Consider the following 144179-nt stretch of genomic DNA (forward strand, 5'->3'; position numbering starts at 1 on the left):
CCACTATGTGGGATATGGTGCACACCTCGGGAGCTTTGGACTTAATAATGGAGTCTTTTTAGACTTGCCTACGGCTTTACCATTATTGAGCCATAAGAAGTACAAAAGGAGCTAGCCCTTGGCAACTCTGCTATGTTAAACCTACTCCACTACTCTCAATAATTAACCACTTTGAGTTGTGGGTGTAGATACTTAAGGGCCGATTTTCAAAGGCTAAGAGGAGTGGAAACTAAGGTTTTGAATTACCAAAGCATACATTAAGTACATACATAAATTTTGTTAACATGGTTGACAATAATCAAGAGAGAAAAATAAACATTGATAGCCTTGATTTTGCACATGAAGGTGCTAATGATGATGTCCCCCATGTTCGTGAATTATCTCGTTTACTAGGTTGCAACAAAAGCTATGGGCAACCCTGATTTGCAAGCCGAAGTTACTCAACAACTTTGTGCTTATGGAATTTCCTTTCCTCTCCAAGAGGAGAGAGAGCTTAGGATGCCTCTTGAAGAGACCCCCAAAAGAAGACTCTCTCCCATACAAGAGGAGGAATCCAAAGAGCAAGAAAGCAATGAAACTTTAAGTTCCTTTGAAGATGTGGCTCCACGAAGATGGAGGTCAAGACGATCACCCACTCCTCCCAAGAGGAAAATATCAACACACAGTCCTTCTCCTCGTCATTCCAAAAGGGAAGAGAGGAAACAAAGGAAGAAAAGGGCTAGAAAGAGGTCACCCTCTTCTCCTTCTTCTTCACCTTCCTCCTCTTCTGACGAAAGCTATGGCTATTCTCCTAGAGAATACAAGAGGGGAGGACATCGTAAATCATACCCTACATGGCGAACTTCACAAAAGCTAAAGAAGTTCAAGGAGGGAGGAAAGACTATCCCTTTTCTCACCTATGATGGCACCTTTGGTGCTATCAACAAAGTTTTGGCCTTCATCCAGCAATTTGATGCGGCCTTTGGAGACAAGGGCTTCACGGAGTCCTCCAAGCTACACCATTTAGCTATGCACTTTCAAAAATCATCTCGTCAATGGTGGGCTAGCCTTTGTGGCAATGGTGAATCCCCAAAGACATGGAAAACCCTACGAGTTTCCATCTTGAAGCAATTCATTGCAAGCGATGCAAAGGAAAAAGTGCTTATGAATGGTGCAGCTTGTCTCTCATGAGTCTATCCACAAGTATGTAAACAAGTTTTAGGATTTACATCTCAAGGCTACTTTCTTTCAAAAGATAAACTTTGCCGAGCAAAGGCAGTAATTTTTTGCGGGATTACCTGAAGAAATGTCCTAATCCATCAACTCCAATGGCTTGGTTCTATTAGCAAAGTAACCCATCACTCCATGGTTGCTTCACGCATCAATTTCCATCAAGGGGATAGACGGAATGTCAAGCCCATGGAAAACAAAGACAAAAATGATGCAAAGGGAAAAAACAATGTTCAAAATTCTTCCCAAGGCAATTTCAACAACAACAACAACAATTGGTCCAAGGAGAAGGGGGTTTACAAAGGCAAAAACAAAATCTCTCATGAAGAGCTTGAAGCTTTTCGCAATGACCATAAGTGTTTCAAGTGTGGGGAGCAAGGACATGGCTATCGTTCTTGCCGCAAGAAGAATGCTCACAATGAGACTCCTAGGGCTTCCACTATCAAAGTCCAAAAGAGGATGCTCATTGCAAAGGATCATCACTTTACTATGCTTGGGGAAAGGTAAGAGAGCATGATGCCTTCATCTTGTTTGACCCTTGCTCTACTCACAACTTCATATCAACGGATTTGGCCACCAAGGTGGGCATTCAAGCTTTTGAGATGAGAGTTATGATAATGGTGGCTGACACAGCTTTCAAGGAACATCAAGCCTCTGTTGCTCCCTTGATTTGGAAGTTGAGGCTTCATGTCCAAATCTATGTCAACAAAGAAGACTTTTTCATCTCTCCTCTCCAACATGAAGATGCTATCCTAGGGGTGCCATGGTTTGATTGCATGGCTGCCAATATGAAGTTCCCTGAAAGGAGAATCTACTTCACCTATAGGTCAAAGAACATGTATATAGATGCTAGTGAGCGTGGTCGCACTATTCCACTTGTAAATCCTCCTGCTTTTGATAAGTCAATGAAGAGCTCAGCTTCCTGCGTACATGATTTTTGTCAAAGTGTCTCTAAAAGATCCTAATGTTTCATCAAATGTAAATGGTAGGAATCAAGTAGAGTTAGACTTGTCTAATTTTCTAAAAGGATTCCAAGGTGTGTTCATCGATGATATGCCTATGGACTTACCTCAAAATCGAGGGGATGATGACCATCACATTGAGCTCCTTCTAGGAAGCTCATTGCCTAACAAGCCTCCTTATCGAGTCTCTCAAGCTCAACAAGAGGAGATCATGAGGCAAGTACAGGAATTGGTAGACAAAAGGATGGTGAGGCCTAGTTCCTCTCCCTTTTGTTCTCCAGTCCTTTTATTGCAAAAGAAAGATGGTACATACCGTGTGTGTGTGGACTATTGAGCACTAAACCATATCACTATCAAAAACCAATTTTCTATGCCTCAGGTAGAAGATCTATTTGATAAGCTACAAAACTCTACCTACTTCAGTAGGATTGACCTTAAAAGTGGCTATCATCAAATAAGGATAGTGGATGAAGATATCCTAAAGACCGCATTTCACACAACGTTTGGTCTTTATGTCACTGGAGTGTTCTTTGATGATATCATCATCTACTCCAAGTCTTTGGAGGAACATAAGCAGCATCTCCAAGTGATTTTTCAAGCATTGAGGGAGAACAAGCTTTTTCTAACCAAAAGAAAAGCAAATTTTTCCTTCAAGAGATTCAATACCTAGGTCATATTATCTCTCAAGATGGTATCCGTATGAATCCATTGAAGTTAGAGGTAATAAAAGCATGGCCTAATCCAAGGAATCTACATGAGCTAAGAAGCTTTATTGCAGGTATGTGTGCATACTACCCGCTTCATAGCAAAATTCTCTCAAATAGCAAGACCACTACATGACTTAACTAAGAAGAACGTAAGTATGTATGGACTACTAAGGAGAAAAATGCTTTTGATAATCTCAAGGAGAAGCTTACTTCCCAACTAGTCCTCATGCTTTCGGATCTCTCAAATCCATTTGAGGTCCAATGTGATGCTTGTGGTGATTGCCTTGGAGTAGTTTTGCTTCAAGAAGGGCATGCCATAGCATATGAGAGCCGAAGGCTCAATACGGATGAACAAGTCTTGGGCATTTATGAGAAAGAGCTTTTAGCTATTATACATGCCCTAGACACATGGAAGCACTACCTAATGTGGACTCCATTTATTCTACAAACCGACCACCAAAGTCTCAAGTATTTCATGACGCAGACCAAGCTTTCCGACAAACAAATGAGGTGGAAAAATTTTCTTTCACAATTTAATTTCCATATTGCTCACATTGCTGGTAAGCACAATCAAGTGGCCGATGCACTTTCATGACGATCAAAAGTTAATGCGGTGTCTATAGCTGCTCACAATTATCTATCCTCTATGATAGATGAGTATGCTATTGACCTTGACTTTAGAGACATAATGTCAGCCCTTGCTTTGGGGAAGAAAGAGGAACCATTCACTTTGCAGGATGGTTATCTTCTTTATGGCAATAGGCTATGTGTTACCCATTCCCTTCGTGAGAAAGTCATGTATGAATCCCATGCTCCTCCCTATGTGGGGCATCGAGGTATTCAACCTACTCTTCGAGGAGTAGAGACGTATTTCTATTGGCCTACCATGAAAGTGGACATACAAGAGTATGTTTCAAAATGCGTAGTATGCCAAAAGACCAAATATGATAGAGGCAAGCAACCTGGATTACTCCAGCCATTGCCTATCCCATTTCACCATGGGAGAGTATATCCATGGATTTCATCTTTGGATTTCCCAAGTCTATCCATGGGAATACGGGAATATGGACAATAGTCGACAGGTTTAGCAAGCAAACACACTTTATTCCTGTCAAAAAGACTCTTAAGGCACACCAAATGGAAACTCTCTTCATATCTCAGATTTTCAAACACCATGGATTACCAACATCCATCATATCAGATAGAGATCCTAGAATGACCAATAATTTTTGAAAAGTTCTCTTTGAAAATCTAGGAACAAGATTGAATTTCTCTTCGGCCTGTCATCCACAAATGGATGGCCAAAGTGAGATAGCCAATCTTACAATACTCGATCTACTCAAGACTTATGTTACCGAAGTAGATCAACGCTCACAATGGGAAAAGTACTTACCTCTTGCCTACAATAATATTGTACATACTTCTACGGGAAAAGCACCTTTTGAGATCATTGAGGGAAGACCTAAAAGTCCCTTGCTACTCAAAGTACATGGGAAGATCTTCGCAGCCGATGAGTATAGCCGTGACCTACAAGAATCTTTTCAAAAGATTAAGGAGGCTATATCCATATCTCAACAAAGGAAAAAAGCTATTGCTGACAAGCACAGAAGGGTGTTAACATTCAAAGAAAATGATAGGGTCTTGCTTAAGTTTCCTAAGGCTTGTTTAAGGCAAACCACGGGCAAAAAACCTACAAACCATCAAAAGTATTATGCTAAGCTAGCAAAAAGATACTATGGTCCTTTCCAAATCTTGAAGCCCGTCAATGAGATGGCTTACCAACTCAAGTTGCCCAACCATTGGCTCATACACAATGCCTTTGATGTGAGCCTACTTAAGCCCTACAAAGGAGAGCCACCAAGTGAACTAATTATCGAAGACCCTCCCAAAGTTGAAGACCAAGAAGAGGTGCTACAACCCAAAGCTATCCTTCGGCATGAAGACATGGTACTACGACATGGTAAGATTATCCGACGGCATCTTATTAAGTTCAAAAGTTGTCCATTTTAAAGATGCTAGATGGATGCAAGGGATACAGCTTAAGGATAGTATGAACCTTGTCAATGCTTACAATGCTACATTAGAGTAAGAAAATGTAAAAATTTCTTTTAAATGACCCATGTTTTTGTCTTATAAGGCTATTTCTCTTTTTAATTGTGCACAAATTCAAATAGTATGCATGCTTAGAATCATGTTTGTGATCACGGCGTCTCTCAAAAACCAAGTAGAATTTGTCACTCTACTTTGGGAGCATGAAATGGACTAAAGAGCAGACATGCTTGCGGCAACTATGTCTCTCAAGCACCAAATGGATTAGTCATCCGTCTTGGAAAAATGTCGTAGGGTAAACAGGGATCCTATACCCGCTAAGTAAGATTGACTAATGAATAAGGTTCTATCTCTTCTACCTCATAGTCGAGGAAGACTATGATTTCAAGAGAGAAGTAATGTCATAAAATCTAATATCTAACCAACCCAAATGATTTTCTTATATTAAACTAATCATTCAATGTGGGAGAATAAACGGGAACAAGGGTTAAGATATAGACATGTGCTTATAGATCTATCTCAACACGGGGCCAATGGAAAAGGGGCCCAAATGAGAGATGGTCTATCAAAGGGCAAGGCTAACAAATGGAGCCATGCTTCAATGCTTAAGCTTGCCATCTTCTCCATTTTCATTACTATGCTATTATGTATGCTAGCAAGAAGAGTTATGATAAGTGAGGAACTAATTCTTTCTCCTATGAAATGTTTCTTCTTCCTCTTCCCTACCCTCATTCCCTGCTAGCACTCTCCACCTTCAAAGGTGTTTGAGGTCTTGGGACTGAGGCTTGGGATAATTAAAGCCTTCCACAAAGTTTATGTTATGCTTGTGATGCATGAAGCTTTCCATCTTCATTGCACCACCTAGGTCACAAGGAACACTAAGATTGTATTGTAACAAGTCTCTTTTAATGGGAGAAATCACAATACAAATGCTTATTGGAGGGGGGACCAGCTCCACATAAATCCGGTCCTCAACTGTTGTCATGTTCTCTAAATTCTCTCTCTTGCAAAAGTATTGTTCATGCCAAGTTAACTAATTGCTATGTTTATGTTTTTATCTTCAATTATGTTCACCTGCTATGCTCACAAAGTAATTTCTCAAAAGTACTCTCATCAATTTTCGCTACTCTCAAGTTAATAGGCCATTCCATTACATTGGTACTAAGAAATTAAGCTCACTCGGCCTCTCTTTAATTTTCACGCTGTATCGATCCATACCATCTTGATAGATTTGAGCACCTTGCTCATTCTCAAATCGATATTGCAAGTGCAAAAGTTTTTGGGTTGGTGCCGGATGAGATGGTCCTCCTCCCATTTTGGTCTCTCCTTTAAACTCACAGTTTTTGTTCCCTCAGCCATATAGTGATATGATCTCTCCGAAGAAGTGTCAGAAGGACTCTCTTCTGAGATTGGCTCTAAGGCGGGTATGATCCCTTGGTTGACAGTACCCTCGGTGGAAATATGGCTTGCTTGGTCTCTAATGCTTGGATTTCTACTTTAATAAAGTTTGACTAGCCGCAAACTCATCAAGAAAATGAAGCTTGCAAAACCCTGACATGTTACTTTTTATGATGCATCCCTCGAGACAACTTCATGCAACTCGGTTCCGATGAACTGGTTCAAAATTCACTCGGTGGCTATGGGTGAAAGCATGTTAACGTGTCACACTTTTTCATGTCCTAAACAATGCTAACTAGCACAATTTTGACATATGCTAACTAGTATAATAACATGAGCTACATCTCCAAGATCTATGACGTATGATATATCGATAGAAAGCTCTTGAAACAATGAATCCAAATGTACAGCCTTCGATAAATTTTGATATTTTTTGTAAAAACATTACCGGGCGTCCAACTTTTTTAAAATATGCTGACTTGAACACACTAACGAACACAAAAAACACAACACGTTAACATGCTTTCACCCCTATAACCTTACAACCTCTAGGTTAATCCAAATCTACAGAAATCAAAATTTTGTTGAACTTTTAACACAATTCCTATTTCTGCTTGCACTTTGCACAATACAATTCCAAATTGAATTTTGAAAAGACCACTGTGCTTACCAAGACTAGGACTAGCTCTAGTATTAATCTGAGAATTTTCTATGTCAAAGGGTCATGGATCGCAATCCCTGTACCCGAAGACAAAATTTCTTGAATTTTGATAAACAGGGTTCCCACAATATCTTGACGATTGCTAGGTGACTTTTAGATGATTTGATGACCTTTAGCTCCCCCACAAGTCACTTGATCAGTCTATTTTGTGGACTTTGGTCTTGATTGTTTCTGGCTAGTTTTGAGCCTTCTTTGAGTGTTTTTTGCTATCCTCGTGTTGAAAAAAAATGTTTATTTTTGTCACTACTACAAATCTATGAAGTTATAGTCCCAAAATCTAGCAGGGGGTCATGGATCGCGATCTATGTTCCTCCAAAACATGGTTAGATGATTACTTGAAGTATGTGGGATTCACCTATCCACTTATTTTTGGATTTGAATATCTTTTGCCTTGACAAAGGGCAAGTTTTGTGTTTGCTTGCGATTTTGGACTTAAAGCTTGTTTTTGGGTGTTTTGGTCATATTTTTGTGGCTTTTTGCCATGAAAGTCTTCACAGCAGTTGTTCCAAATGGTATCAGCTTCTCACTAGTCAAATCTAAGTGTTAGATGCCTCAGGGGGTCAGGGATCGCAATTCATGTTCTACTCCATCTGGACATGAAAGTTTGTCAGTTGTATATCCAGACCATGTACAAGTCAAATTTTCACTTCTTTTTTAATTTGGATACCAAAAAGTCAAAAATCCCCAATTTTAGTCTATTCCCAAGGTTCTTTGTGTTTTTGCCCAATTTCTTGGATTTGGTTAAGATTTTGTGTCAATGTTTTCCACCAAAAGTCTATAGCTGGAGCTTTGGAATCATATGGACTAAGTGGTATCAGTTCCTTCCAAAAATGTTACATGGAGTCATGGTGGATCACGATCCATGTTCCTGCACTAATCTGCATGGAACTTTCTAGATTCACTCTCTGTGGTTTGGTTATGTCTTTTTTGCACTTATTTTTGAGTTTTGATCAGCTTTGGAGTTGTGACCATCAAATTTTTAGTGTTTCACAGTTTATGGTCATTTCGGCCAAAATATGGTTTTCGACAGTTTTTGCCCTGATCTTTCAGCCCAAATTTGATGGTGATAGTTTCTACTTACCCTACTCCTAAGTACTAATTTTAAACATAAAAGAAAAACAAACAAAACATTACAATTTGAAGTTGAAATGGAAAATGGTACAACACTCTGAAAGTAAACATTTGGAGAATAAAATGCTTTTGGCTATCTCACTCAGAACCCTCTTACCTCTTGAGAATAGATCTAGTGAGTCCTTGAATCCTAGACTCTACCAAGCACTAAACCCGTATTTCGTTGCCTAATTGGTAAAGTATAAATGTATTGGAAATCAAAATCAAAGTTTTTAAGTAAAAGCTACAACTCGCTCACTAAACATTTAAGGATCACTATCCCCGACAATGGTGCCAATGTTAGCGGGTCGCCACGACGGACATATATAGAATACCTTTCTGGCACTAACACAATGTCAATAATCAAGGAAGCAACTCGGATGGGGAACAGAGACTCTTTGAGGGTGTCAACCTTGAGAAGTGAACCAATGGAATAACTCTATCTCTACACATGAAAATCTCCCGCTCCCATTGCTATATACGTTCAATGCGGGTCATGCAACGAACGTATATAGAATAGCTTTCTAGAACTAACACAATGTCAATAATCAGTGAAGCAACTCGGATCAGGCAAAAAGACTCTTCGAGGGTGTCAACCTCAAAAAGTGAACCTACAAAATAACTCTATCTCTAACACATGCAATCTCTCACTCTCAGTTCTAACAATTTACCTATGTCCTACGTCACTGCACTCAGTCATCAACCCGTTTTGGCACTCGAACAGATTCCAAATGCTATAAAACTTTAGGAGGAGGTCAAGGACACTTAAGGGAACTAACCTACCAAGTTTGGCCGCATTTCAAGGAGGTACCAAAATCACAATCCATCATAAGTCAAGTTTCAAAAACTGCAACAGAATACATCAGAAGGGTTGCCCTAGGGCTTAGGAACACTCTCCTATAGTCAAAATGCCAAAAAACACTCATTATCGTAATGAAATCATCAAATTTAGTCTATTCACACGTATTCAAAAATCATAGCAGAATTGACAATGAGCATACTTGAATGAAAGAGCATCAAACAAGGAACACATTGCAAGTTTCAGAATTAAAATGTCATTACCAGAGCTCAAGATATGATGATTACTAGTTGTAGGAAAGAAGCCACTCTCAGTGGTATATTTTAAACTCTTGAAAATTTGATAATGCTAATAATATTTTCCCACTTTGCAACTTAGGCTTTATACCTAAGGCTCTTTTGGCCAATGGCCGACATTACAAAAGGACTTAGACTCATTACAGACTTTATAACTCAGTGTCATCTTGTCCATCTTCAATCAGAGATGATCAAAATAATTACAAGGCTTTTGAAAAAAGAATGGTAATACATCAAAATTTTAGGCTCATGGAAGAAGGGGTTGACTTGAAGGGCGCTCCTCTGGCTTGATTGCTAAAATAGGGATTTTTTGAGTAGTCCTTAGGAAAGTGTCATCCTTCTTTGCTACATTCTATGCATTGTGCAATAAACCGGAGGTGGCACTAGTCCCTCTCAGTCTTGTGGTGGACACTCATTCTTATATTGGCTAGGTGCTCCACATTTGTGACATCCCCCACCTCTTTGTTGAGGTGGCGGAGCTCTCATCATAGATGGTATCGCACCCTGGTTTGCAATAAAGTAAATTGGAGGTTTTTTGGTTGTGTGTAATATAATGGCTCCTTTATAGGAACGTTATGTGGTTTGTACCAACCTTTCTCTATTGCTATTGAAGAACTAGCTTCCTCATAGGGAGTTACACGTACAAGTGCATGTTATTTCCTGTTTTCTTTTGGTTGCATAATATTGACTGGAGGAGCATTGCCACCCGCTAGTAATGGAGGTTATTGCCCCAATATTGGTCAATCTCTATCCAATTCCCCTTGTGGATCTATGATCTTGTGTTGGGTTTGGTGAATATCTGTAGAAATGTTTTCCTTGTTGTCTCATTGGCACTCATACATTGGTTGATACTAGCATTCGTGTCTCATGGTCGGTCAATTTTCCCTCTATGACAAACCATTTATTTTTTGGGGGAGCAATAGGTTGTGCTAGTGTTAGGACAAGGAGTTTTCCTTGCCTTGGTGTTTTCATGGGAATTTTTTTTTGTCACTATGCCAAAGTTTGTGTAACCATTTTTAGGCCTTCCTCCAAGGTTGAACTACTAATTGGAGAGGTGGTTCTAACCGGTCCAATTTTTGTGGACAGAGCCACTACAATTGGCTCACTCTTAGTGTTTGATCCCTCCTCTTCTTTCTTGGAGTAGATCTTGCAATTGCATAAGACTGATTCATGCCTAAAAGGCTACCTCTTACAAGCAACCAAGGCAAGACTTCGTCACTATTTTTATGAGGTTGATGTACATCAAGTCTTGTCGCAATGCATGGTGACAAGGAACACTTTGTAGAAGTTTTTAAAATGGATGACTTAGAAAAGTCAATTACAAGCTGTTTGAAAGAAATAAGCTAGATTTGACATGGATCTATGGGCATGTCAAAGGGCAAGGAGAGGAATGGGTCTTTCAGAGGGGTCTCAAAACACTTGAAAGGGAAAGGTAGGTGGGAAGAGCTATTGTGTAAGCCATGAGAGGAAGGGAAACTCAATAGAGGGAAGCCAAATGATAGCTCAATAAACTAAGGGAGGTTCTAGGGGTAAGGGGAGTTCATTCAACTTGGTGAGAGGGTTTCAAGGTAGTCATAGAGAGCATTGGGGAAGGCATTGTAGTAGGTGGGCTTCTCAATCTAGCCATGAATATCTCTTGCCCTACTAATCTTATTCTTTTTTACCTCGCGATTTGTAAAGAACTTGGATTCATCTCTGATGTTACCCTTTTCAAGGTCCTAGGTCGTAAATCTTGTTGCCACCTCAAGGATAAGGTCCATTTTTGGGTCCTTTGTGACCTCCCAATCACCATATATGGCTGCTTGGATCCGTGTAAACACAATTTCTTAACATATGTTTTAAGAGATTCTACATGCTATTAGTGAGGAGAGAATTAATGGTGAGTACATAGACTAAGAGATTTTGGGATGGCATTTACATTTGTGGTGCACCTCGTTGCTTGAGATCACCTCTCAAAAGGAAGGACTTAGAGGTGCATGAGAAGGAGAATAAGTTGAATCATGATGAAGGGTAGTGATTGGCCAACTTGGTAGATGCTTTCATAGTGATAAGATGAGAAGCCACAAAACACAGATGCTCTCTCAGCACCAAGGAAGAGTGAGGGAAAGAGTAGGATATGGAAGTTTTATGAGAGGTATTTTAAAGTAGAGTGTAATCCAAGCTATGAAGAGGCAATTGTGAGTGAGTGTCTAAACATATCCCTTAGGCCTTATCGGGTTTTGGTTCCCCACACTGAGGAGCATTAATGGCTTTGTTATGCACTCAAGAAAGCCTTCATGCATCTTTTGTATGGTGTTCACAAACAAATTTGGATATGGCGAGTATAGGTTTTATTGGTTCTTTTGGAGAGGATGTCCATGCATTGTTGCATCTCATAAAGTGGAAATTCGAGCAACTAAAGATCTTTGAGGATGAGGTTTGTGTTGATTATGCGTGGTAGGGTCCTCTTGGTGATGCAGTGTATCTCTATTCCATGTGGTCAAAAGAGGAACAATGGAGGTGGATCATTAGGAAAAGTTTGGACTCAAAAATGGCCTTGTAAGAATTGTTGATGTGGCATAGCTTTCAAAAAGTGGGGGATCGGTAATTTTTTTGCAAATAAGATCCAAACTTGTCGGAGGTTGGATATTTAGAATCTACTCTTCAAATGCTATCTATTGATATATAGCATGCACGTATCGGACATTGCCTTCATGTAGATCTAGAAAAAGGTGATTTTAGATTACCGTAACGGTAATCTAAAACGTGGCTGATTGAAAAAAAATGGCATAAATTTCATTGAAGTCATCCAAACTTTTCAGACCTTGGCTCTTTAGAATCCATTTTTCAAGAACTTTCCAATGATAGGTGATATCATGGGGTTCTAAGCAATATTTAGAGGGGTCTACCGGGTTGCTTTCTTGACATAGCATTTTATCTACTAGAGTGGATAGAGATTATTGAGAGTGGTGGAATACTTACAAAGTCTTGGAACAAGATTCAAATGCAAATTTGGGAGTACTTAGAAACCTCATCATCTCAAGTTTGTTCACCTTAGCTTGAATGTGATCAAGGAATGCAAGACATTGATAGGGTTGTAGTGGTTTTTGATGGTTATGATAGTGACATCAGCTTTGAGAGTGAAGATGAAAAGGAGAAACTTGATGATAGTGGCGAGGATGTGTGTTTTCATGATGCTAATGTGGATTATGATGTCACTCATAGAGGTCTTGCATGGGATCTTGATGAATTTATTAGGTAGGAAATTAATAATTTTGAGCATGAGGATGACAAGGCCATCAAGGGTTCCAAAATTGTATCAAGAAGGAGGTAAGATCAAAGGATAGTTTTATGCATGTGCAAAGTGTTAGAGATGATGTATTGTATGATGAGATATTGGAGCAAAGTGCTAGAGCCATGGTTGTCGGCTTGGTCATGGAGAGGGATCTAGAAAGATTGGGGTCTCTGTGAGAATGCAGAAGCTCTATATGGGAAGCATAAACAGATTGTGGAAAAATTTATGGATGGGCATTGCTAGTAGCATGCCAAAAACAAGAAATAGTGAGACAAGGAGGTAATTTGGAGCTGAAAAAGAAGTGCAGAAGGTCAATTAGCAATACCAAAGGACAAAAAAGATGGTGAGGGTCTCTCCTTAAATGTAGTGACCTATGCTTGTGTATTGAAAGCATGTAGCAATAGTGGAGCCAAGGGGAAGGGTTTTTAAACTTAGGGTGTTATTGGTTGAAAGCATGCTTTGGTGGTACAAAAACACCTATCCTTGACACCACTTTGCCTTGGTGGTTCATGTGTAATTGGAATTGAGTTGAGAAAGACCCTCTTTTATTTCAAAGGCATTTCAAAAGTGAAACCAAACCAAAATCATTCTAGAGACATGGGGGATGGGGCCAAAACAGAATGGCGAAGTGGTTTTGCAGTGAGACACCCACTCTCTCTCTCTCTCTCTCTCTCTCTCTCTCTCTCTCTCTCTCTCTCTCTCTCTCTCTCTCTCTCTCTCTCTCTCTCTCTCTCTCTCTCTCTCACACACACACACACACACACACACACACACACACACACACACACAATGTTTCCACCTAGCCTTGCATCAAGGAAGCTCCATAGGCACAACATACAAAACTAGAATGATCGTCGAGCCATCATCTAGTTTTCTAGTGTGCAAGCAGTGATCCTCTTCACTCCTTTTATACCCTTGAGACCTCATACATGCATCAAATTTATGATACCGCTACCTTGAACCCTGCTTTAAGCCATAAAGTGCCTTTTTGAGCTTACATGCTAGCTCCTCACGAGATGCGTTCTCCTGAACAAACCCTTTAGGCTGCTGCATGTAAACATCCTCATCGAGATCCCCGTGAAGAAATGTTGTCTTCGCATCCATTTGGACAAGTTCCATGTCCTCAATCGCTACAAGACCAAGTACGGTTCTAAGCATTGTCATCTTGATCAAAGGCGAGAAGATTTCAGCAAAATCGACTCCCTTTTGCTATTTGAACCCTTTGACTTCAAGTCTAGCCTTGTACTTTGGATTTGGATCACCTGAGGTAAATTTCTTCTTGTAAATCCATTTGCAAGGTAAAGCTTTCGCATCATTTGGTAGTTCTACCAAGTCCCAAGTGTCATTAGCCAGAATCGAGTTATACTTAGATTCCATAGCCTGCTCCCACTTCACCACATCATCCGTCATCATGGCTTCTTGGTAGCAGCATGGCTCACCGCAATCGATCAACATGATGTAACCAAGACCTGGCTCGAAACGCGCAAGTGGACGAGAGACTCTAGTAGACCCTCTCACTCCTTGACCATTGCTATCCGCTCCTTTTGGAGCATTGCTAGTGGAAGGTACATCACTAGCCCGCTGAGTTGATTTCACTGTCTCTAAGGAAACATCCTCAAAAGTGACTCTCCAAATCTCTATTTCCTTGATAGGTTTTTTATGCATCTTCGACTCATTGAAGATCACATCTGAACTACGGATGACTTGACGAGATTCCGAGTGCCAAAGACGATATCCCATCTCTCCATCTACACCATATCCAATGAAAATACAGTTGTGTGATTTTGGCTCTAACTTCTGTCGAAGTTGTTTAGGCACGTGAGCATAACAACCAAAAACATGTAGATGGTCATAGTGGGCTTACGTTTAGACCATAACTCTTCTGGAATCTCATAATTCAATGACGTGCTAGGTGAACGATTTATAATGCGCATTGCGGTCAAAACGGTTTCTGCCCAAAAGCCTTGTGTGAGATTTTCCCTAGAAAGCATGGCTGTGACTCTTTCCTGAATCGTATGATTCATGCACTCAACAACTTCATTCTGAGATAGTGTATATGGTGCAATAAATTGCCTTTTGATCCCCATTTTCGCACAGAAATTATCAAACTCCTTGGACACATACTCTCCACCGTTGTCACTCCGCAATCTCTTGAGTTTCTTGCCAGACTGATTCTCAACGAGTGCCAAAAAAAATTGGAACACAGCAAGAACTTGATCCTTATGTTTCAAAGGATATGCCCACACCTTTCGAGTAGAGTCATCTATGAATGTCACAAAATATCTGGCCCCAATATGATTTGGTTGACATAGGACCACAAACATCACTATGCTCTAAATCTAGAGGTTCAGTGCGCTTTTGACTCAATGGTAAGTGCACGGACCTAGTCTATTTTCCATAGATACAGTGCTCACAAACACGAAAGTCAACATAAGACAAGACAGGTAAGTAGCCAAAATGAGTCAGAGTTCTCATTCCTTTTTGGCTAATATGAGCTAGCCCACAATTCCACAACTCAGTAGACGGCAGCTCGGCTATAGATATGTAATCATGAACAACATCTGGCACATGCATGGAATACAAGGTACCATGCTTCTGACCTCTGAGTACAACAAGATTACCTTTGCGTACTATCCACGAACCATTGCCAAATGTGGTGTTATAGCCCAAATCATCAAGCTGACCAACAGAAATCGAGCTTTTAGTCAACTTGGACACATTTTCTGACATTACATAAAGTAAAGTGCGTGCCATTCCCTAGATGCAATTTGACATTTCTGACACGCTCAATGTCTAGTTCATACCAAGTCTCACTTTGCCACAAGAGTGAGAATAAGTAGAGAACCGCTTTCTAAGTGGTGTCACATGGAAACTTGCACCAAAATCTACTATCCAATCCTATGCATACTGCGCATCTTTTGTAACAAGAGCCTCGACAAGTAGATCTACTGTGAGGACCAATACGTCAGAGGTAAGTGGCATAACAGCCGCTGGAAGAGTCTCTAAAATAGGAGCATTTGAAGACTTTGCTCTAACTTTGCTTTGCCCTTGTTTGAATCATCAGACTTAGAAGTGTCATCGGATTGTTTATCCTTCTATGGGAGTGATAACACTCGACATTACGCATAGAACCCCGAAACTCACTGTGTGAGCCCCCACGTTCCTTGCTTTTGGCACAACTTTGAGTGCGGCCCCTCTGTCTATCACTAGCAACATACGCATCACCATCCTTCTTGCCTTTGAGAGATTTCCTACGAATCGCCTCGGTAAACAGACTCCCAAGGATGTCATTGTACACTAGACCGGTACCAGTGATGAGTTTCTAATCGTAGTACAGAACGTATCCTAAGACGAGGGTAAACTACATAGCAAGAAGATACATTTGATTTCCTCTTCGAAGACCAAATCCTAAGTGGTCAACTGAGTGAAAATGATATTGAACTCATTAATGTGAGTAGAAATAGTGCCCTCTTCCTTCATACGAAGGTCAAACAACTTCTTCATCAAGAAAACCTTATTAGTGGCACTTTTGTTCTCATAACTGGAACACAACTTATCCCATACATCTCTAGCAGTCCTTTCTCCAACTATAGTAAAGTACACAGATTTGGCCAAATGCAAACGGAGGGTAGATTTGGCCTTAGCATCAAGTTTCTCCCACTCAACATCTATATACTCGCCCTCTGGGCGCTCCATGAAAGGATCCAGCTGGCCTTTTTGTATAAGAACATCTTGAATCTGCTCTTTCTAGATAGCAAAATTCGTCCCATCAAATTTTCGAATATTGTAAATGTCCTTTTCACCACTAGATGGCATGGCTGCAAACTAAAGATAATATGGCGATAAACATTGGTAATTCTGGGAAAAATTTGGCAAAGTTTCCCCAAAAAAACTAACAGAATATCAATCCAAAACTATCACAAGAGATCAGTAACGCATCAAAAGTAATGCTCTCAAAGCATAAGACGGGCGCATCAACCACTAATTGTGCATAAAAAGTCAAAAGCTGACGCAAGACTGCCAACACGGCGTCAAATGCACCTAGCCCTCTCTATACATGTCCTCTGGCAAGGCCACAAAAAAGGGGTACTCCAACAACCTGTATCACCGAAAGGATCTCAACATTCGAGAATCCCCCAGCTCAAGAAAACCTCACGCTATCGACCCTCACAAAAGGTTATGCAGACAAGAAACTAGCCTAGTCTCAGAAAGGGCCTCCGAACCGAGTCTCAAAAACGGTCAGGATTTCCAGAAACAAGCCAAATCGGCTCCACAAAAGGTACATATGGCAGTTTCCGCAACTCAACGTACATCCACTGTCAACAATACTGCAAGGTGCAGTATACGCGCTCAAACAGGAGCCAAAGAAAATGTGCAAGCAGTAAACAAATCCCTGTGGGGAGTAAAACCGCTCTCAACAGAGCTTAAGCACTATCAAAAGTGCCAAAAACAATGCATATGCGCATCAAGTACTCCCACTGAAATCTGTGCTGATGCAAAACACTGCAACTTGTAAGAAACCTGGATATCCTGTATGTATGCAAGAACCTGTGAGGAGATGGATGCCTAAAACTCCCGAGACAATGTCGATGCCGAAAAGTGCTCCTAATCATCCCATAAACACCGTCTCAATAACACATAATAGCCATAAAACAGCTATATACAATCCCAAAATAGTCTCTGAACAACTTGCACCTGTGTCCTGTATCTGTAGCAAAAGTGGAGTTGAAAAATACAACTCCTGAAGCGTAGCTCGGATGAAGCTTTTGATTGCATGAACAGCTTCGAAAGGGGGGTAAAACCCCAAGACGCCTGGCGGAAAGGCTCTCGGAACGTTGAATTTGCTGATGCCAAAATCGAAAACCTGTTTGCACTTTTGAAAGTGCACACACGTGCGGACGCAAAAATGGCAAGCACAAACCCTGCTCTGATACCAGTTGAAGGTGCCGCGAGAAGCATGTGTGAGTGCAAGTGTGAGAGCACAGAGAGAGAGAGAGAGAGAGAGAGAGAGAGAGAGAGAGAGAGAGAGAGAGAGAGAGAGAGAGAGAGAGAGAGAGAGAGACCTGCTTTGGGTGGAGCGCATAGCAACGTTATCCTGTTGCAGCTCCTTATTCTGTTGTATATTTAAGAATAAGTGTATAATATGGTTAAGTTAATAGATGGGTTAGTAGTAAGTGGGATGTCCGGCCAGTTGGCTTGAAACCCAACATTGCCCTCCCTGCAAATGCCTCTGCAAACTCATCCACAAATCAGTCTCGTACCTACATTTCTAATTGTCACCTTATTCACTCGTTTCATATCTTGGATGAAGTGTAGAGCACCATTCTTCTTCGGAACTGTGAACCAACTGTTTGAGTATGGAGCACAAGAAGGCTCCAAAATCCCCATTTTGATATTTTCATTCAATAGCTCTATTAACTTGGCGAGACCCTTTTTCTTTTTGTACCATTGCAATCCCGCTTTACAATGGTACTTGGCCAAAATCCATCATTTCCCTATGGTCATGAAACTCTTTGCTCACCTTTGGTAGAGGATGATCTATGAGGTTGTCAAGATTTCTTTCATGGTTTACACAAACTGTGAGAAATTGATTAGCACGTTTACCATCTTTGCCTCGTATCCTGGCATAAGTTGAACCATCATCCGTTACCTTTGTTTTCATTCAAACCCCCACAATGTAGGGTTGCCCAAGGATAAGATGATATGAAGATGTGTCTTGTATAAAGAAGTTTTGCTCAACCTTTACATCACCTATTGTCACCTTTACACTTGGACATGCTACATACAATTCACCTAATGGATTGTTTGCCACTCTGACCATCCAACCTGTTCTGTGTCCATTGGCCGTTTTCATTTGTTGTAAAGACTTTATGACACTGTATTTATTTCAGAACCATGATCAATTAAGGCAAGAAATGGTTCTTCAAGATCACCTACCTTGGTCAATGTCTCCGTAGTAGCTCGTGCCCAACGGCTTCTAGAATAGTGGCTCCTAGGAATACTTTGAGATTCTTCCCTATCATCAGCAAATTTCATTTGCCTTACATTCCAAGAAGACTGGTAGCATCCCACCATAGCTCCATCACCTTATTTAGCATGCATATGTACTCCTTGTGTCTTCACAATATCACCTTCATCTTGTGGGCGAATAGGCTCTCTAAGTTTGCTTCTTTCTCTTGATGATGTCGATAATTTCTTTATGCAATTCACGCTTGGCTATGCCAAGCACCTCCCCCAAAGTAACCTCAACCTTGCTATTCAAAATCCTCTCCTCTAGAACTTTCCTAAAGTCCGTAGCAAGCTCAATGTAGAATTGTAGTTTGTAAGCTGGTCCTTTTGGCTTACCTTTTGTTGGCTCCTTTTTCTTCCCTGTTGTAGATTCCTCCACGGTCACTTCTGATGAAGGTGCCTCCTATGTTGGTGGTGCTCGCAAAGGTGTTGCATCATTCCTCCCTCCACTTCTTGTAGCTCTTTTTGAAGGCCCTTCATCACCATTTTCATGCCTACGCTTTTCTTCTACAATGGCTTCATGGCTTTGGCAATTTGTAATGTAGGCATGGACCGAGATTCAATCCACTGGATCACTCCAGCCTATTTCTAAACGTATGCAATCACCTGCTTCATGTAGAATCTCTTTTGTAAGCTTTCCCTTTCTAGCTAATTGCATGACATTTGGCCAAAGTCGACCATGATGGTCACTCACCTCTTCATCACTAAGATGCTCAATTTTTACTCCATAAGTAGCTACCTCAACTGAATAGGTGGCATGGTTAGTTGCCATATCTTCAACTAAGGTTTGCATTCCCCCCTTCCCAAAGTTAGTTCTCAAGGGTAGACCTGTCTCTCTTAAGTGGATTTTATCATCCTTAAAAAAGACAACATCTTTTGTCACAGCATCACTAAAACTATCACAATACCTTCTTACATGGTCTGTACTATCACACCAGATACATCTATTAACAAAACCTTCTTTGGGCTCTTGTCTTTTCCTAGGAAGTGGCCCTGATGGTTGGCCTTTTTCTTCAATCTTTGCAAGCTTCACCTTCAAGTCTAGCATAGACGCTTCAAACTTAGGAGCTATAAAAGTAGGCTTTACCATTTTGTCAGAAGTTGAGGTGGAAGGACTTGTAGTATTTACTACTATCTTGTCCCTTATTCTTTGCCGTTGGCAAGCAGTGAGACAACACCTTCAACCTTATTCCAGTCGGCGGTCTTTAGTCCTTACTCAGTATCTTTATCTTCAAGAAGAAGCTCCAAATTTTCTTGAAACTCTTTACCTGCATTTTGTAAGAAAATATATGTCTTCTCTGCACCTAGTGTGGCCTTTTTTGTCCTTGTGAGTTGTGCATAGCACCACTCAAATTCCCTAAGTAGCTCTATTATTGATAGTTCTTGCTTTGGCTTGACTACCCATACTAAGAATGTCCTTTTGGTCACTCTCTCAGGGTCCTCCATGAAATATTCTTCCTTTAAAGCTACTTTGAGTTCTTCCCAGTTTCTCGCATGCCCATATTTAATTGCCCTAACATGTTCCCTAATTTTTGGAGCAAAAACTAGCTCAAATCTTTGAATCATCTCACCTTCTGACACGCGATACAGCTCTATCGGGCCTTTGGCTGTGAGAGTTTGTGAGAGAACTCCAAAAACTATATGAAGGAGTTATACCATAGATGCCATGAAGTCTAGGGTTTGAAAGGAGTGCAATCAAAGAAGCCCTACTCTTTCTCTCTTGCACTCACACACACAAAGAAAGAACACAAAAGAGAATATCAAAACAACATAAAGATGAAAACATCGAGGCTATGGTCATATCGTATCATGGGTAATATGAAAGGTTTAATAGATGAGTTAATGCCGTTCAATCTTTACAGACCAAACATGCCACGAATTGTTCTTTGGAATTGTAATTTTGTGCTTACTATAATATATATGTTTTGTCTAGTGATTGGGATTAATTGTGTGTACAAATCCTCTTGGATCATAGCAAGATAACTACACTTATGTCAAAAGAAAAGTTATAATCTATAAGGAGTAGTATCATGGGATCCGATGAAAGAAGTATTTCATTGAGCCTTTTGAGCCAAAGAGAAACACTATACGTTGTTGAAAGTATATTTTACGGCTAATCCATATGTTGATTGCAATAGATCCCACAGAGTGGAAGCGATAGAAATTCCCATCATGTGGATTATTCATCTAGGATAACTCTAGTATGTGCAAAATCTAAATATGAGAGAAGTGAAGAGAAGAGAAGTTTCCCTCCCAAGCCCTATTCCTATCTGTAGGCAATAAGAATACTTCGGGGAGAGATGTACCTGTTGCGGGGAGAGATGTACCTTGTGCACTAGTATTTCTTCACAACAAGGTTGTTGATAGAGTGTTGTTGCTTGAATGCCTTCAAGAGAAAAAATTAGGACACAAGAGAGATGGAGATAGGAGTAGAGGTAGAAGTAGTAGAAGGCATGGAGGTATAAATTCGGCTTGGAGATGAAAATTAAACAAATCAACAAAATAACAAAGCAATAAAACACCTTACTTATCAACTCTTTCGACAGTATTTGCCAATTTGATGAAGATGGCAAGAGATAGAAGACTTCAGTCTTGATTGACTAGAGTTGATGTTTACAAGGATGCTTTGAAGTTTAGCTAGCCTTCCTCAAAGGCAAGTGTGGGGCTAAAGGCTAATTTGGCATGAATCCTCTCACTCCCTCTTCAATGGTTTCAAGGAAGAAGAGGTCCCCTTTTATAGATGAAGGGAACCCCCAAGGGTTACAGAAGAAAGATAAGAGCTAGTGTGAACAGGAATTGGCAAAGTTTGAAATGAGTTGTCTTGCATGATGTGGGCAGACTGGGGTCCACCATTTTGATCATATCTCCTCAATCGTGGCTCCAAATAAAGAAATAAAAATAGGGGCAGCAAATTTAGCTCATGAGCTACGACTCCCATTTTATATGCTTTTTCAATTTGGATTGGAACCTTGCGTTAAAAATCACCAAAATAAGATATCTTTCTGGCAGCAAAAATCTTCTTGTGTTCCCCTTAGCTTAGACTTCCACTTGATTCCAATGGACACCTCATGCAATATGAAAGCATGACATTGCTCCTTGATAAAGGTTTGTAAGAATCCTCTTAATAATGCAGTAAAATGAGTGCATCTTTGAAAATCATGCAAGCTAGTGTCCAACTAGGATTTGATTCCTTCCTAGTAGCTATTAAAGAGAAATATATGAACAATACATAGAATATATATATATATATTGAAAGTTACCTAGATATATGATCTAGCTGGGGTGCAAGATGATAATGAGATAGTAGAAAGAAAGAACCAATGCTTTTTGTCCCAAGTTAAAGAGGTGGAGGTATTGATGCTTTTCCCATAGTAGTTTTTAACAAAAAAGTAAGAATATGTTACCCTTGAGATAAATAATAGGATGAGATAGAAATCTTATTATTATACTTAGATCTACATATGTACATTATAGGAAATATACTTATGTATCTAAAAAGTTGCAAAATAAATCTTGTAGCATTCGTTCCTACTATGTACGTGTCACAACACAATAGTGTAGGAGGCCAACATGGGAAGATGATGTTGAGGGGATATTGGGAGGAGCGTCAGATGCTCCCCCTACGCTGCTATGGTGTTGAATCAAAGACATACCAGAGAAGAGACAAAGTTCTCTCTCTCCCTTCTATTTTGCCGATGCCGAGAAGGGAATGCCAAAACTCCGTTCTTGAGCCACCAAAAGTGTTATGTGTGTGTGTGTGTGTGTGTAGGTTATAAAAGACCAAGGCTCTTCAAGTAGGCAGCATATAGAAAAAAGAATATCATTATTTCGTTGATGAGAAGAAAAAGCTTTAAATATTGATCATGATACTCAGGCATGCCATCAAAAAGCCATAGAGAAATCACTTTGCAGAAGCATTTAGGGTAAGGGTTTCCTCTATACCTGTCACCATCACAGCCAACAAATGAAAAGTATGTCAATCAGTGAAAGACATGTGTCACAAAAGAAGCCCACATGTTATAGATGTCCCAAAAATACCATGCAAATTAAAATCCTTATAGTAGGAAGTTGGCACCTGAGTAGTGTTCTCCATGGCTATTGGGTTATGTTGAATGTAGGAAAAAGGACCCAATAGCTTCTCTGCGAAGCCAAGAGTATTGCTATCATGCACGAGCACCTATAGGTTAGGATCCAAAAGGCTATGCGGGTTGTGAGCCCTTGACTTTTATAAAGGTGCTAATAATATCTAAGATACTTCAAAGGCTTATCTTCCACATATGCATTGATCAATTAAGGGTGGTTTCACCAAAGGCCACAAATCTAACAAAGAGAGATGTCTTTAGTGTCTTTCAAAATTTCTTAGCATTGGTAGAGAACCAATCGGGTAGAAAGCTTAAAGCTTTGCGCAGTGACAATGGATGCGAGTACATCTCCTCCGAGTTCAAGGACTTTTGCAGTAAACGAGGCATTAGAAGACAATTTACCAGGCCTTACACACCCGCCCAAAACGGTGTAGCTGAGAGAATGAATAGAAGCATTCAGGAACGGGTCACTTCTATGTTGTCTATGGCCAACTTACCTCACTAATTTTGGGGAGAAGCTGTTACAACAATTGCTTGTTTGATCAATCGATCACCTAGTACACCACTAAAGTACGAGGTTTGACACGAGATGTGGACAGGTAAAGAGCCCAATTATGACAGGTTACGTGTATTTGGGTGTGAGGCGTTCTCACATGTGTCAAAAGAGCTTAGAAAAAAGTTGGACCCCAAATCACAGAAGTGCATCTTCATTGGATATGGTGTAGACGTGGTCAACAAGTTTCTGGAAAATCCATGCAAAAAGCATTCGGAAGCAATGAAGCACATCTTGCGATACATCAAGGGTTGAGCTAGCAAGTGATTACGCTTTGGGAACAGTGATGCATCCATAGTTGGATACACTGATTCGAATTATGTGGGTTATGTGGACACTAGGCGATCCACATCTGGTTATGTTTTCTTGTTTGCTAGAGCGACATTTTCTTGGAGATGATGTATCCAAAATTGCACTTTATCTTCCACCACTGAGGCAAAGTATGTTGCAGTTTCCAGTTCTAGTAAGAAAGCTGTGTGGTTATCTTGTCTAGTGGGAGACCTTGGTATACACCAGACTCCAGTGCTACGTTGTGACAGTTAGAGTGCGATTGCGTTAGCAAAGAACCCCATGTTTCACTCCAAGTCGAAACACATAGAGGTCAGGTATCATTTGGTACGGGATATTTTAGCTAGAAAACGCATTGAGTAGTCAACGTTCACACGGATGAAAACCCAGCGGATGCTCTTACGAAGAGCTTAGCTTATAAGAGGTTCGCACATTGCATAGAGACGATGGGCGTAGGGTGAAGCTACAATCATGCTTCACGTTTCGTACATTTGTATATAATAGCCCCTACATTCTTTAGTCACTTGGGCCACGTTGGCCTTCCAAGTGGGAGATTGTTAGTTTTCATGCCCCATGGTCGGCGGGTGCCCGCACATCTTTACTCTATTCTTTGGTTATAATGACAATAAGGAGATAGAGAGAAATACTCTCTAGAGCTCCATCAAAAACAACTTGTGTGTTCTTCTCACTTCCCTTCTCTCCTTCCCTCTCTTGCACGTGCACGACGCTTCCATCACTCTGGATTGGAATTTGGTCGATTGGATGCGATGAAGTGGAACAGGAGATCTTGGGCACTCTTGGGTGCAATTTGATCACACTCACCGAGTGGCGGGTTGGGTGATCATGGCATGCCATGTGTACGATCCAAGGTTTGATATTTTAGCAACATATTTTTCAAGTTTGACATATCTTAAGAAATGACTATTAATATGTACACTAATATGAATGTCTTATGTTATAGCATGCAAGACCTCTTCACTATTTCAATTTACGAGATGAAGGAGGAGGACATGGACACACAAATCTTTTGTTGACAGTGCAATAAATGAAGTTATGGAGGGGCATGGATGTGAGAAAGCAGATTTCCATGGATTCATGGCCAACGAAGCTAAAAGATACCTATGCACAAAATATACAATTTACACCTTTATACAATTTTCAATATACATCAGAGTTGCGGAAGCATTTGCATAGAGGAGGAGCTCTCAGTGCCCAACCAAGCATGGAGTTTACGCCATGATCCAGACTGCATTAAGAGGCACCTAGTGACTAATGCTACCTCTGAATGGGTGTTATGAATGAAAGCGTACTCAAGAAAATTATAACATTGTGGAGGGTGAATATATGTGTACATCACATTGTGGAAAGAGAGAGAGAGAGAGAGAGATAACATAGTGGAGGGTGAAATAGAGTGCACAGAGACGTGAGAGAATGACAACAAGAATCTTTAAATGCCCCATCTAAATGAAATACGCAACCATGTATTAATGCAATGACAAAATCTGGGTATACCATAACATCAAAAGTTTATGACAAAATAACTAGTAGAGCAGCTAGGGATCAACCGGTCCACCCATCCACATCCGCTCTACTACGGATAGAGAGAATTTCACTTCGTCGAGAGAGAGCCAGAACACCTCCAACCTACCTGAGCTATACATAAGCTGAGGTCGCTTCGCCTCCCTCCATGAACCCGAGCTCTGAAAGGATCCCAAGTACCAGTGGGTGGTAGGGTATCAACACCAACCATACCACTTTAGGCACCATGCCTCTTCGATGCCCAACACCGGGTGTTTAGGCAAAGCCAAGACAAAATCCTCGACGCGTTAGCCGTGTAGATGATTCAATCCCCGACGCGCTAACTGTGTAGATGAGCCTTACAAAAGAAGAAGACCTAGGCAACACCCCCGATCCAGCAAAGCCCCAGGTCAACGACCCTTTAGTCTAAGGCTAAGCGGCGATGTAGGTGATCCTAGTCTTGTAGTGACGCTACCATAAGAAACATAACACATGAGTCCAATCACAATAGCACTTCCCATATGCACAAACAATCTTTTCCAAGCAGTTAGATTGTACAGAGTCTCTACCCTTACACGCCTATCATTAACCATCTAGATCACTTTATGATCCAATCCCAAAAACCATAAACCATAATCCAATCATATCACATGGGTGAGCACTCCACCCAACTTGGGTGAGGCACGACCAATCCTGCATAACCACTTTAGAACATAACATGGCTGCAAAAATTTCGGCAGCATAAACATATCCATAAAAAAACCATGAGCCACACCTACTTCCACCATAAAATCACAACCATAATCCATGAGGGAATCTCAACCCTTAACCACCAATCATAATCACACTGAACCAACTCCCACACTTGGAGTTTGACATAACTCCTGCAATCAATTGGAGTCCATACACATGTGACTCTTAAGACCTGATTCTTTCATGCATAAAAGGAGTTCGACCAGCAACTAATCATGATATAAAAATCAAATTTTGACAACATCCAACCATGCAAAGTTGATGCATCACACAGGAACTTTACCTCCCTAGCACATACAGCTAGTTTTTGACCTAGAGAGGTGGAAAGCAACCATAACCATGCATATGAGGCATCCATATCAATTCATAAGTTTCCATACATCATATGATAGCATTCCATCACCATAAAAATGATACAAAACAACTCTGACCTTTAGGTCAACCATCAACCATAGCTTCACACATATGCAAAAACAACTTTTTGGCATTTTTGAGAGCATGCAAAACAAGCACATGAAAGTATTTGACCTCAAACTAATGCATCAAGATCATATCCATAATATAGAATAGCACTCTATCACATCACTTCACCCATATGGTACTCTCACAACAAACAGTAACCCAAAAAGGAAGCCACTTTAATCATATCTCCTTATGCGGTTCGGGATGTGTAATCATATACCCTCACATAAGTTTATGGGCATCTAATAGTTGAGATCAACTCACCAAAACAAACCATAACTCATACATAAATGACTCGGTTAACTCACAACGTCATATGGTACCCCCCCTACAAGTGTAGGTAAAACCGGTTATGGAATGATTAATAACTCGCATTCTCGAGGTGATAACGAAGACCTAAATACGTTGACGAAGGAAATTTGGAATGGCGGCCTCTACACCAAAACAAACTCCATTACGCCACAAGGGAAATGAGATGAGGGCACCACCTAGTCTTGGAAGCGTGGACTAGGACCGCTACGCAAAGAGAGAGAGAGAGAGAGAGAGAGAGAGAGAGAGAGAGAGAGAGAGAGAGAGAGAGAGAGCTATCACTATGAATGAAGCATTAATCTCAATGTGTGTACAAGGAATGGATAACTTCAAGCACTCCCAACACAAATAGCATGTAAATTACTAAACAACAACTCAAGATTTAGCCAAAATCACATCAAGCACTCTCACACACACATAAAAGATCTCTCTAAATTAACATAAGTAAGAGGAGGGGAGGTTACTAGCACAAAACAATTTGCACTCTAGAATGTGCAAAGAATAGAGTGAATGAATGAGCTTTATAGGCTCATGATGAGTGATACAAAGACTCAATGAGGCTGAGGGAGGCTTGAAATTACAAAGGGGGGGGGCCTCTTTATATAGGCAAGAGAGTGATTAGGAGTGAGGTGAAGATCTAAGTGCGATTTGTACAAATGAAGCTTGATTAGGGACATTCCACCAATGAAGAAGCTCCTTCCAAGTGATTTGTTGACCTATTTGCAACTAATTGGCTCCATCATCACTTGTGTTGTCTTCACTCCTTCCTCCATAGCTTGAGTCCAAGAGCTTCCTTATTTTAAAATGTAAAGAATCTACATAAAATCAAAGCATATCTAGTAATAATAGAAAGGGGTTGAATGAAAACTTATGAATTACAACAAGATTAAGCATGATTTGAGAGGTGATTAGAAGAGGAATTTGTGATGGTTTTATGAGTTTGAGAGAGAGGAGGAAGAAGGGGAGGGTGAGAAGACTAATGGTTGATTTTTAGAGAAGGACTCAATGTGGAAAAGTAAGGGTGTGTGTGTAAAGGTAGAGGGGGTGGTCTCCACCACATTTGAAAAAATTGGCGTCCGCCATTTTGGCCATATCTCCTAGACCGTAGATGCAAAATTTATAAAAAAAATATGGTCAGAATCTCCAGCTCATCGGCTACAACTTTGATGAAGACAACTTTTCTTGGATCGGAGTGGACGTATTTTTAAAAAATCCAGCAAAATCATGTGTCTGTTTCCCTCCTTCACCAAGTCTTCCACCTAGGTCCCATCTGTTTGAATCATCATATGGCTCCAAAGCCATGATGATATAAGCCACTCATGACCCTTGAATCATGGGTGCATGGCTCCACAAACACATCATATCTTTTCTTTTCACATTTACATATTTTCCTTTCCCTTTACCGCTAGGTTCTACCTTTCACCTCCTGTGAACTAGTCAAGGAAAAATTCCCATCAAGTCATTTTTTGAATTTTTCCAAGAGGTTGTTCTCACTCTTTCTTTTATTGAAAACCTCTAGAAGCAGGGAAAACCAACAAAATATAGTAACCAAAAAATTTGTGATAGGCTCGGATCATAGCCCCCCCAAACCTGGCTAGAGGTATTTATGCCTCTAGCCTACTTTCTTTGATCTTGGGCTGACCTTATTCTAATGTGATAAGGCTTTAGACGCCATCCATTTGTCCGGGTCTTGTGCACTTTACCATCAATGTCTTGAAGTCTGTAAGAGCCATTTTTGAACTTTTTGGTGACCAAGAACGGGCCTTCCCATCGAAAAAGAAACTTTCCATCCTTACGAGTGTCGAAGCGATTGTCATATCGAAGCACTAGAGATCCCTTTTTGATGTCTTTAGATGCTAGCTTTTTGTTGAACTTTTCTCTGCACTTCTCTGCTTCTTGAGAGTAGTGGTTGATGGCTTCTTCACGATCCAATTGTAGCCTCTCTAGATCCATGCTCCTTTGATGTACTTTCTCCTTTTGAGAGCCTACTTGGCTACCCAATATTTGAAGACTTGTTAACTTCACTTCAATGGGCAAAAGCGCCTCCTTTCCATAAACCAAATGAAAGGGTGTGTACCCTAATGCGGTTTTGAAGGAGGTTCTATAGGCCCATAGAGCTCCATTCAGGTGTTTGTCCCAATCTTGGCGCCTGGCATGTACTTGTTTGGTGATAATTTTGCAAATGATTCCATTTACCTTTTCCACCAAGCCATTGCACTGAGGGTAGTAAGGAGTAGAGTGTTGATGCTGAATATTTAGCTTCTGCATGAGTTCTCCTACCAAGTCTGCTCTAAACCCTGGTCCTCTATCAGATAGTATTTCAAGAGGGGTGCGAAACCGGCAACAGATGTGGTCAAAGATGAACTGACTCACATCCTTAGCAATAATTATATTGGTCGGCATAGCCTCAGCCCATCTAGTCATGTAGTCTACTCCCATAATGATGTACTCTTTACCTGACTGAGTGCATGGTAGAGGCCCAATGGCATCAATTCCCCACTTCTCAAAGGGCCCATATACCTTTATTGGGTTCTGGGGTTCAGCTATGAGCCGTTGTGGTCTTGCTTTCTGACATTCATCACATGTTTGACACCAGTATTTGACATCACGATGAAGACTTGGCCAAGTAAGCCCAGCTTGTAGAACCTTTCTACTAGTGATGTCGTGTGCAAAGTGTCCTCCGCACACATCATCGTGACAAGCTTTTAAAATCTCTTCAATTTCACTCTTCAAAGGCACTCTCCTAAACACACCATCCTTACCAAGACAATACAAATTATCCTTTACTATGCGATACCTGGTAGCCTTCCTAGCTAACCATCACCTTTCCCCTGCATTCAAGTGTTTAGGAGCCTCTCCTTGCTCCAAAAGGTGCATGATATCTTCTAAGTCCTCCTTGCCTTGCTGAAGTGGAAGTTTGATGGCCACTGCTCCCACTATTGACTCATTTAACTTCGATGATGCTAGGTGGTATGCATCCTTGTTCTGGTCTCTTGGCACATGATGTACTTGTGCCTCCCTAAATCTCCTCATAAGAGCTTTGGCTTCTCTCATTTTAGTAGAGAGACTGGCATTTTTGCAAGCCCATGTACCTTGCATTTGCCTTACCAAAAGCATGGAGTCACCAAAAGCATTTAATCTCTCAATTGAATTGTCCAAGCACCAACAAAAGCCATGAATTAGAGCTTGATATTCTGCTTCATTGTTGGAGTGAACATCTTCTAGAGTGATCCCTTCACCATGGATCCTCTCTCCCAATGGAGATAAGACCACGATGCCTGCAGCTGCCTTATCCTTAGTTCTCTTGTGCTCCATCAAAGTAGAGGCTATAAGCATTGACCAGAGCCTCTAGAGCTGGAGGTGGTGGTAGTTCCTTTCTCTTCAAATGGAAAACTTTTTCATAGCACTTGTTTGTTAAAATGTCGGCTAAGCATGCTCGAGTTTTTCTTTCAACCTGTATTGTATAATCAAACTCTTGAAGTCGCACCACCCACTTTGCTATTTTGTCAGAGATTTCCATATGTTGTAGTGCATAGGGAAACATATCCTCCACATTGATAATTACAAACCTCTTTGGCAGCAAGTATGGCCGAAATTTGGTTACCGCAAACATGAGGGCTAACACTAGCTGTTCCATCAGGGTGTAGGCCTTCTCTGTGTTTTCCATGAGGCGGCTAGCAAAATACACAGGCCTCATAAAGGATGTTTTTGGATCTTTTTGTAGGAGGGCAGCACCAATGGCCTCTTCTCCCACACTAGGGTTTACAAAGAATGTTTCTTCCCAACAAGGTTGGAGGATTACAGGGAGTGACCCTAACATTTTTTTAATATCTCTAAAATGCCCATCACTTTCTTCACTCCAAACAAGCGTCTCTTGACGAGTCAGCTATTGTAGAGGAAATATCACTTGGGAGAGTAAGTGTATGAATCTACTCAAATATCTTAGCTTTTGCAAGAAAGAGATTTGTTTGATGGAAGTTGGGGAAGGTAGATTTAGCAATGTTTCTATCTTTTCAGGATCTACCTCGATTCCATCAATGGACACTACATGCCCCAATAGTGTAACTTTGCTTTCCCCAATGTGACATTTGTCCTTGTTTAGTTGTCCACCCAGCTTAGCTAAACAAGTAAATCCTTCATCAATCTTGCCGAGATGCATACTTTTGGAGCTGTAAATACAAAAGTCATCTATGAAAACCCTTATGGACTTACCAGAGTAAGGTTGGAAGACCATATTCATGAATCGTTGAAAGGTGGCTGGAGCGTTGGTGAGACCAAAAGGCATGACTCGAAATGCAAAACAGCCCCATGGTGTGATGAAAGTAGTCTTTTTCTGGTCCTCCTCTGCAATGCGTATTTGAAAGTAGCCGGAGTAGCCATCACACACTGTGTATCGCTCATGGCCTGCTACTTCATTTAGAATCTCATCTTGAAATGGGAGAGGGAAGTGGTCCCTTTTTGTTGTAGCATTTAGTGGCTTGTAATCCACGCACACTCGCCATTTACCATTCTTCTTTGGCCTCACCACTACTGGGGAGACCCATTCTGAATCTTCTACTGGGTATATAAATCCTGCTTCTAAGAGTCTCTTCACCTCGGACAATAGTGCATTTTGTTGCACAAGTCCTAATCTTCTTAGTTTTTGTACTACTGGCTTGCTCCCTTGTTTTAGATGGATATGATGCTTCACTGCAGTGACACTTGTAATGTGAGTGTAATCAAAAATAAACAATGATGCATGCTTCTTGAGAACATTTACATAATCCTCCCTTTCTTCTTCCTTTATATCCTTGGATAACATCTTCTCTAGGCTGGCATCCCACACATTCTCCATTTGGATCCTTGGGTTGTCTTTTGATGAGGTAGTTTCCTTTATGGTGACGCCCATGACTTCGAGAGTGCTATCACTCTCTTCACTTGAACTTTCTTCCTCATCCATGGATGAGGAGCATCCACTTGAGCTCCACTCATCAATTGACGTCTCTAGTTCAAGGTTCTCTTGTCGCCCATTCTTCAAGTTATAAACCACCTTCCGACTATGGCCACCCACACGAGGCCTCAACTCCAAGTCTCCTGTTGCCCAATCTTGCCTAGCTCCTATACCCATGAGCCAAGGCCGTCCTAAAATAAGGGGGTATCCTTCTCCCTTCACTGGCATCACATAAGCATCAACCTCTGTAGTGATTCCAAAAACAGAAACTCTGAAAGCTTTCACTACACCCACACAAGTGACAGAGACATTATTGGCCATTTTTGCCCTAAAGTTTGATGATTCTATTACCTCTAAACCCAATTGATGCATTAGATTTTCTATCATGACACAAACCTCTGCTCCACTGTCAATGTAAGTTTTTGGAATCCGTTGTCCCTTGATTTGAGCCTCCACCAAAGGCACTATATCCTTGAGACCATAGGCTTTGATTACACTTACTAGCTTACTTCACTTTGCCCTCGTGCTCACCATTTTTTACCACTGTCGTCGCAGCTTTGGGGAGATACGAAGTAGTTGTGGCCAAGTAATCTTTGGTCCTTGAGAACTCACATTAGCTGTCAAGTCATAAGGTTGTGTCCGAGATCCTATAGGGAAAGCAGAGATGTCAATTTGAGACCTAGTACGGGTCTTTCTCTTCTTGGCTTCATCTTTAGTTGCCCGAGATGTACTTGCTTCATTGCTTGCATCCTTGCTTGTTTCTTTACTTACTTCATCTTGGATACGCACACGTTTGATAGGCATTGTAGCCACTTCATCTATCTTCATCTTCCCTTTAGCTATTTCTTCCTGGTTGCTTCTGCCCTTGACGACCTCCTCCATCCTTATGATGCTCACATTTGGTTGAGTAGCAAGGGCTTGACCTTGAGAACGAGGTGGCTGCAAAATTTGAGGTTGCGGTTGCTCTTGTGCTTAAGCTCTAGCACGGGGAGGACTTACTTGTTGTCGAGGACCTCTGACAGGGTAGTCATATCTTCTGGGATGAGGGCAATTATACATGCCATGGCCATTTTCCCCACAATTGTAACACAACATTTCCCTTGCTTGACGTTGCATTGGTGGCCGATTCCCACCATTCCCCTCAATAGGCCTTCTTGCACCCTGCACAAGATTTACTCTCAAACCCTCTAGATGTTTTGTGAGATTGTTTATTTGTTGGAGCATATCTTCTTGTTGACCTCTATTGAGGTCTGGTGCATTAGGCACATTTTGAGGTACCTGAGAAGCTTCCATAGTTGTGATATTTCCTCCCAAAGCTAGCTGGCCAGCTTCGGCTTGATAGAGAATCTTTCGATTCTTTTCCCTAGCAATCCTTAAGGCATCTTCAAAAGTATTTGGAAATTTGCTCTTTACCTTCTCCCTTAGCAAGGGGTACAAACCTGAGATAAATCGATCCTTTTGGAGGCAATTGGGAGATTGCTCTCCAGGGTTTAGTGAGTTTGACCATTGCCCCCAAAGTTTCAGAAAACCTTCCTCATAGGTTGCATAACCATGAGGGTCAACTTGATGAAGGGATAGAAGCCATTGCCATAGTTCTTCTGCCGAACTGGCTCGTTGAAATCTTCGTAGGAAAGCCGCCTTCAATCCCTCCCATTCAGCTCTTTGGGTTGGATCTAGAGCCTGGAACCATACCCTAGCTTATTCTTTGAGCACCAAAGGAAAAGCTCTCGATTTCAATGCTTCGTCATCCCTCCCAGAGACAAGAAAAGCCATCTCCAAGTTATCCAAAAAATCCCCAGCATTTTCCCCACTATGCCCAAAAAAATTAGGGAAAGCCATGATAGGATGGGTTGCCTTCCTCTCAATACAGCACAAAGATGAAAACGTCTAGGCCCAAATCATATCTTATTAAGGGTAGAATAAATGGATTGATAGATGCATTAATCTCAGCTAGACGACAAGGGCCTAGTAAGTTCCTTATGATGTTTTGGAACCTAAGCTTTGTGCTAGCTATTATATGCACAGTTTGTCTAGCAAGAGGTTGGATAGGTCCATATAAATCCCTATGATTCATGGAGTGTGCTTAAAGCAAGATGAAGATGTGAACATCAAAAGATACATTATACTCCAAAATAGAAAATATTATAGGGTCAGGGGACAACAATATCTATCTCAACCTCTCAGCTCCAAAATAGAAGACCAATCTTTGTTGAAAAAAATCTTTCTATCAATGCGCACATTCACCCTAATATTCTGAACTGATTGAAAGTTGTAGAAAATGGGATTATTCATTTTTGCATTAACTACAAACTTCCATGAAGCACTTCATTGAAGTTCAGCTCTCTTGGATCCCACCATTTGAGAGATGCGAAGAATTTGCTCACCAGTGATTAGCCTAGCTTTGGTGTGACCATCTTCAGCTTTGTAGAGTTCACATGGTTCAATGGCTACCTTCTCAACCACCTTGAGCCTTCTTGCTAGTAGTAGTTGGAGTGCATCACCATATGTAGCCTCTTGCCAATACCGCACACCATTGATGTGTAGCTCCCCCTCCAAAAACTTGTTAATACCCGAGTTTGAGAGTGCTTTCACCACCTGAAGTCGAGGCTTCAAAGGAAGTGTCTTTACACTAGCCACGAAGCACTCAACACAATGCTTTGACCGAGGGACTTGATGACTACAAGATTTTCCTTGAAGCAAAGAAGGGTGTATGTAGTTAACTCTCTTTACCCGCATACATGCCGTTTGTCGATAAAGATGCTTCTTCTCTCGAGCTTCTTGGGAAGACCATAGTGGAAGTCTTGGAGAAGTTGATGGACCTTCCTTCATAGGATTGGCAGAGCGCTGCTTGAGAATTCCTCAGTGGGGGCACCAATTTATGACGAAGGAAATTTGGAATGGCGGCCTCTACACCAAAACAAACTCCATTGCGCCACAAGGGAAATGAGATGAGGGCACCACCTAGTCTTGGAAGCGTGGACTAGGACCGCTACGCAAAGAGAGAGAGAGAGAGAGAGAGAGAGAGAGAGAGAGAGAGAGAGAGAGAGAGAGAGAGAGAGAGCTATCACTATGAATGAAGCATTAACCTCAATGTGTGTACAAGGAATGGATAACTTCAAGCACTCCCAACACAAATAGCATGTAGATTACTAAACAACAACTCAAGATTTAGCCAAAATCACATCAAGCACTCTCACACACACATAAAAGATCTCTCTAAATTAACATAAGTAAGAGGAGGGGAGGTTACTAGCACAAAACAATTTGCACTCTAGAATGTGCAAAGAATAGAGTGAATGAATGAGCTTTATGGGCTCATGATGAGTGATACAAAGACTCAATGAGGTTGAGGGAGGCTTGAAATTACTAGGGGGGGGGGCTCTTTATATAGGCAAGAGAGTGATTAGGAGTGAGGTTAAGATCCAAGTGCGATTTGTACAAATGAAGCTTGATTAGGGACATTCCACCAATGAAGAAGCTCCTTCCAAGTGATTTGTTGACCTATTTGCAACTAATTGGCTCCATCATCACTTGTGTTGTCTTCACTCCTTCCTCCATAGCTTGAGTCCAAGAGCTTCCTTATTTTAAATGTAAAGAATCTACATAAAATCAAGGCATATCTAGTAATAATAGAAAGGGGTTGAATGAAAACTTATGAATTACAACAAGATTAAGCATGATTTGAGAGGTGATTAGAAGAGGAATTTGTGATGGTTTTATGAGTTTGAGAGAGAGGAGGAAGGAGGGGAGGGTGAGAAGACTAATGGATGATTTTTAGAGAAGGACTCAATGTGGAAAAAGAAGGGTGTGTGTGTAAAGGTAGAGGGGGTGGTCTCCACCACATTTGAAAAAATTGGCGTCCGCCATTTTGGCCATATCTCCTAGACCGTAGATGCAAAAATTATTAAAAAAATATGGTCAGAATCTCCAGCTCATCGGCTACAACTTTGATGAAGACAACTTTTCTTGGATCGGAGTGGACGTATTTTTAAAAAATCCAGCAAAATCATGTGTCTATTTCCTTCCTTCACCAAGTCTTCCACCTGGGTCCCATCTGTTTGAATCATCATATGGCTCCAAAGCCATGATGATATAAGCCACTCATGACCCTTGAATCTTGGGTGCATGGCTCCACAAACACATCATATCTTTTCTTTTCACATTTACATATTTTCCTTTCCCTTTACCGCTAGGTTCTACCTTTCACCTCCTGTGAACTAGTCAAGGAAAAATTCCCATCAAGTCATTTTTTGAATTTTTCCAAGAGGTTGTTCTCACTCTTTCTTTTATTGTAAACCTCTAGAAGCAGGGAAAACCAACAAAATATAGTAACCAAAAAATTTGTGATAGTCTCGGATCAACGTTTATCATCAAGTTCAATCAAGATTTTCAATTGTTTAAGTGGGTTTGCCTATCCGGTGAATCTATATAGTGGTTCTCCAAAGAGCCTGGAGTCAAAAAATTTGGTTGTTCATTGGGCAGCAAGATATTTTTTGACCACATCTCTTAGCTCGTGCGTGATTTTCACATGACACCAGAGAGAGAAAATGTTCTAAATGATGTGTTTTTTACTCGCTTAAAGGGTTCGGGTTGATTCATAGGGTTTGTAAGTTATGACCAAAACAATGTTCCTACCACCTCTATGACGTGAAACGAAAAAGCACTTTTATGCATGCACGTGATCATAAACGCATCATATGCATAAATCAACGTGTTAAACATGATGAAATAATCATGGGGCAACTTCATACGTACTCAGTTAATCCATACATGCACTTGTATACGAAAAAACAATCATCGAGAGGGTGACTACTCAAGAAAAGGACGGAGAGAGAAAGATGATGATGGCTATGGAGTTTACAGCTTCTCATCGTGCTTTAAAATCGATTGGGGACTGTCGAAAAGATTCTTGCTTTGCCGCAAGAGAGCGGTGATGAGAGCTACGTAGATGTATCCGCCATGAGAACTTTCCGAGAGGGCGCACACCATGAAACGAGAGAGGAGATAGTAAGCAAGTAGAGAGAGAATATCCTTCTCCCCCTTCTTCTTCTTCCAGAGAGAGAAGAGATTATGGAGATGGTGATGAAGAGCTTGCACCACTCCGTATCATAGATATGTATAGCCTTGCGGTAGTAGACACATCAGACGTCACTGAAAATTGAGCACTAACTGATAATTTATAAGCAAGTGCAGCAGGTCAGAGTGATGTCCAAGTAGAAAACTAGCGCTAGTTTTTGGCCCAAGAATAGCTTCCTGCTTTTGGGAACTTTGCTAAAAACATGCCTTTACTTTTGGTGGTCAACTTTCCCACTTACCATTCAATTTTTACAGCAAAATTGGTCAATTGAACAATATATGGCCAACTAATGGAAACCGTAGCTAGACTATGTCTCATCATAATGTCCCAACATAATTATGACTTTCCCGTACTGTCCTGACGTTTTATGGTACCGCTTTTTATAAAAATAATTCTCGTAAAAATCACGTTTGGTCCTGTTTGTGCTCCGAGTGATCATTTTTTAATCTGACATAAACTAAAATTAATATTTTTATATTTAGGTGATCATAAAAAGCACATTGCTTTTTGAAAACACTGAAAAGCACGAAAAGCTAGAAATAACGTAAAAAGAAAAAATAAACAATTTTAACCACGGGTTTCTCTTGTCCACTGGAATAAGAAAACGGATTCGCTTTTCACTAAAAAGCTCTAAAAATCATGGAAAGCTAAAAATAGCGTGAAAAACACTCAAGAAGCAGACTTTTACAAAATTGAACCATAGCTTCCGTGAAACACATAGATCAAGGATCTGACCTTGCTTTCCTTGCTTTTTGCAAAAAAGCACCTAAAAGCATAAAGCATGAAAAATATAAAAATATCGGATTTTTTCAAAACTAAACCAAAGATTTGTCTAACTTACTTGAACATGGAAACGGCCTTGCTTCTTACTTTAGAACCTTCCAATACTGTCAATCAAGCATCTTAAGTCAATATTTGGTAAAACATATATTGAAAACTATTTTTGTGGATCTTACATCCTCCCACACTTGAAAAATTCGAGGTCTCCTCACCTTGACATGAAATCTGGATAATCTAGTTTCATAACATCATCATGTTCCCAAGTGGCATCTTCTTGAGGATACATTGACCATTTAACAAGGTGTTCAATAATGGTCCGATTACGTAGAGGCTTGGTTTCTGCTCTGAAGTATCACTTCGGGATATACTTCAAAAGTTCCATCGGTAAAGGCAGATAATAGAGAATCATCAAGAATACATTGAGGATCAAGTACATACTTCTTTAGTAAGCTTACGTGAAAAACATCATGTACCTTTATGTGTGGTAGTAACAAGAGTCTGTAAGCTTGATCATTAATCCGCTCTGTGATTACAAAAGGTCCACAATATCTGGCACTTAGCTTCTTACACTTACCCATTGATAAAGAACTACGTGTGGATTTTACTCTCAGAAATACCATATTCCCCTCTTCAAAAAGTATGGCAGGTCAGCATAACTCTTATGCTTATCTTGAGCAGTTTTAATATCCTGCCATATAATATCAGTTTGTAGTTGCATTTCATCCAACATTTCTTTGGATGCTTGTCTTGTATGAGATGGTATGTCCATTTGAGTGGAGTAAGACACTCTTGTCGTATAATGCTTGAAAAGGAGACATCCCAATTGAGTGTTGTAATGAGGAATTATCCGCAAATTCAACCAAATACAAATATCTAGTCCATTTACCCTGCTCATGCATACAATAAGCTCTTAACATGTCTTCAATGATTTGTCCTCTCTGTTTGCCCATCAGTCTGAGGATGATAAGCAGTACTAAAGGCCAATTGGGTTCCTGTAGCTGAGAATAAAGCTTTCAAAAAATTAGAGGTAAACTTCACATCACGATCAGAAATTATCCGGCGAGGTAAACCGTGATACATGAAAACACCTTTCATGAAGACTTGAGCTATATCCCTAGCCGTAAATGTTGTCTTGACTGGAAATAAATGGATCCATTTTGTAAGCATATCAACAACCACAAAAATAGAGTCATATCCCAGAGATGTAGGAAGTCTTGGTAAGAAAATCCAAGGATATGCATTCCCATTTTATTTGTGGAGCATCAATAGGCTGAAGCTTACCGAGGTATTAAATTCGTTCAGCTTTAATACGTTGATAAGTTAAGCATCTTGTAACATAGTTCAAAACATCACGCTTAGTCCTGGCCAAAAGAAACTCTTTTCTTACAGTAGAGTAAGTCTTAATGTATCTTGGATGTCCTACTATAGGTATATCATGAGCTTCATGTAATATCTGAAGTTTGATTCCACCTTGATTTGGAATACAAAGACGGTTACCGAAGTAAAGGTCATCTCCTTCAACGTGGAAGCCTTTGATTTGCCTCTCTTGCTTCTCTGTGTGATTATTCAAGTTCATCAAGTACCGGATTTTTATGTAATACGGGTCCTGCATCATACCTTCTCGAATAAGGTCAATTAAAGAAGTAGTAGAGGTTGTGACCTCCGCCACAATACTCTTCCTACTTAACCGCATCGGCCACAAGATTTTCCTTCTCAAGTTTATATTCGATTCCAAAATCATATTCGCATAACAACTCCATCCATCTTCGTTGCCGCATATTAAGGTCAGGTTGGGTGTAGATCCACTTCAGGCTTTTATGGTATGTATGTAGTTCAAATCTCCTTCCAAGAAGATAATGTCGCCATACTTTAAGAGCATGCACGACGACCAATAATTCCAAGTCATGCATAGGATAATTTAACTCATGTATACATAACTTATGAGATTCATAATCCCCGGATTGATGACCAGGATCAAGACAAGTGTAGCACATATGATCCTGCCTGGCTTTCACACGTAGTAAATTCTCTCTTCTTTTTTGTGGATTTCCACACCTTTGTTCCTCCTCTCGAGATGAGGCTTTTTTATTTCATGAATAGGAACAGGTTCTCCTTTTCTCTTTCCGATAGTAGATAACTATATTTCAATGGATTTGTTTGCATCATGGACGTCTGCAAAATTGGTAAGACGAAGACTTTGGAGTCTAGTCTTCGTAGGATTATGTAACCCTGACACGAATCGAGTTACTTTGACCTCTTGAGTCGTCCCTGTTGGAGCATACTTGACAAGGGTTAAGAAATGTTGATAGTATGATTTTAAATCTTTGGTTCCTTGAGTGCAGTCAAGAAACTCATTCATACGTTCTGAATGATAAACTTTGTTCTGATAGCTCTTCTTGAGCTGGGTTTTAAGGTAATCCCAAGTTGCAGCATCAGGATCAACATTGTTTTCCATGCAATGGTCTCTCCACAAATGCTTGGCTGTTTACTCTAGTTTGAACTTAGCAATGATAGCTTTGTTTACTCCTAACGAGTGGGCCAAATCAAAATAGTCATCCATGCGCTCAATCCAATCTTCAAGAACTTTGCCTATATCTTTGCCTTTCCCGCTAAAATTCACAAGCTAAGACTTGTGAAGCATAAAATCGATGTCTCTATCAATGATGGTGTGTTGAGGAACAATAGGCACATTTACGTTAACAGCAGCCATATTTTCTATAGGAGGCATGGTAACTTACTGCACCATATCAACCAAGGTCACACTTAGTAAAATATTCTAATCCGCTCGAAGTTCTTAAATCAAATAGAATAGATAGTTGAAGATAAGATGAGAGAGAAATAGGAGAAAGAATAACGAATGAATTAATCCAATTTCTATATCACAAAAAATTGGGTTTTCAAAAAGTCTATAGGTGTCTTGAAAGCTCCTAATAAATCCTAACGGCTCTGACATAATACACTCGGTAATATCCATTGTGACAACCGTCCACCAATGGAGCATAGTTGTCCCATTCCTTGAGTATATCGGATGGGTGATCCTAATAATTCTTTTTTGTCTTTGGTTGGAACATTTCTTCATTGGCGTTTGAGTCAACCATTGCTGAGTAAGAGATTTGTTCATTACAGGTACCCCCATTTCGGTGTGAACAATGGCCTTCTTGTACCCAAAGTAGTCATTGAAGTAAGCAGATTCTTTTGGAAACACATCCAGTGTGTCCCATCCAACTGAGCTGTGTATATTTGCACAATTTGCAAGGCACTGAGGTATGTTGTAGGCATTGCATAAAACTTTCACATGGCGAGGATTGTAGATTATCGACTTTCCAAATAAGTCAAAGAACAACTTCCAAGGTATCGGGTTAAAGGAATGTCGGTCGTTGTTCTCGCATTGACGTACCCATACATTAAATATAACAATGTCAAAGCATTCCATAGCCATTAATAAAGAAGTATGTTTCTGGCCATCCATGTTTGCTTTGTCGGTCTTAGGGTAAGTTCATAAGCATTTATGTACAATATTTGATCAGTAACAACAATCGTTCCCAACTTGGATTATATCCACTTGATACTCCGAACAAGAGAGGGTTTATGCTCGGGTGGTCTAAACTCGGGGTTCCCTGCATCATAATGATAACAAGCTCGGAAAGTATTAGGTACAATAAAATCCGTAGACATCAACCTTTTCTTTTCTTCCCCATTATGTGTGGTAGTGACAAGCCTTTGCACTTCCACTCCAGTTTGGAAATGCTCCTCCACCATAATGTGGGAGAGTATATCCACCCATATCCCTCAAGGTAAGATGTCAATCATCTACACACACACACCCATCACTCAAATTAGTTAGAATGATAAAACCAAGATTCAAAGTGAAATATCATATCATCAAAACAATATGTTTTATATCAAAGACAAATTTTTATAACTGTAGAAGATTAAAAAGGTATATAGTGTTTCTAAGGAGATACATAAATATGAAAGGGTCCAATGAACCAATTCTTGGTTCCTACAACCGCGGTTTTACCCCTATATTTGTTCACATCTTGAGTATCAAAGTTTAGCACTTCAACTTGTGCATTGAAATCACGTCTTCCTTTTCGTACCATTCCTCTCCTCGTGATACATCCGTGGGTGGTACTCCATTGAAGCATTTTACATGAGCATGCCGTTCAGTTACATCACCTCTGTAGAAATATCTACTCGACTTCACCGCCATTGGTTGTGCTTGGGCAAAGTCACTAATGCACCTTGGCTTCTCGTAGTCATCAAAGGTAACAGTAACATTCTGAGGGTTGTATTTGAGAATAGGTCCATAGACTCTATTGAACCAATCCTGGGGTACATAATAGAATCGATTGCCGCCATTTGCCTTCTTCCAGACTCTGATTATGACCTTCTCACAAAAGCCGTACCTTTGGTTTAGCATAAGGGCCTTCTTACTAAGTATGAGTTCTCGACTTGGTATGTCCAAAAGAGAACATAGGTTAAGGTAAAGAACACATCCTTGTAGTTTAACGTCACCTTCTTGGATCTTTTCCTTTACCCAAAGCTGTGGGTTGGTCATAAACCTATCAGACACTTGTGTTCGTTGTTCAGGCTGAGCTTCAACATTAACTTCCATGCTACATAAGTGTTCGGTACAAACTAGTCTCTAGTCCCCTTTGAAACTCGAACCACTTCAATTCCCCAATGGAGACTGAATCCAACAACATAATTGAAAAAGACCCTTTGTGAAAAAGTCACTCGGGAGTTCATCTAGACAATTAAGAAGATCCATCTAAAACAAGACAAGGAGAGAGAAACTTAGTACACAAGTGAACCAAAACTGAGTCTATGCTTCTTTTATTCATCAAAATTTGTTTTTTATGACTTTTCTACAATATTATGGGGGTCTTGGAGCTAATTCCCTAAATATTATTTTAACTCTCATGACAGGGTATTCTCTTAGACCTCCCACGCGACAACGTGGTATGTAGTTATCTTCTAGTTTTTCTTTCCCTATGACAGTTGCAAGAGCTTCAAACCTCTTAGCAGCTTCAACAATCCTTAACATTTGGGAGCGCATTGCCAAGTAGTAGAACATGTCTTCTAGCCTAACCATATTCTGAGTTGAAATAGCCTGAGGTTAGCATACCAATCTCTTGGACTATCATCAATATAGATGAAGAATTGACGGAAGGGCTCTTGGTGATGGGTAAGGTAATTACGGTGAACGCTCTTCCAGGCAACCATGTATTGATGCAATGACAAAATCTGGGTATACCATAATATCAAAAAGTTTATGACAAAATAACTAGCAGAGTAGCAGACCCTGTGTAAGGATCGATCGGTCCACCTATCCACATCCGCTCTACTACAGACAGAGAGAATTTCACTTTGCCGGGAGTGAGCCATAACACCTCCAACCTACATGAGCCAGACATAAGTTGAGACGCCTTTGCCTCCCTCCATAAACCTGAGCTCTGAAGGATCCCAAGTACTAGTAGGTGGTAGAGTATCAACACCAACCATACCAGTTTATGCGCCACGTCTCTTCCATGCCCAGCACCGGGTGTTTAGGAAAATCCAAGGTAAAATCCCCAACACGTTAGCCGTGTAAGTCATTCAACCCCCGACACACTAACCGTGTAGGTGAGCCTAACCAAAAGAAGAAGACCTAGGCAACACCCCCGATCCAGCAAAGCCTGAGGTCAACGATCCTTTAGTCTAAGGCTAAGCGATGTAGGTATCCTAGTCTTGTAGCGACGTTGCCATGAGAAACATAACACATGAGTCCAATCACAAAAGCACTTCCCATATGCACAAACAATCTTTTCCAAGCAGTTAGACTGTACAAGGTCTCTACCCTTACACGTATATCATGAACCATCTAGATCACTTCATGATCCAATCCCAAAAAACATAAACCATAATCCAATCATATCACACGGGTGAGCACTCCACCCAACTTGGGTGAGGCACGACCAATCCTACATAACCACTTTAGAACATAACATGGCTGCAAAAATTTCGATAGCATAACCATATCCAGAAAAAAAACCATGAGCCACACCGACTTCCACCATAAAATCACAACCATAATCCATGAGGGAATCTAAGCCCTTAACCACCAATCATAATCACACTGAACCAACTCCCACACTTGGAGTTTGACATAACCCCTGCAATCAATTGGAGTCCATACACATCAGACTCTTAAGACGTGATTCTTTCATGCATAAAAAGAGTCCGACCAACAACTAAGCATGATATAAAAATCAGATTTTGACAACATCCAACCATGCAAAGTTGATGCATCACATATGCACTTCACCTCCCTAGCACATAGAGCTAGTTTTTGACCTAGAGAGGTGGAAAGCAATCATAACCATGCATATGAGGCATCCACATCAATACATAAGTTTTCATACATCATATGATAACATTTCATCACCATAAACATGATGCAGCATCGCCAAACTTTAGGTCAACCATAAACTATAACTTCACACATATGCAAAAAACAACTTTTTGACATTTTTGGGAACATACAAAATATGCAAATGGAAGTATTTGACCTCAAAACAATGCATCAAGCTCAGCTCCATAATATAAACTAGCACTCTATCACATCACTCCACCCATATGGTACTCACACAACAAACGATAACCCAAAAAGAAAGCCACTTTAATCATATCTGCCTATGCGGTTCGGGATGTCTAACCATATATCTTCACATAAGTTTATGGGCATCTCATAGCTGAGATCAACTCACCAAAAGAAACCATAAATCATACATAAACGGCTCGGTTAAATCACAATGTCATATGGTACCCCCCCTAGATAGCACCCCTACAAGTGTAGGTAAAACCGGTTATGAAACGATTAATAACTCGCATTGCCGAGGTGATAACGAAGAGCTAGATACATTTATCATCAAGTTGCATCAAGCTTTTAAATTGGTTAAGTGGGTTTGCCCATCCGGTGAATCTATATAGTGGTTCTCCAAGGAGCCCGGAGTCCAAAAATTTGGTTGTGCAGTGGGCAATAACCTGTTTTTTTACCATATCTTTTAGCTTGTGCGTGATTTTCACATGACACCAAAGAGATAAAATGTTTTAAATGATGTGTTTTATCACTCGCATAAAGAGTTCGGGCTGATTTATAACAATTTGTGAGTTATGACCAAAACAATGTCCTACCCCCTTTATGATGTGAAATGAAAAAGCGCTTTTTATGCACGCACGTGATCATAAACGCATCATGTGCATAAATCCGTGTGTTAAACATGATGAAATAATCATGCGGCAATTTCATACGTACTCGGTTAATCCATACATGTACTCGTATACGCAAAACAATTACCGAGAGGGTGACTACTCAGAAAAACGAGAGAGAGAGAGAGAGAGAGAGAGAGAGAGAGAGAGAGAGAGAGAGAGAGAGATGATGGCTATGGAGTTTAGAGCTTCTCACCGTGATTTACAATTGATTAGGGGCTGTCAAAAGGCTTCTTGCTTTGCCGCAAGAGAGCGATGATGAGAGCTACATAGAGGTATCCGCCATGAGAGCTTCCGGATAGCGCGTACACCGTGAAACGAGAGAGGAGATAGTAAGCAAGTAGAGAGAGAATATCCTCCTCCTTCTTCTTCTTCCCAAGCGAGAAGAGCTTATGGAGATGGTGATGAAGAACTTGCACCACTCCGTATAATAGATATGTATAGCCTTGCGATAGTAGACGCAACAGACGACACTGAAAACTAAGCACTAACTGGCAGTTTATAGGCAAGTGCAGCAGGTCAGAGTGATGCCCAAGCAGAAAACTAGCGCTAGTTTTTGGCCCAAGAATAGCTTCCTGCTTTTGGAAACTTTGCTAAAAACATGCCTTTGCTTTTGGTGGTCAACTTTGCCACTTACCATTCAATTTTTACAGCAAAATTGGCCAATTGAACAGTATCCGGCCAACTAATGGAAACCGTAGCTAGACTATGTCTCACTGTAATGTCCCGACATAATTATGACTTTCCCGTACTACCCAAACGTATTTAAAGTACCGCTTTTTATAAAAATAAATCTCGTAAAAATCTCGTTTGGTCTCGTTTTTGCTCAAGGTGATCATTTTTAAATCCGACGGAGACTGAAATTAATATTTTTACGTTTACGTGATCATAAAAAGCACATTGCTTTTCAAAAACGCCGAAAAGCACGAAAAGCTAAAAATAACGTAAAAAGCACGCCAAAAAATAAAATAAAATAAAAATTGAACCACGGGGTTTCCTCGTCCATTGGAATAAGAAAGCGGACTCGCTTTTCACTAAAAGCTCTAAAAATCATGAAAAGCTAAAAATAGTGTGAAAAGCACTCAAAAAATAGATTTTTACAAAAATTGAGCCATAGCTTTCTCGGAACACGTAGAGCAAGGATCCAACCTTGCTTTTTCCAAAAAAGCATGAAAAAGCTAAAAATAACGGATTTTTCCAAACTTGAACCAAAGATCTGTTTAACCTACTGGAACATGGAAACGGCTTTGCTTTTGACTTTAGAATCTTCCAATACTATAAGTCAAAATTTGGTAAAACATATATTGAAAACTATTTTTCTTATTTTTAAAGAGACCCAAAATTTGGGGATCTTACAGAAGCTCAAGCCAACTGGAATGCAATTCACAATGTGTTCAATGGTGGGAAAGACATTGTTTAACAACATCAAGAGCGATCTTGCATTTTTCATTGGAAACAAAGCATGGTGGCGCACACAATAAATTACATTGTTTCTTCATCTCAACAAACTCACAAAGATATGTGCAAAAAGTGACGTTTAGTCCCCTCTAGAGAGGCATCAATAGCAAAGTCTCGTCTCCTTCGACCATGGTGGCGCGATGGACATTGCATGGACAAGAACATCCTGGCAATGGAATCTTGGTTGAGTGGGTGGGAGGTGAGTATTGCACATTGGGAGAGCTTCATGATAGCGGTACAGAGAAGTAGTGATGGAGCAAACACTCCAAGAACCAACTTGGCTGAGAGTAAGGATGGGAGTTAGCTTACAGGCGAGGGATTCAAAAAAAAAATCTCATTGTATGATACATGTACTTCAAATATGGAAAATGCAATACTGTAAAGCACAAAGGTAGTTTCTTGCTCTCAAGGTAAACATATTGGAAAGGGCCCTTCATTAGAGAGACTCAAGGAGAGAGTTTCCTCTACTCCAGTGCAAGTGATAAGAGTATTAAATGAAGCTACATCTAGAACACCCATGTATAAAACACGCCTCTTCAAGAAGACAAAGAAACCGTTCAACAGAAGTGAGGGCCATCAATTCTGAGGATGAATCCATACAAAGACCAGAGTACAATGCAAAAATACGTGATTGTACATCACGTGGAAGGCCCAAGAAGATCATTTTCAGGGAGGATTTAAGGATTGTAGATGGGAGTGAGAATTCTAAAGACAACGCAAAGGTTTGTGTTTTGGAATGAAAGGTTGATGAAGCTATGTGGGCATTAGACGAACTCCTCTTGGTAGCCATGTAACATATAGTGGCACAAAGATGTAAACAAAATATAGTGGCATGTAGTAAAGGGACTCTTGCACCATCTTTTGAGAGATATAGAAAACATCCAAATGGGTCAGGCAATGGTTTTGTCCCAACCATGTTATTCATTGTTATGTGGTGGATCATAACATAGATCCAAGGCCAGCTCCTCCACCGACAATTTGGCTGGTTCATCTAGGAACAAATCTTACAGATGAAGAAGTTGAGATATTGCTTAAAGGTGGACTTCAAGTGAAGACAGTTGGAAAAGAACAAATGGGTTCAACTCCAATGCAAACTCCTCCTAGGGTGGAGGTGATTCCCCTTCAACTTCAACAAAAGCAGGTAGTAATGGTTCAATACTACGAAATGGCATAAGAGTCAAATTTCGTACTTCCATTTCAGAAGAGGCAACAAAGAAAATTGGTTTTGCTCTTGGTTTAAAGACTAAGGTGATTGAAGAGAAATCCATCATAAACAATGTACATGAAGTCTTCAAGGTGGAGTCTCACACAAGAGACGAACATGTGGGAGTGTATGAGGTGCACATCAAGGATGAACCCTATTGCACATGCCTTGATTTCATTGAACGTGGAGGCCAATAAAAAATCTTATTTGGCTTGCAAGCACTCGTACTTCATTTTCTTGAGAGTGCTTATATCGAGTCAAAATGAAAACATGTTCATACATCAGCCTATGTTAGGCAATGTAGATGTCTACAACTCTCTTAGCCATGAACACACATATCCAACTTAGAGTAAAGTCCCATGAGTGGATAATTTTGTGACACCTTTTTTGCATGTATTGACTCTGGAGAAGGTGGTTTGGATGGTTTTGGTATTGGACCACTGGCGAAGATGTTTTGGATTATTTTCGTTTAAAAATCATTTTGTCTCCACTTCTTAACATAACCTTGGAGTTAAATGATTTGGGTGTATACTTGTCCTTGTGTGTGTGTGTGAGAGAGAGAGAGAGAGAGAGGGAGAGAGAGAGAGAGAGGGGAGAGTTCAAAACATGAAGCTTTGCCAGGGGGACAGAGGGAGAGAGAGACCTTTATTGCTCATGGGATCACAATTTTCGATCGAGTTGTGTTAAATATTTGAAAGAGTGTGTATGTGTTTACTTCCCAACCATAGGAGTCTCTCTATATAGACACGGTGGTTTACATTTGGTTGGTAGCCGAGCATGACCAAGCGTGTGGTGTGCTGGGCTACACACCTGTGTTGCCTGCATCTGGCCTCCTCAAACCCTGTGTGGACTCCACCCCTCAACTTTGCACACATAGTGTGCCTTGCACACCCATCTGCACATGCCATACACGCTCCATGGTCCCGATGCTATACATGACGTGAAAGAGTGGAAATCTAAGTCAAATTGTTACAATGGTGTGGATTGTAAGCATACTTTTCTAATTGGGGGCAATGTGTAAAGTGCAAACCTTCAAAATTTTCCCACATTGTGAGACATTGCCCCTGTAGAAAAGCCCCATCTGCTGTGGGGTTTAGTGTACATCATGCAGCACGTGCATTGCATGCCATATTCCAAACCACTTCTCGATATCTTGTATCCAAGATGAGGTCATTATTGTACTTCAACATGTAGTTTGAACTGCAGTTCTAGGTAGTCCCTACATTTTTACCACAATTCTCCATGCCTACAACCGGGAAGTGCACAAAGCGGAAGATCGATCACTACACCTTGACGTTATCGCTTAGAAGACCTTGCTTGGTTTTTTATTTTTCAAAATATATCAGTGGAGAAGCAATGGCGCTTCGGCTAGCCGAGGCTCAACACTTGCGGCTGCACGACGTAGCGTCGCACAAAGGAAGGCCATATTTTCGTCTCTTATGCCACCGCTATAGTGTGGCTGTGGCAGCCTCGTCCACCATCATCTCTCCTTCTTCTGCAGAAGACGTAGCACCCTTAGAGCAGCTGAAAACCAGCAGTGTCAAGTACCTTCTTGGCAGGTCGGAAGAACAGCTTACGCAGCTTGCTTTAAGCTACTCCGAGGTATTCATCTTCTCTGATGTTTGTGCCCATCGGTGTCATACTGGACATTTTGACATTGCAAAGCTTGTGGTCCTCTTTGATGAGGCACTTTGTAGACCATATAGTCGGTGTTTTTCCGCAAGTCCTTAGATGACAGTAGTAGCAGTTATGACTGTATAATTCGTGAGCAAAGGAAGGGTAAAGGTATGACGAAAGTATCTGCGTCAGCTTTAATGGTTCTTTTAGTGCTAGGCTTCATTATGACCGTGTCTACCCTGCATCTCTAGAGTTATGACAGAAACTCAGTATGCAGACCTTTGTGTCGATGTATGCTCCTTTGTGTGTGTGTGGTGTGGTTGTGTGGGAGCATATATTGGTACCTAGTTCAACACCCACTATTGGGCATTGACGATGTTCGTGGGGATGTCATACTATCTAGTCAATACTATGCATGATGGAGCTGACGGTATTATGTCTTGTGTGTGACGACCATGAGTCTATACCATGCAGTTCCCTTTAAAGTTTAGTAACCCCTGGGCTTATCCTAGATTCATCTAGATATATGCATCACATGTCAAAGAGGAGAAGACTCGATCAGCTTCACTTTTATCGATGCTCATCGTGAACAAAGTTACAAACCAAAGTTTATTGGTCCTGGGGGGACTGGTAGCGCCCTAGTATTTCCCAAGGGCTGATCGTAGGAAGTGAGGGCTGTTTTGTGTCCGTGCTCGGCCTATGTGAGGTAGTTTTTTCATTGCCAGAATGCTTTTGCCATTTTCTTGCCCACCTTGTACTGTTGATGGTGTTATATAGTGTGCCTCCTTTTTTTCTGATGCTTCATGCTTTTGGTTTCCAGATTTGGCCCCTCTTTTTTGGGTCGTCAGTATTTTTGGGAGGTGAGGAAACCTGCCTGGTCCCCGACATAGGTCGGTTGTATCATTGGTTTCAGTGAGAGCTAGCATTTCGCGTTCTGTGCCCTCTACTGCCTTGGGCGACCTTTTCTCTTCCAGCGTCTTTGTAGATCGAGGATATCACTGCGACTAGAGTGTTTTGGAGGTTCCACATTTGGATCCACCATTGGAGACGAGAGGTTGTGTACCTGTCACAAAAGATTAAAGCGTAAACTAATTTTTGAGAGAGAGAGAGAGAGAGAGAGAGAGAGAGAGAGAGAGAGAGAGAGAGAGAGAGAGAGAGAGAGAGAGTTTGCATGGGTAAGTGTGCCAATTGACACACTTACTTTATAACTTAAAAACCATTCAACTTTTAGCTTTAAAAGTTCACTAGGCACATTATTAAAATGTGCAATCAACTCACAACTGGTCACATGAATGCTACTTATGAAAACATCAGATGCTTCCCGGCACAATGCCGTACCGGCACTGCTCCTGCATCACCTGTTCGCACTTGTCCGACCATTTGGCCCGGGCACAAATAATTAAAGTTAGTTTAATTAGCTTATCCTAAGGCCTCATTAAAAATAATCCCTGCCTTAGGATCACTGTTCTAAGGACCCCATCTCATACTTGCGCTCGCACTAACGCGCATAATTTTCTGAGCCTAAAATCTGAGGCTACTCTCTACCCCTTTTGAAGGCCCAATTCCCAAATCACTAGGGCTTCAGGGTATTTTTTTTGCTAGGGTCTCCCTGAGGTGCTCTGGTCCACATTTAGGCGCACCTAAGGCCCTAGAACTACTAGTTCTATTGTGGTGTGCACATAACTATTTAAATAATGATTTTTAGTAAATAAGTTAATTATGTAAAAAAACTGACATAGTTACATCCCTCTTGGTTCTAAACAGTTGACCTCAACTGTAGAGTGTGAATATAACTGTGCAAGATGTCTGGATAATCGTTGAGATCTGACTCAATCCACTTTACATCTAAAGGGGTGTAATTTTTAAACTCGACCAAATACTTTTGATGTAGTCTCCCAGACTTTAGTTGTCGCTCGGAGTGGTGTATTATCTGTCCTGGTTGAAGGATCTCCTTAGTCTCTTCGACTTCTGGACGATCTTCCTGTATTGCAACCACGTGAGAAAAACCAACATATGGTCGGAGGAGAGTACATGAAAAGCATATATACCGAGATGAATCTAGGATAAGCCCAGATTCACCTTTAAAGGAAAGCATTATGGATGCGCCAATGAGAAGTTAAATCCAATCTAAACGTCACTTCATTGACTTTATCTGTAATATTGAAAGGGCCGTAAAATCTATGGGAAAGTTTAACAACTTTCCCTTTTCCAACCCGCTTTTTCAATCTAGCTTTCTCAAACTTAAGTAGGACATATTGTCCTTTTTCAAGGTTGAGATTTCTTCTATGCTTGTCTGCTTTTCTCTTCTGCTGCTCTTGAGTGCGAAGAATTGCTTTTACTTGTTGATGGGCGGTATCAATTGTTAGATTTACACCACTCTGCTGCTTCACATAGGTCTAGGGCATACTTGTACGTCTATTATGTCTCCGGGCTGGCCACCCATAGTCTAGGTTGTACTTGGTTCGGCCGCCCGAGTTTGCGGCCGGCCGCCTATTGTCACAAAACGGGAGCGTACACGAGCACTTAGAAATCTGAAAAATAAAATACTTTGCAAATGTGACAGAAGGGAGAAGATCGACACAGTATTGGGGACCAGAAGATGGGCTGGTCCCCCCCCCCCCCCCGTCAAGAGTATTCTTTATTCAGGGAGAGTTCATATACAAGCACAAGAATCCGAGGAAACCCCTCCGCTCGGTAATCTTAGACCCGAAGGTCGTTCTTTTCCCATGAAGGACTTAGGCACGAGGCCGTACTTTCCCGTAAGGGACTTACGCGCGAAGCCGTACTTCCCGAGAGGGACTTAGACGCAAAGGTCGTACTTCTCGTGAGGGAGGATTCGTGCGAAAACAACCACACAAAGCAATAGCTCGCAATGCGTATCAACAAATTATACTTGTAGCTCCTTGCTCGGAAAACGACCTCCGTACTCAGTCGTCACACGAACACTTGCTGAATTTCCTTCGCAATGATTGCTCCAAATTCCCAGCGCTAACTCCTCCTGCTGCTCCTGGCGTGTGTTAAACTGGAACACTAACTGCCCTTTTATAGGCCCTTGCACCCGGCGGGAATAGGAGCCGAAAAGCAAAAGCCTGGCACCCCTAGCGAGAGGAGAGAGAGAGATCGCTGAATTCAGCCAGCCTTGCGTAGGCTTTTTTTTGTAGAGTTTTAACGTAGGATTTTTAGAGTATTGCTTTTTTTATTATAAGAGGGCTGGTCACTTAAAAGTGACCTTTAAGTGACCGGCCACTTTATAAAATAAAGTGTGAACTTGTTTAAACTTTAAAAACTCACTCAGTTAGTGAAAACAATGCTTCACGAACACATTCCAGGCGTCCCCGGGTGCAGAACACGAGCACAGATGCAATGCAGACACAGACTCCTCGCGGGAAAGCATCTGTCCTCCCGCGAAAGTTCCTGCTTTTCGTAAAAAGCTTCTTTGAACCCATCTTTATTCTTGTGCTTGCGTTCTTACACGTATTTTCTTACTCAGTTCGGATTTCCTCCTCAGCCTACGGAATGCCCCCTTTCTGATGCACTCGTCACCCATCATGTGACGCATCAGGGGCACTCGTAACCCGGCCCTTTCCACCGAACTTACGGAAACTCCTTCGCGATGTTTACCGTCACCCATCAAATGACACATCAGAGTTGTCCGTTCTTGATGGCGCTTCCTGTAGCTACAATCTTTTAACAATTCTTAGTGTACACAATAAAATATCCTAGAGAAAGAAATTAATAATTAAAAATTAGAAAATAGTCCAATTAGCAACATCCCTCTGGCTTCTAAACAGTTGACCTCAACTGTAGTGCTTGGACATATACCTCCAGTATCTCGGGATAAGCTGCTAATTCCTCCTGCGTCATCCACTGAGCATCTAGATTCGAATAGTTCTTAAACTTAACCAAATACTTCCGTGTTATTTTTCCGGACTTGAGGGGCCGCTCCTGATGACTTACTATCTGTTCCGGTTGGAATATTTCTTCTGTTTGCTCAACCTCAGGAGGTTCCTCAGCACTAGGCTGACTCGGAGGCGGTCCCACATACGGCCGGAGTAAACTGACATGGAAAGCATTATGGATCCTCCAATTAGGCGGTAGCTCTAATCGGAAGGTGACATCATTCACTTGCTCAGTGATCTTAAATGGCCCATAATAACGGGTAGAAAGTTTTACCACCTTCCCCTTATGAGACGCTTGTTTCTTAACTCTTGCCTTCTCAAACTTGAGTAAGACTAACTGTATGACTGTTAAGTCTAGATTCCTCCTGTGCTTGTCTGCAGCTTTCTTATGCTTTTCTTGAGAGCATAGAATAGCTCTCCTAACTTGCCCGTAGGCTGTGTCCAAATCCCGGACAAATTCATCTGCTGCAAAGATCTTATCCTTAGTTAAAAGGATCGGTGGAAGCAAAGGTTTACCATAGAGAATCTCAAAAGGTGCTTTCCCCGTCGATGAGTGTATGGTATTGTTATACGCATACTCGACAAGAGGCAAATATTTCTCCCAGTCAGATTGTCGGTCTTACACATAAGATTTTAACATATCCAATACTGTGGAATTGGCTATCTCACTTTGCCCGTCCGTTTGAGGATGGTAGGCAGATGAAAAATTCAACTTCGTACCAAGATTATCCATCAAGGCACGCCAAAAATTTCCTGTCATGTGAGGATCTCGATCACTCACAATAGACTTAGGCATTCCATGATGCTTAAAGATCTGTGCCAGAAAGACCCTAGCCATATGATCTGCTTTGATCGTTTTCTTGACTGGTATAAAGTGTGCTTGCTTGCTAAACCTATCCACAATGGTCTAGATCGCGTCATTTCCAGTATGAGTTCTAGGGAGGTCCATGATGAAGTCCATGGCAATACTTTCCCAAGGTTCATTAGGCACAGGCAATGGTTGTAGCAACCCAGGCGTCTTATGCCGATCATACTTCACTTTTTGGCAAACCAAGCATTCCCTGACATACTTATCAATGTCTGCTTTAAGGCTAGGCCAAAAGAAATATCTTTCCATTGCTAAGGTCGTAGGGAGAATACCCCGATGACCCGCATAAGGCGAAGCGTGTGCTTCATCCATGATCTTCTTTCTTAATGGTTCCGCCACACATATGGCTTGGTGGTGGTAGAGATAACTGTCCCGAATGGAATAGGGAAACTCATTCTCTCCACGATGTAGCTTCCCCCAAACGGTGGAGAAGTCTGGATCATTCGGATATAAATCCGGTAGTGCTTCTAATTCTTGGTGATACACCGAAGTGATAGCGTTCACCCTTGGCCGCCTAGACAATGCGTCCGCGACCACATTCTTACTTCCAGCCGTGTGAAGGATCTGGAGGTGAAACATAGACAAAAAGTTTGCCCATCTCATCTGCTTCTCAGATAGTTTCCTTTGCGTAAGAAAATACCGCAAACTCTGGTGATCAGTATTGATCACAAAATCCGCTCCTAGAAGATAGTGCTTCTAGTTGGATAAGGCGTGAATCACAGCCGTGAGTTCCTTTTCGTAGATTGATGCATGCAACTCTTCATCCTTAAGCCGTCTGCTTTCGTAGGCCACTGCATGGCCTTCTTGGTTTAATACTGCTCCGATGCAATTGCGTGAAGCATCGCAATGAACCTCAAATGGTTTCCTTAAGTCAGACACTATCAAAATAGGTCCATGGCTTAGCAAGTACTTGAGCCTATCAAAAGCTCCTTGTTGTCTCGATCCCCATCTGAAAGGAATCTTCTTCTTTGTCAAATCATGAAGTGGTCCTGCTACATGGGCAAATCCTCGGACAAACCTTCGATAATACGAACATAATCCCAGGCAGCTACATACATCATGTACCGTAGTGGGAATAGGCCAATCTTCTACCACTCGGATCTTGGCAGGATCCATACTCACTTGATTGTGAGAGACTATATGGCCGAGATAGTGTATCTCTGAGAGAAAGAACTCGCTCTTCTTTGCATTCACATGCAACTCATGCTTTCGCAATTCTTGAAACACTAGGTCCAAGTGCTTCCGGTGACTTTGAGAAAATGAGTATTCCGTCAAAGAATACTCACGTAAAAGCTCGATACGGGCTGAAAATACGGTCCATCATGCGATTGAATGTCCCACGAGCATTGGTCAAGCCGAAAGGCATTACCAAAAATTCATATAGTCCAAAGGTTGTGCGGAAAGCAGTCTTATGGACATCCTCATGGGCGATCCGTATCTGATGAGACCCACTCTTTAAGTCTATGCGACTAAAGACACTTGCACCCTGCAACTTATCAAGTATATCATCAATTCGAGGGATCGGAAAGCGATTCTTGACCGTGATCTTGTTTAAAGACCTATAGTCTATGCACATTCGAAACGTGCCATCTTTCTTCTGCACCAGTAGAACTGGAGAGCAGTAGGGTGAGGCACTTGGCCGTACTAACCCTTTCTCTAGAAGCTCGTTGACTTGCTTCAAAATTTCCTCTTGCTGAGCAAGACTCACCCGATAAGGGGGTCGATTGGGAGGCAAGCTACCCGGTATGAGATCTATGCGGTGATCTTATTGGCGTACCGGAGGTTGTTCATCAGGGAGTGTTTCTGTGAAACAATCTTTGTACTTTTCAATAAATTGAAAACGCTTAATTTCCAGACTAGAGAGTGAATCCCCACTAGTTTTATCCTTCTCACGTGCAAAAATCAAGTAAGCAGAAACACACTTCTTCATTTCTTTCTTAATGGAGATATGACTTACAATTGGGAACTGCCAATCTCCTACATCAGCATGAATCTTTATTTTCTTGCCCCCATGATCAAAAGTGAGTGTCTTTTCCACATAATCGGGGACAGGTGTCATGTGGAAGTGCCATGGCATACCCAAGATGATATCACATCCCTCGATGGGTGCCATCAGAAATGATTCGCGGTCCTTGTACTCGCCAATCCGAAGATTGAGCTGTCCTTGCACGGGAGTTGCATTGGTTGTCAACCCCTCGAATGCCGATCCGGATGTAACTGGTGTGCCAAGCTGAGCTGGTGTGAGGCACAAATGTTCTGCAGTATCTAGGGAGATGAAGTTATCCGTGGATCCTGGATCATAAAGAATCAGTACTCGCTGGTGGTTAAAGACCCCCAGCCCTTCAGAAGCTGACGCTTCCCTTTCTCTGTTTCTGTGTTTCCTTGAACATCTGGGATTGAGTTCGAGCTTGGTGGAGCGGGTTCCTTCCTTGCTTTATCTTGCCTCGTAGAGGCTTGTTCTTGCCGTTGCTGCTTTAGAGGGCAGTCCGGCTTCATATGTCCTTTCTCTCCACAGTAGAAGCATCTTCCTTCCTCTCTGAAGGTTTGGAGTTGAGTAGGAGAGAGATACATAGTTCGCTTGCCATTGCCCTCTGGGCTTCTTAGAATGATCATGGTCCCTAGATGGAGGACGTTTTCTTCCTTGGCCCCCTTGGTCATCGTAGACCCCTCTTTGTCTCGCACTGTAAGTGCTATGCTCCATTTTTTTGGGCGTCCCAGTTGAGTGCAAATCCTCAGCAATGATTGCTGACTCCATCATCCTCTGAAGAGTGTCATACGGATACACTTTCATACTCTTTCGAAGCTGCGGTTGGAGACCCGCTTCGAACTTTCGTTTCTTTTCCTCGTCGGCAATCTTCATGAAGGGAGTTACCTTCAGAAGAACCGACCAATACTTGTCCACATAGGTCGTGACTCTCTCATGTTCCTTCTGGGCGAACAGTCCCATTCCTTCCGTATGTCCTGCTCAAAGTCGGGTGGAAGAAACTGTTCATAAAATTCAGATTTGAATCTCTCCCAAGTTCTGGCATGAGAACCTTCCAGAATCTTGGCTAACCACCAATTACTGGCCGTTTCCTTGAGGTGCATCCCCACATGGCGCAATTTGGATCTTTCTGTGAAGTGCCCATTGGTAAAGGCGACTTCAAACTGTCTGATGAAGGACAGTGCTTTGGATATATCTCTCCGTCCGTTGTAGGTTTCGAACTTGATGTCCTTGTCGCCCGATTTGAAGACTCTCATGCGATGTGGAGACTTGCGACCATGCTTCTTGAATCGAGGCTTGTTCTTTAGGTTGATGTAGGGTGGTAGTAGTAGCGGCTTCCTTCTTCTGGCGAGAAGATTGAGAAGTAGAAGTATAATCAGGGGAGTAAGATGGAGATGAAATAGAGATGTCCTTGCTCTCGTCTAGCAAAGAGAGCGCTTTTTCCTAGCCTTTCCTTGGAGTAGGCCGTTCATTCTGATCCGAAGATCCTTTGTGCACCTCGGCACGTTCTTCTTCTCTTTCTTCCTGTGGTCTCACACCAACAGTGTGGTCTGGATGCCCGGCTGCATCGGTTCCATTCGTTCTCTTCATTCCGACCAAGAGCTTTTGGACATCTGGCAATAGTAAGACTTGTTGCAAATCCGCAAGCTGAGCTCGCACTTGTTGAAGCTCCTCTTCAATGCTTCTCCCTTGGCTCGACATGGTTCTTCCCGTTCTTCCCGGAATCGTCCTTCTTTGCAGAGAAAGAGGAGTCCGAGCTCTGATACCACTGTCACAAAACGGGAGCGTACACGAGCACTTAGAAATCTGAAAAATAAAATACTTTGCAAATGTGAGAGAAGGGAGAAGATCGACACAGTATTGGGGACCAGAAGATGGGTTGGTCCCCCCCCCCCCCCCCGTCAAGAGTATTCTTTATTCACGGAGAGTTCATATACAAGCACAAGAATCCGAGGAAACCCCTCCGTTCGATAATCTTAGACCCGAAGGTCTCTCTTTTCCCGTGAAGGACTTAGGCACGAGGCCGTACTTTCCCGTAAGGGGCTTACGCGCGAAGCCGTACTTCCCGAGAGGGACTTAGATGCAAAGGTCGTACTTCCCGTGAGGGAGGATTCCTGCAAAAACAACCACACAAAGCAATAGCTCGCAATGCGTATCAACAAATTATACTTGTAGCTCCTTGCTCGGAAAACGAACTCCGTACTCAGTCGTCACACGAACACTTGCTGAATTTCCTTCGCAATGACTGCTCCAAATTCCCAGCGCTAACTCCTCCTGCTGCTCCTGGCGTGTGTAAAACTGGAACGCTAACTGGCCTTTTATAGGCCCTTGCACCCGGCGGAAATAGGAGCCGAAAAGCAAAAGCCTGGCACCCCGAGCGAGAGGAGAGAGAGAGATCGCTGAATTCAGCTAGCCTTGCGTAGGCTTTTTTTTGTAGAGTTTTAACGTAGGATTTTTAGAGTATTGCTTTTTTTATTATAAGAGGGCTGGTCACTTAAAAGTGACCGGCCACTTTATAAAATAAAGTGTGAACTTGTTTAAACTTTAAAAACTCACTCAGTTAGTGAAAACAATGCTTCACGAACACATTCCAGGCGTCCCCGGGTGCAGAACACGAGCACAGATGCAATGCAGACACAGACTCCTCGCGGGAAAGCATCTATCCTTCCGCGAAAGTTCCTGCTTTTCGTAAAAAGCTTCTTTGAACCCATCTTTATTCTTGTGCTTGCGTTCTTACGCGTATTTTCTTACTCAGTTCGGATTTCCTCCTTACCCTACGGAATGCCCCCTTTTTGATGCACCCGTCACCCATCATGTGACGCATCGGGGCACTCGTAACCCGGCCCTTTCCACCGAACTTACGGAAACTCCTTCGCGATGTTTACCGTCACCCATCAAATAACACATCAGAGTTGTCCGTTCTTGATGGCGCTTCCTGTAGCTACAATCTTTTAACAGTTCTTAGTGTACACAATAAAATATCCTAGAGAAAGAAATTAATCATTAAAAAATAGAAAATAGTCCAATTAGCAACACCTACCTTATCCGGGCGCCCTTATATATATTTCTTTTCTTGTTGGGTCGTGGGGGATTTTATCTGGCATTGTCCTACCTCCCCTTGGGTACCTATTTATGGGGCGAGGGGCTCTTTCATGAGCTGTCCCCCCTCCCCTGTCATTACCTCTATAGAGACTTGGTGTCAGTACGCATCATCTTTGTACACAGTTTCTGGACAACCGCCTCTTCCCGACCCCCTCGACCCATGCCCACACACATGTGCTTTTTTCACCGCTGAGATAGTGAAGAAGGCTATTGACAGGATGAGGACTGGGAGAGCATATGATCATGATGGCTTAGTGGCTGAACATTCCATGCATGCCAGAGATCTACTAGCAGAGCTTCTAGCAATCATGTTTAACCGTGCCATGTGCGAGGGCTTTCCTGACACCTGGAGCCTATCTACGATTGTACCTATTTTCAAATTAGGAGATCCTATGGAGCCTAGGAATTATTGCACTATCATGATTGGATACACATTGGCTCGGTTGTACGCATCCATTCTTGAGCAGTAGCTAAATAGATGGGCAAAGAGAGGAAATACGTGCAGCTGGGCAGGTAGGGTTCAAGAGAGGTTTTTCTACTCTTGACTATATCTTGACACTGAGGGCAGATCTCGTGGGAGACGGATCTACTGTAGCTTTGTGGACTTCCGCAAAGCATTTGACACAGTACTCAAAGCTAGACTGATGTGCAGATTACAGGAGATGGGAGTACCCACAGAGCTCATTTGGGGGATCGTGGCATTGTACAGATCAGTAGTAGGGCATGTACGCACCTCAGAGGGTCTATCTACACCGGTTCACTCCGCTATTGGGGTGAAGCAGGGCTGCCCGCTCTCTCCTACTCTATTTGGTATGTGTGTGGATGAGGTTTCTGACTGCATTGAAAGAGATGGGGATAGAGGTGCACCGCTGGCGGGGACATGGATCTCGCTATTGTTATACGGTGATGATATTGTGTTGATCTCCGACTCTCCGGAGGGGATGCAACGTCACTTGGATGCTTTGCATAGGTTTGCCCATGAAAGTGGTTTGTCTGTCAACCTTGGTAAACCCAAGATCATGGTATGTAATACCACCCCACAGTGGATCAGGAGATTAGTGCCCGCATTCACGCACGGCCAGGAGACGGTGGAGTATACAAATGCTTACACTTACCTTGGAGTGGTTTTTAATGGACTAACATTCTCATTAAGGAGAGCAGCAAAGACTAGATTGACCAGAGCCCATTCGGCATTCGGTAGATTGGAGAGGATGTGTTCACAGGTTCAGTTTCAGGAGCTTCGGACGAAGCTCTGGCTCTTTGATACATTAGTGGCTTCTCCATTGCTCTATGGAGCTGAGATCTGGGGGCCTTCATTGGATCATCACGGGAGGACAGGTCCCATTGATGGATGGGGGGACATGGAGAAGCCCCTGGTCTCTATGATCTCGCGGCTCATTAGAGCCAAGGCTTCAGTACCACGTGCCATTATCCGAGCAGAGCTAGCTGCCCCCCCACTAGTGGTTGAGGCGCTCACCAAAACTGTCTCCTTCACACACCACATGTGGGAACTTCCCAGAGATAGATACGCCCGCCTTGCACTTGAGTCCTCTCGACAGTTAGCCATGCAGGCCCCAGGGAGATACAACATGTTGGTATGGGGAGATGACATCATGGTTCCAAGCGCATGGGTTCATATAGACAGATTGCCCCCCTTCGGGTACTCACTGGATGCCACTCAATGACTCTTACACAGTCTGAGATCACCAAGCTCATCCGCCAGAACGACCTGACTCGGCTAGATGCCAGGAGGACATGGATACAGCCAGCACAGGAGCTGGGCATGAAGATGGCTTTCTACAGAGAACATCTTCTCCAGCTTACGACGGACGGTTTTGTGTCGAGGCCTAGATACATGGACACCCACTTGTCTCATGGGATACAGTGTGCTATTGGCCAGATACGCACATCTTCACACCAATGTGGATCGAGACTAGGAGATACAACGGAATACCAGCAGAGGCCAGGACATGCCCCCTGTGTGACATGGAGTTTGAGACAGAGTTACACTACACATGCCACTGCCTCGTCTACTACGAGCTACGAGGCCGCTTCCACTGCTTGTTCAGAGAGGGCTTTGGACCACTCTCCAAAGTCATGAGGTACGAGGATCAGAGATGCCTGGGTTTGTTTATGCTCGAGCTGCGTAGACACAGAGAGAGCTTGCTGAGAGGAGAGGCCAGCCAGTCTCAAAGACACATCACAGACTTCTTTAGAGCAGACACTGGACACCCGGAGGAGCTACTACCACAACAGACCTTGTCGCCTCACACCAGAGGCACATTGATCGACCGAGCGACTGAATTGGAGAGATCCAGACGCCCACGACTACGGAAGACTACACAGCATAGACGGAGGCTACATCAGAGGATCTGGATCACTTTGGCCCGACATGCACGACGTCCAATCAAACTGTTGACCATGGAGGAGATTGCTGGATCTCTTGTGACTTGTGGTTTAGCTATCCCGACTAGCTGCTTAGTTCACACCTACCAGTTAAGGATTTCACAGTATTTATATTTTATATTTCATCATTTCGTCATTTCATTTCATTTCATTTTGTTATTCTGACTTTGTATCAGATTCACCACATTGTAACGCTCTGGTCTCATAGGTCATTTTGGCCTTTTGAAGACGTTAATATAACATTTCATTTCATTTCATTCTCTCTCTCTCTCTCTCTCTCTCTCTCTCTCTCTCTCTCTCTCTCTCTCTCTCTCTCTCTCTCTCTCTCTCTCTCTCTCTGTGGGTTTGTTCTTACTCGAGCTGCGCAGACACAGAGATAGCTTGATGAATGGCGAGGCTAGCCAGTCTCAAAGGCGGATCACAGACTTCTTCTGAGCAGACACGGGACAGCCACGAGAGCCACTCCCACAGCGGAGCTCCCCCTCGTCTCACACCAGAGGCACACTGATTGACCGAGCGATTGAACTGGGGAAATCCAGGCGCTCGCGACTGCGAAGAACTACACAGCATCGACGGAGGCTACGACAGAAAATTCGGAGCACGCTGGCTAGGCATGCACGGCGCCCGGTTAGACTACTAACCATGGAGGAAATTGATGAGATTCGCCAACGATCGATGCTAGATTTCTTGTGATTCTGTTATCCCAACAAGCCGTCCATTTTTTGCTTAGTTATTGCTTGGCTCACACCGACCTACCTACTTAGGACCCCATAGTATATATCTTTGTTTTGTACTGTTGTTAGGTTATTTTGTTACTCTTGACTCTGTATCAGATCCACCACTTTGTAACTTTCAGGTCTCATAGGTCATTATGGCCTTTTGAAGACGTTAATATAACATTTCATTTCATTTCTCTCTCTCGCGCGCGCGTTTTTGGAGGTTCTCTCCCTTCCGAGTCCTCTCCTGCCCTTGGACACCTCTTTTTCTGTAGCATCTTTGCTGAACGAGGAGATCACCTCAACAGGGTTTCTTTCGGAGGTTTTAGATGAAAGGTTGCTGCTCCACCATCGGAGATGAGAGGTTGTGCACCCGTTGTCGTTAATCCATCCATCTTTGCTGCCACTTCCGACACTTCTTGCATCACCTATTTAAATTGACTCCATTTTCCTTCAGTGTGTTTTGAACCTTCTATGCCATTGACCCTTTTCTTAAGTTCTCGAGTTGTGGAGAAGCACTGCACCAGTGACATGATATTACACCTTATGCTTGTGGAACACCCCCCCCCTTCGGGTGTGCGAGCCTGTAAGGGGGTGTACTGGTCTAAGAATAAATGATTAGTTTGTCCCCAGTTGAAGGAGAATCATCCTTGGCACTTGAAGTTTTCATCCAGTAGTAAGAAACGCTACACATGTTTCTTTCAGCACGTAAAGAGCAGAGCTGGTTGCCTAGTAGAACTCGCTCCTGTGTCTTCAGCAAAGGAGTGCTGATGATGCACATGGATCTGCAATTTCTAGCCATTAAGGAGAATTTGTTGCTTGCTACTTTTTTTGATGCAGAGTGGGCACGCGGGGCTGATACCCGTGAAGTGCAATAAGTGTAGGATAAGCTATACAAGGGCATTGTCTCTAAGCATAGTAGTTGTACTAACCCGTGTCTCTAGAATGGGCAGCCAATACACCTCCCGGGGTCGTCATGATCAACCTCCCGGAACGGTATCAGCAGCTGGTACAACTCCGTCAAATGAACCCCTCGCCAAATTTGCTCCGAGTTTGCTCCCTAGCCTGGGAGAGATTGCCTAGATGGTGCGAAGCGCAAGAGAATGTCAGACTTGGTACAGGGCTGGATACACCATACATGACTCGCAGGATATGGATCTATCTCGAAGGCTAGTCCATACCTAGACAGTGGAAGAAACATTGCCAAAGGGATTGCCTGGGAACAGAGTCCCATAATTTGTTATATACTTGTATGGTAATGCGCAGATGTGCTAAGCAGTAATCAATCTGTCTTGTGATACACAGAAAAAATATCGAGGGACGCAATTGCATGAGCTTCTGTACAAGGCCAAGGGCAGGGATCTAAACGAGTTTCTTCAATGTATGCCACCTTCATTTTGTCTACAGCATGTTTGATTTGGGCCTATAATACTGTCTATTTATCTAATTGTGGTGCTCACAGTACCAAAAAGTTTCCGAGAAAGGCTTATTGCTGATAATTGGAGAATTGGACGATCTGAGATTCACCACACAGTTGCTTCCACAGATGGAACACTGAAGGTGAAGTTTTTGCCTTGTTATGAGGTCCGGGGTTCTAACTGTTACGGCTTTCAAGAAAAAGCTTGCAACAAGAAACAAGCTCACATGACATATATCTACGCAGGCTTTGCTGAAGCTAGAAGATGCCAGAATTATAGAAGCCGTTGGGATTCCTGTGGAAGAAGCTCGCGGAATCAATCGGCTAACTGTGTGTGTTTCCTCGCAGGTGGGATCCAGTTTTGCAACATTGGTGACTCGTAGTTCTATGCTGCAAATTGTCTAAAGTATGTGTAGAAGGGAAAAGTGACGATTGAGTTTCCTTTTATTGAGCTGTGATCGGTTATGGAGACTAACCCTGTGATATTTGCTTAGAGAAAGAAGCGTGAGCAGTTCGTACAAAAGTTTTGAACATTTTTGAGATGAGATTTTTGTTTTGGTGTGGGGTCTTTAGTGTCTCAATACAACTTTCTCTGAAAGCATTTTCCACTGCTGGCAAAATATTTGCAGGTTGGGTGTCCTCTTCGCTGCTCTTTTTGTGCCACAGGAAAAGGAGGCTATTCGCGGAATCTGAAAGCTCATGAAATTGTTGATCAGGTAAGGCAGAGAAGTATCAACTGTTTCAACTATTGTCATTGTTTTCAGGATATCCTAGCATCATTTGTATGTCTTTTAATGTTTTTGTTTGAACAAAAATCTTACACTGCACAAGCAGCACACAGGAAGGAAAAATATTCCAAAGGTGTATGAGGCATGACAACGAGGGAAATGGGCTGTTTATAGAGGTTGGAGGGTGATCATTATGGAGGGCGGCCATGGGACCCTAAAAATTGGTAGTGTGGAATTGTAATGGCTATCGAAGTCTTGAAGTGGGAGATTTTGAGGATACATTGTGATATAAGGACGTTGTCTTTTACATGGAGACACACCTATGTATTGGGGACCACCTTGCGAGAGTGCATGGACATCATGGGAATCGGTTTATTGTTCCGAACTGCATACACCAGGTAACACTAGAGGATCCGGAGGGTTGGCGTATTATTTAATAATAAACTCTGAGATATGGTCCTAATGATGCACAAAGACAATGATTCATTTGTGGTTTACAATTTGGACAAAGAGATTTTGAGACATTTAAAATTGCACTATCTACTTTAATCCCATTCACTCTAGATATGCATCACAGGGTGAGTATATATGCCACTATATGAGGAGATTATGTGCTTCTCCAACACGGGAGATATCGTACTTGTTGGGGTTTCAATCCCTGCACGGCTAACGTGCAATCAACAATGGAAAATACAGAGGAGCCTTTGTATCAAAAGATGGCTGCTGACAAGATGGCTATACAGAGGAATTCAAGAAGTTGGAAAATGTACAAGATTATGGGGCATTTCATAGCTTTGGGTTGATCGTCACCCGATTCACCTTTTTGACTGCACCGTTGACAAGACTATCCTTTGTCAACTAGCGTCACAGTGAATGGTGTCGGCTGCGAGTGCGCGGGTGCAGAAGCGTAATAGAGGACAGGGAGAGAGAATATTCCAGAGTGGAGAGGGGGCTGATTAGCTCCCCAAAACGACCATGACCCTCAAGCCCTAATAGGGCAAGACGCAACAGATCATTGATTGTGTGAAAGGGTGCTCACCGCCCCTGCCTATATATTATGCCATGCGCCAAGTCGGGCAACACGCACAAAACCCCCATGACCGATATATGGGAGGGGCAGGGAGCCTACAAATAAATGTAAGGCCCCTAGTGGGCATCCGTGGGCCAAACTGGTCGGTCAGGACCAACTGCCACCTGAATGCACAAGCAGTCGGTGGCTAGTCCAGGAGACGCACTAGCCGTACAAGCATGACCTATACTATAGTAAAGCAGCAGAATGATGTACAACACGTGATTCTGAACAAATTGCCAGAACTGATGAAGTGAGGCCAACAATGAGATGTGTGCTGAGATTTCTGAGCTGTGAGTTCCTCCAGTTCTTGCCTCAGCTGCACCACCAGCTCTTGTTGAGGGGACTTGTCTCGCTTTATATCATTAAGGAAAGACTTTTCTTCTTGCGAGGCACTTTGTAGTTTGCTTGTCTCTAGCTCCTTCCGCAAAGAAACCGGAGGATCAGAGGCATCTTCCAGGAAAACTGTGGGTGGCAGAGCTCGTAAGGGGTCTCTAAAGAGTTTTCTAGCCCCTTCTATCCTTGTGGCTGCAATAGTGTATTCATCCAGATTGGAGATATGAGCTTGACTATGCTAATGAGTTGACCAGATGAATCTTGTAGTTGGGACCAGTAGACCTCATGCTTTTTGTACTCTTATGTTAATGAGGTATCGGAATATATAGCTGGAATGGGAGAGCAAGGAATGGTGTACAACACGTGATTCTGAACAAATTGCCAGAACTGACGAAGTGAGGCCAACAATGATGTACAACACGTGATTCTGAACAAATTGCCAGAACTGACGAAGTGAGGCCAACAATGAGATGTGTGCTGAGATTTCTGAGCTGTGAGTTCCTCCAGTTCTTGCCTCAGCTGCACCACCAGCTCTTGTTGAGGGGACTTGTCTCGCTTTATATCATTAAGGAAAGACTTTTCTTCTTGCGAGGCACTTTGTAGTTTGCTTGTCTCTAGCTCCTTCCGCAAAGAAACCGGAGGATCAGAGGCATCTTCCAGGAAAACTGTGGGTGGCAGAGCTCGTAAGGGGTCTCTAAAGAGTTTTCTAGCCCCTTCTATCCTTGTGGCTGCAATAGTGTATTCATCCAGATTGGAGATATGAGCTTGACTATGCTAATGAGTTGACCAGATGAATCTTGTAGTTGGGACCAGTAGACCTCATGCTTTTTGTACTCTTATGTTAATGAGGTATCGGAATATATAGCTGGAATGGGAGAGCAAGGAATGGTTTCAGCTAAATTGTTGATACGTATTTTATTGTATGTAGATGACAGTTTGCTTATTTCAAACTCCCGGGAGGGATTACAACATTTGGATGCATTATACTTCTTTTGTGAGGATATAGAGCTTGAAGTGAACCTTGGTAAAATGGAAGTTATTAGTGTTAACATCATACAAAATGGGTAACAAATTATAATTGGAATTCTCTTTAAGGAGAGCCATTGAGTATGTAAGATCAAGTGTATACTCGGGAATTCCTGTCCAAGGCCCGTGGTTTTGTATGGAGGAGGAGAGGAGCCAGAAAAGGCTTGCGGTTTTGCAGCTTTAGGAGCTCTTGAAAGATGCCAGACAGTGTGCACATGCACAATTTTGAGAGCCACATACAAAACTATGATTGTCGGTTAGCTAGGTATGCCGATTCTTCTCTTAGGGTTCGAAAGATGGGGGCTCAGTCTCTATTGTAATAGGAGGGATCCATTGGTTGGATGCAATGGACCAAAGTGAGACGACTATGATGGATGGCTGTCTGTGCTGATAATTGCATGCATGGCTTGATGCAATATGTGAGGAAAGATGCGAGCCACTTTAATGGTCAGTGAGACACTATTTCGAGGAGTCATCTTTCTGCACAGGACATTCCGACATGGGAGCTATTGTTGTAGCGATATTTTCAATTAGCGTTCACATCCTCCAAGCATCTTGCTGATGAAGGGGGCATCGAGCATTTTGGTTTGCCCAGATACGCAACTGGATGTGTGCTCATTATTGGTGTGCCCCCTCAGTTTGACTACAGCCTTGACTGCGGGTCATAAGGATGGATAGTGCGAAGTTAGACAAAGAGCAGACATGGATCAGGCCCTCACAGCCACTCGCACAAAATGTTGCATAACCAGAGGCATTAGGTGTAACAAACTGCTGACGTGTCAAAGCCTAAAGAATGGAGTCAACGTACAGATGTGGCCGAGGGGCCTAAACCCTAATGTCTGCCAAAAACCCTAACTGCTGAAACCCTAATGCTGGAAACCCTAACCCTAAAACCTGCAAGCCCTAACCCTAAAACCTGCAAACCCTAATTTCTGCCAGAAACCCTAACCCTAACCCTAAAGCAGCAGACAAATTCCGAAAATTGCGTTGACATGATGATGTGGCAAGTTGTACAGATTTCCGCGTTTTGCGCTGGCCGATGACGTGGCAAGCTGTACGGATTTCCGTAAATTGCGCTGGCAGCTTTTTGGCTTTGCTTTTGGACCAGAAGCTTTTGATTTTGAAAGATTTTCATGTAAACTGCTTTTTAGGCCAAGGGCCTTTAAATATGAGGCTAGGGCTCATTCTCTGGCATGCTTCAGTACGAAGGTGCAGAGTCTGGAGTACCGGTTTGTACTTTGATGATGCAATATAAAGAAATACCGAAAGGGGCGCCAAGGTTTGGGGCCAATACTCTCTAGGGTGGAATTCCGCCACTCCGTGTCGCGTGTTGTCTCTCTCTCTCTCTTAGAGTTTTGTTGTTATTGAAGTGCTAAAAGTCTGCTCAGTTTGTTCTTTTCTATTGGCACGTGGTGCCCGCCTTGTGACAGTGGTATCAGAGCATCAGGCGTGTGCTTTTCTAAAAGCATACCGGTCCTACAAAAGAGCAGACAGAGCTATTGGAATTATTATGTGAGGTATCTTCGCCCTCCAACCCGGACTTAGTAGCTACTCCCACCCTTACTTCATCGCGCATCGGGCGCGCTCCCGTCTTCACCGCAGTGTCTTACAGGGCATAAGCCAATTAAGATCACTTGCAAGAGAAGGATCCAGATTTGTTTCAAGTCACTGTTTTTCTCAGAAGCAGTGCCATGCAGATGTTGATGTCTACAGCTACCAAGCCGCATACTCCAAGTACTTGGCAAGCTTTCAAGAAAATTTTTGCCCGAAGTTATATGGTTTCTGACATCTTCCTTCGGAGTGCAACTTCTGGTAGAGTGGGGTATCTTGAAATGCTTGCCATGGAAACCCTAGCAGATTATAACTTGAAGTTTCTCGACATCCCTCAGTAGATGTCTCTTCACGATCAGATAACCTTGGAGATTTAGTGTGATTGCTATCTCTTGGGACTACCATCGCCGCCAAAGAAACACTGTCTGTCCAAGAGCTGATGGACCATGCCGTGCTCGGCTACGACCTTATGGAAGAAACCTAACCCTAACTTTTGGTGCAGGTTTCAAGATGGAAAGTCAGTCGACTTTTCGAGCTCGATTGATGTCGAGATTGCTTTTTAAGTTTGAGTTCTGTTTGATCTTGTTTGGTGATCCTGTTTGGAATTTGTTTGAAATGGATGGTTATGCGGGAGGAGTACTCTCAACACCTCCAAACGACGCAGGCTGCGGTCTGGGGGGCGTTTGGTTGTAAAAGGCCTCTATATCTCTCGGCCCGGACCTTTTTAGGTTATGCGGGAGGACTCAGGAGTGATGAGGGAGTCGTTGAATATCTCCCGGCCCGGACCTTGTTAGGTTATGCAGGAGGAGTGTTCATCGGCGGCTTTATGTTTCTATGTCTTGTAACATGTATATGTGAGCATTTGTGTTGCATTGTGATGTGCCAACCACTGAATATTCCTAATTGGATGAGATTGCTTGGGTATGTAATTTTAGTGCATCAAGACACCCGAGGAAGATCAGTACGGTCTGGGTGTGATGGCTAATTTTACTACGCCGAAATATCAAGAGTTCCGATCTGGATGAAAGGAGAAGCTAACTCCTTGATCAAAATAGCCGATAGGAGCAGCTAACTCCTTGATCAAAAGAGCAGAAAGGAGAAGCTAACTCCTTAATAAAAAGAGCAAACTGATTGTCCCTCGGAATGACCCTCGGAAATTTTTGAGCTAACTTTAGTTGTTTTGCAGGTATGCTGTAATCGTGGACGATTACTCTCTTTCAAGAAGGGGAGATGTAACAAACTGCTGACGTGTCAAAGCCTAAAGAATGGAGTCAACGTACAGATGTGGCCGAGGGGCCTAAACCTTAATGTTTGCCAAAAACCCTAACTGCTGAAACCCTAATGTTGGAAATACTAACCCTAAAACCTACAAACCCTAATTTTGAAAACCCTAACCCTAAAACCTGCAAACTCTAATTTCTGCCAAAAAACCCTAACCCTAACCCTAAGGCAGCAGAGAAATTCCGAAAATTGCGTTGACATGATGACGTGGCAGGTTGTACGGATTTCCGCGTTTTGCGTTGGTTGATGACGTGGCAGGTTGTACGGATTTTCGTAAATTGCGCTGGTAGCTTTTTGGCTTTGCTTTTGGATCAGAAGCTTTTGATTTTGAAAGCTTTTCATGTAAATTGCTTTTTGGACCAGAAGCTTTTGATTTTGAAAGCTTTTCATGTAAACTGCTTTTTAGGCCAAGGGCCTTTAAATATGAGGCTAAGGCTCATTCTCTGGCATGCTTCAGTACGAAGGTGGAGAGTCTGGAGTACCGGCTTGTACTTTGATGATGCAATATAAAGAAATACCGAAAGGGGCGCCAAGGTTTGGGGCCAATACTCTCTAGGGTGGAATTCCGCCACTCCGTGTCGCGTGTCGTCTCTCTCTCTCTCTCTCAGAGTTCTGTTGTTATTGAAGTGCTAAAAGTCTGCTCAGTTTGTTCTTTTCTATTGGCACGTGGTGCCCGCCTTGTGACATTAGGCATATACCTCTCCACACGGGACACATCTCTCTCACATGGTATCAGAGGTATTGTTGGCTAGCTGTGTACCTCCTCGCATGCTCTAAGAATTGAGACTAGAAAGAGTTAGATACAAACGTATATCATGAGAAGATTGCATATGGCAGATGTGTCAGTAGGAGGTGGAGTTAGAAGAGTGCAATATATGGTAGTGTATGACATGTCTATTATGAGATTTGCAATGTCTATTTTTGCACAAGTTATGCAATGTAAGACGCTTTGTAGATGATCTTTTTGTCCCTGATGTTCCTTCTTTTCAAGATTTTATGTACTTGAATTCGAGTTTTGTAGGCGGAGGAATTTATCCCAAGGAGTTGTGAACTTAACTGTACCACAAATAGTGATTGTTGTGCCTTTTTAGACCTTAAGATTTTTCAGACTCCCTTGGGATTAGAAGTAGATATCTATGATAAGCGCCTTGAACCAGAATATGCCAATCTAAAAATCATCCGTATGCCTCACATTTCTTCGAACATTTCTCTTTTAGCTAAGTACGGTGTCATTTGCTCTCAACTATTTAGATTTTCTCGTCTTTGTTCTAGTAAATATACTTTTGTTGTTCAATCTTGCCATCTTATTTCTTTACTAGTTGAAAAAGGATACTCATTCAAAAGAATCATGAAAAAAGTTCGTTCATTTTTGCATCGTAGTAAGTTTATTTTTAGTGTTTCTTCCTTTGGAATGTTCAAGATAATCAGTAGTAAATTCAATAGAAGTGGGGAGCTAAAAAGCCCACTTATTGTTTGACTTAATAACACCTTATGTTGTTGTTTTGATCTTTAGCGCTTCTAGTATTTTCACTATAGCTTGACAATTGCTAGCCTTTATCATGGCTGAGTATGCCCATCACCTCCGGAGGGTAATAGAAACTCAGCTCGTTGGTTTTGTAGAGTACGTTCAAAGCATGACTGACCTCTATATAAACCTGCACCTACTCTTGGGCACTGACGACGTGAGTAGGGATGTCATAGTTGTTGTCCAAGCTATGCATGATAAAGTTGATAATCTTATTCTTTCTGTTTGGACAAGCAGTGAAGTTGAGATCACATATTGTCAAGTTTGGTTCTTTGCTCTTCGTAGGTTTGTAGTAGTATTCATTTTTCGATTTCATATTTAGCTTACTTGAGGACTTAAGAATGTGTTCCGTTAGAAGTTGTTGTGTGAAGTTTGATTTCTAGGATTAAGTTTTTAAGATGTCTTATCTTTTTTTTTTTTTTTGGGCTTAAAGTTGAGTACTTGTTTTAAGCCAAGTAAGTTGCGTCAACTTATTTTACACATGCCTTTTCTAAAAACATTTTTAAGTTAAGAAAGTTTTTGTTTTATCTAGTTTTGTTTCGTAGCAAACAAAGTGATTTAATTTGTTTGTTTGTTTGTTTTGTTTTTCTTTTCTTGTGTCCCTTGCTTTTATAGTTTTATGAGTGCTTTATTCCCTCTTATAATTCGCGAGTTTAGACTATTCTGAACTTATGAAGGTATATCTATTATGAGATTGGACGAGATACCATCGCCTGTTGCCTGAAGTTGAGGTGTTTTTATTGGAGCTTAGGTATCACAGAGAGAATCTTTTGAGGGACAAGATAGCAATGAGGCTTGTGATGCCAACACATTTATCCCTTAGAGGGTTATTCAGTGCTAGTACTACAGCTCAATTCTACAACCTCATACTCACCTACCCTGTTATAGGCGTCTCTTTAGAGGAGTAATGGTTGACAAGGTCATTGCCATTTGCAGAGCAAGATGTCCATGACCATGAGGAGCTTGGTTATAACTTATAGCTTCCTTACCATCAACAGATTCAAGCCATCATTGTTTTCCTTTGAATGAGTATTGCACGGTGACTTAAGGGGCTATTCCTGTTGAGGCAACCTTTCATGGAGATACTGAGTTGAGGAGAGACTACTTCTACCAGTTGCCAGCTTCGGCCTACAGATTCAGAGTCTTTCAAGAAATTCTTTTCTGTTTTAGCTAGAGATTGAATTGTGACACTTAAAGATGAGAGAGATCATCATCTATTGTGCTTTGTTCTGGTGTCATGGGCCATTTTGGCCTAGAGATGTCAATATTTCTTTTTTTCTTTCTACGTTTGGGGCCAAATCTCAAATGAACTGAAGTTTTCTCACATGAAGTAGTTTTTGACAGGTGTTGACAATTGAAAAGCTGTTTCAACATCGGGTTACCAATGTTGTCTTTATGGGTATGGGTGAACCTATGCTGAACCTCAACGCAGTGCTTGCGGCTCATAAGTGTCTTAATGAGGTGATCTGTTTTTTCAAGTGCTTATATCTGCATAAAATATGGGAAGGTGACTTGTATCAGTATCATTACTCTGGCAGGATGTAGGAATTGGTCAAAGAATGATGACCATCTCTACTGTGGGCGTTCCCAACACCATTGCAAGACTGGCAGAGCACAAACTCCAGTCAACACTGGCTATCAGGTTCGCCAGCTCAATTCATAACTGCATACGTTGTTATTTGTGTTAGTTGAAGTATTTTGTAACAGGTACAGTATATTGTTGAATCTGTGATGAAACTAAATTCATGAGTGACTTTTCCAGTTTGCATGCACCAAATCAGGAGATTCGTGAGAAGATTGTTCCAAGTGCCAAAACCTACCCATTACAAGCACTGTTGGCAGATTGCAAGGATTACTTTGTCAAAACACATCGGAGGATTTCATTCGAATACACGTTGCTTGGTATTTTTATTTACCAAAAACTGTTCTTAAGTTTTACAGTCTCCTACGATCAGTATCTTTAAAACATACGTTTTTGACTTTGTGTTAGCGGGTGTCAATGATGGAGAAGAGCATGCTATGGAGCTTACTGACTTGTTGCACAAATGGAGGCTGGGTTATCATGTGAATTTAATCCCATATAACCCTGTCTCCGAATCTGACTTCAAGCGACCGTACAAGGCTTCTGTAAGTTCTTCTTTGAGCCCTTCTGATACTTTTTTGTTTCTGGCGTGAAGAAGTCCCTATTTTTATTGTTTGCCTCAAGGAAGAATTTAAAAGCTTCATTAGCTTTAGGGTTGTGTGAATTAACATGAGCCACTTTTGTCGATAAAAGTGACGTTTGTGTAAAGTCGAGTCCAAACAATAATTTTCAAGACCCTTGGGCTGATTCCCTTTGAATATTCAAAGAGAGTGGTAAAAAAGAAAAATAATATTTGCTTGTGATTAAAAGCTCAATTTTTAAAATTTTTATTTAGGTAGGACCAGCCAAATGTAAAGGCTTTTTATGTTAAATGAAAAGGATACTTTGTGAATTTGTACGAATTTAGGGAAGACATCAAGTTCAAATCTGGGCTGCATAGCTCTAGGACATTTGAGTGACCCTCGGGTTTAAGGCCAACTTGATTGTGCTTTGTAGATTGTGGCCGAGGGGCCTAAAACCTAGATAGAGAAGTACCAACCAACTTAGGGGTTCCCGTCGAGGGGCCTTAGTTATTAAAAGACAGAAAAAGAAGAGTTCTTCCAACTTATAAGTTCCGCCAAGGGGCCTAACCTAAGGAAAGAGGGAACACACACACACAAGGCTAGTGTAAACACTTGATGACATGGCACATCAGTACGGACGCCCATGTTTTACGCTGCAGGATGACGTGTGGCAGACTGTACAGATTTTCTGTGATTTGCGTTGTCAGGCTGACGTGGCAGGTTGTACAGATTTCCGCTTTTTACATTGGGCAGATTTGGCACTTTTTGCGTGAGCTTTTCGAGACCAGTTGCTTTAGGATTCAAGTGCTTTTAGGATGAGTTATCTTGGGGCTCTGCTTTTGGCATCCCTTGTGCTGTTTATAAGTGCCCAGAGGGCCTCTCTTCTGCAGATCATTTGGACATCGAGTTTCGGAGAGAGTTAGACCCTCGGGAGTTGTACTTTGCAAACCCTAATAATAAGGAAATATAGAAAGGGGCGCCAGTCTTTGGGGCCAGTGCGTCTTGGCTCGGAATATTGCCGAGTCGCGTCGCTCTCTCAATTATTCAAGTGTTTTGAAGTATTAAGTATTACCGAGTGTGAATTTTGGAGTTATCTGTGTGTTTCCGTTTGATCACTCGCTGGAAGTGATTACAAGGAGTACTTTTTTTTTTTTTTGGTGGTGGGGGTAAGTCACAAAGTGATGATGTGCCATGTTCGTGCCAGATTGAAAGAGAGGAGTGAAGGTTGAGCTAGAGCTGGACCAGGTGAGAGGGCCCGTCTTTGAGCAGACTATGGCGTGAAATGCAAAGTGAGATCTGACTTGGGTTGACACGTGGCCCCCTCCAACCCACCCACACCCCCCCTAACAACACCCCCCCCCCCCCCCCCCCCCCCCCAGCCCCCCAAAAGAAAAAAGGGTTCACCAAGCGAGCATCAAAAGTGAGCACAAATGGCCAAAAGCGACCTGGATTTTGAAACTCAAGGGGCTATTTGTGACTGTTTGTTTCCGAGCTGTCCGTCTCCAACGGGATGGGTCCGCTGGATGTCCCGTGCGTTCCCTCTGTCTGCCTGGCCATATGGTTGTTTCCATGGTGTCTATTTTGTCCTTGGATGTGATTGCAAAGGTTTTCCTGGTTCCGGAAAATTTGCAGATCTTTTTTGAATTTGCTTGTTTTCTTAAATTCACCAGAAAATAATTTCAAGCTTGTGATTGTAGATGTTGGCTTCTTTTTTGAATTTGCTTGTTTTCTTAATTTCACCACAAAATAATTTCAAGCTTGTGATTGTAGATGTTGGCTTTTGAGAGGATCTTAAATGATCGTGGAGTTATCGCTAGCATCCGGCAAACGCGTGGAGTAGATGCTAATGCTGCATGCGGCCAACTACGAAATGAATTTCAAAAATCTCCACTTAAGTAGCCAGAGATCTGGGAAGTCATTATTTTTTCAAAGGATTGCGTTGAGATGGATCTGAAGAAGGCACATTACGAAGGCTGATATTTCATGTTCCAGGTATTCTTTTTAGCAAGCTCTGTGAAATACAAGTGAGCTTCTTTTTTTTGAAAGCTAGTCTTTGCTTTTTTTATCGGAACAAAAGAGTTTTCTCTTTTCGTGTTAATAATTTTCTCTCATCTTAAATTAGGACCACAATCAGTCGTGAAAATCTAGAGGTTCTATGCATTTTCCAATTGTTTATAGTTTCTGTTGCCATGCAATCAGGATTGAACTATAAACATTATCAGGAAGAAGTACTCACAATTAGTGTCAGTCACCTGAGCTCTTTGTTTTAAATGGTTCTCTATTGCTATGTTAGGGATTCTGGTTGCTGTATTCCTTCAAGGTTTTGCAGCTGCTGTTCTTTGTTGGGGTTTTGGATGTGTGTTTCTTTGTAGGAAGCTCTGCCATTGGTCTTCTATGCACATATCATTTGCAGGTAGAGCTATGGTAGTGTATCAGGTGTTGTTTACAACAGTTTGGTATACTACTTCTCGTTTGATGCTCCATCTAGGGGTTTTATGCTAGCTAGGCCGCCTAGTATGCGATTGTTGTGGAGGTTGTCACAACACGAGAGCCACCTGTCAGAGGTTGCATGGTGTACCAATTTGTGCCGAGGTAGGATGGTGGATTGGGTATTTGATCCGGAGATGCATAGCTGCATAGCTGTGCGTCGCTTTCCAAGCTCATCATCCATGGTCTATTTCGAGGAGCTGAGTATTGGAAGCAATGTTGTAGCAGGCTACAGTGTCACTTTCACAGGACAGTTAGTTTACAGTTGGTCTTTGGTCTGGTCAGTTCACACTAGACGGACTCGTTGGGCAGCGACACGTGGCAGGGATACGGTGGTTTAGTGGACATCGTGGCCAGGTCACCCACCGCCACCCAGTGGGGATAGACTTAGGTGATGTCATTTATGAGCCGTTGGTGGCTCTTTATGATTGTATATATGAGTAGTAGCGTTTGGTCAGAGGATCTTGCACGTAGTCGTCTAGAGTGAGTCTATACACAGAGCACGTCTTCACCATCCCGGCACATCTGAGCCTCGACACCCAATTGTATCTATGAGTCCTGGGTTGGAGCTGAGTGTGCTGCCACGCCAGAGTCTGTATCAGTTCTTTGAGATAGTCGAGTCATATGTTTTGGTCTGTTGTTGTGCCTTTGTGAGCTCTATTGATGTCTATTGTTTCCTTCCTTTTCAGTCTGTTTGAGTGAGATTGTCACGCACATTGCACTGAGGACCACCCAGTGTAGAGAGCACGACACATTATCCGCGCTACAGGTGCTCTCATTTTGGCGATCACGGTGGGACCTCAAATAAGTCTCACTCTTTGTTGAGATACAAATCGTGAAGCTAATTGGTTGTTACTTAGCTCAGCACACTTGCTTGCACTGTGTAGATAGTCTGCTGGTCTGATCTTCTCTCGCCCTGGTCCAACCAGCCCTCGTCCTCGTCCCGGGTTCTAGTCTAGTCCTCGCCCTGGTCCAGTACTCCTCGTCCTGCCAGCTAGGTGGTCTAGTCACTATCCCACTTGTCCTGGTCTAGACACGGGTTGTTCAGCCCACAGTTAGAGTCTTCTTGCCCAAAGCTTGGTTGGATTTGTGGTCACTGTATGACACATACAAGGCGGTCAGTCGAGCGTCAAAGCGCACTACTGAGCCCTCTGAAGCACTATAACAGAAGACGACCTTTGGTATCTAGTAGAAGTCCATTAACCTCATCACCCCTACCTCCACCTACGGCATCCCCCATTCCTTCATCCGATTCCACATCTTCCAGATCACCTTCTCAAGTAAAGCTCTCTCTTATTCTGCTACAGCAGGCTATTGAGCAACAGGCTCAGCAAGGGGCCATGGAGGCGTTGGCTAGTGTGTTGGCCAAGGTAAACATCAAGTTCCCTACCTTCAAAGGACTCTCTTCAGAAGATGCTGACGACCATGCAAGGAGGTTTGTATCTCTCCGTAGGGGTCGTGGTCTTAACAGAGGAGACGCTTATTTGGTACTTTTTCCATCCACCTTGGACGGCTTAGCAGACAAATGGTACAGCCAGTTTGCAGAGAACCGTTTTGCAACTTGGGCAGCCTTAAGACAACAGTTCTGTGCAGCTTTCAGGCCAGGTGACTACTAAGAGAAAGTGTTGGATGAGTTGGCTAACATGGTGCTCTAGCCAGAGGAGACCTTTGCAGAGCTTATGACTAAAACCAAGTCTCTGGTTGCCAAGATTCCCCAGCAACCCGGTGAATTCATCGTTAAGAAGTGGGTGGAGAAGGCGCTCCCCAAAACCTCTCAGCAAAAACTCCGAGAGAGCGTCCGACCCGACGCCACTCTGGAGGAATTCATCGCAGTCGCTACTAGGATAGAGGGGGCTAGGAAGCTGTTCAACAACTCCCCTCACATAGAGACTCCCTCTGTGTTCTCGAAAAGTAGTCCTCCTGATCCATTGACTTCTTTGCGCAGGGAACTTGAAGCCCTAAAACTACAACGCGCACTCCAAGAAGAGAAATCAATCTCTCTTAGACAAGAGAAACCATCGCACCTTGAGGCTTTGGATCAAATCAAGAGAGAGCTAGAAGAGCTTCGGTCTCAGCAGGAGACTAAAGCTATGGTATGGTGCAGCTCTTGTCGCTCTCCAAGACATCCTCCATAGGACTGTCCCCTTCGGGCTTATTGCCACTTCTGCGAAAAATTTGGGCACGAAGATAAGGATTGTTACTATATCAAAGGATTGCGGCAAATACAACAAAGTCTAGGTTCTTCTCTCCAACAAGGGCTAGCACCTGCATCCAACATGGTCTCACCCTATGGCCATCAAAACCCGTTGCCCCCTCTGTTGACAACACTCCCTATGCAGCAAGGTATGCACAACAACTTTGCATCCCCCAGCTTTTATCATGCTAGTACTCCCTCAGTTCCCAAAGATTCTACACCTCAGCCTCCAGCTCCATGCAGCAACAAGAGCAGCGACCACCTCGTCCTCCGTTTCTTCCGTCTAATCGGCCAATCTTATGCTACAGATGCGGTGAATATGGACATTACCAAAGTAAGTGTCCTTTACCTAAAGGGTCTCCTCCTTGCAGACATTGTCCGGAGTCTAAGGACCACTACAGTAAGGATTGTCCCAAACAAAGGGCATCCTCATCTTCAGGCCCGAATCAAAACCAACGAGAGTTTACATTTCCGAAGATCAATCTAATCACAGTGAACACCACCTCTCAGCCAGCACTTGCTACACATGCAGTTCGGCCACAACAAGCGGCAGAGCCTACTAGCATGCTCACTCGGGCACAAAGAGCAGCCCTGGGTTTAAGTTTGCCAACAAGACCATCTCGTCCATCACTTCCGCAAACTGATCAAAATGTCGAACCTGTAAGTGGTGAAAAGAATAGGCCAATCTCTATGCTTTCGGACAGTGATGGAGCCTTCCTTGCAGCAATGGTTGACTTGCAATAGGTCAAAGTTTCCGAGGAGGCCCAGATTGTAGGAGTTAAGCCCACAACGGAAGCAATCTTGAAGAACACCTTTCAACAAGTGTCCCTTTATGAGATGCTTTGGCTAGATGCAACCCTTAGAAGTGACACCCTCTCAATAATTCAGTCTTTGTACCCTGGTAGTACAGGGCCTAGTGGCGGGCACCTACCTGTGCAGCCCTTGGAGTCCTACATGATTTCATATCCAGCTGCTCCCCTCACCGACTAAAAAAGTCCTCGTCTCATTGTAATTCTTGGGCATCAATTCTCAGGCGTCATAGTGGATGGTGGGTTTGGAATCAATCTAATGCTAGAATTTACCATGTCGACATTAGGTCTGCAGCCTACCCGCCCTGCTCCATTCACTGTTACATTGGCAGATCTGTTACATTGGCAGACCAGAGGACAGTCTACCCTGTGGGCATAGTAGAGAAGGTGCCTTTGAGGGTACAAGACTTCACATTTAGCTTGGATTTTGTGGTGGTCAATCTTCCTCTGGTGAAGGGAGGATTTCCTTTGCTGATTGGTAGACCATGGTTGCGGCATACTAAGGCACTTCATGATTGGGGAAACGACGCCATGTGGATACATACTCCTGGCTCCCAAATGCAACCTATTCGGCTCGAAGGAGGGATGGATCCAGTGGCTCATCACAGCTCATTGTCAGTACAGTCTAACCCTGACCCTGAGCAGCCCATCCCACCTGATGGGTCTGACGAGGATCTGAAGCTACCACATCGATGCCATGCTATGTGGTCTCTATTCAAAACTCACTTGTGCCTCCGGTAACACTCTCCCTTCCAACTCCTCAGGCGGACACAAATGTCTAAAGTCCTACAGCAGACAGTGGACCAGTCGAAGAAGTAAGTGTGTCAGCCCCAAATTCTCACGCTTCAAATGACCCGCCGATGGAAGCCCTCGGTCTCGGGGAACCTAAAACACATCACCGAAGGGGGAAGAAATCTCCTTTGCATGAACTCGCCAAAGATCTTCCCCTTCCTCTAGTGTCTCCCAGGTCGGACGTCCCGCCCCTTCAAAAGCACTCTGTTATGTCTGGGTGTGAAGATTTACCCTTCAAGGAGCTTCCACCAGGATGGTTACAAGAAGAGTATGCGGAGTTTCCAATCGATCAAACACCAGCACATAATGTCTCGAAGCTCCAAGAGGTAGCTCACTTCTCATCTTCGGAAGCACCCTCTCCAGCTACACCTCCTGACCCGGTCAAGGAAGGCAACCTGGGAGATCCTGACAACCCTCAACACGTACTCTTAGCAGCTTGGTTATGGGAGCATCCCGCGTTACTCAATCAGGTAGTCTCTTTTATACACTCTTTTAAAGATGTTTTTGCCTGGTCCTACAAGGATTTGGAGGGGATCCCACCAGAATTGGGTGTCCACACTATACCTCTGGTTGAAGGGGCTAAGCCTGTAAGAGGCCGAGCTTACAAGCTCAACCCGAAGTATGCTGAGGTGGTCAAGTCAGAGTTAGAAAAAATGCAAGAGGCAGGGATCATTGTACCTATGGAGCACTCTGAGTGGTTATCACCCATGGTGATAGCTCCTAAGAAGCAGTCCAATAAAATCCGTGTGTGCGTAGATAACCGCGCTCTGAATAAGGTAACTATCCCAGATGGTTTCCCAACACCTTTCACTGAGCGTGTGCTCGAAGATGTAGCAGGGCATGTATTGTACAGTTTCATGGATGGGTTTAGTGGATACAATCAGTTGGGCATCCATCCAGGTGATCAGCTGAAAACGGCCTTTGTGACTCCCTGGGGTATTTTTATCTACACTAGAATGTCTTTTGGGTTGAAAAATGCTCCACCTTTCAATAGGGCGGTATATCTCATCTTTTGTCCTTTGCTTACGGATCATCTTCGCATCTTCATGGATGATTTTTCGACCTTCTCAGGTGCTCAATGTTCAACCCCAATGGAAAATCTAGAGGAACACCTCGCTCAACTCTCTGCTGTCTTCCTCAGGTGCAGAGAGGCACGCCTAAAGCTAATCCTAACAAATGTCATTTTTTGGTTACTGAGGGCACACTTCTAGGCCATGTGGTGTCTGCTAAAGGTTTAGCGCCTGACCCAGAAAAGATCGTGGCAATCTTAAAGTTACCACCTCCTATCAACCCAAAAGGGGTGCATAGCTTTGTAGGCCACACAGGTTATCATCGCAGGTTTATACGCATGTATGCACAGGTGGCTCAACCCCTAACCCGCCTAACCAGTGCTACTGTTCCCTTTCAATGGTCAAATGCAGAGGCTGAAGCTTTTGCATACCTCAAAAAACGCCTCACTGAAGCGCCTATCTTAGTAGCTCCCGAATGGTTTCTTACTTTTCATGTGCATACTGATGCCAGTCAACTTGCTGTGGGTGCGGTGCTGACTCAGCCTAGTAAGGAGTACAACTTGGATCGCCTTGTTCACTATGCGAGTTGCCTACTCACCAAGGCAGAGCGCAACTATAGCACCACAGAAAGGGAAGGTTTAGCTATTGTGTATGCTCTGCAAAAATTTCGGCATTATTCCTGCTCTGGCGGGTATGATTTTTGTCTTGGACTTAACCTGCCCCACCCGTCTGATGCCTTTCTTACGAAGAGCAAACTTCTGTTGATCTCTAGCGTCTCGAGTGACACTAAGTCCTTTTTGCTATACATATAAGTCTTAGTGTTCTTCAATTGGGTATTTATGAAGGTACCAATGTTCAGTAGCAATTTTTACTTCGCGTTTTTAACTACCTTCAGAGAGGTCAGATTACCTGATTTCCGCATTGGTTGCTTAGGCTTCTGATGTCCTCTCACTCATGTTCCTTCACCTTGTTCACCTTGCATCAAATTGCCTCCCAAACAGCTACCCCATTTCCCTCGTCCTGGCTGGCCTAGCCTTTGCCTTGCCGCCTAGCCCTCCCCTCTCTCCTCTCAACCCTCGCCTTGCACCTCCCCTCACCCCTCACCCCTTGCTCTTCCCTCTCTCCCCTCGCCCTCGCCCTCACCCCTCTCCTAGCTCTGCCCCTCGTCCTCCCCTCTCACCCCTCGCCCTCCCCTCGCACCCCTTGCCCTTGCACCTCACCTCGCCCCTCACCCTCTCCCCTCGCCCTCGCCCTCGCCTCCCCTCTATCCTCGCCCTCGCCCTAGCCCCTCCCCTCGCCCTCGCCCTCGCCCCCGCCCCATAGTAACAGGGAATGGCCGTTTTCAGGTCTCTGTTCCCTGTTCCCATTCCAAGTTCCCGTTCCGAATCCCCGTTCCGTGTTTCAAAAGTGAGTACCCGTAACATGGAATGGCATTGTGTTCGGCATTCCCGTTCCGGTTTCCCGTTCCTGGTAACTATGCCTCGCCCCTCTCCTAGCCCCTCCCCTCGCCCTCGCCCTCGCCCTCGCCCCTCTCCTTGCCCTCCCCTCTCACCCCTCGCCCTCACCCTCGCCCCTCGCCCTATCCCCTCGCCCCTCTCCTAGCCCTATCCCTCGCCCTTCCCTCTCAACCCTGGCCCCTCACCCTTGCACCTCCCCTCGCCCTCGCCCTCTTTCCCTCCCATCGCCCTTGCGTTTCTTGCCGCCGCCCGCCGCCCGTGGCTTCCACCGCACACACGTTAAAGCATACGTAAACTGCTTTAATTTTTCCTTCGAAAAGCATTGCCCAACGAAAAGCAAAAAGAAACTTAGATAAAATAAAATCAAGAGCTGGTTCTCTTTCAGTAGGTTCCATCGCCAACAGAGGTCCTTCAGTACCTTCCATTGCCAACATCTCTGGCCATCGCTAGGCATTCCTCTCCATCTCTAGGCGTTCCTCTCTCTATCCGGCGTTCCTATCTCTCCGTGCTCCTTGCTGAGGGCAGATGATTGCGACCTTGCTCTTGCTACAGTAAGACTTAAGGAATACAGGTTTTTAAGCATTCATAAGTTGCAGATTCTCGGGTATATTGTAAGAAAATGGTTCGTACTAGGAATCGAGAGCAGCACCTACAGTCCAGTCCTCTGCCTTCTCTGGGGATAGCTCTAACGATAAATCAGACTATTCTCCTAGTTGAGAGCAGCTTTCAGGAGAATCTTCTGAGGAAGATTCACCTCAATCAGTCACTACTGGGAAGGTCACCACTCTCCAGGTGCCTCGCCTTCTGGTGCCATCTCGAAGGTACCCTTACAAATGATATATCATTTACAGGAGCCAAACCCGGCACTTAAAGAGGTGTTCTCTCAGCAGCAAATGATACACCTGGGTCTCCAAAATTTGGCTCAGGCCGACTTGTCCTGCACAATCTCCACTGCCAACCTAAGTGCCCTCTTGCTTACTTTTCCAAAGCTTAATGGAATTACACTTACAGTGGAGGATATCGGACATTTTATGGGAATTTTGAATGTGCTGGCACCTTTGCCCGCCACCAAAACCTTCTCGAATCTCTCACCAGAAGAAACTACAAATGCTTGCCAGGAATTGTTGCTGGACTCACATGCAGACTATCAAAGGAGTCAGCACCTGTATTCAGTTTTACAGTATTGTTTTTTACTGCGCGCACCGGAAAGAACAGTGGTTCCATCTTCTCCAAGTTCTCCAGCAATATGCGATGCTTTTTTTTGTCTCTACCATTGCCTGATGTATCCGTTTCACCATCTGCTGTTTAAAGCGCTACAGGACAGGGCAAAGCGTTTTCGGAGTCGGCGTAAAGGGAAAGCGGAGAGGCTCAATTGCTATGCAGCCCCTATTATGTATTGGGTAGTGCAAATTATGCAGCAAGAGGCAGATGCAACCGCTGTTCTCACCCTGCAAGATGAAGCCAAAGAACAAGAACAAGGCCGTTCCAAAATGGTCAAAGGGAAAGGCACCTTGCGCAAGAGGGCAAAAGTACAAAAAGATTCGACTGAGCACTACCCTTCTTCGAATCACAGGTCAAAATCTCTGACGTCCATATTGCAACACCAACAGTGCGTATGACTACTTCTGTGGCCACCTCTACTTTCACACCACCTCTTGTGGGTAGTGTTGCAGTCACCAGAACACAACCTCCAGTTGTGTCGACAACACCACGTACTACTCTTAGTGCAGGGGCACCTAGGGATACTGTGGGGTATCTAGCTTTGGGACACCTACATCTGAACAACATGACATATATGTTAATTTTGCGTCTCAAGCCGACAGATTTTTAGATGGGGACAGAAGAGCCATTTCGACGATTATGGTTGCAGCCCTCTCATTGCAAGGTACCAACGGTCTGCATCGCGCTGTCTATGACAGTATGCAAAGGGAAGTGCGCAGCCATCTTCAACGCGTAATGGATAGGGACATGTTAATTGCTACGGCTCAAGATCGCATAAAGATCCTCACTGAACAGGTAGTGGACCTCAAACATGTTGTCCACACTCAACAATTACAGTTAAAAGAGGCAAATGATATGGCCGCAATAGTTCAGGACCTCTCTCCTATGGTACATACAGTGTGTCCCTCATGTGCCAAATACCAAGCTGTAGCCATTTCACAGACAGTTACAGCTACAGCTACAGCTACAGTCCCGGTTTCTACGCAAGTTCCTGCTATGGCAACACAGATACAGACGGATGTTTCCAAAGCCCATTCAGGGGATTCTCAAACAGCAGAGAAAACAAATCCTACCAATATGGAGTCTAAGCCAGCAGGATCGGTTTCATCACAATTTCATGGCCTCCCCCTCCCAGTCCACCTCTTTCCCTCAGCACTTCTACAGCTTCCCTGGATTCCAACCACCTGTTTCACCATCTCAGCCTACCCAGTCTTTTCCTAGGTTTCCACCCGCTCCACCTACTCACCCTACTTAGTCTGCTGCTCATGGGGTGGCTACTCCATATCCGATGTACCCTCCTCATGGCCACTACCCCTCACCATACACATGGCCTCCATCTCCTTACCCACCTTTCTACCAGCCTCCTCCTCCTCCTCCATCATCCGACCACCAACAATAGATTGCCGATCTTTCAGTTCTTCAGTTCTGCTCTCTGGGACGTGTAGCGGTCTTGTGGCGGGCAACCTGTAGCAGGCTACAATGTCACTTTTACAGGACAATTAGTTTACAGTTGGTCTTTGGTCTGGTCGGTTCACACTAGACGGGCTCGCTGGGCAGCGACACGTGGCAAGGATACGGTGGTTTGGTGGACATCGTGGCCAGGTCACCACCGCCACCCAGTGGGGATAGACTTAGGTGATGTCATTTATGAGCCATTGGTGGCTCTTTATGATTGTATATATGAGTAGTAGCGTTTGGTCAGAGGATCTTGCATGTAGTCGTCTAGAGTGAGTCTATACACAGAGCACGTCTTCACCATCCCGGCACATCTGAGCCTCGACACCCCATTGTACCTGTGAGTCCTGGGTTGGAGCTGAGTGTGCTGCCACGCCAGAGTCTGTATCAGTTCTTTGAGATAGTCGAGTCATATGTTCTGGCTTGCTGTTGTGCCTTTGTGAGCTCTGTTGATGTCTATTGTTTCCTTCCTTTTCAGTCTGTTTGAGTGAGATTGTCACGCACATTGCACTGAGGACCACCCACTGTAGAGAGCACGACACATTATCCGCGCTACAAATGTTTATGCCATACATTGTTAGGAGTGCAAACGAGAGGTGGCTCCATGGATATGGAGGGTCCTCGGTGGAGAAATTCCGCCGATAGTGCATTATGTACAACCCTTGGATCATTTTTCATGCAGTCCCTGTTGCATTTTGGTTGGATATGTGGAGAGTTCTGATTTGTCAGAGCAGCCGAGATGTATATGGGAGATGAGAAAGTCTGTGATTTGGAATGCTCATGTCAGTGATCAAGATGGCCCAGGCCCTCGGGTGGGAGAGAGGATGGATATAGAATGGCACAAATTGGATGTAGGTCTTGCGTCGTCGTTGCTTCACTGTTCATAGGCTACATTGATAGACGAAGAGTTTATTGGCCGGGAATATGGAGCCCATATAGGGATCTCTTTTTGCATGGCTAAGATTGAGGCAGCTATTCCGGAGGATTTGCATACAATGATCCGTGGGGAGATGACCATGGAACCCCATGAGGGTTGGGAGGAAGGGGGGGGGGTTACTTTGATCCAACGACCACATTATCTTAGCTTGCAAGGGATCTATATGATCTAACGGCAGCCGAGGATCTATGTTATTACTGGTTGAGATTTCAGGGTTCGGATGCTTTCTTATGTTTCCTGATTTCACCTTTCTTTGCTTGTAATATTCTGCTTTCTGCTCGGCAAAAAACTGTGGGGTGGTGGATTTTTTTTAAAAAAAATGCACCAGGGATTTCTTCTTTTCTTTTGATGCTTCTTTTATGTGGCCTTGGACAGTGGCTCATCCATGCCATAGTCAATGATCTTGACGTCATCAAAAAACTGTTTAGAGCATGATCCATAAGTTGTGGGTACTCACAGATTTCTGCTTCAGACAATATTGTTGTATTTCTCTGTGTAGACCACAACAGTATCTTTCTATCCAACAATGTTGCTTTTGTACATACTTATAGATCGACCCACATGTGCTGTTTTTTTTTTCCCAAAATCGGTTGGGCTGCACCACATTTGGCCTTTTGGCATGTAAATTTGGGGGCTTTCTGGCCTCTCAAAAAAGTCAACAACTTTAGAGACGTAACACATGTTACATTTAGAGACTATTGAGCTCCTATAGTCGATGGAATCTTTGCACTTGAGCGGCGGAGTGTGCTCTATGCATCTCACTTTGCAGGTTCTTTGTGAGTCTTTTCTGCTCTCTCCAAAGACTCAACCTTTAGCAAAGAGTTAAAAAAGACCTACCCCTGTAAATATTTCAAAAAACTCATTACATTAGGCAGTTTTGCCAATGTGCGCATTTTTACGTACCAAAAAATTTTCTGTATGGAACAACGTACAATACGTAAGGTTGCACCACGTACATAACCTACACAGCAACCTCGTTTCCATCTGCTCCTTGAAGGCCACTTTCCGAAAAGGTACTAACGTATCCCAACATCTTTGATTGTAGGTTGAAAGGGAATCTTGCTCTCTTAGAACTAGTTGTTTCAGTGTCTATGCAATCTTGTGTTACATTTTCGGGATCTGCTCTTTTGATACTTTCATTTCTTCGACTCCCCTTCGTCTTCCTTATTGAAACTAGGAGGAGGAGGAGGATTAAAGTCGTCTTCAAAGTGAACATATCGTCGTTATTTCTTTTTAGACCCCTTTCTCTACCAATTTCTTGAAGGTAATCGTCGACTAAGAAAGCCGGGGAAAGACTTGGACTTCCGTCCCTTGCGAGAGTGTTTCTGTATTTTAAGATTTCGTTGATCTTCCATTCCACGACTCGATCAATTCCTAGGTTGTCGAGAGAGGTCTTCTTGTCAGATTTTGGTTTTTCTTTAACTTTCATTGCCAACTTGAGAGGAGGGTTGGCAACCTTTCTCTACCTCTCGTAAGAGTTTGGAATCGGTTGTTCCATCAGAAACTTAGCATATTTCAGATCCTCAGAATACTCTATAAGACTGGTTGCACGAGTTGACTTGTGGTTTCCATCGGAGATCTGTAAAGATTCTGCGAGTGGGTCATCCAACTATTCATTAGTTGATTTGTTGTTGTTCGAATTTCCATCGCCGTTAGATTCTTCTTTCTGCAAAATTGTAGGCGGGGCGTGTCATTTCTGAGTAGATTATCCATGGTGTGTGTTGCAAAAAGAGAACAGAATCCTTGTTAGAATAAGAATCAATTGAAGCTCTGGTACCATGGTAACTATTTGGCAGTGCTGTAAGGTGCAGCGGAATGAATGTTGTATTTTCTCAAGATTAGTGATCTTTATTTGCTCAAGGTTCCTTTTAGTTCTTAGGGAAAGAGAGCTTTGCATCTTGTAGAGTGTTGTGGTCACGAACAAAGTGAGTGGATATTGTGCGTGCAAGTGAATGAGACTGAGAGAAGGAGAGAGAAGAGATACGACACCCGAGAGGTTGTAAAACCCCTCCGAAGGCCCCACTCTCCTCGGCGAGAGTGGTCTATTCTTTGATTGCACAAAGGTGTACAATGCGTATGCAATGGATTGATGCAATGGGATTATGCCGATGACGACGACGACGACGGTGATGACGACGACCACTCGATGGCTGAATCTGTGATCTTCTAATCGCTGAATTCGGGGTCTGTTTTGGTGGCTGAAAATGACTGTTTTGGCTGCGTTTTCTTGGGCTAAACTTGGGGGGACTTCTGCCACCAACTGGGGGCTGATCTGCTACTGTTCCATTGGCTGAAAATCTCTGTTTTTCAATGCTGAATTTGCTGATAAAAAACGCTGGGATTGCTGATCCAAAACGCTGAGTGTTTGCAAACCTGCTAGTGTTAGTGCATGACTGAAAAATCGCTGAACTTGCAGCAATCCCTAGCGTTAGTAAAAACGCTGGTTGGGGCTGATGTCTGGTGAGCAAAAACGCTACTGCTGGTGGTCTTGGCGATGATGCAAGGGGGGAAAGATGCGGGGGATCTGGTGTTGCCGTGGTACTGCAAGAGGACACGCCGGCTGAGGTCTATTTCCAAAATGCTAGGCTCTGATGGTGTAGGTGATGATGCAAAGCCAAAACGCCAGGCTTTTGGGGGGTACTGCTGAGAAGTGACCTGTTGAGCGGGAAGCTCTTGCTGCCTCTTCTGCAAGAAAGTGCTAACTTGGGTTTGCTTATATATTAACTTAGCAAAATTGCCCTACCTACTTTTGTAGGAAAGTCACTTAAAAATAATAAGTGAAAATCCCAATAAATAGGAAAATAGGCTAAATGCACTGGAAAATTCCCCTAACTGATGCTAATGTATTCTGATGGGAATTCCGATGATCATGTTGTGTGCAACCGGAGGATATGCATCTACGTTAAGTGACTGGGCATGCACGGTCTACGAGTAGACTCACAAAAGTGTCAGATCATTGCTAATCTAGACTTGACTTTACTGACGGGAACCCTGCTATGGTGTAGCTTGTCCACGGACACATATGGTTGGGATGTGTCACGTGACATCCCCTCCTTTTCAAAGTGAGGTACTAGTACCGAACTGTATGGCGTCGAGAGAGATCGCCAACAGCATCCGGAATCCTGGAAGGGACTCTTCGCCGGCCCACTCTGCTGTGTGGGTCGAGCGGTACTTGAACTTCATAAAGGTTTGCAACGCTTGTTTCTTTGGGCCGTGCCGAAAGCGACACAAAGTCTTCTGTGGCTCCTTCGATGCCTCAACTTCGTTGAGAGTCCTGTTTCTTTCGTCTTCAAGAATCTCCATGGCTGAAAATTCCTGAAACCATCTCCAACACAAAACCATGAACATACCCATTCCATGTAAAGTGAAGGAAAAAAATCTTGTCTTCTCTAAAGACTGTGTATGCAATGTAGATGAACATAGAGACGGAGTGACAACCTGTTCATCAAACACATGCAAACAATGAGATCGAATCTTTTCTGTTTGATCGAAATCAATCAACTGTGGCAAATCACAATGAAAATGCCCATGCTTGGTGCTCATTCTATCATGTGCTCTTTCGGAAACTGTGTCATGCCAAGGAAGAGACATGGAATGTGACTTCCTAACATACAAACTTTTCATGAACAATCCGCATACATTCGTGGGCATCCATGATAGAAACGTGCTCAACATACAATATGTCATGCCTAGTAAAAGGGATCACATAACGATGCTGACTAACATACAGGAAACCGTCACGAATGAAACACTCGAACAATGCGTGCGTATCAATCATGCGAACACACAATACTTCCTGTGATGGTTCTTTGGACCAAGGCTCGAGAGCCAAGATCGATTCTTCGGGATCTATCGAATCTTCTTGTGGGGGATCTGTGGCCCTCGACTCGAAAGCCAAGATCGATTCTTGGTGATTGATCGAATCTATAACGAGGTTAGCTTCGCTAGAAAAAGCATCAACTAACACATCATCCTTGTGAACAATCACATCTTCTTCATGCAATTCATCATGCTTGTCTTTTTCATCCAAATCATCATGCAAATCATTATCCATCAAATCATCATGCTTCTCATAATCATGAAAATCCTGTGTGTCGTGCTGTGGAGAAAAAGAGACTGAGAGAGTCTCTTTATCTCGAATCCTTTCAACCTTGTCCTGCATATTAGCAATGAGAGATGGAGAAGGAGAAGTATCCACTCCATGAAAGACAATAGGAGAATCACTTTTGGCATTGAGAGTTAAAGTGCTAGCCTCCCAATCAACGAGACGGTTTATTTCACGAAACCATTTCATGCCTAAAATCATATCACATCTCTGAGAGAGGAGAAACAACAAATCTTCTAGTGAAGGCAGTCTGTTGAATTGCGAACAACACATCAAGGCACTCCTTCGTGATGAGAGCGTCCATACCAGGACGAAAGCTAGAGACTTCGATAGGAGATCTCGGACTAACTTCGAGGCGGGCTCTCTCAACAAGAGAGGGGCTGATCACATCATGCATACTACCTGGGTCAAACAATTTGACAAAACGGTGCCCCGACGTACGACTATAACATTTAATGAGAGAATCATCAATGGGAGGGTCCTGAGAAACTTTGGGCACAACCATGTTATCATTCATTGCATGCATTGATTGATGTAGTGGGTGCTGTGGGTTCTTTAGATTCATTTGATTCAAGCTTAGGACATGTTCTTTTTATGTGACCCTTAATGTGACAATGAAAACAACGACCTTCTTTAGAATACGTGCTTTGTTCTTCCGAAGTGATGTATCCTCCTACAATTCCTTGTGCTACCTTTTCATCTGGAGTAAGCTTAGGTTTAGCAATTGTGTTAGCCTTACCCTTAGATTCATTGGAAGAATTCTTTGATGAGAGACTGTTGGAAGATTGGTTAGAAGCGTTATCATTCTTACCATTCTTACCATTCTTAATGTTCTGAGAAGTCTGCGAGGTACTTGTGGAAGTCTCGTGCTCCTTAGGCTTTCCCTTGTTGTGCTTCATCTCCTGTGCGAGAGCAATCGCTACCGCCTTGTTGAGATCGATTGGGTCGAGTACCTCGACATCGTACTTGATATACTCGTCCAATCCAAAGAGAAAAGCCTCTTTGCGCTCTTCATCCGACATGCGTAGTTGGGTACCTAGCTGCAAAACACTATTAGAAAAAGACATGACCGGCATACCATTTTGCTTGAGAGCGCGCCAATCGTCCTTCAATCGTGCAAGGTATTGAGGTGGCATAAACCGCGCCTTGAGCTTGTCTTGAAAATCAGCCCAACTAAAAGAGGGGCGTGAAATTGTCGGCTGCCTCTAGGTGCGCGGCTAGCTGTGCCTCTTGCCATGCGTGGTACCAATTAATGGCATCACCGGCAAGGTACATAGTTGCCGTCAAAACTTTGCTATTGCTTGTCTTCTTAGTTGTCGCAAAATAAGCATTAAATTGATGGGACCAAGAATGAATAACTGTAGCATCCATCTTACCGTCATACAACTTTTCTGTAACTGGATGGTTGGAATCCGCGTTGTGGCTTGCGCCACTTGACGAACTTCCACGATCTTTGGGTGGTTCGGTCTTCGAGGCTAGGATTTGGGCAATAAATTCTTGATTGCGAAGCTCCCTTTGAGCTTCACGCTCGGCCTCCTTTCTGCTTTTCGTTCATTTCGTTCAGCGCGCTCGTGTTCCAGAGCAAGTCGATTTTCTTCTTATTGTGCGGCAAATCTTGCGTTTCTTTCGTCGCGCTCGCGGTCCTTGGCTGCTTGATCTGCGGCCATTCTTGCAATTCTGTCGTTGCGCTCACGATCCTGAGCAAGGCGATTTTCTTCTTGTTTTGCGGCAAGAGCAATGCGCTCGTGTTCTAAAGCAAGGCGCTTGTCTTCCTGTCTATCCATCATGGCCATCATCTGCTTCACCATTGCCTCCATAGGGTCTGGCGTAGATGGCGAAGGGGGAGGGTTGGAAAAATCTCCTGGTGGGGAGAATCCTTCGTCGCCTCTCTCATGCTCATCACTTGAATGCGAAGTATCCATGCCGCTTCGGGTGACGACCATGCACTATGATCTTGGGGTCTTAAGCTCGCTAGGAACTTGGGTTCTTGAGGGTCTTGGCTCTTGGGTTCTTGGGTTCTTGAGGATCTTGAGGTTCTTGAGGTTTTCTTTCGCTTGCAAATCGCGTTGGAGAAGGATCTTCTCTTCACCCGAGTTCTACCCTTTTCTGCGGGCGCACCCCTTGGCGGCCTTGCGCTCACACCAAGGTTGCTTTTTCCCACCTCTCGTTGATTGGCCGGCCGCTAAGTGCACGGTCGGCTCTCAATGAGTGAAAAGAGACACAAGGGGAGGCTGTACAAGCCCTTCTTTCTTGGGATTCTTGTCACTCTTCAACAAAACACGATTAGGATCACAACAAGCAAAAAAATTCTTGTGGTTCTTGTGGTTCTTTCCTTGAGTAATGCAGAACACTTCCAAAGCTCTGATACCAATGTAAGGTGCAACGGAATGAATGTTGTATTTTCTCAAGATTAGTGATCTTTATTTGCTCAAGGTTCCTTTTAGTTCTTAGGGAAAGAGAGAGCTTTCCGTCTTGTAGAGTGTTGTGGTCACGAACAAACTTCAAAGTGAGTGGATATTGTGTGTGCAAGTGAATGAGACTGAGAGAAGGAGAGAGAAGAGATACAACACCCGAGAGGTTGTAAAACCCTCCTCCGAAGGCCCCACTCTCATCGGCGAGAGTGGTCTATTCTTTGATTGCACAAAGGTGTACAATGCGTTTGCAATGGACTGATGCAATGGGACTATGCCGACGACGACGACGGTGATGACGACGACCACTCGATGGCTGAATCTGTGATCTTCTAATCGCTGAATTCGGGGTCTGTTTTGGTGGCTGAAAATGACTGTTTTGGCTGCGTTTTCTTGGGCTAAACTTGGGGGGACTTCTGTCACCAACTGGGGGCTGATATGCTACTGTTCCATTGGCTGAAAATCTCTGTTTTTCAATGCTGAATTTGCTGATCAAAAACGCTGGGATTGCTGATTCAAAGCGCTGAGTGTTTGCAGACCTGCTGGTGTTAGTGCATGGTTGAAAAATCGCTGAACTTGCAGCAGTCCCTAGCGTTAGTACGCTGGTTGGGGCTGATGTCTGGTGAGCAAAAACGCTACTGCTGGTGGTCTTGGCGATGATGCAAGGGGGGAAAGATGCGGGGGATCTGGTGTTGCCACGGTACTGCAAGAGGACACGCCGGCTGAGGTCTAATTCCAAAACGCTAGGCTCTGATGGTGTAGGTGATGATACAAAGCCAAAACGCCAGGCTTCTTGGGGGTACTGCTGAGAAGTGACCTATTGAGCGGGAAGCTCCTGCTGCCTCTCTGCCAGAAAGTGCTGACTTGGGTTTGCTTATATATTAACTTAGCAAAATTGCCCTACCTACTTTTGTAGGAAAGTCACTTAAAAATAATAAGTGAAAATCCCAATAAATAGGAAAATAGGCTAAATGCACTGGAAAATTCCCCTAAATGATGCTAATGTATTCTGATGGGAATTCCGATGATCATGTTGTGTGCAACCGGAGGATATGCATCTATTATAAGTGATTGGGCATGCACGGTCTACGAATAGACTCACAAAAGTGCCAGATCACTGCTAATCTAGACTTGACTTGACTGACGGGAACCCTGCTATGGTGTAGCTTGTCCACGGACACATAGGGTTGGGATGTGTCACGTGACAAGTGCCAAGGTTGTATTCAGAACTGAAAACTTTGACACTTGAACTTGAAAACACGAAGTAGTTGCAACACGAAGTGGGCGTGGAGTTCCTACTCCTAGATGCACTAGCCCCAAAATGTGGCGCCCCTCTTAGGACTTCTTTTTATATTGATGATACACAGAGTACAAGTGCCGGGGAGTCACTCGGTGTCTGCTTCCAAGCTGAATTGCAGAAGTGGCTCCCTAGGCTCACTTATAAAGGCCCTTGGCCTAAAAGCAATAGATACAAAAAGCTTACGCTAGCCCAAAAGCAATTGCTTCAAAATGGCGCCCAAAGAGTGCTTTCACACTTGCGTAGAGACGGCCACGTCATTGTATGGGTCCCAATCGCCATGTCATCACTTGTGACAGGATGCAGAGGTTGGCATGATCCGACTTGGCAATAATGCTCCTTCCTGACTATTGAGCCTTGGAGATGCTGTTTTTTGAGTCTGCCACATGGTTATTTCGGTTGGCGAATGATACATATGCTTATGTGCCAAATTGGATTGTTTCATGATTTTGTGACTGCAGTCTTTTGGCTTGTGCTATTTGAAGGGTCACATTTGGTACATGAGATGGCATTTACAGATGTGACAAGCATGCTGCTATGGCACCATATAGATGGTGTAGCCGATGGAGCACAAGTCGAAGCAGAGGTAGATGCAGATGGAAACGATTTAGTGCTTTTAGCCCTTGCAAAAATAAATTGTGCTTATTAAGTTGTTTTAAGGCTAAGTGCTTATAAATTCAACGGCAGGGCCAGTCTCCAGGTAAGGAAAGTTGTGTGAGTGGCCTCATAGGGGAACAATTGCAACTTGACAGTTCTGGAACGAATAAAGAATATTGCCAGGGGCGCTTGACCTGAGGGCAGACACGCTTTGGAGAGGAGCTACGCCTCTACTGTGTGACATGTAGTGTGTCATCTACATGTCTCTGCAAGTAACTTTGTCTTTGCTTCGGCATGGGCTAGCAACTCCTCTCTGACCTCAAATCTGCATGCAGATGGTACAGGTGCGATATGAGGAACGCCCAAGACCGGCAGAGCGGCCATGTTGGAGAGGACTAGGGGTATATCGACCTGAAAGCAGCAGACAAGATTGTTGGAAACAGGCAGGACAAGTTGGTGAAGGAGGGAGACCGAACTGAAGGTGATGAATTCGGTTGAGGCAGAAGCTGCAAGTAGTGATTCACAATATATTCACTACGCAGCAGCGAATCTCTCTCTCTCTCTCTCTCTCTCTCTCTCTCTCTCTCTCAAGTGTGTGTAGATGAAAGTGGAGATCTGCAAGATGCTATCGCGAAAGGGAATCTAGCGACAACAGCAAAACCACATGGGGCACCTCACTTGCTAATGTCATCAAGGCCCTTGTAGCATTGCTCGGTGGGGTGTATTATAGAGGCAGGAGGGGCTCCTACCAGCCTGCCAGAGCAGGAGTGGCAGCCAGTTGACAGGAGATATTTCTTCAAGCCGAGGGCTCCTACACCCCCCGTGGACCCTCTTCCTCTCAAGTTGTTCCTAGCTGGTCTAAGAGAACCTAGCTTGCACCTTCTTCTCCTCGGCCAGTGTCTTCGCTTCCTTTTTCAATCTCAGTGCGCATCTCTTTTCGGACTCCTGATACCTCTGGGAGGGGATGCCGCATTTTAGATAAGAGTGCTTTCTGATGCAGGTCTCACATGGGAGATTCAGAGGATCTAGTCCAAGGACGCCCATTGTTTACGCTCTCTAGCATACCTACCTTGTCACAAATGTGATGATGTGGCATTTACACTTAAAAGGACTTGTTTAAGCGCTCAAAAGTGATCGAAATTGATTGGAACCAATTTTCTCATAAAAATTGAGTATGTGGTGTGTTGTACGGACATCTCGGAATTGGCGGTAGATTTTTACGGATTTGCCCTCGCGGGTGTTAGTTTCTCATATCTGATGTTTTTTTGGCTTTGGGCCTTTAAGTATGAGCCTGGCCCCCCGCTGTGGCACTCTACAGTGCGCAAAGTACAGAAAAAGTGCACCCCCCGACTTTTGTACTTTGCAAATCAACATAAAGAAAGAAATACCGAAAGGGGCATCAAGCTTTGGGGCCAGGGCATATGGAGGTAGAACTCCTCCGCTTCATGTTCACTCTCTCTCTCTCTCTCTCTCTCTCTCTCTCTTTGCTCTCCATTGGTAGTGGAGGCACTCACTCCATCAATTTCATTTATGCATAGCACTTGGGCTCTCCTTAGAGACAGATATACTCCATTAGCACTAGAGTCTTCGCGACAGCTGGTATTTCAGTCAGATAGATCATGTTGGTATGCAGAGATGGCATCTTGGTTTTAGTTACATGGATTTAGTATGGATAGGTTACCCCCATTTCAGTACTCTTTGGATGCACCCTCCATCTCCCTCACAAGGGCAGAGATGAACAGGCTCGGCAGACAGGAGTCGATTCAGTTGGATACGAAGAGGACATGGATATAGCCTACACATGAGTTGGGTACGAAGATGGCTTTCTATAGAGAGCATCTTCTCGAGCTTACGGAGGATGGTTTTGTATCAGACCAGGATACAAGGATACTCATCTATCCTATGGGATACGATGTGCTATTGTTCAGATACGCACATCCTCACATCAGCTAGAGATCGAGACATGCAGATTTAGAGGAGTAAGCGCTGAGTCCAAGATTTGTCATGTGTGCCAGATAGAGCCTGAGACAAAGCTACATTACATATGTCACTGCCCAATATACTATGAGATACGAGGCCGCTTTCATTGTCTATTCAAAGAGGGTTTTGGACCACTTTCTAGAGTCATGAGATACCAAGATCAGAGATGCCTCGGATTATACTTACTGGAGATTCACAGACACAGAGAGGACCTCTTGAAGAGGGGCTCAATGAGAGAGATCCTGCGATAGTGGCAGATTACAGACTTCTTTTAGTCAGAGGAGTTCGAGCAGCCCCCAAAGTACAGCAGCACCAGAGGCATACCACGGATGAGGGGGAGCCTCTTGACATTGACGCAGATTGCGACAGAGGATACATACCATACTGGCGCGACATAGGAGCCTTCCTGTGATAGAGTGCTTACCTTGGTGGACATTGAACCTCTATAGCCTTTTGGATACTAATGTATATGTATATGATGCCTCTACTGTAAGAGAGCTCCATTGTATCAACTCACCCTTTGTATCCCCTTTGTATCAGCTTTCACCCAACCCCTACCCACTGTTTTATTTTCAGTTCGTTGTACTTTTTGTACCCAGACCTCGTATGAGATTCACCACATGTAACCTTTTGGTCTCATAGGTCATTTTGGCCTTTGGAAAACGTTAATATTACATTTCATTTTATTTTATTTCTCTCTATTCAGTTCAGTTGTTGCAGTCTATGTTCATTGTTCGTATGTTATTCACAACGTGTAGATTGATAGTAGAGCAGCGTGTAGGCTACTCTCAAGGGGGCAAATGCTATGATTGTGGAGAGGCTGACACATTCTACTTAAGTGGTCAAACAAAGAATCAGAGAGTTCGGAAGGCTCTGAGTGATGTGCTGGTGGATAGGAAGCCAAAGCAGCAACCACTAGGTCCTAGGGCACAAGGAAAGGAAAGTGAAGGGTAAGGTGTTCCAGTGATATTTTGGTCAACAGTAGGAACTATTCGGCTTTTGGTTCAAAGTGGATGGAGGAGGAGAACTTAACAGATCCTCCTCAAGTACTAGAGCTGTGCCTTAAGGCAGGGGTGTGATACTGATGATTGTTGTGATGAATGAGTGAAGAGTTCTATCTAGATGTGATTATTGGATGTTGTTCATAGTGCATCACTGAAAGGATGAGATGGCTGGATAGTGATCTATATCTATCAACTGTTCGATTAGATGAGATGACTAGTTTCATTGTTTTGCATTTGAGTGTTTAGTGTGAACTATGTGAATGTAGATCAGAAATAGATTAGGATTTGTGTGGATGCATGCTTTGTGAATGTATTGCCTCGTGGAAATGGTTATTGACATGTCTGCATGAAATTTGAGAAGGGATGTGAATATGATAGTAATGAGATTTATTAGATCAAGACATCCATGAAATGATCTACACCATCTGGAGGGGATTGCTAAATAAGTTACAGTGATCATGATTCGTATCTGAGATCATCCATGTCCCTGCTAGCTGAGCACCTTTGTCTCCTTCTCGCTCTACCTAGTCTGGAAACTCATCCAGATATAGGCCAGAGAGAGTCGAAGATAGGGGACATCCGTGCTTCATCCCAATAGTGGAATGAACCATGTCAGAGATGCCCGCACCCGTCGCACATTTGTCCTGTATAAAGCCAAGATCCCCCATATCAGCTCTATGGGCACACCGATGTCCTGTAGTCTGCGTATAAGTTTGGCTCTCGGCACTGTGTCAAAAGCTTCACGGAAATCTACAAAGCTACAATAGATCCTCCTGCCATGGTATCTACCCTCCTCAATAATAGCTCCAAGTGTCAAAGTCTGGTCAAGAGTGGAGAAACCTCTCGTGAAGCCTTCGTGCCCTGATGCCCGTATGCCTTCTCTCTCTGCCCATGTACTCAACTCCTGCTGAAGAATAGATGCATACAACCTAGCCAATGTGTGACCAACCATGATGGCCCGATAATTCTTGGGAAGCATGGGATCTCTTGACTTGAAGATAGACACAATCGTGGACATACTCCAAGTCTCAAGAAAACCCTCATACATGGCTCGATTAAACATCATAGTAATAGGCTTTGCAAGCATATCTCTAACATGAATGAAGTGATTTGCTACCAAATCATCATGATCATGTGGTCTTCTTGTCTTCATCTTGTGAATGGCTTTCCTTGTTGGGTCTAAAAGCCCTTTGGTCACCTCTCTTCTATACTTTTATACTCATTTATATTTTGGGTGTGAAACACCCCCAGAATCACTTAAGTGACCCTTATACTTGTACCCTAAAATAATAAAAACATAATGTTGTAGTAAAGTGTGCCAAACAACACACAAAATACCTGCGCGTCTCTCTCTCTCTCTCTCTCTCTCTCTCTCTCTCTCTCTCTCTCTCTCTCTCTCTCTCTCTCTCTCTCTCTCTCTCTCTCTCTCTCTCTCGTTGCACTACACATGCCACTGCCCCGTCTACTACGAGATACGTGGCCGCTTCCACTGCTTGTTCAGAGAGGGCTTCGGACCACTCTCCAGAGTCATGCGATACGAGGATCAGAGATGCTTGGGTCTGTTTTTGCTCGAGCTGTGCAGACACAGAGAGAGCCCGATGGGGGGAGAGGCTAGCCAGTCTTAGAGACGGATCACAGACTTCTTTAGAGCAGACACTGGACACCCGAAGGAGCTGCTACCACAGGAGAGCTCGTCCAGAGGCCCACGATTGCGGAGGACTACACAGCATCAACGGAGGCTGCATCAGAGGATTCGGATCACTCTGGCCCGACATGCACGACGCTCGGTCAGGCTTATGACCATGGAGGAGATTGATGAGATCCGCCAAGCGATCGATGCTGGATCTTTTGTGATTTAGCTATCCCACCTAGCTGCTTAGCTCACACCTAGCAGTTTAGGATTCCATAGTATATTTTATTTTGTCATTTTTGTTACTATGACTTTGTTTCAGATCCACCACATTGTAACTTTTTGGTCTCATAGGTCACTTTGGCCTTTTGAAGATGTTAATATAGCATTTCATCTCTCTCTCTCTCTCTCTCTCTCTCTCTCTCTCTCTCTCTCTCTCTCTCTCTCTCTCTCTCTCTTTGCGCAATCCCCATGTCTATCAGGTATCCCATACTCAGTGTGCTCCTTATTCTGTGAGAGTCTAGAATAGCCCCATCTTTGTGACATCAAGCTCCCTCAACATCTCCTCTGAAGTATCATGGAATACTGTCTAGTGATGGGTAGTCCGAGCATTGAAGTCCCCCAAGATGATAATGTCACATCTTTGGACAACTCCACCATATGTCATCATCCAAAATAGAAAAGCGGGAATGTCCTCTAGGTGATGCATATACTAATGCACTAGGAGGAAAATAACAAATAGTAATGTAGAGGTATCTACCTGTTTCTGCCCTCAGTCTCACCCACATGTACCTAGCAGGGATAAATGGCCGCAACTCCTCGCTAAATAAAACTGCCACTCCTCCTGAGCCCCGTCCTCTGTGCTTTGATCGAGTCTCGTGTCTGCAAGCTGTCTCCCATCTGTAACTGCTAACATGTGCGTCGTGGCATGAACTGCCCAGGAGCCTGATGTGTCTCAGAGTAGAAGATGATGTCCCTTACAATGATAGGTGATGCCTCAGCTGTACAACCCTGTTGCATCGTGCGCGTCTTGTTGCACCTGAGAACCTTGTGTGACTTGCTACAGAAGCACACCTTCATGGAAAGATCAGGAGTGTCATGAGCACATGCAATAAGGGAAGCACCCAGGAATGGCACCTAGAAAAAATCAGCCTCCTCAGCATTTACTATTCGATGTCGACTATTTAACAAGCTCTCATACGAAGGAATCTCAAGCAGCACTTTCGGCTTGTGGGATGTCAGGTCAGGTCACATGAGGACGATGAGAGAAACTATCCCACAAAGAGAGAGAGAGAGAGAGAGAGAGAGAGAGAGAGAGAGAGAGAGAGAGAGAGAGAGAGAGAGAGAGAGAGAGAGAGAGAGAGAGAGAGAGAGAAATGAAATGTTATATTAATGTCTTCAAAAGGCCATAGTGATCTATGAGACCAGAAAGTTACAAGGTGGTGGATCTGATACAAAGTCAGAGTAACAAAATAACAACAGTACAAAACAAAGATATATACTATGGGATCTTGGATTGGTAGAGAGAGAGAGAGAGAGAGAGAGAGAGAGAGAGAGAGAGATTTTATTATCGTCCTCGGAGGTCAAATATGACCTATGGGACGAAAGTTACATGTGATGTAGTATGTGTATGGCTGATGAGTGACTCTTGATGCTCCAAAATTGTGGTGATGAGAGTCGCAATGAAGAGCCGACACTGTGGCTGGGAGAGGAAAGTGTGAAGGGTCTAAGTCATGGCTGAAAATGTGAGTGAAGCAAGTTCGGGTGTGACCAAAAGCTGAGCACTCCAGTAGTGTGTGGTACTCATGTCACGTGCACATCTAACCCTATGTGCATGTGGACAAGCTACTTCAGGTCTAGGGTTCAGGTCACCTTAGGAAGTGTTCTGGTACCTTTGTGAGCCTGTGCGCAGGCCGTGCATGTCCACACTTAGAGTAGTTGCATATCCTCTGGTTGCTCACATCATGATCATTAGAATTACAGTCAGTAGCCATCATGAGCATTTTACAGTGCACAAAACCCATTTTCCCTATTTGGCCATTTGTCACTTATTATTAATAAGTGACTTTGTTGGGAAAGCGAGTAGGGCAAATTTGCTAGTCTCTTTAAAAGAAACCTAGCGCTAGCACTTTCTTGCAGAAGAGGCAGAAGAAGCAGAAGAAGCAGATATGCTTGCAATGCACCTTCTCAGCAAGACCGGCAGAATCCCTAGCGTTTTTAGCCATCAAGACCAGCCTAGCGTTTTCACCAATAGCAGATCAGCCGTGGCGTTTTGCAGATTGCAGATTGCAGATCAACCGTGGCATTAGCAGATCACAGGAACATGCCTAGCATTTTTTGCAATTGTAGATCAACATCAGCGTTTTGCAGATTCCGTGCGACGGAACCAGCCATAGCATCAGCATTTTCAGTTTTCAGCACTTAAGACTCCGCAGATATAGACCATAACCTTGTAGATCTCACTTCTCGGCAGCATCACCTTGCCGCACGGTCAGATCAGCCAGCGTTTTCAGTTTCAGCCCACTGTTCGCAGATTTCAGCATTTGCGTGTTCAGCGCATCGTCGTCGCGTCGTCGCCATCGTTGTCCTCGCCGATAGCGTCAGAATTCAGCAGATAGCAGATTTGCAGATTTCAACCCTAGCGTTTTTTAGATCTCAATCCGTCGTCGTCGTCGTCATCATTGTCATCGACAAGTCCATTGCATTTAGACCATTGTACTAGATTTGTGCAATCAATAACATAGACCTCTCTCGGGGCCCTTGGAGGAGGGTTTGACAACATTCTGGTGTCGTATTCTCTTCTCGCTCTATCTCTCTGTCTCAGTACCTTCATTCACAGTGTCATTCACTTTGTTTGTGATCATTTGCACTCTCTCATTAAAGGAACGGAAGGCTGTCCCTTCCGTAAGTAAAAGGAACCCTTGAGCACAGTTCGGAGCACTCATCTTGTGTAAAGTTCAACATTCACTTCCGCTGCACCTTACAACTCAGACTCTCGAACTTGTTCTTCTTCTGTTACTTGTTCTTCTTAGGGTTTAGGCCCCTCGGCCGGCATCTGCAAGTTGGTTTTATTCTTTAGGGCTATTAGGTGCAGCGGAATGAATGTTGTATTTTCTCAAGATTAGTGATCTTTATTGCTCAAGGTTCCTTTTAGTTCTTAGGGAAAGAGAGAGCTTTCCGTCTTATGGAGAGTGCTATGATCACGAACAAAGTGAGTGGATATTGTGCGTGCAAGTGAATGAGACTGAGAGAAGGAGAGAGAAGAGATACGACACCCGAGAGGTTGTAAGCCCTCCTCCGAAGGCCCCACTCTCGTCGGCGAGAGTGGTCTACTTTGATTGCACAAAGGTGTACAATGCATATGCAATGGACTGATGCAATGGGACTATGCCGATGACGATGACGGTGTTGACGACGATGACTTGATGGCTGAAATCTGGGATCTTCTAATCGCTGAATTCGGTGGCTGTTTCGAGGCTGAAAATGACTGTTTTCTTGCTGTGGTTATGGCTGAAAATGATCTCTTCCTTCGGGGTTCACGCTGCAGATGAAAACGCTGATGCTTTGTACCTGCTGAGCTGCGTTTTAGGGCAGATCTGCACCTGCTGAAAACGCTGCCAATGATGAGGAAGACCTGCTGAAAAATGCTGGTCTAGAGGGCTGAAATCGCTGATGATCTGCTGGCAAAAACGTTGGGATGGGCAGTAAGGTCTAGCGTTAGTGCTTGATGAGAAAACGCTGAAGTGACTTGCTATGATGGGGCTGATCTACATGTGGTAAAAACGCCAGGCAAGGTTGGTTGTTGGCGATGCTGGATCTAGGGAATGTGGGAGGAAACGCCAGGCATGGGAGGTGGATGGCGATGGGTCATAAGGGGGGGTACTGCTGAGAAGTTGCCTGTTGATCGGGAAGCTCCTACTGCCTCTTCTGCCAGAAAGTGTGAACTTTGGTTTGCTTATATATTAACTTAGCAAAATTGCCCTACCTACTTTTGTAGGAAAGCCATTAAAAAATAATAAGTGAAAATCCCAATAAATAGGAAAATAGGCTAAATGCACTGGAAAATTCCCCTAACTGATGCTAATGGATTCTGATGGGAATTCCGATGATCATGTTGTGTGCAACCGGAGGATATGCATCTAAGCTAAGTGACTGGGCATGCACGGTCTACGAATAGACTCACAAAAGTGCCAGATCACTCCTAATCTAAACTGACTGAACGGATTGAACGAACCTTGCTGTGGTGTAGCTTGTCCACGGACACATAGGGTTGGGATGTGTCACGTGACAAAACCACTTCTTTATGTCTTGCATCCATCCCATGCTCAAATCTTGCTTTTATGCGTCTTTTGAACTTTTTTGCTTGCTTCCCATGCAATTGTAGGAAAAGAGAGAGAGAGAGAGAGAGAGAGAGAGAGAGATGAAATGAAATGAAATGTAATATTACCGTCTTCAAAAGGCCAAAATGACCTATGAGACCAAAAGGTTACATGTGGTGAATTTAATACCAGGTGTGGGTACAAAAAGTACAAAGAACTGAAAAGAAAATAGTGGGTAGGGGTGGGGTGAAAGTTGATACATAGGGGAATACAAAGGGTGAGCTGATACAATGGAGCTCTCTGACAGTCGAGGCATCATATACATATACATCAGTATCCGGGATGGCTCCTATGTTGCACCAGTATGGTATGGATCCTCTGTCGCAATTTGCGTGGATGTCGAGAGGGCCCCCTCATCCGTGTGCAACAGGACTATCCAACTCTATCGCCCGATCAAGCAGTATGCCTTTGGTGCCTCTAGTGTTGTTATACTATGGGGGCTGCTCGAACTCCTCTGTCTGTGACTGAAAGAAATGTGTAATCTTCCGCTGCCTCTGGATCTCTCTCATTGTGCCCCTCTTCAAGAGGTTCTCTCTGTGTTTGTGAATCTCCAATAAGTATAATCCGAGGCATCTTTGATCCTAAAAACCTCTTTGAATAGACAGTGAAAGAGGGGAGATGGAGGGTGCATCCAAAGAGTACCGAAATGGGGGTAGCCGGTCTATACTAAAGCCATGTAACTGAAACCAAGATGCCATCTCTGCAGAATAACATGATCTATCTCCCTGTAATGCCAACTGTCGCGAAGACTATAGTGTGTTGATCGAGCATATCTGTCTCTAGGGAGAGCCCAGGTGCTATGCATAAACGAAACTGATCGAGTGAGTGCCAATGGAGGAGCAACGAGCTCCGCCCTAACAATGTTATGTGGTACCGAGGCCTTGGCCCTAATCATCCGAGAAATCATAGACACCAAGGGCTTCTCCATCCATCAGTACTGCCAGCTAGTGGGTAGGGGTGAGGATCAGAAATGAAATGTTATATTAACGTCTTCAAAAGGCCAAAATGACCTATGAGACCAATCAGTTACAAAATAGTGAATCTAATACCATGTCTGGGTACAAAAGAACTAGAAAAGAACTAGAAGTGGAACAAAATACTACTACTACTACTACAATCTAAAACTACGTGGGTGTAGCAGCTGATACAATAGGTACCCGGTAAACTGGATGTAACAGTGTGTGAAACAAAGATGGAAGAAATGGTGAGGATCCATCCTCATCTGCACTCTGGATGTCGAGAGAGTATGGCTCGAATCTTCTGTTGTAGTCTCCGTCGATGCTGTGTAGCTCCTCTCCTCAGTCGCGGTCGTCTGTATCTCTGTAGCTCCAATGCTCGGTCGATGAGAGTGCCAGTAGTGGTCGAATGAGTGTGGGACGAGCTTTGCAGTGGTGGCTGCTCCTCTGGCTGTCCCATATCTAGTGAAAAGAAATCTGTAATGTGTCTCTGGGACTGCCTCTCTCTAGCTCTCCCCAGTAAAGTGTCTCTATACCTGTGTAACTCAAGTAGATATAGTCCAAGACATCTCTGATCCTCATAACTCATGACCCTAGATAGAGGACCAAAACCCTCTCTGAATAAGCAGTGGAAACGCCCCCGTATCTCATAGAACACTGTGCAATGACATATGTAGTGCAACTCTGTCTCTGGCTCTCTCTGGCATAATTGGCATAGCCTGCTGTCTGCTCGTATCCCTCTGAATCTACCAGTCTCAATCTCGAGCTGATGTGAGGATGTGCGTATCTGACCAATGGCACAACGCAAACCATGAGACATATGTGTGTCCATGTAGCTGGGTCGAATCACAAACCCATCTCCTGTGAGGTGGAGAAGATGCTCTCTATAGAAAGCCATCTTCGTGCTCAACTCCTGAGGCGGCTCTATCCATGTCCTCCTGGTGTCGAGCTGGATCAGGTCCTAACGAATGAGTCTAGTGATCTCCACCCGTGTAAGAGACAGCGAGGGTGCCTGAAGAGAATACTGGAAAGGGGGCAACCTGTCCATGGTGAAGCCATGCGTCTGAAACCATGAAGTCATCTGTGCATACCAGCATGAAGTGTCCCCCTGTAGAGCTAACTGTCTGGAAGACTCAAGGGCCAGTCTAGCATATCTGTCTCTAGTAGTATCCCATAGGCTGTGCACAAAGGACACTGATCTGGTAAGCGCCTCAATCTCCATGGGGGGGGGCAGCTAGCTCTGCTCGAATGATCGCGTGAGGTACGGAGGCCTTGGCTCTAATCAATCGGGAGATCATAGATACCAAGGGCCTCTCCATACGTCTCCAACCATCCTGGCCTACAGAAGGTCCCCATACCTGTACCCCATACATCATAGCTGAGGCTACTAAAGTATCAAAGAGCCATAACTTTGTCCGAGGTTCCTGGAACTGAACCTGCGAACACATCCTCTCCAAGCCTCCCAAGGCCGCATAAGCTCTGGTCAGTCTAGTCTTTGCTGCTCTCCCCAAAGAAAACCTCGGCCCAGTGAAGACTATCCCAAGGTAAGTGTATGCATCTGTATACTCCACAATCTCTTGACCATACGTGAAGGTCGGTGCCGATCTCCTGATCCATACGTGGCGATCCGAGAGAGAGAGAGAGAGAGAGAGAGAGAGAGAGAGAGAGAGAGAGAGAGAGAGAGAGAGAGAGAGAGAGAGAGAGAGAGAGAGAGAGAGAGAGAGAGAGAGATCGAGATCTGACTAGGTAAATAGTGGAGTGAGTGCGTGTGCAAAAAATGTGGATGTTTAATATTAGTGGGCGTTTGTGTAATGTACCTCAAATGCCATACATAAGTTTATTATTTCTCCTGCAGCCAAAGAATGTTGGTGTCATTTTAGGTGACTGAAGTGAATGTTTTGTACAACTTGTGTGACATTTTAATTGTGGGGCGGGCCATCTTTTGGCAAAGCTTTGCAGCTTTGCTGATAATAAGCTGCGCTCTATTTTGGTATTTTGCAGACATAAGCTTGCTGAAGAGAGATAGTTCTAAAATAAAGCTGCCAAAATAAAGTTGCCAGTGGTGAGAAACCTAATGTCAACCTGAATATTGATGCTATGCTTCAGGTCAAAGGACATATTGCAGCTGATTTCATTTACAGATAACCAGCTTAAAACAAGATTAGAGAGTGGAGAGTGAATGAGAGGAAAGGTTAATTAAAGGTGAGTGTCCCATTCACCTGCACCAAAGTATGTCAAGAGTTTTGAGCAGAGCAATAGCAGAGAAAGGGACATTGAGGAAGTGGAAAAGGGAGTTGAGCTTGTCGAGCCAGACTGAACTTTGAATCTTAGCTCTTTTGGGAGGAAAGACGTAGTTTTGTAAATAAGTTAGTTTGCTGTAGTTATAAAATCCTTTATCAACTCTGATTTGAGTGACTAGCTCGTCTGTCTTGCTATGGGAGTGCAAGCCATGGAGGCATGCTTAGATTCCATCAACATATGAAAGAGTTATCTTATCTTATAGCAGCGGAAAAATTCCAATATGAAGGACGTGTGCGTTTTTAGCACTTTTAAGGTCAGCTATATTTTCCTTTCTCTAGCTGTACAAAACATGATATTTGAATTGTTGATTGATACCTAGCCTGAGGTTGGTGAGTGAAGCTAGTACAAATGTCGAAGCACAACCGGGTCGTTTTTCACAGCATTACTTTTTAAATTATTTGGATGATTAATTTCATGCTTGTTTGCTGAAGGGAATGCCTGAGAGTGCTTGTCTGGACAACCCTTAAAAGTGGCCATGAGGTGTTGGCACTAGTATATAATCACGAAGGGGAAACACCGACCAAAAGCCCCATATAGCTGAAAGACAGGTATTAGAAAACAGACTTACCCACTAGTTCACTGTGTTTCTTGTAAAACTGGGTTTTCGTGCTCTAATTGTTGGACCTACATCTAATAAGGTTCACCTCAATAGATTTATGTCTGCACCACATCATGTCGCTATTGCCAAGTGCGGGAAGTTATACCAGGGTCCTTTCAAATAAGGGGTGATGGACTTGTGGTCCAAGCTTTTGGTTTCAATACAACAAAGAAACGCAATCTAGTAGGATGAATTCCAGAGATTTTCATTTACGTGTCATTTACATCACGACCGAAAAATAGCATTAATGGACATGAAGTACTACTGATTGCTAGTAATCATTTCTTGGAAACTTTTGCATTGCCATACTCAGAGATAGATACATGTAAATGGCATTATTGATAGTCTCCTGTCTATTGGATTACTTTCCAAAAAAAGTAGGTGAAGCACCTGTATTTATGTATCACTGAGGTGGATGCTATCTCAGACTCACAAAAATGAGCATCTCCATTCAGGCATCACCAAGGTGGGATAATGATTAGATTTGTCATTTCTGAAGAGTCAAAGCGGAACCCTAGAATCCTGATAAGAAAAGGAATCATGTTTAGTGAGCCCTAAATGAGGCATAAAAGGTGGACATAATGCGGGGATATGGAGGGATGAACAGTAGGCAATGAAGAAAAATAAGCATGCTTGTGTTAGCATTATCCTGTTTACAAAGTGAGGTGCTTAGTACCTTTCGGTGGATTGAACCAAGTTAGTGTGTGTACATGGCCTATGGCCCTATGTATTTAGCATACAATTAGTTGTAGATGTATGGGCGCTGGGAGGCCTATTCTGCAGGTCAGGCGACTGGCGGCAGCCGGGAGCCTGCTGCAGAATTGGTCGACCAACGGCCATTCCCAGCCGTCACTGTTGCTGGGAGGCTGACAGCTTAGCACCCAGAAACAGAATATTTTGCCTGGATTACACGTCAGCATGCGGAAAAATAGTTGCGGGCTGTAGCCGGTGACTGTCTGCGGAATCAGTCGACCAGCGACTGTGACAGTTCTAGAACTTTCTAGGAGACGAAGATAGTAGAGCCTTCTGGAAGTTTGTCTTTGGAACATTTCAATAGAACTGGATATTTCTTTGGAATTCAACTATATTATGTGGATTCCTTATTCTCTAGCATTGGAATTATTCAGCTTGCTAAGGTGTGTTGCCACAGGGCACATCCACCTTTCTTTAAACGGTCCATCGATTCATGCTGGTGTGAAGAGGAGTACTTCACTAATTATTTTTGAGAATCCTTAATTTCTGATCAGGCACAGAAATGAGATCTCTCCTCTAGGTACGAAATGCAAGAAAACCGTGTTCTGAGTAAGCAATTGTGCTCTTATTGCTTTGTAGATGCTAAACACTTTGAGCATCTTATGAGAATCATTTCAAATCATCTTAATATGGGATAACTATTTTTCTGAATCAACCAAAGTTTTCTTTATCTTTGATTGCTAGTGGACATAGAGACAAATCTTTATTTTACATATGCCATGTAGAGTAGATGGCGTAAATTCCTTGTAGAGTCGTATCATAATTTGTCAAATTTAGACTTTACCACTTCAAATTGATTCCTTGAGTATCGAACATAAGTTTGTGTCGAGACTCTAGCACTAGAAACATGTCAAAAAGTCTCTAGTCAATTGTGTTGGGCTTGAATAAAGTTCAAGGAGTAAAGATTTTTAAGATTTGTATCACTAGCACTAACGTGATATGCTATTGTATGCCATTAGAGAACCTAGAAGCTTAGGAGTTCCAATCAAAGGTTTAAAAGAATTTCCATAGGCTTGGTGGGTAAAAATAAATGGAAGCCATAAAAAAGAGTAGCTTGAAAATTCAAGACTATTGAATGCAAGGTAAGTTTGCAAGGTCTGAGCTTCTATGGGAATCTCACTATTATGGCCTACTCCTCTCCTCTCTTTTATGACCAAGAGTTGTCTCAAGTGTGTGGATACTCCACCTATACAAAACTTATTCAAATGAAATTATGCATCCCATACTGTACAATTTAATTCAAATTTTGTTAACAAAGTCCTTTAGAAATTTGAGATCTTTTTTCATGGATGAGTGGCTTTTCCATGGGTGGAAAATAAGGATGCCTCCATCAGGTGAGCATATTCAACACTAGTTCAAGATGGGCGACAAGCTAAGTGCTCTTTTGTATTTGAATGTAACGAAGGACAAAGAACTAGTTGGCCATGCACAATCCACCTTTGGCCGAAACACGATGTAGTCACACATAATCTACCTTAAGGTTGTTACCCAAGGTGTCCTTAGTTGTCTCAATGTCTTTCTCCTCTAGGGCTTGAAATTGAGGGATAGTTTATAGACATGGTCGTCTTGCTTCCCCTTGTCTAAGGTAGTTGATAACACTTGATTGTACATTTTTGTGTTCGAATATACATTTAATTTGAAGATACTCTTAAGTGCACATTCATTGTGGCATTGAATGCGCCCTTGTTTGTGAATGCCCATAAGATTGTGTTGAATCTTTTTTGACTTGATGGCCTTCATGTTTACAATTGTCAGTTCTAATGTACCTGTTTGTGCACAAATAGTTTCGGTGCCATGTACCTTATGTTTAGTGCACTTTGGCCTCCTCATACAAGGATAGTATGAGACTAGCCCATATGCAATCACCTCCATAGCACATTAGATTTGTTGCTTGTTGTTTACACCCTGCCCGTGTATAGGCGGACCATGATGACCTCTTGCAAAGAACATTCATGCTCTCTTTTGGTGGGGGCTTCCTTACCTTCTCACTTGCCTCTTAGGACATATGCTCGATACACTGCTTTCAATGCTTTCATAAGAAAGAAAAGAAATTGACAAAACAATGGGAAAGACAGATTAAGAGAGAGAGAGAGAGAGAGAGAGAGAGAGAGAGAGAGAGAGATTTTATTATCATCCTTGGAGGTCAAATATGACCGATGGGAGCAAAGATACATGTGATATAGTATGTATGGGGTTGAAGAGTGATTCTTGATGCTCTAGAATTATGGTCATGAGAGTCACAAATGGAGAACCCACACTTTGAGCGGGAGAGGAAAGTGTGTAGATCTAAGTCATGACTGAAAACCTAAGGGAAGCAAGTTCGGATGTGAGCAAAAGCGGTGTACTCTAGAAGTTTGTGATTTTCATATCTCAAATTTGTAGCGATTATAATGTGCAATGTCAATTTGACTCTTCTCCATTGCCCCAATATCCTGTCTCACATAGAAGATAGGAGTGGGAGCTAAGCCGAATGGTTGTGATAGTGCCGTTAAGGGGATAAGGTCAAGCATATGAGAATGAGTATGGTTTCCGCTATTGGCAAAGAACATGGTTTTGTAGCTGGAGGCAATATGGGTGGTGTAATGCATGAAGCGCATCCCACTGGATTCCTCCCAAGCCGTAATACATTGGTGTTGTAGAAAAGCTTCATTCACTTTGGAGTCTATTGAAGCATCATGTAGCAAGTTCAATGCATCCCATCTCCCAAACCACTATGTCTTGCATCCATCCCATGATTAAGATCTTGGAACTTTTTTGCTTGCTTCCCATGCAATTGTAAGAAGTTGATGTGAGGGGTTTTGACACATATTTATCATATATTTCACAACTCTTCCACACCCATAACCTTAATTGGAAGTGATCCCTACTCAAGAAGTATGAGCGTATATGGTGTTTGTGTCTTAACTTGGAGAAAGTTTATAAGAAAATGCTGTTGGACATTCTCAAACTCTTTCCAAGTAGACATTGAGGTGCTCCCGTTCCACACTTCAACTCTATAGAGAAGAATCAGTGTCACCAATGTGTCAAAAAGGTACTTCTTGAGAATCCGACATTTGATATTTTCCGCATTACACATGTTCTTAAATGCATAGTACAATCTCTTCCAAGCTTCCAAACGATGTATAGCACATTTATACCATGACACTCAAAGCTCTCAACAACTTCAAGGGTCTTATTGTTGTATACAATGCATGATTATCTCCATTACGTACCCAAACAACTTTGTGATAAAAGAACAAATTATTATAGTATGGTAGTTTTTTACATTCCTTCCTTTATGTAAAGGCTTGACCCAATTAGTGCTCCAATCGTAAGGCACACCATGTTGAAGTGTAAGGTTGAACATATGACACATCCAATCATATGTAAAATTTTTTGTCTATTTAATTAATTTTGGCTTGATACTTTGAAGATTCCCCACTCTACGAGTGGCTGTTACCCAAGGTGTAATATGGGACATAAAAATACGTAGTGAATATAACAATACACACAGGTAAGGTACAAGAGACCAAGAAACAGTAGAAAGAGACTTGGGACAACATTGTCATCCATCATTCATATCCAAAAGAACTGATTGCTACATGTGTAGAATGTTGAGCGCGCCTGACTTATAGAACCCCTTTCGGCATATCACTACAAAGAGTCGCACCTTTTAAAATCAGCACACAATCCTTTACATAGTTTAATTAAGGTTCCTGAGGCCTAATGTCTGGCACGCATGAAGGACCCGATCCCATGTACAAGAATTGAATGAGAGATTAAGCTTCCCTTTATGGTATCCTTGCCGAGAATTGAACATCAACACCAAATCTCCTAGGCTATAAACACTAAAGTCGGACAAGACTTTGTGGCTTCTCTTCCCCATAAGGATTCTAAAGGCCTTCTTTTTCTTGTTCTTGAACTCTCTCATCAACATGAAACTAGCTTATCGATCCTCTTCCAACTGCAACAATTGGTCTATTTAGTAAACCATCGAATCCTTGGGTAGCAATCTCTCTGATATCGCAATGCGCATGTTGGATACTACAAATTCCAATGGAGAAATGTGTTCTATTCCAAACGCCAGCGTTGTCAAAAAGTAAGCGGTCTTGCCAGGAAGGCACCAGGCCTCTTGCTGTGAGAGTTTGTGAGGAAGCTCAAGGGTTATGAGAAAGAGCTAAGATGTAGATAACATAGCTTCTAGAGCTAAAGAAGAAATGTAGCCAAAGAAGCCGCTCACTTTTCCTTACAAACACACACGTGATGGAGAGAACTCATGAAAGATAGTCAGAACAAAACAAAAATGAAAACATCGAGATTACGATTATATCGTATCATGGGTAGGATAAAAGGGTTAATGGATGAGTTAATGATATTTAATCTTTGTTGTCCAAATAAGCTGCGGATTGCTCTTTGGAACTGTAGCTTTGTGCTTACAATAATGTATATGTTTTGTCTAGCGATTGGGATTAGTTGTGAGTACAAATCCTCTTGATTCATAATAAAATAACCACATTCACATCAAAAGAGAAGTCATAGTCAATAATAGGTAGTATGATGGGATCTGGTGAAGGAAGTATTTTGTTGAGCCTTTCAGGACCAAATAGAAACACTATGCGTTGCTGAAAGTGAATCTTTCGACTAATCCAAATGTTGACCCTAATAGATTGCACTGAATGGAATTGAAAGAAATTACCTCTATGTGGATTATGGTTATTCATCAATGATATACCTAGTATGTTCAAAGATAAAGGTGAAAGAAGTGAAAGGAGAAGAAGAAGAGAGTTTCTCCCAAGCCCTATTGTTGCCCTTAGGCAATAAGGATACTGCGGGGAGAGAAGTACCTGTAGCAAGGAGATTCTAGAGTTTGTGGAAGAGAATGAGAACCTTAAGAGAGAGAGATGCTTGTGGAAGATGAAGATATGGTTACTAACCTTGTGCTCATAATTGTTTCCCGCAAGAAGGTTGTACTCATTACATTGACAAGGTTGCTGCTTGAATACCTTCCAATGAAACAATTAGGACACAACAAGAGAGATCAAAGGGGAAGTAAGATAGAATTAGAGATAGATCTAAGTGTGGTGGTGGTATTATAGATAGAAAATAAGAGATAGAGATAGAGTTAGAGACAAGTATTGGACTAGATATGCAAATGAAAGAAAAACTAGCAACATATATTTTACATGAGAGCAATCGCCACCACCTTAATGGAGAGAGAAGATGAGGCAAGACTTCAGCCTTTCTTCAAGAGAAAGTGTGGCACTAAGATGAGTGTGTCACTATGGAATTGAGCTATTCTCACTCACTCATAACTTGCCCCCAATGAAGAGAAGGTTGCCCTTTTTATAGGTGAGGGAGCCATGTTTTACATAATCACTTGATTACGCTAAAGAGTTAGCCCAAATCAAATGTTCTTTGGATATTTCTTAAAATGGGCTATATTAGGACTCAAAATATCATGAAATTCAGCATTTTTGGTCGTTGAGGCTCCATATGGGTGCATGATGTATATGGGCCCCACCTAGACATCTTCTGTGTGACTCCAACTGGGGGTCCCAACTTGTGTGTCTTGTCCTTCAAGGCATCTTTGAGGTGTCACATTTACATTCTTGTGTCTTAAATATCTTATTTTATGGAAAAAGACCAAGATTACCTCTTTTCACTTGATTCACCTGTTTACCATCTCTTCTTGCAATGTAGTTGTGAGAGGCTTTTTCTCTCTTTTCCTTGTAACTTTTGACCTGTAACTCGGATTGACATGCTTCAAAAGGTAAAATTGGCCTACTAAAAGAGCTTGAATTGGTTTTGGCCTTTTCTCCACGCCCTTAGGTCGGGATTTTCAGATTGGGATGGTCCAAGAAGCTTTGGATCTTCCTTTTCATAAAGTCTTGTAGTAGGTCCTTCCCTCTTGTATGTATCCAAGAAGGTATGCATTATTGAAGGGTTATATTATTAAATAAATGTGAAAAGAAGAAAATAATTTATATATGGTAGGGTATAGCTGAGATATTAGAAGAAATATACAAATGCTTTTCCTTCAGACAAAAAGAGGCACAATCATTGATACTTCTCTTGCAGTACTTTCTAATAGTAATGTACATTTATATTACTTCAAAAGTAATACTAAGGTATGGTAGAAAGCTTTTATTTATGCATATGAGTATTATATGAAGTATACTTATGCATCAAAAAGTCACAAGATAAATCGTTTAATGTCCGTTCCCACTATATACGTACCACAACACGACAACGTAAACAAAGTAAACCCCATAGCCACTTCAAATGAAGTGCGGTACATCCAAAGTGCCGCATGGAGTTATTCCCTCATTAGGGTTTATTCAAAAAATGTGTACCTTGATTATTGATTAATTCCATTGGCAAATCAAAACGTGAAAATACATCTCGACACAGACGCTCTACTACTGACACCATAATATTCTCCTTCAAAGCCCAAGCTTCAATCCTCTTTGTAGAGTAATTCGTACAAGTCAGAATGTATCTGTGTGTAGACTGTTTTGCTGTCGGTTTGATTGGACCAATAAAGTCCAAAACCCACTCTGTAGAATGGTTCAAGCGGTAAGTCGGATGAAAGGGTAACCTATTCTTATTTACCACTGGCTATCCAATCTTGTGACAGGCATCATATTCAGCTGCAAACCTCATGGCATCTGCATGCAATATAGGCTATCAAAGCCCAGCTTGAAACACCTTCTTTGTGGTTAGAGGGTCGGACAAATGACCACCATCCATACTCTTATGTGCTTCCTCAAGTACTGTTCATTGTTTGGGTTGTTCATGAAGACATCGCAACAGTAAAGGTGTCCAATAAAATTTAAAACCTATTACTTCTCAATGCTACTCGCTTTCTCTCATCGACGATCAAATGGGCTCGCATGATGCCTTCCTACAAAACTATCATCATCTCCTCATACCATGTCTACAGAGGAGGTTTTGGATTCAGATAAATTTCCTCGTTGGGGACATTGTCTCTTCACTTCCACTTACACTTTGAAAAGATGCGTATTCATCATTTCATCATCAACACCTACTGGTGGTTCTTCGGAATCCAAACTTGACAAATAATCCGCAAAAACATGATGCGCTCTTAGATGATGCACCACTTTGAACTGCAATTCCTATAATAGGATCATCCACCCGACCAGTCGACCCACCAAATTATGTTGTCTTACCAAGAATAGTAATGCCGAGAGGTCCACATGGAATTGAAATAATTTTCCAAGCGAATAATATCATTTTTTTTTACAGAATATACCATTCCAAGACACTCCCTCTATGTCAGGGCATAGTTCTTCTGTGCTTGAGAAGAGCCATCTACTGGCATAATAGATAGGTCGAAACCATCCATGAGTTTTCTGCTGCGTCAAAACACTCCTAATTGCAATGCTGGAAGCATTAAAAGAAAACATGAAAGTCTAATCCCCAAGTTGGAGGTATTAAGACTGGTGCTCCAGTCACAACAGGCGACGAAAAGCAAATTCAGCTTCTAGAGTCCATTTAAATTCCTTCTTTTCCATGTGTGCAATGCATTGTATTCAATGGTACCGCAATATGAGTCAAAAATCATAAATGCCAACCATGCCATCGTACTTGACCGAGAAACCGCAAAGTGCCTTTGGTGAATCAGGTGGTGCTGCTTGCATAACGGTCGCAATCTTGCTCGGATTTGACTGCAATGCCTTCCTTGGAGATGATATGTCCTAGCAACATTCTGCTTGTCACAACAAACACACACTTCATTGAAAATTAAGACTCAATCTGGTTTTTAAACACCTTTCAAAATCGAGTCAGAGATGGTGTAAGTGTTTTGACTTTCCTGCAAAAATAAAGAAATCGTCCAAAAAGGCATAAAATCAGTCAAGTACGGGCCAAATATTTGTTGTATATCCTGTTGAAAGGTACTTGGTGCATATTACAAGCCAAACCACATCATTGTGCAAGCAAAAACTCCCCATGCAGTGATGAATGTAGTTTTTGGTTGATCTACGAATGCCATTTAAACTTGGCTGTAACCATTGTATCCATTCATAAATGAGTACCTCTCTTTCCCTACAACTTCATCCAAAGTGAAACTCATAAATGGAAGAGGGAAGGGATCTGGAAACGTAGTTGCATTCAGCTTGTGGTAGTCCACAAAATCCGCAACTTCTTGTTCTTTTTGGACATAATCTCAATAGGTGAGATCCATTCTGGATTTTTGATTGGGACTATAAACCCAACTTTCTATAGCGTATCCAACTCCTCTTTTACTTATTTAGCATAATTGAGATTCATACAATACTTGGCTTGCTTGGTGGGAAACACATCCATTGATGCGCTGTTGGTAGAATCTTGGATCTAGCCCCTTCATATCCAACTAATCCCATGCAAACACATCCATAAATTTTGTCAATAGTTTAATGAGATCCTTCCGGAACGAATCTTCTAGAGCCAGATAAATCTTCACAGGTTTAGGTTTGTCTTGTGTCCTTGCATCTTCCTTGATGTAAGAAACCTTGTTCATCTGTCTTTTAAATTTGCGATCTTGCTGCAATAAATCCTTTATATTCATTAATTTTCAGTTTTCTCTACTCTTCTTGCTCAACTCTTGTATGTCCTTTCTGGAGCTAAGTTCAATTTTAGCCCACAAGGGCTTGGTAGGGGTATTCGTTGCATACGGGTTCTGAATGTCCTCCACATCCACCGTAGAGATTGCCACCAAGTCTTGGTTAGCATGTAGAAATTACGCTCCCTCCTCATCAGTCAGTCCTCCCCTCATATTTACTGGTTCCACCATAATAGGACAAGCCTCTCCACAACTTCTTGTTCTTTTTGGGAACCACCACAATAAGTGAAATCTATTTTGGATATTCGATTGGGACTATAAACCCAACTTTCAACAGATTGTTTAACTCCTCTTTTACTTGTTTATCATAATTGGGGTTCGTACAATTCTTGACTTACTCGGTAGAAACAACATCCGTCTTCAAATTGATGCGGTGTTGGTAGAATCTCGGATCCAACCCCTTCATATCTAAATAATCCCATGGGAACACATCCGTAAGTTCCGTCAACAGTTTAATGAGATCCATCCGAAATGAATCTTCAAGACCCACACAAATCGTCACAGGTTTAAGTTTTTCTTGTGTCCTTGCGTCTTCCTCAATGTCCAAAACCTTGTTCATCTATATTTTTGTGTTCTTACTATAATAAATCCTTCAAATTCATTAATTCTGAGTCAGTTCTACTCTTCTTACCCAGCTCTTGTATGTCTTATCGGAGTTGAGTTCAATTTTTGTCCACTATGGCTTGGTAGGGGTATTCGTTGCATATCGATTTTGAATGTCCTCCACATCCATTGTACAAATTTCCACAAGATCTTGGTTAGCTTGCAAGAATTTTGGCTTCCTCGTCATTAGTCAGTTTTTCTAGTGTATTTATTGGTTCCGCCACAACACGAAGAGTTACCCCGCAACTTGTTTTTTTTGGAAACCACCACAATAGGTGAGATTCATTACGGATCTTCGATTGGGACTATAAAAACAAATTTCAACAGCATATTTGAATCCTCTTTTACTTGTTTAACATAATTGGATTCATATAATGCTTGGCTTGCTTGGTGGGAATTGCACTTGTCCTCAAATTGATGTGATGTTGGTAGAATCTCGGATCCAGTCCCTTCACATCCAAATAATCCCATGCAAACACATCCATAAATTCCGTCAACACTTTAATGAGATTTGTTCGGAACAAATTATAGATTTACACAAATCTTCATAGGTTTAGGTTATTCTTGTATCCCTACATCTTCCTTGATGCGCAAAACCTTATTCATTTGCCTTTTAAATTCACATTCGTGCTGCAATAAATCCTTCAGATTCATTAATACTGAGTTGGATCTACTCTTCTCACCCAGCTCTTGTATGTCCTTGTTGGCATTGAGTACAGTTTTTGCTCACCATGGCTTGGTAGGGGTATTTGTCGCATACTAGGTCTGAATGTCCTCCACATCCACCATATAAATTCGTGGTTAGCCTGCAAGTATTGTGCTTCCTCCTCATGAATCATTCCTTCCAACATATTTACTGGTTTTGCTAGAATAGGATGAGTCTCCCCGCAAACGTGGTTAGCTTGTTGATATGAGATATGGATTTTTCTTGATTATCTTTGTATAACTAATGCATGCTTTGTTTAATTCCATTTCATCTTGGCTTGTCACAACCATGGTCAGCCTAATAGAGTCTTATAATAATCTTGCATTCCTTGGAGATCGAGCACCACAAAGAATACCGCAAAAGCGATTCATCCGTTCTCAGAAGTAACTCCCTTCAGTAATTCATGAGGTTGTACCTATCTTTGGTCCGCATTCGCACAACACTAGTTCTAAGTTGCACCATCCATATTTCTCACCCATGTAATTATGTAACCTTTGGATCCTCCATCTACTTATACATTTTTGATATTGCTATCTCGATGCCGAACTGTAATTAGTAGGACATGATCATCTGCTAGAGGACCCAACTCCTCCAACGCGATTTTGTTTGTTGGTGGATCCTCCTGTGAAGATATCAACGGATGTTTGAAAGATAGAACTAGTCGGATCATATCCTTGAACATCATGTGGATGGGTAGTTGCATCATTGCTTCCCAAATATCCCACCGAAAAAGCCCATGCACACAGGGTCCTTCTCTTGTACCATATTGATTGGCTCTTCTACGGGGACATTATAGGATATCCCGATATCTACTTTTCTTTCTATGATTATGGGTTCTTTTGTCACCAATTTTGCAGTTGTGGTTGTTCTTATTGGTTTGAGATTACCAGTGGGTATTCCTCTAGACAAACTTGAGGTAGGATTACCGGCTCCGTCTTCGCCCATCATACGACTCTCTCTCTTCAAAAAGATTATCCGATTTTGAACACTATGTCCTAGAACCGCTTTTCAACTTAGATGAAGTTCTTTTCCTAAATGAATGATCAATTGGACTTTCAAATTGAAGGTTTTTGATTCTTCGTCTATTTCCTTTTCTGTGGTCGTTATCTCAATGGACACCAAGTTTGTACTCGGTCCTTTTCCTTTTTTTTTTTGCTTTCTTTCAATAATACTCTGTAACTTTCTTACACTCCCTGCCTCAATGATCATCATCTAATTAGAATGAACAATGATTTTGCCTTGGTGGGTAAAAATTTGATCGGTGACATGGACCATACTCCCCTTGACCTCCAAATCGGTTTACTTGGTTTGAAGATCTCGCATATTTTTTCCGAGTCTCCTTTTGTTGCCGTTATTGGAGAACTTCTACTGCATTTGTTCCTTGATCGACTGTCAATTTTGCTGAGTTTGCCAATTGGCCATGTTCTAGGAATTATACTGGCATGGGCTGGTGTGATGATTCTTCATCTAGAAAATATTACACCAATGTTTGTTCAATGCATAGTCACTAGTCGCATGGCCCTTTTTCTGGCACTTGGTACGATGTTATTTAGAGGTGGTTGCTTCTGAGGCCTTTTCCTTTCTTGCCCCCGTCACACTAGGGCCTCCCTGATCTTTGCTGATCGTGCAGGAGGATCTTCATCCTCGTCCGAACTCTCATCCCCTTCTGATTCACTATCCCTGTCTTCGTCAGAGTCACTGTCGACTAAATGTTTCATGGATTTCTCATCCAAATTGTTTCCAAAGATTGCTTCACTACGTCTGCTGCCAACACGACCTTTTCTAATGGGACTATTGCCAGGTCAATAGTGGCCCCAAAGACTCATCCCAATCCCCTGACATAATAAGAATTCTTCATCTCGTTGGGTGGCCGTAATGCTCCCTCTCTATAGAAGCATGCAAAACTTAGCTGTATAAGTGTCATAAAATATAATATCTAATATCTAACCAACCCAAATGATTTTCTCATATTAAATTGATCACTTAATGTGGGAGAATAAACGGGAACAAGTGTTAAGATATAGACATGTGCTTATAGATCTATCTCAACACGAGGGGCCTAAATGAGAGATGGTCTATCAATGAGCAAGGCTAACAAATGGAGCATAAGACCTTAGGGTTAGCTTCATTGAAGACCTCCAATAATGTGTGTAAAATTCCTTTGACCTTAGGTAAGCTAGGGCTGAGCTTGAGGCGCAGGAACCCAACCCAGCTCGAGGTGTTTGTCCTGCTTGTCATGCTTGATGACTAAGGTGCTTGAGGTGCTTGATGATTGAGGTGCTTAATGATTGAGATGCTTGAGGTGCTTGACATGCTTGAGATGCTAGGGTTGCACTTGAGGTGAGAACTTAGCCCAAGCTTAAAGTGCTTAAGAGCCAAGCTTATGGTGGGAACTGGGCCTATGCATGAGGGGCTTGAGGTGTCAAAAAAGTCAAATATTCAATCCCTACAAGGAGGGGACGAGCCCTACATGAGGGGGGATGAGAGAGAACACCCACACACTCACGCAAGGCATGCATGGTACAAAGAAAGCAAAAGGGACACTTGTCAAGTTCCTCCTCATGTTGCCCTCATGGTGTGCCTGAAGCCTTTTGGTTGGCCACCCAAGGGGTCCAATAATAAGTTAGGAGATTTAATTAATTGATTTAGCATTTATTTAGCCCTCTCTCTCAAAGGGGAAAGGGGGACACTTGTCTCAAGGCTACCCTTGCTGCTTGTAATACCTCCTGCTTATGATTGGCTAGGTCTAGAGGGGTCCAATGAGCTTCAAGCATGAGCTACAAGCATGAGCTACAAGGGGGGGTCGACCCAAGCAAGCTAGGGGATTGCTTAGGGGGTATACTCATCCACACACACACACTCACAAACACTCTCATTGTGTGCTATGCAAAGTGCAAGAGCTCCCTCTCCTTCTCCAAGCAAGTAGAGGTTGAGAGCCTACACCAACACTCTTGGATATGGAGTGCAAATCCAACCAAGAGCCATGCTTCAATGCTTAAGCTTGCCATCTCCTTCTTCTTCATTACTATGCTATTATGTATGCTAGCAACAAGAGTTATGATAAGTGAGGAACTAATTCTTTCTCCTACAAAATGTTTCTTCTTCCTCTTCCCTACCCTCATTCCCTGCTAGCTCTCTCCACCTTCGAAGGTGTTTGAGGTCTTGGGACTGAGGCTTGGGATAGTTAAAGCTTTCTTCAAGTTTATGTTATGTTTGTGATGCATGAAGCTTTCCATATTCATTGCATCACCTAGGTCACAAGGAACACAAAGATTGTATTGTAACAAGTCAGAAATTATAATACAAATGCCTATTGGAGGGGGGGCCGGCTCCACATAAATCCGGTCCTCAACTGTTGTCATGTTCTAAATTCTCTCTCTTGCAAAAGTATTGTTCATGCCAAGTTAACTAATTACTATGATTATGTTGCTATCTTCAATTATGTTCACCCGCTATGCTCACATAGTCATTTCTCAAAAGTACTCTCATTAATTTCCGCTACTCTCAAATTAAATAAGCCAATTCTATTACAATAAGTCTCCACATTAGATCTCTTCTGCTTGCATAACTGCAAGCATTCTAACATTTATGGAGTTGTTTTCTCCGTATGGACTCTCTTCAAGAATTCCGCAGCAATATTCGAAAAGGGTTTGAAATAATCAACGGGATATTTCACAAGACACTTTGTAGCTTTCCCGCTCAGAGGGTGGTTTGAGTACTGCTTCCTTATGCATCACATCATCACTACTATCTAGTAGTACATAACGCTTTTTAAAGCATCATACATGGGAATTTATATCTTCATCAGATTTACTTGCAAACTCAATGTATTTGAGTCGATGTCAGGTCTTGCCATGCCAAAAGATCCTAGTATTGTTGTTCCAAGCAGAACAAGAACATGTGGAACCGTCAAAATTTCAAATGAGAATCCCGTAGTTCCACTTGGTCCATTTGGAAATTCATGTGGATGTGGAATCGAAGGTCCAAACAAAATCGGATCCCGACTTAAATCAATAGATGGTATTGTTCTCATGATTGCGACAACACTTCCGCCCAGGCTGAATCCGACTAATGCAAGAATCAGTGGTTTAGATGAACCGGCGTCATCTCAAGCATAATTGCAGTCTTGAGAGGGAGAGATTCTTTGCAAAAACTCTGGTGTTGAGTGAGATGAACGCCTTGATGCTTGTCCATCAAACGAACCAATCATTCGGGTCCACTTTGACAGATGTATGTGTGACTCCAACCGTTTTCTTCTACCAATGGCCTTTCCCCACCATGGATCTTTCAACTCCACCAGAAAGGCATCGCGGATTATGTGAGGGTGTTGCCGTCCAAGTTTTTACCTTGGTGAAAAGAGGATGGGCGAAGGCGGAACATGAGACTGTATCATATGAGACATGGAGGCTGCCCCCCAGTGGTCAGCACGATGAACTCCGACTCCATGGCTATCGCCAATTTGTGGTTGATCATGGCCGCCAGTGTTATCATCTGTATTATATCAAACACAAAAATACATAGCAAAAACAACATTACACACAGGTAAGGTACAAGAGACCAACAAACATTACACAGACTCAAAATTTCATTGTCATCCATCATTCATATCCAAAACAATCGGTTGCTATATGTGCAGAATGCAGAGCGTGCTTGACTTATAGAACCCCTTTTGTCATACCGATACAAAGAGTTGCACCGTTTACAATCAGCATGCATATCTTTACATAGGTTCTTGCGGTCTAACAATGGCCAACTTTTCAAACTGGTGCAAACATCCTCAATAGTAAAAAAAGAGGGTATACATGGGAGTGAAAAGCATTCTTTACCACAATGGAAAAGCATTCTTTGACACAAGAAGAAATAACTTTGTTGAAAACTTCTCATTTAAATTCCAATCATATATCAAATTGAAGCTTTGTCATCCATAACTTTTGCTCAACCATTTTAATATATGTTGGAGCTGAGATTTTCATGTTTCCCCACATATAAGGTCAATACATAAGATTGGATGGTATGAATCCACAATAAGGTCAATACATAAGATTCGATGGTATGAATCGGGGGTCCATTAGCCAAACATATAAGGTCAATACATAAGATTCGATGGTATGAATCGGGGGTCCATTAGCCAAACATAAAACTCTTTATGCGATACGTGATGGCTTTAGAGAGTAGCACATAGACAATAACACTATTCCCCATTGTGTTTTCTATATGTAAATCCACCGTTTCTACTTCATAAATATACACCATTGGCAATGAGGATAGCCATGCTATTGCAAATGTGAAAAAGTAACTTTTCATAATGATCTAGCTTTTTATCATCCATTGAAGTACAATCATACAAGTGAACTTTCTTCAACTCCTTTGAAATGTATGGCATATCAAATTGTTGTGTTTTATGTTGCAATATTTTTATGGGGACATTCATAGCCCCAAAAATAATAAGCTCACCTTTGCCTTTAAAATACATAATGTTCTCCTCGAAATCAACAAATTGCTGATCTCTATCCATGCAAGCATAGAAGAGGTAATCGTGATGAGAAATGTAGCAAGTGGTTATTAAAATGTGTGCTCTTTTTGGTGTCATAATTTTCAGCAATGCATAATGTTTGTGCTTGTCATCTTTGATAATTAACACAAAGTCTTTTAGCTCTTCTTAATCATACATGCAACACCTTCTTGCCCTCTTCATTGCTTGAGATTCTTTGACCACATCAATGAATGTACATTGCAATCCTCCAATCCGTTAATCTTTTGTGCATCATGCTCCCAAGTTTCAGCAAGATGCTACACCTTCTTAATCATACATGCTACACCTTCTTGCCCTCTTCATTGCTTGAGATTCTTTGACCACATCAATGAATGTACATTGCAATCCTCCAATCCGTTAATCTTTTGTGCATCATGCTCCCAAGTTTCTTTAAACTCTTTCTTAATCATACATGCTACTCCTTCTTGCTCTCTTCATTGCTTGAGATTCTTTGACCACATCAATGAATGTACATTGTAATCGTACAACCTTTTAATCTTTTGTGCATCATGCCACCAAGTTTCAACAAGAAGTACATCGATTTTGCTAAATAATTTATCTATGTCAACCCCCGCATTTCGTAGATATCCATTATAATTTCAAAAGCATGCTCTCAATTGTAACTCGGTCTCATAGGTCACGTGTTGTGATTTTCTCGAGGAACTTGACTCATCCTTGGGCATGTTTTCTTCATGAGACATGTCCTTATTATTCTTATTCATATCCTCATGTGCCTTGCAACACATATTTTGCTACATAATGGTGTGATCTTCATATACAAAACATTTTGTATCTCTCAAATAAATGCAACTATTATCAAAGATAATCTCTTGCTTGGTCTCATCTAGCATCGTGCATACAATTGGCCGTTCTCTCAAATGAGGAGCTCCTTGCTTAATCCACTCTATGTGTCCCATAAGCCATAATTCATGACATGCAAAAGTTGGTTTTGAAAAACCTTCAATAACAATGGCAAGAGAAGGAGGTTTCTTTGTCTTGTCTTCAAGAGTTCCATGAATAACAATGTTCTTGGAATGTTGCTCCCATTCTTTGAACTCATTTCCATATGCATTCTCAACATTCTTTGTTTAGCTCATAACTTGCATGAAAGAGGAATTAGGAACCACATTGCTGTTACACTCAATATCAACCCTTTTTTGTGTGGATATATTTTTTATGTTGCATACATCATGACACATGGTGTCAAATTTCTCCTCTTTCAATACATGGTCATATTCCACATTACTCATGCACTCATTCAATTTTACAAGAGAGCGTTTACATTATTTGACTTCATGTGAAACTTGCATTAAACGCATTGTTTGCATCTCAATCGTTCTCTTGAGATGCTCATCCTCAACAACAAGAATCTTAGCATGTCATTCTCCATTGAAATTGCCCATCACTTTGCTTGTTTATAGTCTCTTGCAATGATACCAAGTATGCCATTATCATGGTTTCTAATGTTGTTGGTGGAGTGATTGTGTTACTATCACCACCCTTGGAAAAATTTGGACCATTTTCTACAATGCTTGTGGATCTTGTTGAAGAAGAAAAACCCTTTCAAGTTTTGGAAGACATTGTATGCAAAAGCAGTGGTGAAAGTCAACTTCCTAAAACCTATTCACTTTAAAAATGCTACTGCAAAAAATCCTTTCATCAATGTTTATTTTTGTATCAATGCATAGAGGTTGTTGTACTCTTCCATTGAGGCTACAGATCATTTAAATCGTAGTTTGGATGAAGAAGCTATTATCAAAAGAGTGATTTATTGTTTACTAGGTAAAAAATGGTTGCACGAGAGAGAGAGAGAGAGAGAGAGAGAGATAGAGAGAGAGAGAGAGAGAGAGAGAGAGAGAGAGAGAGAGAGAGAGAGAGAGAGAGAGAGAGAGAGAGAGAGAGAGAGAGAGAGAGAGAGAGAGAGAGAATGTGATAAGCTTCTATATGTGTTAAGATTTAATTTTGTGTTAGGAGCCATACATACGGATGTTGCAAAGAATTTTCATGTAAGAAAATAAATAGAAGTACTTTGATCTTTCATCATGGTCACGTGTAAGGTTACCTTCCACTTACAACTTGCTATGACACCGCTAAGACAAAGTTGTAGGCATTGAAACCTCTGAGTGTGAGCTCTCTATTGAGGAGATATCTAAACAAGAAACTGTGCATGGCATGATAAAGCACCCCTGCACAATCTCGCATACCTTTTATCATGCCGTTTAGGCTTTCATAGCCTATCGTGCCATACCCTTGCTCTCCCTCCATCACCAAGTCATTCACCTTCTATCCCACCTCATCTTTCAACTCCTCATCCTCCCCATCCATCAACTCTTTGCCCTGCCCATCCACCCCCCTATTCTCTTCTCGCATTCCAGCACAACACGATCTGGGTTATTTGTAGACTTCATCCCCGGATACATCACATTGTTGGGACTTCCTCACTCAATTTTGGATCTCTTGAGACCATCTCTCCAAAGCCAAAAAAAAACGAGTCTGATTATTGAGGGTTGATAGGATATTTTGGAGGAGAGACCAAGTGAGAAGATGTTGGTTGATGTCATGGATTGTGCTGACATGGAATTGTACAAAAAGGCATATGACATATTCAATCCTAAATTTGATCTTGCAATTATGTTAGACAAATTGAAAGATTTTTTGCTAGAGGAGGTCAAAGAATTTGAGGAGGTAATTGAGGGTCAGTGTTTCGTATTGGATGGCAAGAATTATTGTCATCTAGTTGACCAACCTAATTGAGAAGGCAAAGTAACAAGGAGATTAGGAATATTTTCCAAGAAGTCTTCTTTTGTTTACCCACCGAGAATTTCTTGTCCTGTCCATTTAAAGCCTTGCAACCTTGTTCCAAAGGAAGTTGCCTTTATCTTTTTGTTCCTTAAAGTTGAAATGCAAGACAAAGTGAAAGATACAAACAAAGAGGGGACAACTAGAAATGTTTCCACAGTCCTACATCTTCAGAAAAGTGAAGTTCTAGAGCAGGAAGAAATTGATGTTGTAGCTGAGGAGCGGGAGAGTTAAAATTTTGATGTTTCTCAATTTAGAGCTAGTACTGTCATTGATGAGCCCACAAAGGAGGTAGAGTTATCTGAGGCCTCTCTTACTGTTTCAAGCCTTCCCTTCTTTTATATCAATGAAAAAGAGTATATCCCTCTCCACCATATTCAATGCCTGATTAATATCAAGGAGGACTCCTATATTGCAACCATTTCTAAAGCTTTTGAGGTGGCCAAATACTTCATTGATACAGAAGAAGATTCAAAGGAGGATTTTTTGGCACTTGATCTATAGACATATGTCGATAAATGTTTTCTGCCTGCTCCCGATGCACTTGCTCTATGCATGAAAAGAGTGAAAGAGGAGAAACCTACTCTTAAAGATGAGGATTTTGAGAAGATGCTTGTTGAGTTTGGTATCCAATCTTTTAGTAGAGATTTTGAGTTAAAGGAGGTAGAAAAGGATGTTGAAAAAAGAGAGATGACTGGATCCTGCAATCTCCTTTAAAAAAAGTGATTGTTGAGGATGAGTTGTAAAAGGTAGATTCAAGTTCACCTTGATCTCCCTTCCTACAGTCTACTTTTATTTTAAATTTTTTGTTATTTTCTTTAAAGCTGAATTTATTCAGGTTTCCTAAATGCAAACTTTTAGGGTACCCCAAGACCAATTTCCAAAGACCAAAGGACCACAAAGACCTAACTTTTGAGAGACCTGACAAGGGGCAAAAAGGATAAGTGGCACTAAGCTAAAAAGGACTTTTTAGTAGAGATTGTCTTGAGATTATTGAGTGATCCTCAAACATGACAAATCATCCACCACCAGAGTTTTCTACTCCACTCAGAAACATGAAAAATGCAAGAAACGCCGCAATGCCTTCAACCATTATGGAATTTTTGGACTCTCAAATGTGCCCTATAAGGACTTTGACTTTCTCCCTCTTGTCCAAAATGGGCATACGGTAAAATGTTTTACAAATGAAATCAAAACTTTTTGGACCTTTTGGATTTAGAATGTACTCATCGAGATCTATCCATTGATATATAACATGCCATCAGATTCCTTTTATTCTAGAAGATTTCATTTTTTGATGTGACAACTCAGTCTTATAAATAGAACCTCTCCCCACATTTGAGCTTCCGTGGGGAGGCCATAAATTTTACAAATCAACTCCAAATTTGTTGGATTTTTGGGGATTTAGAACTTATTTTCTAAGATCTTTCCAATGATATGTTGGCTGATAGGGTTTTGACAAAGCAATTACGTACTTCACCGGGTTGCCCACTTTAGACAAGAGAGGCAAAGTCAAACCTCCTTACAGGGCCCCTTTGAGAGTCCAAATTTTCCCTAATGAGTGGGATTGGGAGAATACATAGAGGAGAGGCATCCTTTGATCAACAAACCAAACATGAGATTTATCAAAACCATGATAGTTTGACCTAATTATGCTCATGAAGGCTTATATAGATTTACAAACGGGATCCATATATCTTCTACAAGTGTATAGAACCCAATGCTAGAGAGTTGACCGCCCATAAGAACCTCTATGCATTCACGTATATAGATGCCCACGGAGTGCAAGTTTTGATGGTAGTGAAGTATGGACATGAGCACAAACTTGTTGATCTAATTGACTTAGAACGATACACATACAAGGGTACTCCGATCTCTACTTACTTTCAGTCGAAAACGGTGGCAGAGCACATATCAGAGAGGATTCCATCAGGATTTTCTCCAAGATGAAAGGAGAGAATGAGAGATGTCTTTCCAAAAGACTACAAATTGGTTAGATTGGTGACTGGACCACAATGATTAGGACCATATCAAGTGGCCCAATGTGTCAAAGCAAAGTACAATGGGTCAAAGGATCCATATGCTCATGTGTCACTCTTCAGACAAGTTTTGAGAGTTGAAAAAATTATAGATTTTCATACTCAGTATGAGGGTTCGGGTTGACATTGGAAGGAATGGCTTTGACATGGTTCCAATCACTAAACAGAGATGATTTTCCAAACATGGTACAACTCTTGTAAGAATTCATAGAGGAGTTCTCAAAAAGAGGAGTCAAGCACAACACGGTGTCATAGATCTATGCTTTTAAATAGAAAAATAATAAAAAAGTGAAAGGAAGCTTTGCTTCACTTCAGACATTACATAGAGAGATGTCCTGTGAGAGAGCTACCGCAAGATGAGAGACTATCAGTTCTCTTCGTAGAGGGCTTGAGGAATGAAACTCTAAAAAAGGAACTACATTTGAAAGAATGCACGAAGTTTGAACAAGACACTAGAGAATCACTGTATCTAGTTGACAATTGCAAGGCCTATGAAGAGGTGATAGAAGACGTAGAAAACGCGACTAGTAGTGTCTCTTCTCCGAAGAGTGAATCCGCAACAAAGTAAAATGTTAAATCCCCAATGGGACCAAGCATTGATCAAGTGGTCGAGGAGGTGATTAGAAGAATAAACTAAGGCTACGACATAATCTGAATGAACGACAACAACCCACAAGAACATGTGACATATGTGGAGGGAATCACTCCACCCCATGGTGTAACACTCAACTGAAGCCGCAATGTATGCTAGAGCAACAACCGCCTATTTTGAATGATAGTAACTACACTCAACCAGCGAGTGTGCCACAATCCATGAAAAATCAATACTCCATGGATGCAAATACACTCATGTTCATATCCAATCAAGAGTATGGTTCAAAGACCATCTTACCAGACAAGGACAACCAGCGGTGGCTAGATAATCAACTATGCAACAAGAAGGTCCAAGCTATGAATGTGGAGGTGACCATTGAGCATGAGGTTGTCCAAACAAGGGTCGACAAATAGACATCTTTGGATTCTGTGATGGTTGTGGGAGAGACCATCTACTCCAACATTGTGTTAGGAATACAAATAACAAGGGGCAAGCAACAATGAACACTGTAGAAGTGATGCTTCAAGCGGATCTGAGAGAGAACTGATGGTTCCTTTAAAGGTGATGACTTGAGCTCAATCTCAAGAAGATACAAAACTGCAACCGTTGAGAAGGAAAACATATTGCTACCTCAAACAAAAATAAAAAACTTATCAATGAGAACTGGTAGAAACTTTTGGAAATCCAAACAAGGTAAAATGAAAGCAAAGAGGTTGAAAGAGAAAACAAAATTGGAAACAAAACTAGACCAAACAAAAGAACAACTTAGAGAGAGCAGGAGAGCAAGAAAGATACAAAGGGTTTGAAAGAGTTGAAGACTGACTGAGGTGATTTTTTCTTGGTGGAGAAAGTGAATGAGCACTTGAAGGCAATATTGCAAGCATATGCTGCAAGGCCCAATAACAACAACAAACAAACTCTGGAGCAAAGACTGCTGACCTATCTTCATCAAGAAGATGAAACTAAGAAAGGAAGTCTATAAAAGACTTCTTGAGACTGCTCAAGCCTTATTACAGTCTAGAGGTCCAAAGTTCCCTAAGCCTTTAATGCATAAGTTGGGACTAGAAAACTCAAGAACACGAGAGGAAACAGAGTGGAAGAGATCATGTGCTCATATTTTCTTTTCATAATCCAGAAGAAAAAAATCAAAATCAAAACAGCAAACAAGGAAGAACCAATGACCACAAAGATAATGGAAATGTGACAGAGATTATGTGACAGAGTGGAAGAGATCATGTGCTCATATTTTCTTTTCATAATCCAGAAGAAAAAAATCAAAATCAAAACAGCAAACAAGGAAGAACCAATGACCACAAAGATAATGGAAAACACAATAGATGAAGGAAGATCTTTAGAGATTGAACCGATTCTTGAAGTGGACGAGCCGTAGCCACAATCCTTATGGAAATTGATCAAAAACCAAAAAGATGGTAGTGCTACTTTACACTTAGCACCTATCCCTGAGATCAACATGGAACATGAATTTTTCCAAGGAGATATAGAATCTCTATATGGGGATGTCGGGTCTGTAACATCTGAAGAGATCAAACCACACTCTCTACAGACTTTGTCATCTTTCATAGGAGAACTCGAAACAAAATCTGAGGTAAGAGTGATACCTTCTCAGTGGAAAGCCACACCAAAAATGATGGATACCAAGAGCTTGCACGAATTGATGTCTACTCCTATACAATGTACACTTTCTTTCTCAGAACTACTGAAAACTAGACCGCTTCTATGGGGCCAAATAGAAAAACACCTGAAAAAGATAGGGTTGAAAATCGCTTCACACGACGAACTCGCAAATGAAAACATGGATGAAACTTAGCTAAGAAACCACAGGTGGGTGATTACTGTGAAGGCAAGGAAGGAAACACCACCTTACCACTCGAGTATAAAGGAGTGAAAACAATAGCCATACTTGACAGTAAGGCTAGAATAGCCATTGCTATGAAAGAAATCTGGGAGAAATGGGAAAGACTAACTCTCAGGAAATTGCACATGAAATTGTAATTAGGAGACAAGTATGTAGAGAGACCATTAGTGATGCTAGAACACATCATTGTATCCTCTTGCAGAATAGAGTATGAACACACGTTTGTTGTAGTTGACTTTTGAAAATGCAACAACTTTGAGGTTATTTTAGGCGGCCATTCCTACGTCAACTCAACATGGTCCAAGATTGGAGCTATGCCCATCTCTATTTGTAGCACAAGGGTGTCACAATCAAGGTTAATACCAAGAATTATAGTTATAGGGATGTAATCCGAACTCCAATAGAAAACCATTAGGGAAATTGTTTTGGTCTCTCAAATGGGCCCTATAAGGACTTTGACTTTCTCCCTCTTGTCCAAAACCAACGCATAGTAGAATTTTTACAAATGAAATTAAAACTTGTTGAAATTTTTGGATTTAGAATGTACTCATTGAGATCTATCCATTGATACATAGCATGCCATCATATTTCTTACAATCTAGAAGATTCCATTTTTTGATGTGACAACTCTGTCTTATAAACGAAATCTCTTCCCACATTTCAACTTTAGTGGGGCGGTCATAACTTCTACAAATCAACTCCAAATTTATTAGATTTTAGGAATTTAGAACCTACATTCTAAGATCTTTCCAATGATATATTGGTTGATAGGGTTTTGACAAAGCGCTTATGTACTTCATCGGGTTGCCCACTTTGGACAAGAGAGGCAAAGTCAAACCTCCTTATATGGCCCCTTTGAGAGTCCAAAGTTTTCCTAATGTTTTTTGTCACGGATGAAGGAACACAATTACCTGCTTGGGTAGTGAAGGATTCTCACATTTGGATGTGCGGAGCATTAGAAATGTGGGAGTCTTAGCAAGGAAGATTGCATCCTAGAGCGTTCATTAGAAGATAAAGCTTACATTAAGGAGTCATTTACAGAGGAGTTGTTTGAATCCTTTGGATGGGATCAAATATTGGCGACTCTTGATGTCTGTGTAAATGAGGTAACCAACACCATATTTTGTGACGAAAATGGCTACGATACGATACCCTTTCTAATGGTTTCAATTATCCAAGAAACAAAGAATATCTCAAAAATAACTGAAATAGAACAGATAAGCGATTGCAAATAGATAGTAGATGAAATTTCTATATGGGATCTTCCATACAATGATAAAGACAAATACCATGATTTGAGGAAAGATGACTTAGGGATCGATGCTGAAGACGAACTTTCAAGTGGCTATGACATCACTCCCTAATTTACGATAAAGGTATAGAAGGAACCTAATGAGGTTTGTGAGTGTGAAAGAAGAAAAGGTGAGACAAAAGCTACATCATGGATCATGATGCCAAAGTGCAAACAAAGGAAGCAGAGCAACCACAAGAATATTTCATCATTGACATACCCAAGGAATAAAAAAAATATGATTCAGACAAGCCGACTCCAAAAAAAGCACAAATGAAAGAAGATGTTGGAGTGAGGCTTTCAAATTCAACGTCAAATGTTCAACAAATGCAAGATCAAAGGAAGAACAAGAATAAGGAAGAAGATCGATTGTCTCCTACGATGATCAAATTCAGAGACAGGACTCAAAATCACATGTTTAGCTATGATAGATCCTTATGAAAAAGAATTAAATGTCTTATGGCACATTGATAATGATGGGAAAGCCACCAATCATCGAGCTAGAATAAACAGTGTACACAAGTTCTAAAACGGTAATTCCTAGCTTTGAGGTGGTAGAAGTCGTACTAAGTTGAGTATTGGGAAGTTCAAGAACACTTTCTACATAATCGACTCCCATCACATAAAAGAGAATCTTGTCTTGAAAAAAAGTTGGACGGACATCTTCTTTCAACCACAAGAAAAAGCTTCAACAAAAACGCCATCAAAATCTCCAAATGCACCTCAAGTTGATGCAAAAAAGGAGCAACCGAGCATCGCAAAAAAAGGTAAAGCTAAAAAATATGAAGTAGATCGACCTTACAAGACGACTTTACCTTCAACGAGCCTCCATCAAAATTCCTACATAGCTTCTATGTCAAAATCCAAACCATCGACAATGCAATGGAGATCAAAGCAAAAGTCTATCAACCGAAGTTTCTATCACAAAAAACAATCCACAAGAAGTCAAAGAGAATCAATCAAGTATTGATATCCAAAGAGCAACATAAAGTCAAAGACCAAGTTTGGATACATCAAGCACAGATTCAACTTCAACAACCAAAGATCATCGAGTGGGTTGCATCAAATGAGTCAATCATTGCTCAAGGCTACTTCCAAGGAAACGCTAGTGTTTGGACCAAAAACATTGTTTTGATCATAACTCACAAACTATTATGAATTAGCCTGAACCTTTCAACTAGAGATAAAACACATCATTTAAAACATTTTTTCTCTTGGGTGTCATGTGAAAATCACAGATGAGCTAAGAGTCATGGTAAAAAAGAGCTTGCTACCCACTGCAAGCTCCTTGGAGTACCACTATATAGATTCACCGGATGAGCAAACCCACTTAACCAATTGTAGATCTTGATAAAACTTGATGATAAATGTATTTAGGTCTCCGTTATCACTTCAAGAATGTGAGTTATTAACTATTGGGAGTAGGTTCATTGTGAATATGGTTTATGGTTAAGGGCTGAGATCCTTCATGGATTATGGTTGTGATATTGATTGTGGAAGCCAATGTGGCTCTTGGATTTTTTTCCAGGATATGGTTATGCTATCAAAATTTTTACAGCCATGTTATGTTCTAAAGTGGTCATGTAGGATTGGTTGCGCGTCACCCCAAGTTGGGTAGATTGCTCACCCATGTGATGTGATTGGGTTATGGTTTATGGTTTTCACCATGAAGTGAATTGGATGGTTATGGTTGATGTGTAAGAGTAGAGACCCTATACAATTTGACCACTTGGAAAAGATTGTTTGTGTATATGGAAGATGCTATCGTGATTGGACTCATGCGTTATGTTTCTCCTGGCAGTGTTGCCACAATACTAAGATCACCTACATTGCTTAGCTTTATATGAAAGGGTCGTTGACTTGGGGCTTTGCTGGATCGGGGGTGTTATCTAGGTCTTCTTTTTTGTTAGGCTCATCTACATGGTTAGTGCGTCGGAAGTTAAATGACCTCATGGGTAACGCATCACGGATATTGCCTTGGCTTTGCCTAAACACACGATGTTGGACATCAAAGAGGTGTGCCGCTTAAACTGGTATGGTTGGTGTTGATACCCTACCACCTGTTGGTATTTGGGATCCTTGGAGAGCTCGGGTTCATGGAGGGAGGCGAAGTGGCCTCAACCTATAGGTTGGAGGTGTTCTGGCTCGCTCCTGATGAAGTGAAATTCTCTCTGCTCATAGTAGAGCGAAAGTGGATGGCTGGACCGGTCGATCCCTACATAGGTTCCGTTGCTCTGTTAGTTATTTTGTTATACTTTTTGATGTTATGGTATACCTAGATTTTGTTATTGTATTAATACATGGTTTCTTGTTTCATTTAGATGGAGCATTTAAAGATTCTCTGTTGTCATCCTCTTGTGTCTCTGCACACTCTATTTCACCCTCCACTATATTCTCTCTCTCTCTCTCTCTCTCTCTCTCTCTCTCTCTCTCTCTCTCTCTCTCTCTATTCTTGCAATGTGGTGTACACATATGTTCACCCTTCACAATTTTAATTTTTTTCTTGAGCATGCTTTTATTAATAACACCCATTCAAAGGTAGCACTAATTTCTACGTGCCTTTGGAAGCAGTCTGGCTCATGGCCTAAAATCCATGCTAGGTCGGACACTGAGAACTCCTCTCCTATGCAAATTCTTCCGCAACTCTGATGTATTGAAAATTGTATTGTATATGAAAAACTGGATAGAGATGTAAATTGTGTATTTCGTGCATAGACCCCTGGGGAGGGGTATCTCTCAACTGGTACCTGAGCCTATGTTTAAGGTTATGGGGATAGCCTAAAGCCTGATACTAGTAAGGTTAGTTATGCATCATGCACGCATTCATACATGCTGTTTGGGAAAGGATACTGTATTCATAATGCATCTATGAGTGGCATTGATTGGTAATATCTATTTAACTTGTCTTCTTGTATGAAATTATGTAGCCAGAGTTATGGTGAAGTGGTTGAAGTGTTCAAAAACGGTATTGAGACTTCTTTGAATGTTTGTTTTGTAGTAATAAATGACTCCTAAAGTGAGTCTGAATGCTTAAGCAAGGGAAATGAGGTTTTGGCCATAGTGTTCAACAATATGGCAACACGGTTATCAAGGGATGCAAGGGAACTCTTTTACTTAGAAATTCGGACCAAAGTCTTTGTAATTCCAGGAAACACAACTTGTCGAAAAAGTGTTGATCAAAGTTACCTTACCCGTCACCAAGAACCCTTCCATCAATTCTTTATTTACATTGATGATAGTCCAAGAGACTGGTTTGTCAACCTCACACTAATTCATGTGGTCATGTGTAGAAGATATGTTCTACTATTGGATCTTTTGTTTTGTCACTCTAACTAGCTTGAGTGATGGGGTGTGTGTGTAGATGACTGACATCTTATCTCGAGGGATATGGAAAAATATATTCTCTCTCCTTATGGTGGAGGAGCATCTTCAGGCAGGAGTGGAAATGCACCGACTTGTCACGACCACGCATGATGTCAACGAGAGGGTTACTATCCATGGACCGTATTGTGGCTAATATAATTTGAGAATGATACCATTATGCTGCAAAACCCGAGTTTAGACCACCTGAACATAAACCCTTTCCTGTTGGGAGTATTGAATGGATTCAATCCAAGTTGGGAAAGAAGATCATTGACACAAACCAAATGTTGTATACAAATGTTTATGAACTTATCCTAAGGATGACAAAGGAAACTTGGATAGCTAGGAACATACTTGCCTTAGTAATTGCTACAGGATGTTTTAGCATTGTCGTGTCAAATGTATGGGGCCGTCAATGCTAGACCAATCCTTTAGTTTGGTACCTTGGAATTTGCTCTTTGACTTGTTTGGAAAATCCATAATCCACAATCCTCACCATGTAAAAATTTTGTACAATGCCTATAAGAGACCCTAGTGCCTCGCAGATTGTGCAGAAACACACAACTCTGATGGATGGAACATATCGGACATATTTCCTAATGAGTTCTTACTTTGACAACTACTTCGGTTACAGAAAGACAATAATTCATAGCAAAATGGGAGTACCTATAACTAATCGATCACTTACTCCGTAGTGGTATGATTCACCTGTCAATGAGGAAACGTTTCAACTAAAGATCAAGAAAGATTATTGGGATCAACCGTCCGATATACTCAAAGAATGGGATAGCTATGATCCTTTGGTGGAAGGGTGTCACAATGGCTACTATCGGGTTCATTATGTTAGCCATTAGGATTTATTTGAAACTTTCGAGACACTTTGTAGTTTTTGGGACCCTAAATATTTTTGCGATGTAGAAATTGATTTAATTTATTTGTTATTCCTTCTCCTACATTCTTGTCTTATTCTCAACTGTCAATTTTATTTTGCTAAAAGGACTTCAAGCGGACTAAGATATTGTACTAAGAATGACCTAGGTTGATATGGTGCAGTAAGTTACCATACCTCCTAGAGAAAATTTAGCTGCTGTTTATGCCAATGCGTCTATTTCTCCTCAACAAACTATCATTGATAGGGACACCAATGCTATGCTTCGCAAGTCTCAACATGGAAACTTCAGCTGGAAGGCAAAGATATAAGCAAAATTCTTGAACATTGGATTGAGCACATGGATAATTACTTTGATTTGGCTCATTCGTCTCTGCAGAGAACAAAGCTATTATTGCTAAGTTCAAACTAAAAAAATAGCCAAGCATTGGTAGAGAGACCATTGCATAAAGAACGACGTTGACCCTAATGCAGTAACTTGGGATTGTTAACCCTCACGGCTCATGGACACCCTATCACCTACGACGGACGTTGTATTATTTACTTGGTAGAGTCAAATACCGGGCTTGTCAATCCAATAGGAAAAGGGTAAGAGTGATCATCGATGAGAGGGGCACTCTAACCGGAACATTCAAGGGATTAGTTGGCTAAGCATGGGAATGCCATACACTAAGCTTGAATGGCACTCTGTGCTTCTTTTGTGGTGCAATTTTAATTGTAGGAAAGGTAAGGAAGGAGGATGTGTGTGTTGAGAAGAAGGATTTTGTGTTACTACTGTGTATTTTTTTTGTTAATGGAGTTTTCAAAGGTACTGTGTTTTTTCTCTGTGTAAGGTGTTAGTATTAAGGTTGTTAGTTCTGTGTAATGTAATGTACAGTAAGTAGGAAGTAGATCTGTGAGAGCTAATAGAGTGTGTTAGTGTGTAACAATAGGTGTATTAGTTGGAAGTAGGTAGGTAGAGTGTGTGTGTGCTCTCGCACAGGCCGTGGCGACCTTATCCTTAATATATATATATATATATATATATATATATATATATATATATAAATTTAAAAAAATAAAAAATTTAAAGGTAGGACCGGGATTGGGAATATCTCCCAGATCCAAGCCCAAGCTCACGCTCAAGCTTACGCATTTATCGCCCTTTAAAATTACGAATTTTAGCTTCACACGTAGCTAAAAATCGACTTTTTTGAGGACCAACGGAGCTTCAGGTGACCGAACGTCGTGCTGTAAAGCACACCGTAATCCTCTGAGTGATACGCTCGTTTCGAGCTATCACACACTTTAATAAAAAAATAAATCGATCATTAAAAACATTAAAAAACCATTAAAAAAACATTAAAAACGTAAACAATACGAGTGAAAACGGACGCTTAAAAAAGTAAGCGGTTAACCTTCAAGGTTATTCGCCGACGCTTGTAGGGTGCCAAAGGCACATGCATCTGCGCTCTGGTTGTGTGCTAGAGACGAAGCAACCAGAGAGAATTTCGACTTAAGTGAGTTCTCAATATCCACCTACTTTAGGTTCCGGGCCCTCGGCGGGGACCCAAGGTAGTACAAACCAAGACCCAAACATAGCGGCTAGTGACTCTTCCTCTGACTACGACGTCATGGAGGGTTTCCCAATGCCTAATCCCGATAGCTCAAGCCAAGACATGCATGCCATGGGCCTGCGGCCCGGGCCGAGCGTGCTTAGCCGCTTGAAGGAAACCTTTAGTTGAGCCACTCGCTCCGAACATGGAGCTAATGATGTAAATGAAGGGGGTGGGGAAGTAAATTCTCCATTCATGACCAATGTAGACCCTATACCCTTAGAGAATGTGCACGTGAATACTTCATTCACTGCACCTCCTGAATCTTTAGAGTTATTTCCCTCCGAGGTCATATTACCCAATGGTAGAAGCCTTGCCGAAGTGCAAGAGGTTGAGCGATATATCCTTGCAGCAAGGAAAAAGGAAATCAAGAGCTTACGCAAGGTAGAGCAACGAAGAGAGTTAAAAGCGAAAGCCCCTATGTCAATATCCTTGCTAAGAGAGCAATCAAGTGCTCTTGACTTAGCAACCGCTAAAGGGCAACATTGCATCTAGCTCAAAGGACACCCCTAACAACTCAATCCTAGATGGAGCGTTCTTAAATGAGAACTGGGAGTGTGAACTACAAACAGAAACTCTGACCGACCTATACACAGGTCACACCTATCACGTGGGTTGGTTAGATGTCCTACAGTCCACAATGGGTGCGACTAGTGTGGAGGATCAACAACAAAGAGTTTGTGAGGTCATCCATAGGGTCATTGAGTTAGAGAGACAGAACAAGGGGATCAACATGCCTTCAACGGGTCTCATGAGATTCTTGGATACTGGAAAGGCTAAACAACCGACCTTATCGCAAATGGAGACTCCCTCGGTATGTTGTTTCTCCAGGGGTCTCAGTGCAATTTGAGCCCACAAGTGATAGCTTCACCTTTCCAAGTCTAGTTCATCTTTCCCTTGATGACACCACGGCTACCATGCCTACCCCAATGATGGGCATGCCAAGAAACATGCCATGGACCTCATTTGTTAGTAAAGCACCGCTACATGGTAGCTCAATGCCTGCAATAGTACCTACAAGTGTGTACCAATCGTATGCACCTATGGATCATCGTACTCATGTAGTCCCTACCCCTCCCATTGTTTCAACAACCTATGCTCCACAACCACAATACCCAAGTTCTTATTTCCATGGGACTATACCAACTAGCATTAGCATGTCACATACGACGTCTGCTATGCCTAGGGCCACACATATGAACTATGGACCACCACATGGCACAACATCGTACCCAATGTGGAACCCAAGGGCTTACTATGCACCAAGCCCAATGCCAATACCTACTCCATGTAGTCTCTGGAGCGCCTTCACCCACAGTGCCTGCTCACTTAGGTGACTTTGCAACATTTGCTCAAGCTATTGGTTGATCTATTGCTGAGAATATGCGTAACACGCCTGATAGAGAGCCTAGAAGTAAGGCAGTACAAATATCCAAGCTCACACAAAAATTTAGTGGAGACGGGGATGTGAGAAATCATATCGAAGTGTTTGAACAAATATGCGATTCTCTAGGAGAACACAATGACCTGCATAAGAGTAATGCTTTAAGCCTAACCTTAAGTGGGAAGGCAGGGGATTGGTATAGAACCCTAAGGGTGGAAGAAAAAACGATTTACCCTACTCTTAGGAGACTGTTCTTGAAAGAATACATGCAAGAGGGAGTACTTTGGGGTGTAGCCTTTCAGCTCCAGAAAGCCCAACGAGAGGAAGGAGAGTCGGTGAGAGACTTTATTAGTCGCTTGAAGCATTTGAATTCTCGTTGTAATCCAAATGAGCGTTTTAAAAATAACTAATTGCTTGATAGATTCATTCAGGGATTATGACATGAGGATATCTACAATGGCCTAGTCATTAGAGGTATCACCACTTGGGAAGCAATCACCACCAATGCCATCCAATTGGAGGATAATTTAATGATTCAAGGAGAAAGAGTGTCTGTTGAGCCTAAATATATTAGCTCACAAGCATCGGGGCATCATCCAATGACCCTAAAGCCTATTGCTAAGGAGCCAAAGATATCTGAGATGACTTTAGCAGATCTCACCAAGGCTATTCAAGAGAGTCTTAGAGACAATCGTGCTCCGCAAAACAATCATATGTATCCAAGAATGGAGCAACAATGGTGCTCAGTATGCTATGGACCGCATAGTACCAATGAATGCCCTACTTTTAGAGTAAAATTCAATGGGAATTACAATGCATGTGGAAGGTATGGTCATCAAGATAAGGATTGCATAGTATTTAAGCGCACGATGGCTAATAGACCAACCTTAGCATGGACAGACACACCTCGAGTGCCTGCATTGATGCCGGCCCCACCTCTTGAACAAACATCACAACACATGGTCCCTAGGGCCCAAAATGTTGTTCAAACAACACCCTTACCACCTCCAGTGCTAGGACCGCAACCACCACATCCGAGAAACACTTCAGTGAATCAAGTGGGTTGTGAGTCATCTATTTCTTGTTTGGAAGGCTGTGAGGAAGATATAGATCTTAATATTGCCTATGGGATGGATGTGCTTGAAGAAAGTCCACAATACTACATGGAGGACTATTGGGGATAGGTCAAACCTGTATATCAAGTAGCTACTCTTGCGGCAAGAGGCCAAAATATCAATTACATTGCTAAGAGACCACCTCTTCAATGCTATGAGTGTGGAGGTCCGCATCGTGTAGCCGAGTGTCCTATTAGGCTACAGAAGAACGCCCCGCTAATGCAAACCAATCAAGCGAGCACGTCTACAATGCCAATACTCATGTGTAATCGATATGGCATAGATCATTTGATTGCCCAATGTCCAAATAATCCAGATGCATCGAAGATCGTGCCATTAAACTTTATTGAAGCTACCGAGGAGCCATCACAAAGTACACCTGTGGTACCGGTAAACGTACTCACATGATCGATGCTCCAAAAATAAAATTATATTCTTGAGGAAAGAGACACGGCATCAATTGCCCAATCTAAAAAAAAGAGGAAAACACGAAGGAAGAGATCGCAAAAATCAACGAAGTCAGACCCCAGTTCAAAGACCAACATAGGGACTGGTGAAGACCCCGTATATATGAACGACGCTGAAGAGGATTCTGATTCAGGTGAAACCATGGAGACCAAAATGTCCACTAAGATAGAAACCAACAAGGAAGACCTTCATGAGCCACAATGGCCAGGATCCAAGAAGAAGATAGGAACTTATCCAAACCCTACAGAGGACATTGAGCGAGTCAAGCAATTAAGGAGTTTGGCAGAAGATACCCAAAGGAATCTAGAACCAGCACCTAGGCAGATCCAGGTTACAGACACCGTGTTCCCTACGCAACAACAACCTCACCAAGTCCATAGACCCTTAGCCATACCTAGTGTCATCCAAGAAGAAAGTGACTTAAAGTCATGGGAAAGTGGATGTACTCACTTCTTGATGGAAAGAATGTTTACAGAGCGACTACTTGATCCTATCGAAAAAATGGAAATCCCATCTTCCCCACGTCAAGGGGCTGAAGTCCAAAAGGTGCCGTTGAACATTGCCAAATTGATGGATTTCATGTCTTCAGAAGTTAGAACCACCATCATGTCCAAACTATATAAAGACCCTGAGCTAGTCTCAGCTCTTCGAGCCTTCCTTAATGGGGAACTAAAGTTTGGGCTACCACAATTTGCATAGATGGATGGAGTTGGGGAGATGCCAATAGAGGAGGAGCACTTAGATCCACAACCCAACCTAGATGAGAACCTTGTTATAGAAATACCTCTTAACAAGTTGGGACAATACTTTGAGGGTGATGAATCCAATGCGACCATACCAATCACTACCAAGGGATTAACTGTGAAGGGAATCCTTGATGGTGGCGTTGGGGTTAGCATTGTGACTAAAAATTGATGGGAAACTATGGGAAGACCTCACCTTGCGACCACAACCATAGTAGTGAAGATGGCCAATGGGTCTATTATTAAACCTATTGGGATGCTAGAAGATCTCAAAATCAAGGTCTTTGGACATAAAATATGGATTACCTTTATTGTTATGGATTTCTCCAAACACACTATGACATTGGAGATGATCTTAGGACTTCCTTTCATGAGGGAAGCAAAAATGGTGCATGCTGGTCTAAAAACCATGTCTACTTGAAGTTCCAAGATTCTATCATTCGAGTGGATCTTGTAACTAGTCGAGCACATCCCCTAGGAAACAGGTTTATAATTGATCATAGATCTGACACCACAGTTCACTCGGCTCCATTGCAATATTGTTACACGTGTAAAGTAGACACTGATGTTAGGGAAGATTCTCCTTATATGGATGTACTACCTGGGATGACTGAGTCGGACAATGTGGATTGGGTCCACCTAGCAGCAACCATGAACACTTGGGGAAATAGGGGGATGACCTGGGTAACACCTGAGGGGGATGAAATGCCCGTACCCTTAAATATGCTACAAGCAATGCATATAGCTTCTGACAAAACTCGTCCTAATGTAACGAAGAAAACATACAAGTGGGTCCCTAAAGCTTCTTTAGCGACCATAGCTAGTGCTAAAAAACCGAAGCCTTGTAAGAAACATACCACTCACTCCAAGAAAAGTAAGAAGATGTTGCGATGGATTCCTAAACGACTATTGGAAGCCCAAGGCTACTATCAATGAAATGATCAAATCTGGGTGCCAAAACGTACATTGTGTTCTTACTTGTCACCTGACCCATGTGAGCCCAATCCCGTAGCTCCAAAATGAATAAACGATTGCGGAAAGAAAAAAATCACAGAATGCTACACACCCACTCTAGAGCTAGTTTGGGTACCGAAGAAAGAACGATTTGTTTCACCTAGCTCAGGAAGGGGGGAGTCCCATGAAGCTTCTAGCTCCTCATGTAATGCATCCATAGAGGTAAAAGCTTATCCACAGCCTCCACCTACAATAGTGGACCTCCATAAAGCTACAAAGGAATCCACACCTCGTAGTGTTCAAGAATCACCTGATGAACCACTTCAAGTTCGATCCTGGGAGAGTATCTTACCACCCTTGCAACTCGATGAGACACCTAAGGTAATAGAAAACTAATGGAAAAAAATCCTCACCTATTACCAACCGGAATAATTGGTTTCAAAGGGTGACGAGCACATTTCAAACAATATGATCTACCCAAGGAAGGGGGGAGTGTTTGCTGACATCCATCATTCACTTGCTTCCCTCTCAACCTTCCTCCCTGACCTCTCAATCTCCCAATCTTAGGGAATGTATATATAAAGCCTTATACTCACAAAAAACAAAAATAATCAAGAGCAAGAGCAATTAGCAAACGAGTATGCACAATAAAAGTCAAAACATTGACCCAGACCTACACATTCACATCCGGTACACTGAGACAGAAACCTATGTCATAAAACACCTCTGATCCTCATCACTCGAGTGATGGAGGGTAGGTAGGATTAGTGCGATAGGAGTGTTTCTGTTTTAGAGTTGAGTGATTAGCAAAGTTCCTTTTTCCCACTGATGTGCCTCCTAGAGGTATTCTTTGTGTTTCTTAGTGTGTACAGGAACGTGTTGCTGTTGTTAGGATTTGGACCTTCATGGGATCTTTCTCTCATTCACACTTCAAATCAAGCGCGATCATCGGCACAAACAGGTGTTTCTTGTCCATTAGCATTGCCCCTTATCTTTTTGCATCCATGTTTGTCTACTTTAATTGTGATTGGTAGCATAATATTCAGTGCCTTGGTTTAGTATCAAACATTAAATTCAATGTAATTTTTGTCATAATCACTTGTCTAGGCTTAAAAATCAAGCACTCCGACTAAGCTAGTTTGACCAAGATAGGTGTTAGAGATCTTCTCTTAATACCATGGGGAATTCCTTCCTAATAATTAATGGTTACTTAGGTTCTTTATGTGATTTAGGCAGCATTGTGTGAAATGTACTAGGTCTTTCTAGTGGACTTAGTCCCTTTTGACCTTTAGCTTAAGTATTATAAAGGGAGTTTACTAGTGTGATGAGCCTGGGGAGGGTAACAATGTTATATGACCCCCCAAAGTTACAAAATTAAAATGCTGAAAACGAACAAACAAAAATTCAAAGTGCCACTATGTAAAATCTTAAACTGGAAGATAAATCTTAGCTTGATTTGGCACTTCACTCACATGTATCGCCTATGGTACTAGAGCCCTAGAGGTTCCCAGTGTGGGCGCTTTTCCTTGAAAAGCAAAAAACCCAAGGCATACAAAATAAGCACACACATCAAAATGGAATCACTGTGAAAAGACTTTGGGGGGTCAATGAAAAAGTAATCAGTCAGGCGATGATTTCGTGAGAAATTCCTTTTATCGTAGCTTAACTACAAGGTCTTCTAGGTATAGCCTCTAGTCAGCCCCCCTCGAACATGAAATACTTGGCTCTCGCGATTAAACAACTTAATTGACCAGAGAAAATTGAGAAGCTTACCCATGGTATTAATAGTCAACTTTAGTGCCTTTCGACCGTTAAATTAGCGACCCTAGACTTGTTTAATTTTTTACCTTTACAGCTGTTTATGTGTTTGATTATATTGCAATTTAATGTTTATTGCTGAAAAATGGCTTAAAATTCTGTTATCAACAATCAAATTATCTGCCTACAACTGCATATGCTTTTTAATTGCTTATGAGAATGCAATTACTATGCCAATGTTGCTTGATTTTGCAGTGACTGAAGGAGGCTAAGGACATTCATCTCAAAAGCTCTTCCACCTCGACATACGCGCTTCAACTCAATAGCTTCCGAGGATGGAATCTACATCAAGAAGGGGGGCATGTTAACCCTCACGGCTCATGGACACCCTATCACCTACGACGGATGTTGTATTATTTACTTGGTAGAGTCAGGTACCGGGCTTGTCGGTCCAATAGGAAAAGGGTAAGAGTGATCGTCGATGAGAGGCGCACTCTAACTGGAACATTCAAGGGAATAGTTGGCTAAGCATGGGCGCCCAAGTGTGAATGAGGCGAGCTTATATAAAAGTCAACTAAACCTAAAATTCACTCATTCTCTCATTTGTGCAATTGAAGAGTG

The 144179-nt window shown here is 42.4% G+C and overlaps 1 protein-coding gene across 3 annotated transcripts; it reads left to right on the forward strand.

The window, feature by feature from the left end:
- The first annotated feature begins 48509 nt into the window (after positions 1 to 48509).
- On the forward strand, positions 48510 to 106476 carry LOC147464557 (Radical SAM superfamily protein). 3 transcript variants are annotated; one of them, XM_086515575.1, is made up of 11 exons: positions 48510 to 48804; positions 63100 to 63175; positions 63257 to 63354; positions 63458 to 63559; positions 63841 to 63927; positions 72072 to 72188; positions 72266 to 72369; positions 72490 to 72629; positions 72718 to 72854; positions 74643 to 74864; positions 106326 to 106476. In XM_086515575.1, exons 1-10 carry the CDS (start codon positions 48559 to 48561, stop codon positions 74769 to 74771), a joined length of 1236 nt encoding a protein of 411 aa, XP_086371701.1. In that variant the 5' UTR covers positions 48510 to 48558; the 3' UTR covers positions 74772 to 74864; positions 106326 to 106476. The 3 variants fall into 3 exon arrangements, with proteins under 3 accessions (XP_086371701.1, XP_086371682.1, XP_086371692.1); XM_086515556.1 differs by lacking the exon at positions 106326 to 106476 and adding an exon at positions 105595 to 106227 and having other exon boundaries at positions 48511 to 48804; XM_086515566.1 differs by lacking the exon at positions 106326 to 106476 and adding an exon at positions 105700 to 106227 and having other exon boundaries at positions 48511 to 48804.
- The last annotated feature ends 37703 nt before the right edge of the window (positions 106477 to 144179 follow it).

Source organism: Adiantum capillus-veneris, chromosome 1 (genome assembly GCF_014529385.1).
Source record: "Adiantum capillus-veneris isolate H3 chromosome 1, ASM1452938v2, whole genome shotgun sequence".
NCBI classification, from domain to species: Eukaryota; Viridiplantae; Streptophyta; class Polypodiopsida; order Polypodiales; family Pteridaceae; genus Adiantum; species Adiantum capillus-veneris.

What these genes read in the sequence shown, in the direction of transcription:
- LOC147464557 (XM_086515575.1), top strand. Translation starts at nt 48,559, where the DNA reads ATGGCGCTTCGGCTAGCCGAGGCTCAACACTTGCGGCTGCACGACGTA. An exon ending in CCACAGATGGAACACTGAAG is followed by an intron (nt 63,355 to 63,457) that starts GTGAAGTTTTTG and finishes ATATCTACGCAG; the next exon opens with GCTTTGCTGAAGCTAGAAGA. An exon ending in CTCATAAGTGTCTTAATGAG is followed by an intron (nt 72,189 to 72,265) that starts GTGATCTGTTTT and finishes TTACTCTGGCAG; the next exon opens with GATGTAGGAATTGGTCAAAG.